The sequence below is a fragment of the Haliotis cracherodii genome, unplaced genomic scaffold, assembly GCF_022045235.1.
Source record: "Haliotis cracherodii isolate W230 unplaced genomic scaffold, xgHalCrac1.p SCAF_34, whole genome shotgun sequence".
Lineage (NCBI taxonomy): Eukaryota > Metazoa > Mollusca > Gastropoda > Lepetellida > Haliotidae > Haliotis > Haliotis cracherodii.
In genome coordinates this window covers 1,680,073-1,812,792 of record NW_027266291.1, presented here as the reverse complement: position 1 = coordinate 1,812,792, position 132,720 = coordinate 1,680,073, and the positions used below count along the sequence as shown (strand labels likewise).

Genomic DNA, 132,720 nt, shown 5'->3' with positions numbered 1-132,720 from the left:
TTGAATTTTGGAGTGATGCTTAAGAACGACAATCCCAACAGCTCAGTGACACTAACTTACCTCACAATACAACAGAAAAAGGACCGGTCTGCTGGAATGACTGCAGGAGAGTAACAAGATAACAAGCAGCCTGGTAAGAAGATGCAAACCTTTCATAAGCTAATGTCAGCTCCGGTGATGCAGGTGTAATATATCCTGTGGTGCAGCAGCTACGTAAACCTCCACCTTACATGATTCAAGTTACAATTCCAAATAAAATATTGTAGATAATTCTGATTCAGTTGATGAGAAGATGAGCTACTTGGAACAATTTACCACTGGGGAAGCTCTCAAATGTGTTAAGGGAGCTAGTTACTTGGACGCAAGGAGAGGTTATAGAGCAGCGTGGATGGAGTTGGAAGAAAGGTATGGCAACGAGGAGGTTGTGGCTTCTGCTTCAGTGAAACGTGATCTCAGTTGGCCTCAAATCAAGATAGACAATCCAAGATCTACTGATGAATATGCTATCTTCTTACAGGAGTGTTTGAATGCTGTGAGTACAATTACTGCTGTCAAAATCCATGAATATCTGATAATCTGAGGAAGTTAGTCATGAAATTGCCCTGTTTTTATCATGAAAAGTGGAAAAGACTTGACCTCCATGTTCGAGATTCTGGAAGATTGGTTGATTTTTAGGACCTTATCGACATTGTCAAGCGTGGGGCTAAGAAAGCAGTAGGCACCATGTTTGGAAGAGATGCCTCAAAAACTGAAGAACAGAGTAAACCCCCACCCCGAAGACCGCCAACTGCATCACTAAAGCCATCATTCAGTACTGATGTGATAGGAGCTTTAAAACCCCTCAAGGATTCTCTGAAGCCACCTTCAGTTATAAGAGCCACGGTTCCTGTCACAGCACAGAATGAACAAGTTCCATGTATGTATTGTGATGAACTGTCCCATTCGGTTGGTCATTGCCAAAAGATTATCTTAAGGCCTCACATTGAGAGACTATCTTTCCTGCGATCAAAGGGCCTGTGCTTCAGGTGCTTGAATAAAGGACACACCAGCAAGGGTTATTCCATTGTAGTGGAAATCATCAGTCCATTCTTCATGTTGATCGGAACACAGACGTGAGAGTCATCAGTGCCTGTGCTGCACTCTCCAACATTCTTGGTACCTATAAGGAGGCTGGTAACTATGTAACTACTCTTGCTATCATACCTGTTAAAGTAGCCTGTAGAAATGGCATTACAGTTGAGTCCACATGTGCCTTTTTGGATCCAGGGAGCACTGTGTCGTTCTACTCAGAAACCCTGATCAACCGGCTTGGATGTAGTTGGGGGAAGATGGAAATCATCATTGACACAATGGGACGGCCGCACACATCTGTAGTTTATGCAGTAATGGGCTCCAAGTATACGATCTTGAGTTGAAGAATGCCGTATCCTTACCAACCATATACTCTATGGAGCATATACCAGTATCCAACAAGTACATACCTACGTCCCCGGATGCATCACAGTGGCCTCATCTAGCATACATCAAAGTGCCAGAAAGTTATGCTAATGTCGATCTTTTCATTGGAGCCAATGTACCAGATGCATATTCTCCAATCGAGATTCGAACTGGTCCTCAAGGTGGTCCACGTGCCTCAAGAACTCATTTGGTTTGGGTTCTATGGAATGTCATGCGAATACAAAGGACAGTAGTTTCCGATCTGTGAGAGCAGAGATTGCTTTGATCAAGAATGCAAAAGAAGTGAATGGTCCTGACATGATGGTGAAAGAAAGTATGAACTTTGATTTTCCAGAGAGAAACATTGATGACAAAAAAGAAATGTCATGAGAAGATAAAGAGTTCATCAGTGTGGTATCAAAGTCCATTAACAAGCAAGAAGATCACTATGAAATAAAGTTACCATTAAAAATGGATGATTTTGTAATGCCTGACAACTCCAAACACGCACTGCAAAGGCTAAATGTCTGAAGAAGAAGTTAACCAAACACAAGAAATTCCATGAAGATTTACAAGGTTTTCATTAAACATATACTTGACAAAGGGTATGCGGAGAAGGTAGCAGTCAGTGAAATTCAAGGTATCCCAGGCAAGGTGTGGTACATCCCACATCATAGAGTATATCACCCACGTAAACCTGAGAAGATTAGAGTTGTCTTCGATTGCACAGTCAGTTACCAGGGTGTTTCTCTGAATATTATGTTACTGCAAGGTCCGAACCTCACCAGTAACTTAATTGGAATACTGATGAGATTCTGCCAAGAAAGCATTGCTGTGATGGGAGATATACAAGCTATGTATTATAAAGTGAGAGTGGCAAGAAAGGATTGTGACTTTTTGAGATTCTACTGGTGGCCAGATGGTGATTATACACAGGAGCCACACGTGAATAGAATGCTTGTCCACCTTTTTGGAGCTGTATCATCTTCAAGCTGTACTACCTTTGCCCTGCAGCAAGCTGAGAAAGATCATCAAAATGAGTATGATGTTCGCATCATAGACATGATAAAGGACCACATTTATGTGGATGATTGTCTTGCTTCTGTTCCGGATGAAACACACTCTATTTGTGTCATCAAAGAAGTCACAGACTTATTCCACAGACTTAAACTTACAAAGTTGATAAGCAATAGCCACACTGTGATGAAAGCAATTCTATCAGAAGAAAGAGTGAAAGACGTAAAACAACTGAACCTTGACTGTGAAAGTCTCCCAAGTGAAAGAGCCTTTGGTTTGTAGAATCTAACACACTTGGATTCCAAATCCAAAGTAAACCTAAACCAAACACGAAACGAGGTATCCTGTCCATTGTTAGTAGCATATATGACCCTTTGGGCTTCATAGTTCCAAGCCAAGCAGTTAATGCAGTGTCTTTAGATGAAACCATATGGATGGGATCAAGAAATAGATGGTGCTTCACAAGCCAAAAGTCTTTGGCAAGGTTGTATCATGCCAACTACATCTGTTCTTTGATGCCACTGATATTGGTTATGGAGTAGTAGCTTATCTCCATCTCTTGAATAAATGTAATGAGGTGCATTGCGTCTTGGTTATGGCAACGTCTAGAGTTGCCCCATTAAAGAAAATAACCATACCTAGAATGGAACTAACAGCAGCTGCACTTGCTGTACGACTGTCCAGAGTGATCACTCAAGAGCTTCAGTACCGCTTAAGTGACACCTTATTTTGGACAGACAGTATGTCCGTCTTGAGATACATCACGTTTTCAAACATTTGTGGCCAACCACATTGCTGGAATACGGGAGGCTACGGAGGTAGTACTTCTTCAAAACTGGCAGAATCCACACTTCCCAAAGGACTTTGAAATCTTACGAGAAAAGGGTCTTTCACTCTCTGATAAGATAGTAAGAAAGGCCAATGCCTTATACAAAAGCTTGATCCATTTCTTCAAAATGATGTTATCCGATTTGGCGGACGCCTTGAGAAATCCAAAATCAACTATGAATCAAAGCATCCGATAGTATTGCCAAAGAACTGTCAGTTGTCTAATCTTCTAGTGAATGATACTCACAAGGCAGTTGGATATCTTGGAAAGAATGCCATTTTGGCCCAACTGAGAAAGAAATTCTGGATAATCAGAGCCAGATGTATTATCAAATCACAGCTTGCTAAATGTGTCATTTGTCGTAGGTATCAAGCGCCAGCAAGTCAACAGAAAATGGTAGATCTTCCAGAGGATCGCCTGAAGCCAAATGCGCCCCCTTTCTTCAATGTTGGTATCGACTTCTTTGGTCCATTTCAAGTAAAGCGTGGAAGAAGCTATATAAAAAATATGGTGTACTTTTCACCTGTATGGCTGGCTATTTGGGCTATTCATCTTGAAGTAGCTAGCTCTTTGGACACTGCCTCATACATAAATGCCATCAGAAGGTTTATTGCCAGGCGTGGTCCACCAAAGATTATCTGATATGACAATGGAACCAGTTGGAATTAAACGGGAGCTTCGTGAAGCACTCTCCAGCTTCAATCAATCCAAGTTAAGTTCAACATTGGTAAATGAAGGGATCGAATGGCGCTTCGACCCTTCATCAGCGTCACTCTATGATGGCGTGTGGGAAAGGATGCACTTTTTGTAAAATCATGTTTCACTTATGCCTGAACAGGTTTTGAAGTTGGATGATGAATCTCTCAACAGACTCTTCAGTGAAATCGAAGCCATTTGTCAATGGAAGGCCCCTTACAGATGTATCTTGTAGCCCAAATGATCTAACACCTCTAACACCAAACCATAGTCATTATTTGAGATCAGTGGAGATGATGCCCCTCGGGACATTTTCCAAGGATGACGTGTACTGCTAGCATCAGTGGAGACAGGTACAATATCTAGCAGCTATTTTCTGGAAAAGATGAAGTAGAGAATATCTTCCCTTATTGCAGGAAAGACAAAAGTGGAACACCAGCAGGGAAAAACCTTCAAGTTGAAAATATTGTACTCGTCATGGACAATGCATGGGCACTTGGTCGTGTTATTGAAGTGTTCAGGGACAGAAGAGATTTAGTGAGAACTGTGAAAGTTAAATCCGCTACTTCTGAACTATTGTGACTGATCAACGAACTGTGTGTTATTCTGAGTAATAGTGACTGGAGGTGTACTGTGTAATGTGAAATATTACAAAACAACACCAAAAGAGACTAAAGAACATTAGCAGTGTCTGATTGAGAAAGTGTTACATTTTACTTCCAGGATGTTTTTTTGTATGTTATCTATTCAATGTGATTTATCTTAGTTTAATTCATAAGAAAGATATATTTTGCCCTGAAGGTACCAATACATCTCCAGCTATCATCCGTTCTCATAGCCACAAACAACACCACAGTAGTGGCCTATATTCAGAAGCAGGGAGGAACCAGATCCAGCTCCCTGATGATCTAGACGACACGATTGTTTGCCTTTGCAGACTCCTTCATTTGCCGAATGGAAGCGATACATATACCCATGAAACTGAACATACAGGCCGACAAACTTCACGTCGGGGGAGAATAGTGGCAACAGAACCTACATTACATCCACAGATCTTCACCTGGATAACCAAGTTATGGGACACACCACGTATAGATCTATTCACCACCTTCCAGAACAACCAACTTCCGGTTTATGTCAGCCCAGTTCCCGACCCAAGAGCTCATCAGATCAACGCTCTTTCAATGAATTGGACGAATCTATTCGCCTTTGCATTCCCACCATGGTCTCTCCTTGACAAAGTCATCCACAAAGTGGAGGAGACGGATTGCGAAATAATACTGTATGGCCCAGTAGGGCATGGTTCCCCAGACTACTAAAGCTACTAATGGAGGAACCTATACAGTTACCACTTCCTCGAGATCTGCTGCGACAAAAATATGCACAGCCTAAATCTTACCGTGTGGAAGTTATCACGCAGAAGATGCAGACATCCGGATACTCTGAGCTTGCCTCAGCAGCTGTGGTAAGATCATGGAGACCTTCATCCTCCCTCTTATATAAAAACAGATGGGACATGTTTGTCCAGTGGAGAAGACGAATAGGGTTTTTCACTAATGCTATATCAATCCCAATGGTAGCGGATTTTCTACTCCATCTACGTAAGGACAACAAATTCAGACACGGGATGATAGAAGGCTACAGATCAGCCCTTCATTCTGTACTTCAACATGACTGATTATCAATAGGAAACCATCCCATTCTCAACAGACCAATGGGATCCTTTCTACTTGAAGATATCAGAACTGGTATCTTCCCCAAGTGGAATCTATCTGTGGTACCGCACTATTAACAGAATATCGAACATCCCAGACTTCATAGCCAAGAATCAATCAACCACAATGGGACCGTTGGGTCATAGATCAGCAGCATCAGAGGGTGAGAACACCTTTGATTATTCTGTCTATTACGCGTAGGATGGATTAGAAGCACCTTAAAAATCAACCATCAACATTTGACCGGAAGTGTCGTCATTACCGGAAATAAGAGAATAACCAAAATTGACGTCAGCACCGGAAATAGCTGAGTAATAGTAAGTTATCTCAAGTAGGATTAGAATCAGTACATAATGGTTTCCAGAAGAGGATTGCTGTCATTTACACAGGGAGTCACTCTGGTATATTCTGGCAGATATGTAATAGAGGTAGATGTTTCGTAAGAATTATCGAAAAATAGTTTATCATTGTTAATAATCCTAATACTACCTTTATTACATACGAACTGTTCCCTCCCACGTCCCCAATTCATCTACCTCTAGTGGAAGGTGAGGGACAAAAGTGACATTGCCGCCATTATGACTACATGGCGGCAACAAATTGTGTGATTGACAGTGAAGAGGACTTCTGTTGAAAATCTGAACAAATTAGTGTGATTGAAGCCAAATTACAGGATTTATGGCAGTGATGTAATAGAGGTCGTATTCTCAGAATTATTAACAATGATAAACTATTGTTCGATATTTATTTGAGCATACTGTAGTGCCTCGTTTAGTTTCATTTTTTTCACTGAATAATGGTAAATATAATGGGTTTTTTGTACCGTAGTGACCATAGCTGTGACAGAATGGAAACTGTTCCATGGCTATTTTTATTATTTTTATTTATTTCACAAAGTCTGTCATTACCACCACATTGCATTTGTAATGGAAATTCCCAGTTCTCCAATACGTAAAAGGGTAAGCATACGTCGCTTTCTTTTGATGATACATTTAATAGATACGGTTCAAGTGATACTGATGTCTTAAATAATGACTACAGTTCTAATTTTGATCATCCAGACACTTCAGAACATCATGTTTGTGCATGACAGCCCTCAGTATAAACTCACTTATAAAATATTCAAAATCACCAGCACCTTAAAATTCCCGCACATGCCCGAAGCCATGAGCATATAACATATTCTTAATAGCAGAAACCCGAGTATTCCTGCCAAAGGCATCAAACCTAACTAACATATCGTAACTCCATTTTGGAAATCTCTCTTGAGACATATTAATAAGCCCAAACCAGTATCTTAAAAATCTTGTGTAAGAATCAATAGTAATACCATTTCGATCACATTCTCCGAGCACTGCAAACCGCCTCCGTTGTCTTGTTGTAAAACGTCCGCCCGGAGAGCGGAAGGTCCGGGGTTCGATCCCCGGCCGCGTCATACAAAAAGACGTTAAAAGATTGTACTTGTTGTTACCCTGTCTGGCGCTCGGCATTAAGGGGCTAAAACAAGGACTGGTCGGCTTGGAGTCAGTATACTGTGTCTGAGTGGGGTATTCGTGCTAAACTGCAGCATGGTATCTCAGTGATCTAGCACTATAAATCGGCATCAGTCCGGACTAGTACAAGCAGCCACACACACATACACGTGCATGCAAGTCGCTCTATAAGTGCCATAATCTTGGTCGCGACGTTAAACCCAATTTCACCTCACCTCACCCGAGCACTGCAACATTTGTAGATTTGGAACTGATACCCAAAACAGATTTACAAAACTTCGCTCGGAAACGTGCGAGAAACAACCATTTATAAACACCCCAAATCTCCGAACCATATACAATAATAGGTTTAATCTGAGAGTCGAACATTTTAAACAACACTTTAGGAGCGATATTTCGATGTTTATAACTGAGCTGTTTTATAGGAATTAAAGCTTTACTTGCTTTCAAAACTAATGTCTGAACTGTTCTCGATAACACAGCCTGTTTAAAAATATACTACCCAAATAACTGCAATAAGTAGAAACCTTGACAGGCATATGCCCTAGTTCATTTCTCGTAGTTCCTTAACTTACCACCATTACGAAAAACTAACATATCAGTTTTATCCATGTTAACTTTTAAACCCCATTTGTTACAAAATTTGTGTAATACATCAATCTTCTTCTGAAGTTCAAGAAATGAATCTGAAAAAATACAGAATTCATCCGCATGTAAGAGAAGAACGAATTCCAGTAAATCCTCATGTACAAATATCCCTCTACCACCACACTGTTGGATGTCTTTGGAATGTATTTGGTAGTGACATGTTTTTACTACACATGAATTTGCTCTAACAGAAGACTAATTTAAGGATTTAATGTTAAGTACTATAATTTCAAACATAATTAACTCTTTCACATGCGGCCATGCTGCTCTCTTCCCACTTTCCGATGAGAGTGACCTCCCTTAGAGCAAGGACTTGACATAATATTATAGGACTACTGTGATGGTAATTTTCGTTTGTTTGTTGTTTAACGCCGCACTCAGCAATATTTCAGCTATATGACGGCTCTCAGTAAATAATCGAGTCTGGACCACACATTCCTGTGATTGACGATCTCTATGACATGCATCAAACCAAGTCAGCGAGACTGACCATCCGATCCCGTTAGTCGCCTCTTTCGACAAGCATGGGTTGCTGAAGACCAATTCTAACGTGACGGTAATGACATTTATCCTTGGACATAGATATTTCCTTTTAAAAAAATGTATAATTGCCGATATTTTAGTTTTTCCGTTAAATATAGTCTGCACAAAAAAAACGAGAAAATTGTAATGTAAATATCTCACAGACACAATTAATACCAAAATTGAATTAGTCATTTCTGCATGTATTGTGACTGATTTGTGTGGAAAGAGTGAGGTATTGCAGAAACATGGTTAAAAATTGAAAAATCACACAAAACACAACCACATGAGAGTTTCGCGATGAAACACACCAACATCACTTGTTTGGCTATAAAAACGTTGGTTTTCATGTACATGCCATCACAATCTTACAGGAGAGTGAACAGAGAAAACATGCCACGACTGAGGGATGTCCAACGCAACAACGCCATCGACCGACTACAAACAGTAGTCATATTCATCTGTAGCCAGGTTTTTAAGATTAACACCAAGCACCGTTCCAAGACTGTGAAACCGTTATCAGACACATGGGACAACAAGTGACCTTACCAGAATCGGTCGACCACGTATAACTACTAGGTCAAAGGACAGATTCATACGTCTTTGTCACTTACGTGAAAGAACCACCGCGATCACCTCTGCAACTACGACATACCAGGATCGCGTAGGATATCAGCCAAGACCGTGAAGAACCGTTTATGCGCTGAAGGTATTCGCTCTAGACGACCAGCTCGAGGTGTCATTTTGACGGACCTGCATCGTCGGATGCGCCGTCAATGGTGTCAAGGTCACAGATTTTTGCCACGCCGTGCGTCCAGCATGAGATATCTATAGTATATCGCGACAAAGCGATAGTACGATACAACATTACGTTACAGGAATATTGGGATGCAGCAACAAATCCAAAGTAAATGCACTGAAGGTACACAACTACATCCGAAAATATTCAATTATGTTTGCTTCTTTTTGCCAATGACATAGTCAGGTTCGCGAGAAGAATATATAACTTATTTTGAAGGGTTGACACTTACTGTAAATTTGGATTAAACCAGAGTTGTGTTTTTTATTAATTAGGAAACATCTAAAAAATTAAAGAAACATAATACAGCAAAACCTGTAAACGCTATTTCATTTAATAAATACTTAGGTCTATGTTTTACATGTAGATTAACTTGGCCAAAGAATGCATGTATAATGGCATTGTAAGCTAAGAAAAGTTAATGGGGCATATTAAATAGTCTTTATTACATTTGTTCACTAAGATGTTTTCTACAAAATATTTGATTCAAAAATATGCCCAATTCTATTGTATGAATCTGGATATTGGGGAAAATAACTTGTGGATGTTGTGGAAAAGGTACATTAATATGCATGTAAAAGGTTTTTGCATGTAAAATCTAGCACAGCAACCGGAAGGGTATATCGTCAATGTAGAAAGTTTCCTATGTTTATCTATAGTAACGACTTCAAATTTACGCCCTCAAATAAATCCATGTTTAATTTGGATGTTAATGGTCTTTTGACATGACATTAAATATTAAATAAAATGATTAAATATCAAGCTATGAAACCGTATTGGGATCCAACGAATCTTGCGTTCCCTTGAAATAATGTTTGGACGCACCATGTACATCAGACTCCTTCAAGTTTGAGAGTGATACTTGCAAGGACATGACGATATGGTGAATGTTGTCTGAGGAAGCTCCTATCTGCCATGCTAAAAACTACACAGTGTTAATCTTCGTGTTACGTCGCAAATACTACTGCGTGCCCTCGCTATTATTTTGGCGCACCATGTGGATCAGATGTAAGTGCTTCCTCAAGTTTCAGAGTGCTTCTTGCCGGAAAAGATATGGCATCTTTGTATTCGTGTGTCATTTCCATACATCATCGATACGGCAAGTGTCATCTTTGTATTCGTATTTTGATTCAATAAATCATCACCGATACGGCAAGTGTCATCTCTTTTTTCGTATTTTATTTCCATTACATCATCCTCGATACAGTGAGTGTTATCTTTTTATTCGTGTGATATTTCCATACACCATCGTGGATACAGTAAGTGTCATCTTTGTATTCGTGTCATATTAACATACATCATCATCAATACGATGAGTGACATCTTTCCATACATCGTTATCGATAGGATGAGTGTCATCTTTGTATTCGTGTTATATTTCCATACATCATACTCAATACTAGTGTCATCTTTGTATTCGTGTGATATTTCTATTCATCATCATTGATACGATGAATGTCATCTTTGTATTCGTGTGTTATTTCCATACATCATCGATACGGCAAGTGTCATCTTTGTGTTTTATTTCCATACATCATTATGGACACAGTAAGTTTCATGTTTTAGTCGTATTTTATTTCAGTACATCATCATCTATACGGTGAGTGTCATCTTTGCATTCGTGTTTTAATACCATACATCACCATCAACACTGTGAGTGCCATTTTTGTATTCGTGTGTTATTTCCATACATCATAATCGATATGATGAGTGTTATCTTTTTATTCTTGTTTTATTTCCATACATTATCATCGATATGATGAGTGTTCAACTCTTTTTTCGTATTTTATTTCCATTACATCATTATCGATACAGTGAGTGTTATCTTTGTATTCGTGTTATACTTCCATACATCATCATCAAAACGGTGTCATCTTTGTATTCGTTTTATTTTTACATACATCATCATCAATACGGTGAGTGTCATCTTTTTATTCGTATTTATTTTCATATATCATGAGCATCATTTTATTATTTCAGCACGGATGTAGGCCAAAGGCTCATACAGCTTGAGTTACAGCGCAGCCAACATACGATAGTTGAATTACACATTAACACTACTGTTTCTTATTTGCATTTCTTGAAAAATAGCTTGGCCAACTATCTAACAATTTCAATGTTATCAACATACACTAATATAGTACATGTCAGTAAGGTGGGAAGTGTTAAGTATTTCTTGTGAAGATAAATTTGACACAGATCTGCATAAGCTTCACATAATACTCATTTTCTTCATATCCATAATGACATACTTTACAAATACTTTCTTCATATCCATAATCACATACTTTACATATACTTTCTTCATATCCATAATTACATACTTTACAAATACTTTCTTCATATCCATAATCACATACTTTACAAATACTTTCTTCATATCCATAATCACATACTTTACAAATACTTTCTTCATATCCATAATCACATACTTTACAAATACTTTCTTCATATCCATAATCACATACTTTACATATACTTTCTTCATATCCATAATCACATACTTTACAAATACTTTCTTCATATCCATAATCACATACTTTACATATACTTTCTTCATATCCATAATCACATACTTTACATATACTTTCTTCATATCCATAATCACATACTTTACAAATACTTTCTTCATATCCATAATCACATACTTTACAAATACTTTCTTCATATCCATAATCACATACTTTACAAATACTTTCTTCATATCCATAATCACATACTTTACATATACTTTCTTCATATCCATAATCACATACTTTACATATACTTTCTTCATATCCATAATCACATACTTTACATATACTTTCTTCATATCCATAATCACATACTTTACCAATACTTTCTTCATATCCATAGTTACAGTCTTTACAAATACTTTCTTCATATCCATAATCACATACTTTATAAATACTGTTTTCCAATATGTCCAATGTGCCTCAGTCCGTGACTTACAGACTTTAAAACATGTCTCTGCAGACACAATATTAATTATCGGCCCTGTGCAGGTCCTACGCCCAGGATCGATTAAATACTAAGAAACCGGACTTTAAGAAAATCTAGCCCTAACACCTAATCAAGTCGCTAGGGTACTTCAAGTTACTGACCTGACTATCAGAACTCGTCTACATTCTGCTAATCTGCATATCTCGGCGACCACGTGCTGTACCACGGTTAACAAATCAACACATTCTAGCCGGACACCAAGTGAATTTAGAGTTTAAAAACTAGGGGAATCGCCTATGGTCTAATGTAATGCTTTCAGATGAGTCCAAGTTTACTTTTGACTTTCTGGACAGGCTCCATCAAATTGTTATTGGGAGATTGATTAAGCCCATGCCACGCCGTATGAATCCCATGTTTGACCCATCGTGGCGACAGGACCCCTTATTCATCAAATCACCTCAAACGTTTATTTTTAACTTCACATCCCTGTATTCATTCTTGGTTGTTTGCACCTTGGCAATAGACCGGAAACATGTTTTAATGATTGTCATGTTACACCTAGTCCCTCCGTTTCCTTACCCATCCATTATCACTTGATACCTCTTAATATTTCCCTTTTCTCCCTATTTCTCTTTTATTTTCCCTATGTCGAAGGAATTAATAAATAATGAAGATAAAGCTGAAACATGCAGGAGAGCAGTCCCTGTCGTGTAATTATTTTCTGAATCTCTTCACACATCTGCTACTGTACACCAGTGAATCTCGCCACTGAACATTACACGTTTTCCTGGAATGTGTAAAAAACATTATTATATATTACTTCAAAACGTAAGTGATGTGTCAGTAGTTCTGTGATAACAGTCAATATATACTGAACATCAAAAGTTCTTGTGACATTGAATAAGATTTAAATCAAAGTTATGTTTTTTACCAAATCTGAAACATTTTCGGTTTGCAACAGATAAAAGATTCCTGTACGTGTTCAAATGGTTTAATTTGCTATACTGACTTTAGAAAATGCGTGATTTCATTAAAAAAAACATGAACGTGCCAAAATGTCAATTTACAAATCAATAGCGTGTGTGTCCACCTCTGGTTGCGATGCAAGCAACACATCTTCGTCTCATGGAATGGACCAGGCGTTGCACAAAGTCCTGTGGGATATCTGTCCATATCTGCTGGAGCATGTTTCGAGGTTCCTGGAGAGTCTGTGGAACACGTGGTTGACGTCGAAGGCGCCGATTCATCTCATCCCACATGTGTTCGATTGGTGAGAGATCAGGGGAGCGAGCCGGCCAGAGGATGACATTCAGGTTGTTTTGTTTGAAGAAAACACCAGTCGAGCAATATGAGGCCGGGCGTTGTCATGTTGAAAGGTAATTCCTGGGCCATGACGACGCAAAAACGGTAGAACAACAGGGCCGATGATCACGTCGCGGTAGCGCTGTCCATTAAGATTCCCGTCTACCACTATCAAACGGGTACTCTTGTCTTGCTGTAATCTCACCCCATACCATAACGCTGCCGTCCCCGAACCGATCTTCTTCCATGGCACAATGATTGACGTAACGTTCACCTCGACGTCGGTACACTCGAATCCGTCCATCGCTGTGGCTTAGGTGAAAACGAGACTCGTCAGTGGATAGAACGTGTCACCACTGCATGGCCGTCCAGCGTAGACGCTGTCTGCACCACTGTAGACGTGCTTGACGGCGGTTTCCTATCAAAATATAACGTCTGGTGGGTCTTCTGACGACAATCCCTGCACATCTGAGGCAACGACGTACGGTATGTGATGACACCTACTTGCGGTCCCTAACTCGGACATTCACCACGGACCTTTAAATGGCCGTTTTGGTTTTTTTGTGGCCTTGAGTTGGATCAGTAAACTTAGTTTAACTGACTTTCATAAGGACCTTGGTATTTAGCTCTTAGGTTCACTTGTGATGGTAACACACCAAAACCCTATGGCCAGGACTGAAATTTCGGGATTGCCTAAAAGTCGGGCCGGGCCGGGCCAAGACGGGCCAAAGTGTTCCTGGCTAATTACTTCATTATCGGCGATCATACTTACATATAATTCATGAAACATACACACATGACATTAATGAACAATCACCAAACAAAAGAAGTGCACCATAAATAAGTCATTCGGAGTAAATCGCTTGAAAACCAGAAAGTGGAGCTGTGTGTAAGCGTCGCTGATCTTGGTAACATGTAAAAGAGCAATCGTTAAACGAAATAAGATCAAATACTTCTAGCTATCGTTATACAAATTTCCATCTGTCGGCATATCGTTTATATTTATAGGAACGTACTATATATAAGTAAATACTACTTTATAATGTCACTGATCGTCGTATTTAAAGCAGACACGTTGGTTAAAGTAGACCTCTTCTCCCTATACTCTCAACAGTCACACAAGTGTTCGGTCCGACATGGCCCGGGCTGTCAAAATCAACTTTAAACTCACATATGTATCATCAAATGGATTCACATCTATAAACTAGTATAATATCTACCTAAATACCACTTTATAGTGTCTCAGATCGCTGTACTTAAAGAAAACAAGGGGCTCAAAGTGAAGCCCTTTTCCCTCTACATTCTCAACATAGTCTATCAGAAGTGTTTTGCTTGTGTTGGGTCCGATTTGGCCCGGGCTGTCAAAATCAACTTTAAACACACAGATGTATCTTCAAATGTGTTTACGTCTATAGATTAGTGTTATATCTACCTATATACCACTTTATAATGTCACAGTGCATCGTATTTAAAGAAAACAAAGGGCTCAAAGTGAGGCATTTTTACTGTATTTTCTTAAGAAAATCCAAGTCAGAAGTGTTGGGTCCGACTTGGCCCGGGCTGTCAAAATCAACTTAAACCTCACATATGTATCATCAAATGGATCCACATCTTTCGATTAGTATTATATCTACCTAAATACCACTTTATAGTGTCTCAGATCGCTGTACTTAAAGAAAACAAGGGGCTCAAAGTGAAGCCCTTTTCCCTCTACATTCTCAACATAGTCTCTATCAGAAGTGTTTGGCTTGTGTTGGGTCCGACTTGTCCCGGGCTGTCAAAATCAACTTTAAACACACAGATGTATCTTCAAATGTGTTTACATCTATAGATTAGTGTTATATCTACCTATATACCACTTTATAATGTCACAGTGCATCGTATTTAAAGAAAACAAAGGGCTCAAAGTGAGGCATTTTTACTGTATTTTCTTAAGAAAATCCAAGTCAGAAGTGTTCGGTCCGACTTGGCCCGGGCTGTCAAAATCAACTTAAACCTCACATATGTATCATCAAATGGATCCACATCTTTCGATTAGTATTATATCTACCTAAATACCACTTTATAGTGTCTCAGATCGCTGTACTTAAAGAAAACAAGGGGCTCAAAGTGAAGCCCTTTTCCCTCTACATTCTCAACATAGTCTCTATCAGAAGTGTTTTGCTTGTGTTGGGTCCGACTTGTCCCGGGCTGTCAAAATCAACTTTAAACACACAGATGTATCTTCAAATGTGTTTACATCTATAGATTAGTGTTATATCTACCTATATACCACTTTATAATGTCACAGTGCATCGTATTTAAAGAAAACAAAGGGCTCAAAGTGAGGTATTTTTACTGTATTTTCTTAAGAAAATCCAAGTCAGAAGTGTTCGGTCCGACTTGGCCCGGGCTGTCAAAATCAACTTAAACCTCACAGATGTATCATCAAATGGATCCACATCTTTCGATTAGTATTATATCTACCTAAATACCACTTTATAGTGTCTCAGATCGCTGTACTTAAAGAAAACAAGGGGCTCAAAGTGAAGCCCTTTTCCCTCTACATTCTCAACATAGTCTCTATCAGAAGTGTTTTGCTTGTGTTGGGTCCGACTTGTCCCGGGCTGTCAAAATCAACTTTAAACACACAGATGTATCTTCAAGTGTGTTTACATCTATAGATTAGTGTTATATCTACCTATATACCACTTTATAATGTCACGGTACATCGTATTTAAAGAAAACAAGGGGCTCAAAGTGAGGCATTTTTACTGTATTTTCTTAAGAAAATCCAAGTCAGAAGTGTTCGGTCCGACTTGGCCCGGGCTGTCAAAATCAACTTAAGCTTCACATATGTATCATCAAATGGATCCACATCTTTCGATTAGTATTATATCTACCTAAATACCACTTTATAGTGTCTCAGATCGCTGTACTTAAAGAAAACGAGGGGCTCAAAGTGAAGCCCTTTTCCCTCTACATTCTCAACAAAGTCTCTATCAGAAGTGTTTTGCTTGTGTTGGGTCCGACTTGTCCCGGGCTGTCAAAATCAACTTTAAACACACAGATGTATCTTCAAGTGTGTTTACATCTATAGATTAGTGCTATATCTACCTATATACCACTTTATAATGTCACGGTACATCGTATTTAAAGAAAACAAGGGGCTCAAAGTGAAGCATTTTTACTGTATTTTCTTAAGAAAATCCAAGTCAGAAGTGTTCGGTCCGACTTGGCCCGGGCTGTCAAAATCAACTTAAACCTCACAGATGTATCATCAAATGGATCCACATCTTTCGATTAGTATTATATCTACCTAAATACCACTTTATAGTGTCTCAGATCGCTGTACTTAAAGAAAACAAGGGGCTCAAAGTGAAGCCCTCTTCCCTCTACATTCTCAACATAGTCTCTATCACAAGTGTTTTGCTTGTGTTTGGTCCGACTTGTCCCGAGCCGTCAAAATCAACTTTAAACACACAGATGTATCTTCAAATGTGTTTACATCTGTAGATTAGTGTTATATCTACCTATATACCACTTTATAATGTCACGGTACATCGTATTTAAAGAAAACAAAGGGCTCAAAGTGAAGCATTTTTACTGTATTTTCTTAAGAAAATCCAAGTCAGAAGTGTTCGGTCCGACTTGGCCCGGGCTGTCAAAATCAACTTAAACCTCACAGATGTATCATCAAATGGATCCACATCTTTCGATTAGTATTATATCTACCTAAATACCACTTTATAGTGTCTCAGATCGCTGTACTTAAAGAAAACAAGGGGCTCAAAGTGAAGCCCTTTTCCCTCTACATTCTCAACATAGTCTCTTTCAGAAGTGTTTTGCTTGTGTTGGGTCCGACTTGTCCCGGGCTGTCAAAATCAACTTTAAACACACAGATGTATCTTCAAGTGTGTTTACATCTATAGATTAGTGTTATATCTACCTATATACCACTTTATAATGTCACGGTACATCGTATTTAAAGAAAACAAGGGGCTCAAAGTGAAGCATTTTTACTGTATTTTCTTAAGAAAATCCAAGTCAGAAGTGTTGGGTCCGACTTGGCCCGGGCTGTCAAAATCAACTTAAGCTTCACATATGTATCATCAAATGGATCCACATCTTTCGATTAGTATTATATCTACCTAAATACCACTTTATAGTGTCTCAGATCGCTGTACTTAAAGAAAACAAGGGGCTCAAAGTGAAGCCCTTTTCCCTCTACATTCTCAACATAGTCTCTATCAGAAGTGTTTTGCTTGTGTTGGGTCCGACTTGTCCCGGGCTGTCAAAATCAACTTTAAACACACAGATGTATCTTCAAGTGTGTTTACATCTATAGATTAGTGTTATATCTACCTATATACCACTTTATAATGTCACGGTACATCGTATTTAAAGAAAACAAGGGGCTCAAAGTGAGGCATTTTTACTGTATTTTCTTAAGAAAATCCAAGTCAGAAGTGTTCGGTCCGACTTGGCCCGGGCTGTCAAAATCAACTTAAACCTCACAGATGTATCATCAAATGGATCCACATCTTTCGATTAGTATTATATCTACCTAAATACCACTTTATAGTGTCTCAGATCGCTGTACTTAAAGAAAACAAGGGGCTCAAAGTGAAGCCCTTTTCCCTCTACATTCTCAACATAGTCTCTATCAGAAGTGTTTTGCTTGTGTTGGGTCCGACTTGTCCCGGGCTGTCAAAATCAACTTTAAACACACAGATGTATCTTCAAGTGTGTATACATCTATAGAATAGTGTTATATCTACCTATATACCACTTTATAATGTCACGGTACATCGTATTTAAAGAAAACAAGGGGCTCAAAGTGAGGCATTTTTACTGTATTTTCTTAAGAAAATCCAAGTCAGAAGTGTTCGGTCCGACTTGGCCCGGGCTGTCAAAATCAACTTAAACCTCACAGATGTATCATCAAATGGATCCACATCTTTCGATTAGTATTATATCTACCTAAATACCACTTTATAGTGTCTCAGATCGCTGTATTTAAAGAAAACAAGGGGCTCAAAGTGAAGCCCTTTTCCCTCTACATTCTCAACATAGTCTCTATCAGAAGTGTTTGGCTTGTGTTGGGTCCGACTTGTCCCGGGCTGTCAAAATCAACTTTAAACACACAGATGTATCTTCAAGTGTGTTTACATCTATAGATAAGTGTTATATCTACCTATATACCACTTTATAATGTCACGGTACATCGTATTTAAAGAAAACAAGGGGCTCAAAGTGAGGCATTTTTACTGTATTTTCTTAAGAAAATCCAAGTCAGAAGTGTTCGGTCCGACTTGGCCCGGGCTGTCAAAATCAACTTAAACCTCACAGATGTATCATCAAATGGATCCACATCTTTCGATTAGTATTATATCTACCTAAATAACACTTTATAGTGTCTCAGATCGCTGTACTTAAAGAAAACAAGGGGCTCAAAGTGAAGCCCTTTTCCCTCTACATTCTCAACATAGTCTCTATCAGAAGTGTTTTGCTTGTGTTGGGTCCGACTTGTCCCGGGCTGTCAAAATCAACTTTAAACACACAGATGTATCTTCAAGTGTGTATACATCTATAGAATAGTGTTATATCTACCTATATACCACTTTATAATGTCACGGTACATCGTATTTAAAGAAAACAAGGGGCTCAAAGTGAGGCATTTTTACTGTATTTTCTTAAGAAAATCCAAGTCAGAAGTGTTCGGTCCGACTTGGCCCGGGCTGTCAAAATCAACTTAAACCTCACAGATGTATCATCAAATGGATCCACATCTTTCGATTAGTATTATATCTACCTAAATACCACTTTATAGTGTCTCAGATCGCTGTATTTAAAGAAAACAAGGGGCTCAAAGTGAAGCCCTTTTCCCTCTACATTCTCAACATAGTCTCTATCAGAAGTGTTTTGCTTGTGTTGGGTCCGACTTGTCCCGGGCTGTCAAAATCAACTTTAAACACACAGATGTATCTTCAAGTGTGTATACATCTATAGAATAGTGTTATATCTACCTATATACCACTTTATAATGTCACGGTACATCGTATTTAAAGAAAACAAGGGGCTCAAAGTGAGGCATTTTTACTGTATTTTCTTAAGAAAATCCAAGTCAGAAGTGTTCGGTCCGACTTGGCCCGGGCTGTCAAAATCAACTTAAACCTCACAGATGTATCATCAAATGGATCCACATCTTTCGATTAGTATTATATCTACCTAAATACCACTTTATAGTGTCTCAGATCGCTGTATTTAAAGAAAACAAGGGGCTCAAAGTGAAGCCCTTTTCCCTCTACATTCTCAACATAGTCTCTATCAGAAGTGTTTGGCTTGTGTTGGGTCCGACTTGTCCCGGGCTGTCAAAATCAACTTTAAACACACAGATGTATCTTCAAGTGTGTTTACATCTATAGATTAGTGTTATATCTACCTATATACCACTTTATAATGTCACGGTACATCGTATTTAAAGAAAACAAGGGGCTCAAAGTGAAGCATTTTTACTGTATTTTCTTAAGAAAATCCAAGTCAGAAGTGTTGGGTCCGACTTGGCCCGGGCTGTCAAAATCAACTTAAGCTTCACATATGTATCATCAAATGGATCCACATCTTTCGATTAGTATTATATCTACCTAAATACCACTTTATAGTGTCTCAGATCGCTGTACTTAAAGAAAACAAGGGGCTCAAAGTGAAGCCCTCTTCCCTCTACATTCTCAACATAGTCTCTATCAGAAGTGTTTGGCTTGTGTTGGGTCCGACTTGTCCCGGGCTGTCAAAATCAACTTTAAACACACAGATGTATCTTCAAATGTGTTTACATCTGTAGATTAGTGTTATATCTACCTATATACCACTTTATAATGTCACGGTACATCGTATTTAAAGAAAACAAAGGGCTCAAAGTGAAGCATTTTTACTGTATTTTCTTAAGAAAATCCAAGTCAGAAGTGTTCGGTCCGACTTGGCCCGGGCTGTCAAAATCAACTTAAACCTCACAGATGTATCATCAAATGGATCCACATCTTTCGATTAGTATTATATCTACCTAAATACCACTTTATAGTGTCTCAGATCGCTGTACGTAAAGAAAACAAGGGGCTCAAAGTGAAGCCCTTTTCCCTCTACATTCTCAACATAGTCTCTATCAGAAGTGTTTTGCTTGTGTTGGGTCCGACTTGTCCCGGGCTGTCAAAATCAACTTTAAACACACAGATGTATCTTCAAGTGTGTTTACATCTATAGATTAGTGTTATATCTACCTATATACCACTTTATAATGTCACGGTACATCGTATTTAAAGAAAACAAGGGGCTCAAAGTGAAGCATTTTTACTGTATTTTCTTAAGAAAATCCAAGTCAGAAGTGTTCGGTCCGACTTGGCCCGGGCTGTCAAAATCAACTTAAACTTCACAGATGTATCATCAAATGGATCCACATCTTTCGATTAGTATTATATCTACCTAAATACCACTTTATAGTGTCTCAGATCGCTGTACTTAAAGAAAACAAGGGGCTCAAAGTGAAGCCCTTTTCCCTCTACATTCTCAACAAAGTCTCTATCAGAAGTGTTTTGCTTGTGTTGGGTCCGACTTGTCCCGGGCTGTCAAAATCAACTTTAAACACACAGATGTATCTTCAAGTGTGTTTACATCTATAGATTAGTGTTATATCTACCTATATACCACTTTAAAAAGTCACGATACATCGTATTTAAAGAAAACAAGGGGCTCAAAGTGAAGCCCTTTTCCCTCTACATTCTCAACATAGTCTCTATCAGAAGTGTTTGGCTTTAGTTGGGTCCGACTTGGCCCGGGCGGTCAAAAGCATCTTTAAACACACAGATGTATCTTCAAATGTGTTTACATCTATAGATTAGTGTTATATCCCCAAAAATACCACTTTATAGTGTCTCAGATCGTTTTCCTTAAAGACAACAAGGGAAAAACTCTGTTAGAAGTGTTCGGTCCGACTTGGCCCGGTCTGTCAAAATCAACTTAACCCGCACAGATGTATCATCAAATGGATTCAAATCTATAGATTAGTATTAGATCTACCTAAATACCACTTTATAGTGTCTCAGATCGCTGTACTTAAAGAAAACAAGGGGCTCAAAGTGAAGCCCTTTTCCCTCTACATTCTCAACAAAGTCTCTATCAGAAGTGTTTTGCTTGTGTTGGGTCCGACTTGTCCCGGGCTGTCAAAATCAACTTTAAACACACAGATGTATCTTCAAGTGTGTTTACATCTATAGATTAGTGTTATATCTACCTATATACCACTTTATAATGTCACGGTACATCGTATTTAAAGAAAACAAGGGGCTCAAAGTGAAGCATTTTTACTGTATTTTCTTAAGAAAATCCAAGTCAGAAGTGTTCGGTCCGACTTGGCCCGGGCTATCAAAATCAACTTAAACTTCACAGATGTATCATCAAATGGATCCACATCTTTCGATTAGTATTATATCTACCTAAATACCACTTTATAGTGTCTCAGATCGCTGTACTTAAAGAAAACAAGGGGCTCAAAGTGAAGCCCTTTTCCCTCTACATTCTCAACATAGTCTCTATCAGAAGTGTTTTGCTTGTGTTGGGTCCGACTTGTCCCGGGCGGTCAAAATCAACTTTAAACACACAGATGTATCTTCAAGTGTGTTTACATCTATAGATTAGTGTTATATCTACCTATATACCACTTTAAAAAGTCACGATACATCGTATTTAAAGAAAACAAGGGGCTCAAAGTGAAGCCATTTTCCCCTCTACATTCTCAACATAGTCTCTATCAGAAGCTCTATCAGAAGTGTTTTGCTTGTGTTGGGTCTGACTTGGCCCTGGCCGTCAAAATCAACAGATGTTTCAAATGTATTTACATGTATACAAAGTGAAGCACTTTTTCGCATACGCTCACTCTCAAAGTAGTGGTTGTTTCGCCTAAGCCAAAATTCACCATAACCTTATAGATTTAAACGTTGTATATGTCATTTTAACTGTAAGGTTTTGATTGAAATCCTATTCTTTTGTAAAGGAAAATAACTTACACGTTTAGAGGCCTCCCAATCGTAAATCTTTGGTAGAAAACGAATGACAAAGTAGACGTTACTCATAAAATTGTGTCTACCTTGTCATCCGTGAACTTCAACAAAGAGAAAACGAATGCGTTGATGTACAAATGTTTCAACTGTTAGATGAATGGACATAACACATCCTTCGATCATTGTAGTGGTCAGTTTACTGACCCGGTGTGTTGACATTTGTCATCAGCAGGTTGTCAGTTACTGACCAGACCAGACCACACCACGGGTTTGTGTCTACGTAAGCATACCAATTGTGGTTTTAGATCACAGACCCCTTTGTATGAAATTAGTCCTTTATAATTGAAAGAAACACCGAAAGGATTATTCCAAATAATTAGATACTGGCAGGTTGCGTAGACGGGCCGTAGTTGTTGGCATCTAATTGTGTCACTATTAGTACGATGTATGTACTACATGCCATTCCACTTCCCGTTATTAGTTATACAATATTTATAATTCCAAAATAAGTGAGTAAATGCTTTTGACTTCCCCACTCTCGAGATTAATCTAAGCTTGTATACCTTGTTTGATCTCATTGTAGTGTAAGTTTTGCAGCTATGTTGCTGAATAAATTGTAACTTAAGCTGTTTATTCCAACAACACATAACGTGTGTTGAAATCTTGGCATGTTTATATGGTGTCATAAGCTATGATCTTTAATCAAACGTGTTATGAATTTGTAAGAAATGTAGAAAAAGACTATTTCAAGACTCACATATGTTCCTTTTTTATGTTGATTCAAGAAACGCAACATTCATATTCATATTTATTGTAATGTGAATTTTAAACATGTGTTTTTAATGTTCTCAATTATGTTTTGCCATTTTACGCAATATTTGTTCAAACATCAGGTGTAGACACTTGTGGTTTCTTTCCCGAACGCAAATTATAATCTCAGAAGATAACTAAACTGTAATTATGAATATACCAATGCGGGTTGAGAATGCATTTACAAAACTGATTCATATGTACTCATAGAACAAACGCATAATGTTTCCAATTGAGAATTATTCATAACGTGCTACTGGTTAACACATGTGAACACATCTCAATGATGAAGATTATCGTGAACTGTTAGTATTTGTACTTACATCTGAGGTACCACTTAGGGACCAGGTTTTCGTACCTTAACATATGCACATGTACATCTTTTTTTGCAAGAAAAACACTTCCTGCACCCAAACTTGAGTTGATAACATTAATGTTTGGTTTCACAGTTCAAACATCGTCTCACAATACGGTAATTTGATTATTCGATTATACTGGAGAAACGTTTTTGCCTTACTTCAAGTCTTGTGTCTCATCGATCCTTCTCATTGCGTCCGTATATGCACGTTAAGTGTGGAATTTATCCAAATTACACCTGTACCCAGCTTCAATGGGAAGTTCACGACGCCCCACTAGGTAGAGACCACTTCCCTATAAACATTACCATAGGCAATACAAACGTTCCTACCCAAACAGAAAACCTAGAACCAAAATTCAACTATAACCAAGCTAACTGGGACAAATTTCAGGATATCTGCAACCAAGCCAACCTTACCAAACTAGAAAATAAGGACCCAGAAATCTACTGCAAAAACAGACTACATAATCAACGCAGCCAAAGCATCAATACCTTATAAAACAAATAACGTAGGCAAACCCTCTGTACCATGGTGGAACGAGGAAATAGAACAAACTAGACGCAAACGTAAAACAGCCTTCAATTGAGCCAAACGCGACCATAGCCATATAACGGTAGCTCACGAACTAAACCACAAGTTCCAAAAACTAGTCAAAATAGCTAAAACCAAAGATTGGAAATTATTTTGTGAAGGAGTAAATAATCGCACAGATGCCAGAACAGTCTGGCGAAAATTCCACGCCAATAGAGGCTTAAAACGTCACAAAAAAACATCCAACATAAACAATTCAACCAACCCTACCGAAAAGGCAAATAACCTAGCAAACCACTTCTCGGCCATAAGCAGCAACAATAACTTCAGCGAAAAATTCCAACAAAAACTTAAAGTAGAAGCCAAACCTACTAAAGAACCAAATAATGATAACCTCGAAATAAACCAACCTTACTCAATGGAAGAACTCCAAAATAGGAAAAAGGGAACTGCCCCAGGACTAGACCTAACATCCTACCAAATAATAACCCTTCTCCCTTAACTCAGAAAAAACAACAGGAATAGTATTCAAACATAAAAACATGAAACCCGCCTTCCCAATCCTCCAGCTAAACAACCAAACAATCAAATTTCAAAAACAAACCAAATTCTTAGGACTTATTTTCGATGAACATCTCACCTGGGATGCTCACATCCAAAACCTAACAACTAAATGCAGTAAAGACCTAAACACCCTAAGATGCCTAACTGGGTCAAACTGGGGAGCCTCCAAAGATACCCTCCTCTCACTCTACATATCACTAATTAGATCAAAACTAGACTACGGCTGCGCCATATACAACATCCTAAACAACTCTCTATCTAAAAAACTTGACTCAATACAATATCAGGCCCTCAAACTAATTACACGCACCAAACATGGCACCTCCTACACTTCACTTCAGGCCTCAACAGGAGAAATGCCACTAAGTCTACGCAGGGAACAGCTAAGCTTAAATTTCTGGGCCGCGTCCCAATCAAACCCTCTAATCCAAAACTTAATAAACCAAAATATCAGCCCCAAAAACCAAGCTCTAGCTCGTAAACACCCCTTACTTACCCCAATATCCCAAAGAATAACAAACTACCTCAATGAACACCAAATTAAAAATCTTAAACAAAACTGCAAACAATCAAATATCTTCACCCCTAAACTTAAAATACCCAAAATAGACACAACACTAGCTAGCCAAATAAATAAACAAACCGACCCAAACATAGCTAAAACCACCACACTAGCATACATACACGAAAATTGGCCAAATTGGTGTCACATTTACACGGACGGATCTTCAGACCCGACCTCCAAACACACAGGTTTCGGAGTCCATACCACACAACCAACTGAAACCACACAATCCTTCCGACTCCCAAACAACCAATCAATATTCACGGCAGAACTAATGGGCATAGGCCTCAGCCCTCCATAGTCAAGAATCCAAAAACCACAATAAAATCCTAATACTTACTGACTCCCTAAGTGGACTGCAAGCCCTCCAAAACAAAAATACCAAAAACCGACCTAAATTAATAAATCTAATACTTAAAAGCTCCAACGACCTAACTAACGCAGACAAACAAATAACCTTCTTGTGGATACCCGCACACGTAGGAATATACGGTAATGAAAACGCCGATAAGGCAGCTAAACTATCCCTCAAAATCCCAGAAATAAGCTTAAACTTACCCATCTCAAAATCAGAAATTAAAAGCATAAATAAGCAAAAAATCACCAAAAAATGGCATAACCTTTATCTAAACTCAAATAGCCAAATCAAAAAAGTACTCAGCAAACCACTAACCAAACCAAAAATTCGCCATCCATCAAAAAAATCGACAGAGTAATCACTAACCTCCAAACAGGACACACCAACCTAAATAACCACCTAAAAAAAATTAAAAAAACATACTACAGGTAACTGCCCACACTGCAAACAACTAGAAACCCCAGAACACGCACTCATCTACTGCACACACTACCTAACACATCGAACCGCATTACAAACCACCCTCAATCTAAACAAGGCTCTCACTCTAGAAGCAATACTAAACCCACAAAATAAACTAGAAAACTTCAAGGCCTTAGGCGTATTCTTAATCAAAACGGAACTAATAAAACGCATCTAAAAACACTATAATCCACCAAATCCAAATTACATAAACACACAAACATCCACCATACCCAGCTCCCTTAGTTCTCCTCCCCTAGCCCATCGGCATCTATTCCAAATCTCAAAATTCCCAAATTCTATATAAGCAACCCCTAAAGCCCCCTCTTGGGTTGCACAGACCACTTTCGCTCCTTTCGGAAACACATTAAATGGCCTGGCCGGGCCCGTGTGCGAAATACGCATCAGTCAGAAAGCGCACGTTAAATCTCCAAAGTAAGTAAGTAAGATATAACACTAATCTATAGATGTGAATCCATTTGAGGATACATCTGTGCGGGTTATGTTGATTTTGACAGCCCGGGCCAAGTCGGACCGAACACTTCTAACAGAGTTTTTCCCTTGTTGTCTTTAAGGAAAACGATCTGAGACACTATAAAGTGGTATTTTTGGGGATATAACACTAATCTATAGATGTAAACACATTTGAAGATACATCTGTGTGTTTAAAGATGCTTTTGACCGCCCGGGACAAGTCGGACCAAACACAAGCAAAACACTTCTGATAGACTATGTCGAGAATGTAGAGGGAAGAGGGCTTCACTTTGAGCCCCTTGTTTTCTTTAAGTACAGCGATCTGAGACACTATAAAGTGGTATTTAGGGGGATATAATACTAATCTATAGATGTGAATCCATTTGATGATACATCTGTGCGGGTTAAGTTGATTTTGACAGCCCGGGCCAAGTCGGACCGAACACTTCTAACAGAGTTTTTCTTAAGAAAATACAGTAAAAGTGCTTGACTTTAACGGCCAAGTTTTCTTTGAGTGCGATATACTGTGACATTATAAAGTGTTATATAGGTAGATATCACACTAATCTATAGATGTAAACACACTTGAAGATACATCTGTGTGTTTAAAGTTGATTTTGACCGCCCGGGACAAGTCGGACCCAACACAAGCAAAACACTTCTGATAGAGACTATGTTGAGAATGTAGAGGGAAGAGGGCTTCACTTTGAGCCCCTTGTTTTCTTTAAGTACAGCGATCTGAGACACTATAAAGTGGTATTTAGGTAGATCTAATACTAATCTATAGATTTGAATCCATTTGATGATACATCTGTGCGGGTTAAGTTGATTTTGACAGCCCGGGCCAAGTCGGACCGAACACTTCTAACAGAGTTTTTCCCTTGTTGTCTTTAAGGAAAACGATCTGAGACACTATAAAGTGGTATTTTGGGGGATATAACACTAATCTATAGATGTAAACACATTTGAAGATACATCTGTGTGTTTAAAGATGCTTTTGACCGCCCGGGCCAAGTCGGACCCAACACAAGCCAAACACTTCTGATAGAGACTATGTTGAGAATGTAGAGGGAAAAGGGCTTCACTCACTTTGAGCCCCTTGTTTTCTTTAAATACGATGTACCGTGACATTATAAAGTGGTATATAGGTAGATATAACACTAATCTATAGATGTAAACACACTTGAAGATACATCTGTGTGTTTAAAGTTGATTTTGACAGCCCGGGACAAGTCGGACCCAACACAAGCAAAACACTTCTGATAGAGACTATGTTGAGAATGTAGAGTGAAAAAGTCTTCACTTTGAGCTCTGTGTTTTCTTAAACTACTGAAATATGAGACAATAAAGTGGTATATAATTAGATATAATACTAGTCTTTAGATATAAAGAATGTTAGTAACTTTAGAAGTGCTTGGACAGTTATTAACACGTGTCGTGTCAGTCCTTTGACATTCGCGAATATCCACTTCCAGGAAACATCCTGTGTTGGTTTTACACGAATTAGTAAAGGTTAATTTCCTTAACACGTTAATTAATGAAAGAAGAGTAGTCAAAACACTGTCGTTTCCTGCCCAGGACATCACACCCGTACACGCTAAGGTCGGTGAGAAGCATTCTAATCAAAGAATACACACAGTCAAGACACTGACTTTTCTACGAGACTCACGGTATGTAGTCATAATCATCAGTTTATTAAATTGTTGAAGGTGCATTTTTATTCAAACTCATTTAAATGAGCAAAACTATACGTTTTGGACATTTGAGATCTGCCTAGATATGCGCGTTTCGTTTTATTATTCTGCAATCGATTTTTTGTGTTACCCGCTGGCCCGGCCCGGCCCGGCCCGGCCCGACTTTTCTTGGCCCGACTTTAAGGCAATCCCTGAAATTTCCATCTTTTGATTTTTGGTCATTGTGTGCTATCATTTTTTCCTGCGATTACTTAAAATTTTCCCTGGCAACTTCAGTAGCCCTCAGAAGTCAAACTCGGAAAGTAGACGCGTTGTCTAGTCAATTCAAGTATGATTTGTCATAAAGCCACTGTTCTTTCAAATGCTTTCTAAAGTAATCCTCTGACCGTGTGACAAAAGGCTAAATGTAAGGGACTAAACCTTAATCATTCCTAAACTGAATCATTTAATGCAAAAGAAAACAAGTGTATGCCATCCCACTCTTCAGTTTCAAAGCAGTACACCCTTAACGTATTAAGATTCTCGTGAAATCTCTTTAATGCACCTTGTGCGTGGTACGTCAATGTCACCCAAAGTATATTTATATCTACCATTGTTTTAATCGTGCAATGTGTGTTATTTCTTTACTTAACTTGTCACCAATCGACAACAGCTAGAGGGTTGCTTTTCTGACTTCATTTTATATATCGAATAGGGTGATTTGAAAATAGCACATATATAAATAACGCAAAGCTACCTAATCTATCTTATCCTAACTGAAAATGCTTTGCCTGAAAATTTGCTTTGACGGGGGTAGCAATTAGGGTATGTACTGCTTTATATTTGTTTGGAAAAATAATGGAATAGTTAAAAGCTATGAAACGGGGTGAGTATTGGAAGGTTGGAGGTTTTCAATCAAGGAGTATGTGTTGTTCTACATATGATTTATTTAGCCAGCACCTGACTCTGCTGATTACCAATCTGAATCTGTACTATCACCCACAGGTACGATAACTGGTGTAACAAGGCTGATATGTACGCCGTCACGTTGGCGATACTGACGCTCTGTTTACAAAAATGTGATGTGCAGCCTTACATCTGGTTTGATTCACGTGACTGTGTCTTGTAATTTCGCTTCCAATGTTCTGGATTCGACGTTGCTCGATGTCACAGTCCTGTATTGGACTACTACCCAGTATCTGGTTCCCAGGCGTCATAACTGGCGTTCTCCATGGCAATGAAACTTGGGTTGTTTGGACTGGACAGTAGCTGATATTCCAACAAGACTATGAAAACATCTCCATTCATTTCCTTATAATAATCACCAGTTTTCATTTTCGCCTCTAAAACTAGCTCACATCCACTAATAAGCCCCAGATCATCGGTTCCGGCGTGCAAAACAATGACACGGTTGCCTTATCTCGTACTATATACCTATTAGTGATGTATTATTACAATATGTGTAATTTAAATTTTCAGCTACTCAAAACATAGAGGACGTGGCAGGAAATTCCAATATTGTCCTGGGAAACTAAATAGCAGCACAAAATAATTGTTCTATTTCACTTTTTACTTGGCCATACAGAGATCAATGTGGTAATATGACAGCGTATTTCAAATCTGACACATTGTTATAATAATTCTTGTCATCTCATCTGATCAATGAAAAAAGACGCAAAGAATCGTGACCAAGCATTTATTTTGAACAGTTTTATGAGACGTAGAACACCTCCGTGTTGACAGTCGCTAATGTTAAATAAAATAGAATCAAAGGGAAACAGATGAACATAACACAGTGAAAATAAAATATTTATGTAGTACAAGTTGAGTATCTAATTTGGCGAGCTAACTTGGTGAATAATCTAACGGCCCCTAGTCTGTAGTGTGGTATACAATGAAGCTAACTGATATACTCCCTTCAATAGTTCAGTAGACTCAGTATGAATATGTGTCGGGTAAATGGAAAGAGCGATATCATATCCCGGTAAGTATATTAAAACGAACTGAAAAAAGTGTTTAATGGTATAGCAAAAGGAGTGATGAATCCCATCACAGCCACACAGAAGGACCTGAATGGCACTCTTCATGTTTTATGATACACAAAAGTCTTGTCAAAGACTTGTGACATACTCCTTTAAAAACAGCCGCCGTACTGAATCCATCACCATCCGTTTCCTTCTTCGCCGACCTGCAAATAGAAGCATATATATATATTACACACACATTTGAACCTTACCTGAAGCAAAGTTACAATACGTCTCTGTTGCATGGTGTTGTTAATATAAGTTGTAGCAGGATCACTTGGGGTACATTATTACTTATGGTGTCTTTAGTTGCCGTATATATACGGCGTCATATTAGGTTAGCAGAGAAATATTGGGCGAGACATGCTAACCTAATAGGACACCGTACACGGCAATTGAAGACACCATGACGACTTTATAATGCCCAAAAGTTTACACTATTTGGTATGTTCATCGGACATGTGATGTCAAAATATAAACTTGACACTTACAACAGTTTCAATGGTTCCGTTAAGTTTGTTTGTTGTTCAACGCCGCATTCAGCAATATTCATGCTATATGACGGCGGTTTGCAAACAATCGAATCGGGACCCGACAATCCAGTGATTGACATCATGAGCATCAATCCACGCAACTGGGATATGATGACATGTATCAACCAAATCAACGAGCCTGACCACCCGATCCCTTTAGTCGCCTTTTACGACAAGCGTCACCTATTCCACTCTGTGACAATTCAGTTTTTGTATACAATGTTTTACACATTACCATAATGTGTTTGTTGTTCAGTTGTATTTTAAACTAAACTCTTGTCTAAAAATGTGCTTGAAAATTTGTCACAATGATGAAAGGAGGACCTTGAATAGTATAAATACGTCAGCAGTGTTGTATGCGAGACGCAAACCTTCTAAAAATATTGGTGATCGTAACACATTCCTATACATATTTTATATTTTCTTTATTTTTTCACTAATTCAACCTTTTTTGTGACCTGGGAAGTTTTTCACATAGGTTCTTGACATTCTTGACTTATTGTGACCAACTGGTGTCATTCCGGGAACAAAACGTACCCCTCTAGAAGGTTTGCATATCGGTATATCAACACGAAAACTGCTTCAAACAAGAAGTATTCCCGTATTCAACCCGCGTCTTACAGTAAAATGTAGCCGCTATAGCAGCGCTTGCGTATTCGTGTCGTCAAAGTATTGAACCTATCTGATATAAATTTAGATTCTATAATTTTGAAAACAAATTGGCAAGCAATAACACTCATTCATTTTTAGCTGACATGACTTAATGTGTCCTTTTATGGACAACGTTAACACATAGTATACACATTTCTTTATGTTTTCATTACAATAATTTTATGAAGGAATGTCATATATGCTTGCCGTTATGGGTGGGGTGATCAGCTTGGGTAAATAGGTTGTTTGCGTGCCATCGAGCCAACGTGGCTTACGGTATAAACTACTGGTTGGCCTGGTCAAGTCTCGATTATGTACTAAAGTAAAGACATCTAGCTGAACGCAAAATATACGCTTCATATAAAACACAACAGCTTTGGTATAGTTGTAATTTAACTGAAGGAAATGTGTAGGAACAATATCGCTGCTTACAGGGTTGATAAGCCAGTATATCTCCCTTGTGTCAAACCAAAAGGTTACAACACTTAGAACAATATCGCTGAATCCCACGTTATCTACGTAGGTTTTATTACTAATAAACTCTATAGAAATAAATAGGAATAAGTGGCATGGTTAAATGTACAAATTGTGTCCCAGGGCAACCAGTATCTGAGATGCGTTAAGGTTGTAAGCTACGTTACTACTACTCAAACATTTCGAAGATATCCTTAATGAAGTCATTTTGGAATCAGAATGTTTGGACACAGTTTCGGTATAAGTTCATGCCAAATGTAAGCGCTTAAGTTGACAAACACATGCTTTCTGGTGCTGAGAAGAAACACATGCTGTCAAAGTTTACTGCCATGTTAAAGCCGATCCATTTGTTGACTTGTCTGGATACATAAGGTAAGTAAATGAGACAATAACCTGTTAATACACGATTTGAAGTATATATAACATGAGGGAAACTTATTTAAAAGTGTTAATGTCCTTGGAGTGATGGTTGATCATTGCTGGATCTCGTCGAGTTATTTGCTATATTATGGCAAGTGGAATGTGATCCTGACATTATATGAGGATTAAAGGAGAAGGAAGTTAGGGAAGCAGAGTGAACAGGACAGACGGGTAGGTTATTAGTGTAATCTACGTTACCGGTCTTTTGAGTCTCTTCTAACTGACAACATTGAAACAGAAGGCAATTGCTTTATCACAGTAGCTTTGCTAATGATTGTCGTATCATGTGTCAAACCATTTCTGTGGTCACATAACTTTATAAATGATGTAATAAAGAGGTGTTGTAAAACCTAGTAGGTTGTTTTCATCTTCAATTCTAGGAGACCGTTGTATCACAGCTATCGGACTTCTTGAAACGTGTATGAGTTGAATTAAGAAGTGATATAAAGCCGAAGGCAAAATACAATTATATATTCTACCTGAAATCATATGTAATTTCACCACTAATGTTTGATATTAACATAACAATCACTTAGGTCACCGGTGTTATCGTGAGTTGTCATGTTCAGACACATGTTACTTTAACACTACTCATGCCTGAGTTCTGAAATGTTGGACGTAGACAACCCAGATACTGACTTTTGAATCTGAATATTTTGTTTATAAGAATTGGGCAAGTTTGGTGGGGAATGGGTGATATATGTACGTCACCCATTTAGGTTCTTTAAAACCGCGCATATTTATTGCTATAATTTTAAATTAACCATTTCTGTAAGTATTTCATGCTGATATGTATGCGAGAGCGTCCATTTAGTGTACTGTGTGCTAGAGCAAGGGTTTTCTTTAACAAATTTCTCAATAATTCGTTTGCATATCTTCATTAAATATTTTGTGGAAATTCTTCTATTGTACATATAATTTGATTAACAAAGAATTTGCCGCCGTGTTGATGGGTCGCACCAAACGTTTGCTTGTTCTTTATTTTGTCACTTCAATGAAAGGTCGTGATAGCCATTGGTATTGTTGATATTCATTATCCACAGTAACACTTTAGGTCTCTGCTCTTGCTTTAATGCAGTCGTCTACAGTGTTTGAAACGCCTAAAGGCTATTGGCATACTTCGAACTGGTAGAGCTCTGTGAGAGGAAGCCAAGATGTTCAATGTGTCTCAGTCTGTGATTTGCAGACTTTGAAGCAGGTCTCTGCAGACACAGAACTTTAATAGTCGACCCCGGATATGGTGCCTAATGTCAACAAAACTAACTCATGATCGATTGTTAAGAAACCAGGCTTTAAGACATCGAGCCCAAACAGCCAATCAAATCGCCATTTACCTGCCATCGCAGTTAAATTCACTGACCAGACGATTAGAATACAAATAGTCAGCGACAACGTGTTGTACTATTCACTCTGGACTTTCAGTTTTGTTGTGGACGTGTCTGGAGGCGTTCCATCGAACCTCATGCGAACGGCAGTGAGGGTGGGTCTGTAATGGTATTGGGTTGTATCCCTATGACTGCGAGAACGCCACAGCATTATGTCCATGTTACTATGGTCACTCAACAGTAATACGGAGACAGCAACATACTGGCACCAAAAGTTGTGTACGTCAACGTCAAATATCACCCGAACGGTTAGCCGACCTGCGTGACACGCTTCACGAAGTCACGCCATCAAATTGTCATTCGGAGTTTGATTTGACCATGTCACGCCGTATAAACGAATGTTTGACCAATCGCGAGGGCATGACCCATCATTGAACGAGTCATCTAAAAAAAATGTCGTCTTCCTTTATTGACCTCCGTTGTAAATGTCACGTTTCCAACTATAAAGGAACACCTATATTTATGGCCACTTCTCTTCCATTCTCGTTCAAATATTTCAATACAGCATACACTTTATTAATCATTTCAAGGTTAGCTCACTCGTCTCTCGAACAAATTGAAAAATATTGAAATCGGACCTTAGGCCAACCTTATCAAGCACATCTGGACAACGTGGGGGTCTCTAAAGACGTGTGAACAACCAGGATCGGATGTTGTGTGCCGCCCCGAGGACACATGCAGACTGAGAAAATCAAACAGTATTCGCCGACATCGAAATGGTCAGTCGGGATTGTTTTCGCGTATCGACTAATCTTGTGCACAGTATTTCTTCTTTCAATATATACCTCAGGTATGATCATCGAAGATAAGATGAAGTATACTTGTGACATATTGACAAATCCACTACTCAGTATCAAGGATGCGATCTTCTTTGTTTCCATATCGAAATCCGAACAGAGGTACGGTACGCATGTTCTGTCCTTGTGTATCATTACTAATACACCTGTCAGGTGATGTTGAATCGAACCCTGACCCATTTAGTAAGGATTGGGGTGATATGAACTCTGCAATTATCCACCAAATTAAAGCACCCGAAGATAAACTGTTAAAAGAAATTGGTTCAGTGAAAGAAGAATTACATTGCATTGAGCGGGCACTAAGAATAGGTCAACGCAGCACTGACAGACCACGCCCTGTGATCACTAAACGTGTGCACTGGGAGGATAAGATGAACTCTCTCAGTTTGAGAGATTCCCTTAGATCAGAGGGATATTGCATTTCCAAGGACTTAACTTTGAAACAGGGGCAATAATTAAATAAATGTAAAGACGAAGATCAATCTAAATATTACTTTTATAAAGGTGGTGAATTGTGTCGACACCCAAAGAGGTTACGCATGCTTCAATCAATGTCTCGGATGGGAGAAGAGGTGGAGTCTCTGACAGAAACAACAGTCCACCCAGGAACGAGGGGAGTTCGCGCCCTACTATCCGCAGTCAGGCTACCATCTCTAGGGGCAGCCAGTAGGACCGTACTACCTAGGGGTGTGGCCGCGGCCCGTACCAAGACTCAGAGGATTTAAAAAGTGATGACTCTCCTACTATAAAACTCTTATTCTTGCATATATCTGGATTGAAGACTAAATTTGAAGACACTGACTTTGTTTCATATTTACATTCATTTGACATTGTAGATTTCATAGAGACAAGGGTTCAGAAGTTTTAGAAAAAGTTTTCTGATTATTTATCTTATAACAGACCAGGTGATAAGTTAGCCAAAACATGGTGACATAAATATAGTTATGGTCAGTTTAGTCAGATCGATGACGTTTCATGTATTTTGAGGCGAGACTTTAACTCTAGGACTGGGACATAACCCGATATTGTGGAAGTCGACATTTTGGAGTATCTTGAAGGTCGTGATAACTGGTCTTGGGATTTTCTGATCATTTTGATTTACAGAGATATTCTGCTGATAAGATTTTGAATAAGTTTGGTAAATGTTTCTTTAACCTATGCTCGGTCTTAAATATTCATAGTATATTTGTATGAATGGTCGTTAGTAGTAGATAATTGATAAGCAGCCCACCTCCCACGGAGGTGCCTCATTAATATGCAGGATAACTCATTAATAGGGTAATTTATGCATGACGTCACAGGTTAATTAAGGGTGAACTGACCTGATGCAATCATGCAATTAATTACTTGACCACTCGTTAAACGTAGAAGAAGACGTGTCTAAAAACAAGATGGCGGACGTTGCCACGATGTTATCTGGTTTATTAGAATCTTACACGTTTGTGTGTGTGTGTGTGTGTGTGTGTGTAGGTGATGTGTCTTGTGTAGCTGAATCTTTTTCCATAATTTCATCTGAAAATATATGCATATGCCCTATGGTGCCTTTTTTTATTTCCTCTGTTTCCCAATAGTACCGCTATACACGTACATAGTCCATGTCATTAATTTTCTTTTTTATAACCTCGCTGGTCACACATCCATAATTTCAATGATCAATGTCCTCAGCCACACTCGGTGAACAGTAATTGAACCATCGTCAGAGATATGTGTAAACCTGGTGCTTTTTATAAGACCCGTTAAATTCCATAAGACATTGAAAAGACGCGATAGTCGCATGAAGCAGTTTCGAAATGATCGAGATGCTTACAGCCTACCCAAGCCAGTCAAGCATAGATTTCGACGTCTACAAGTCAGAGTGAATTTCATGAATGAAATGTTTGACTTGGATTTTGCCGATTTCGCGATACACCTAGCAGAACGATGGTATAAGTTATCTCCTCGTTTGTATTGACATATTATCAAGATATGTTTGGGTTGTTGTCCTTCACAATAAAAAGCCGGATACTGTTTTGGTGTTTCTTTGTAGTTGGTAGATTTCATTGTCTCTCGCCAGGACGTGCCTCAGAGAGTCTGTCGACCCAATTGCCCTTGTGAACAAGTCAGTTGATTCACACATCTCTGTGTTCTGTATTCTGAGTGTGTGTGTGTGTGTGTGTGTGTGTGTGTGTGTGTGTGTGTGTGTGTGACAAGTGGATGTGTCCTGAACCAAAATTAGGTCATCAGGTCAAATGGCCGATCGACCAACACATATGAATGATTCACTGAACAAAACTATTTTTTAATGATGACAGAACACATAGATGTCAATTCTGTGTTTATTTCCAGATTTACAAAGCGGATCAAGTACAGGGATAGTTATTTGGCATAATCTGATGAGAAAGATTGCAAGTGTCATGTGCAGAAAGGGATTTCCGTCCTGGAGGTCCATATTTGGCTGGACTTGAGGTGTTTCTTTAGTTTTGAGCTTTTGGTGTCAGTGGCATGATGCTGTTTCGATTCAGTGGTATGCAATTTCTTGTTGGTGTTTTCACTATGTGAACAAGTCCCGTTTTCTTGTTGTAACTCGGCATTGTTATTGAGGTTTATATGTGATCGCTGAGACTGTCAGAGGTCAACTAAAGGCGTGACACTTGAAGTGAGGGGTTTTCATCATTCTTGTTCACTCAGTTCACCCTCCTCTTGTGAAGCTTTAGATTCCATGTCACTGTCTGCTTCAGTCATGTCTATGCAAGTCAGAATATCTTTCATGATGGGTTTAATGAAACATTTGATCTTGTCTTTGATGAACGTTTGTTCAGTGCTTGGATCCATCTCCTTCAAGCTCTCTAGGATGGGTTGGAACAAGGGAGCCTTTGCAAAATAGCGGGTAAACTCAAGGACACATTTAAACAGGTTTGCCAAATCATTTTTCCACACAACATGTAGTTTTCTCTCGATCCATTCCTCCGATTTTCCTTGTTTCCTGTAGTTTTTCTTTTTGAGCTTCATGTCTTGTAGGCTCCTGTCATACACCCTATTCCATATACGCTGTAAACCCACGTTTTGCCAATCGTTGGCCTCGAGGTCATGCCATTTAGATTTAGTATTGACAGCACCACCCCCTCTCTGCATGGGCAGCTCTTCGTCACTATCATCATCATCGTATCGTGCACGTTTTCTCTTAGGCTTAAACTCGTTTTCGGGGCACCAAGTTTTGATATGTTTCTGTAAATCATGCATGTTATCTTTCAAGATGCCACAGTCAGCGCAAGCAGTGGCCATGGTAAAAGTTCCCCAGTCCTCACTAGAAGTGGATGCTGTCTCCTCGTCAAAATCGTAAGATGGTTCTCCTAGAGAAGATCTTTCTTCTGGTGTGTACTGCTTGGGTGGACCTTCTTGGACAATTTGCTGCTCTGTTGATGGAGAGCTCCCTTTTAACCTCTGCTGTTGTGAACCACACCCAGAGTCTTGATTGATGGTTCTCAATATATTGGCATGCAATCTGTTCTTCTTACTCGTGCCAGGTTTAAGATCTACTGTCAAATGCCGAAAAGGCGTTTCAACAGCCTTTTCATAAAGAGTCATAAATTTACCGATGTGTTCGGGAAAAATTCTTCTGCCAAAACATTTCACCTGCTGTCTATCCACGGGTGAATTGAAAAGTGTCACGTAAAGGGCATTCAAAGAAATGCCACGTGATTCCTTGCCTCTCAGGAACAGGTTTTGCAATAACAAGAAGATAATGACATTTTCGTGGTGTGAGGTTTGAGTAAACAGGCGGGAAATCCGCCTGTCATTCTTGGCCTCAGATAAAAAATCATCCAACACCATCATGTTCTGGTTACTGGCATCAAAGTACTTGTCATCCTCGAGACTGTAAGGTATCCCTTTCACAAACTGTACTTGGGGTAGAGTTTCAAGAATGGTATCATAAAGGGGTTGCCATACAGTGTAACACCATATGATATTGTTGGGTCGTGGATTGATCAGTCCTCTCTGCAGTATGTTATAGACAAACATAGACTTACCACAGCCGGACGGACCTACTGTTACTGAATTTGAAGGAATGTTGAATGTGAAAGGTGGTGATGGTGTTAAGAGTGACGTCGTCGTCGTCGATAGAAGTGTTGGCTTTTGCGTTGGAAGTGTTGGCTTTTGTGGAAGTACCAGGGCTGATGACTCTGATAGGAATGGAGACGATGATGGCGGTGGCAGCGACGGTGTGGATGATGCCATACGAGAGTCTGATAGTGTTATCTGCCTTGTTGGCAGACTATTCACATCTTTCCAGCTATGAATAAGCCTCTTGTGTCTGAACAGAGCATCCTTTCTGGACAATGTTTTACCACATTCCTTGCAAGGTACCCTCCCATTCATCATGAGTAAGAATTGTCAACTGTCCTATGAAACAGCTGTAACACTTATTTTATACACGCTCCTTCATACAGGCGTTGATGTCTTCAGTTTGCTGATGTAAAAAACAGTGTCTAAAGAGTCATATTCCCACACTATGTGTGACTGAAGATGTATAACGATGACAACAGAGCACTTCAGCAGTCCATCAGATTTGTCTGCATTTCTTCCGTGGTGGTTTGGGTTCTTCCTTTTACGTTCAGCCTTTATTTCAGCCTTTACTCGTTTGATTGTAGCTTCCATCTGAGACAGGACTTTTGTTTGTAGCTTGGGTTTAGCCTGTCGAGAGGCTTTTGTCTTGACATTCATCTTTTGGATTGATATGGATTTGGTGCTTTTTCTTTTTTTACCAATGGAGGAATGCCCCTTCCTGTGAATAGGTCACCCGACTCAAAGATATCCACAGAACGTCTCTGATTTTTCCCATTCATCTTCATTTTTTCTTGCAGTGTGATCCGACCAGCAGCAATACTTGAACGTAAATGAAACTTGCAAGAAGCAATGTCTCTGTTTATTCTGTTGATAACAGAGACAAGAGGAAAGGTGTGAAGTTGCTCTTGGTTTCACGTTTACAACAAAGATCGGTACGTGCCATACTGTAAAAGTGCACCTTTTTACACAAGACACGTCACCTACACACACACACACACACACATACACACACACTCAGAATACAGGACACAGAGATGTGTGAATCAACTGACATGTTCACATGTGCAATTGGGTCGACAGACTCTCTGAGGCACGTCCTGGCGAGAGACAATGAAATCTACCGATTACAAAGAAACACCAAAATGTTTTTAAAACCTTCCAAAACAGTATCCAGCTTTTTGTTGTGAAGGACAACACCCCATACATATCTTGATAATATGTCAATACAAACGAGGAGATAACTTATACCATCGTTCTGCTTGATGTATCACAACAAATCGGCGAAATCCAAGTCAAACATTTCATTCATGAAATTCACTCTGACTTGTAGACGTCGAAATCTATGCTTGACTGGCTTGTGTAGGCTGTAAGTATCTCGATCATTTCGAAACTGCTTCACGCGACTCAGTCTGGACTGATCTTTATCGCGTCTTTCAATGTCTTATGGAATTTAACGGGTCTTATAAAAAACGCCAGGTTTACACATATCTCTGACGATGGTTCAATTACTGTTCACCGAGTGTTGCTGAAGACATTGATCATTGAAATTATGGATGTGTGACCAGCTAGATTATAAAAAAGAAAATTAATGACATGGACTATGTATGTGTATAGCAGTGTAAGATTCTAATAAACCAGATAACATCATTGCTATATCGTATAATTTATATGTCTTACCTACTGTGTGAACTGATGGGATGTAGGGTGCTTCTGTTTTTTGTTCCAGCGGTTCTTCATTCAAGGGACACCAGTTGGTAGGTTTAGTATTTTTTCCATTAGAAATTAAAAAGGATGTTTGTTCAAGCGGTACTCCATTCAAATGTCATATGGTCGGTAGGTACAGGGTTTCAATAGATGTACTCGGTACGCTTCATCGCTTATTGTCCGACTGACAATTGCCTTTTGAAAAGACTTGATCCGGTACGTAGGTCAGGTGCAAGATTCAAACCGAGGTCACGTGACGCTCGTAAGCGTTCGTGACAACGTCCACCATCTTGTTTTTAGACACGTCTTGTTCTACATTTAACGAGTAGTCAAGATATAATTAACCTAATTGACCTGTGACGTCATGCATAAATTACCCTATTAATGAGTTATCCTGCATATTAATGAGGCACCTCCGCGGGAGGTGGGTTACTTATCAATTATCTACTACTGTCGTTGTGGCAGTGACGCTGGTATTTGGGACTATCCATTCATTTGTAGTAAAGGGGCGAGCGTAAATGACTATACTATCGCCACCGTTCACATGTTTAATCTCTGTAAAACATACAAGATGATGCCGTATTCACAAATATTGGTGAAAGTATCGAGTTTATTAGAGATGCACTTTTCTGTGCCGGTGAAAAAAAAATGAAGAAAGTAGTTCACATTGATAAGAAAACGCAAAAATGGTTTGACTGGGAATGTCAGTTACTAAATAAGGGAGATGTTCATGCCTCAACAAATTCAGAAGAGACTAAGGTCACTAAGAAATTGAAATCTTTACAAATGATTGATAATACAAAACCACGTTTAGGGAAAAATCTGGACTTCATCGACAAGAAACGACAATGAACAATTTCTCAACATCGTTCTCGTTCATCACGACAGCGTTCCAATCCAAAGGACACCGTCCAGACTAAACAGGACATTGTTACGATTTTTATCTGATACAGAAGAATCTTTGACGGCATAGTCACGATTTTAATCCGACTAGACAAAATCGGCTGAGTTATACCGAATGTGCTTGGCCGCTTTTCCGATCCGTATACGACTGCATTCAGACAATGATAGGACATTCCAGATCGTTGGGGATAGTAATCCGACTTTTTCACTTTTCGTGTCTTAGCCTGTCTGATCTAAAACGGGAGCCATAATCGGCACTGTGTGAACGCAACCTTACATATTATAATATGTTAGAAGTATTGGTTCAAGATTCTTTAAATGCCTATTGATAGATTACCATGAAAATGCTATAATATGATTTTTATTGCATGAAAAATATGGAATTCGCAAAAGTCGTTTGTAAATACATGCGGCCCTGGGTATGTTTGGCATAATCAATGTGTACCTAACAATCAAGATTCGTTTTTAGTATCTATACGCCAAAGACTTAAGGATATCTACTTACAAAAATGGTCATCACGTGTTTTAAGTTCAGAAAAATGCAATTATTATAGGCTTTCCATCCCCGAAAACAGAATTGTACTATGGGCCTGAGGCTTTTCAGTATGGAATAAAACTTATTAATCTGGATAAAAATTAATTATGTTTGATGTCTTTATTGGAACTGTAGCTATCTTGGTCTGGTACAATCAAATTTGAAAATACATGTATTGCAATTGGACTAAAATGTCCGCAACACAACACATGAGAGTTTCATAAGTACGTGAATATTTTTTATATCGGTGATTAGTTAATTAATTTAATACATGTTTCAACTCTTGGTTGTCTCTACAAAGGGATATTACACTGAAAGTCATTTTGGAAAACCAGGACTACAGTCTGTTGTAGTTATAGCTTAAATGAACTGATGTCGCAGTCAAATGAGCCGATTCCTGAAAAGAAACAAACGCACTTATACATTAGAATCTATCATCCATCACAGCCCTACAAGTAACAACAACAATACATATAACACATTTCTGGTATCCGTATACTTTGCGGTGTGGAACTGACACTCTACATGTTTCCACATTTTGTTATCGTCAAATTGATCTAAATATTCGCATGGCGGCCTTCTGGAAGGGGGCGAGTGGTGATGAATGGTCATGTACTATGGACGCCATATCAGATTTAAGGTTTCCCAGTTCATTTTGAACTCTTTTTGAGACCATGTTTTACAAAACCACCTCTGAAACAAGCCCGTAAAACGCATTCATCTTGTCGACCGTAGAGCCAGGACGGAAATGCAGCCTAATACAGAGAGAACTCTTCCTTCTGTGGAACAACTTGAAATTCACGAATCTGTTACCTTTATGCGATCCGTTCTTGTGTCAAAACGGATTCATTGTCTAAAATAAACCGTTTTGAGCCATCTTTAACTCAGAAACTAGTGTTTCAAATTGTTTGTTTGATACCTTTGTGTATGTAGACGATGAATGTCGGAAATGGCAGACTTGTAGTTCTCTTTAGGGCAGGGAAAACATATTATTCATAGAACACAACATATTTAAGGTATGACTCTTCTACCGCTCATCCAATACTAGTCAGATCCAGCAGTTCGATCAGATGCATGTCACCTTTTGTTCTTTGACTTGAGTCATAGGTCATGTAGTTTGGCAGTCATTTTGGATTCACTATCATGAGCGCACTTTACATAATCCAGGCCAGGTATCCTCTGCAATTTCTAAGCTCAATGGTTTATAAAGCGGCCAAACCAAGTAAAATCAACCAAAGCTTCATGTCTAAACGGGAAGAGAATAAATTAAAACGGCGAAAATAGATCATAGTATATCAATAGCGTTTGACGATCATTATATAACACTTTAGAGTGTACATACATTATCGGAATTGTGTCTCTTTGTTGTTTATTCTCAAATGATATATATCAATGTCACTACTTCCTACATAACCATTGTTGGTGTGACAGAGATGTTGCTTTTATAGATCTGCAAGTGTCTGAACTCAAGTAAAAAAAATGTCAACAATTTGTCGTCTTCGTTAATCCATATGTTGTTAAAGTACAGTAACTTTGGACTTTGAAATGAAGATGTTGTTTCTGTTAAATTTCGCAAAAGTTGTAGCTTAAATATCTTAAACATACTGCTGTGTTAATTTATTTGAATCTGTGTCTCTATTGAATATGTACAGACCATAAAGGAAATGTGAGCAAAAATGAAATGTTAACTGTCAACTTTGTGAAGAGTTAGAAATAAGAAGTTTGGGAGTTAGACGTCGTTAATAAACAGCAGAGAGACATCCACCTCCCCAGCGAGAAACGCTGAACACAGTCACACCTCAGAAGCAGGGAGACTTGTGTCGAAGTAAAAGCCCAGGTGACTAACCTTCGCTGTCAAACTAATTAACGCCAATATGTGATTTAAAGAGATCAACTGGTCATAAAGCATGCATATGTGATATGTACAACTACCGTTCAGCAGAACTCGATAGCAGCCAGTTGGCTAATAGGATTACGTATTTCATTGTTTCAAGAGAAGAGAGTGACTTAGCCGATAGGAAACGACTACTATCACGACCAACTGCAAGCCGAGGCGGCTTTTAGAAGACGTCAACAGTGGATCAAATTGAAATCTTCACCATGTGCATCAAAGTGTATGGGCCAACGAGCTACAAAGGATAGATCAGTGTGCTGGTCAAATCTGTCAATAAAGATGTGATACTTGTTAAAACAATAAATGATATATACACAGTGTTTTTATTTTCATTTTTAAAAATATGTATTGACCGTTTTGTGTCGTTTTGACTTTACCAATCATGGTCTATCTGTTGAAATGCTTCCAAATTTTCTATGAATGGTTTCCATGCATCCTACACCAAACTATAATCTGACATTGTTCGACAGAGTCATATATTGGCAGCCAAATTGGACTTAAAGTATGATCGATTTTCTCATTAATGTATCTAAAAATATATATCTTCCTCGGATCTGCGTAGAAAACATTGAAAGTTGGCATTATGTATTAACATCGTGTGTCACACATATTTTGTTCTTGGGTAGCCTATCTGGGTAGCGGCTGTATTTGATTTTCAGGAAATGACAATTTAAGCCATAACAGAAATAACCATTAACTGTGTAACTTAGTCAGCTGAAAAGTGAAAAAGTTATCTCTGTATTTTACACCACATTCACAGTCAATGTAATGCAGGCAGTTAGGGATATGTCCTATATTGTATTGACGTTTCTTTCTTGTGTCGTTATAAATACCATTCACTGCCTTTGCAGGGAGCATCAGGAACAGAAAACTGATTGCTAAAGCCATAACCGGAATTGGCGATTGTGTTTGAGCGATGGGTTCTTTGGGTTTGAAATCATGTGATAATTTAAAGGCAGTGGTATAAATGACACTGCTTCAGATTGGTATGCAGTGATAGGACTTTCAGTTGAAAAAAATGTAGGCAGGGAGATCTTTTTTTATACCGAAAGCATCATAATACTTGCAAGAGGTACTAATTACTAACACACAGAGAAAGCTACAGCCGTAGAACATTCTCGTTTGAAGCTGTAAAGCTATAAATCAGACCTTTGTTACAAACTGAGTTAGAAGACTGGGGATTCTGATTTTAAGGTTCTAAAGGAATAATCACTTGTTTTCCGGAAAAGGAAGTTACATAATCCAAACTGGAAGTACTAATAACTTTGGGTTTTCAGTTATATAATTATTATGAAGTAAACAATAACATTCCATGTAATTATCACAGTTTAGTAATATTCTATAGTTCTCGCCCTTTATATAAATTCGCGTCTATCATTTTATTTACTACTCTCATTACATAAGGTATCTTTAGCAATAAAAATAAAAGTATCTCATGTATAAAACGTATACTTCAATTGTCGGAGGATATAAAGAATGAGTGTCTGTGTGCATGTGTGTGTATATAAATATGTTCTTATTCAAACGACGTTTTCTGCCATTTGTGAATCGGAGGAATGTACTAGGATATTTCGATCAGTATTTGTTGGAAGATCTGTACATATCATCAAAACTTGATCCTTAACAAACTTTAAATAGTATTTTTTAACTGTTCATAATTGTGTTATAACGTGAACTAGAGAGGTACATGTTTCCGTTTTGATATTCTTCAGAGAAGACATCTAATTTCTAAAACAGGAAGTGACGTAATCACAGTAGAATTGCTTGGAACTATTTTCTAATTGTTCTAATTATTTCGTAGTGCCACTAAAATTGCAACAGATTGGAAATTCTAAACATCATCCTTTGAAGAATCAGCCCCCTCAACAGCATTATTCCAACCCCTCTGCTGGTGCCGTAAAGTACACGACACATTTACCACCATAGCCCATCAGAACGACCCCACAGAGCTCCTGTAACATCTCAACGCCCAGCACCAGAGAATCCAGTACACCATGGAGACCGAAACCAATCAACACCTTCCATTCAAAGCCTACACACACAGACCAATACATTCATTACAATTCCTGCCACCATCCCCAGATAAAACAAGCCATCATCGCCACCCTAACCCGGCGTGCCAAATCCATTTGCCAACCTGACTGTGGCCAACAGTGAATTTGACCACCTCAAGAAAACCTTAACGTCCCTCAACAGTTACCCTGCCCACCTAGTCTCCAAAACCATCCGCAAGACCCTCAAGAACCCTGTTCCCAGACCCAAACCTGCCCCGTCGCCCATCAGAATCACCATACCACATCAAGCCCCTGTCAGTCATCAGATTTCCAGCCTCATCAAGAACAAAGCCAACATAGATGTAACCGTTTCTTGCGGCAAGTCCATCAAGACCAATCTACAAGCCAATGGCAGAGCCAACGAGCAGTGTAAGTCCCAACCCCCGAGTATGTATATAACGGATCTCCTGCAATTGTGGCCACCAGTACATCGGAGAAATCCTCAGACCCCTCAACACCAGACTCAAAGAAATCAGACCCCTGTCAACAAACTAGGCCTGAAATCCGCTATTTCAGAACACACCCTCAAGAACCAAGGCCATAACATCATGTGGGATGCCATAAAAGTCCTGTCTAACAACAACATCAACAACTGGCACACAGAAAACTACTAGAAGCCAATTGATATCAGGAGACACCAGCCAGCCATGAACCGTGACCAGGGAACCCATCTTACCCACCTGAGACTGAGTGCTTTGATCTTTGTCAGTGGCAATTATTTAGCTGGCTTCCATTTGCCCTTTCTATTCTTTTACCTACCAGTGCTAATAACTAGCACCGGCCTCCCGTTTGTCCATTGCCAATTACCAATCAGTGATAATTTAGTCCTGGCTTCCAGTTGTCCATAACAGTCAGCAGTATAACTGTAAAGTGTTGGCTTCAAATGTACATTGCTCATCACCCATTAGCGCCAATTGTATGTTGACTTCCCTTGTTAAGTTTCCACCTTTTTGTTATCTTATTACTTTTGTTGTTCTTACATGTACATCTATATGATCTGGCTCATAGCTTTTATTCACATGATGAAGGAGTAAGCATCTACTCCGAAATTTTGTGTTCCTCAATTAAGAAGTTGACATCCATAAATTCTCTTCCTTATCATCCTTATAGTTCAATCAGATACGATGTCACAGCGTGAGGAGCTCAGACGCGCACAATGAGCCCAGCAAGCTGTTGTGAGGCTGACGACGCATGCATACACACTCAATACAGGGAGCATCAGTCTTTCATATATATTCATAATCAAAAGTACGGGAACACGCATGCTTCAAGCACTAAAGAATGTTTTTTTATTGTATATATTTTTTAGAAGTTGTTCAAAAATACTTCACTATGGGAAGTCAGGCGAAGCAATAAACAGTTAATTTTATAAAAAAAATTATCGAAATCTAAATGTAACACAGAAGTCCCGATCTCAATAGTGGGTATGCCCTGAGGATGTCATACATGTATCACACAATACGATACATATCTCGATGAAGAAGCCACAACACGAATACTTATCTCGATATAGAAACCACGATTCGAATACGCATCTCTATACTGCATATAAGACATATTGTGCAGAAAACAGTCATCAAACTGAGAATAGAGTCCGAAACTCACTCATAAAGGTAAAGAAGAACAACTGACAACTGACTAAGTCAAGTCAACTATTCTGTATGAGAAAATAATACACAAACAAGTTTACGTGCTGTAATATGAACGGCAGCAAGGAAACGCTGGCAAGTCTTGTTATCGGTTCGGTTTCGCTATCGAAAGACGACCAAGAAAGTTATGTTGAATTCAAAAGATAGTTTGTACTTGTTAATATCGATGCGAGATCAACATGGATATCGATATGGGGTTAAAATGAATCGATGCCAAATTAAGTGTATCGGGTATCGTATCGTGCAAAGTTTGCCAACGATGCACCAGTGTACCGGTGATTCGCGACATCACTAGTATCCTCCCTCTCTGCTGGATGCCTTCCTGGCATCAGAGACCATTAAATAGAGGGACGACCCACCAGCAAAAGCTCGAAACCTTGACCGCTACGGCTTGTACTGCGCAGCCGGAAACTGGCGGGAACGCGTTTACTGCAGTCATCGTTGTCGCCTTATTTCTATGCAAAGGATATATAGCAAAATATATATTTATGCTTATAAGGACACGTATTTCAAGGAAGACATATATTTTCAGCGAATAATTTGCAGCCAAATGACATATGTGCTAATGTGAGATACGATATAAATCATTGTAATCCGCTAAGAGCCTGTCCTTTTATTGGATTGTCGCTGGAAATATCGGCCAAGAGAATTAACTCTAGCCCCGGATATTATGTAATATTGTTTACGTGGTTACCAGAGTAGTCTGTTATGCGTGTCTGCGCATCTTTTGCGCATCTGCAGCGTTACCGGTCGGCAAACAGCGGGGTGTCGGGGTGTATCAGTTACATGTCTGACTGTAGCGCTGATATGTATGATAAACCGCTGGGGGGAGCCGTCTCTCTATTTCATGGTGTCTGTGGGCATCGACGTCTCATTGACTTCCCCAAAGCTTGCTAGGATGCTTGAGGAATGAATTGCCATTCTGCCTGCAATATGCGAGTGCCCGGGGTGCCCAGAGATTCGGTACATAGTGATATTTACGGATTCGTCTTCCCAGCAATACCCACACACGTTCAGTACAACGGGTACAAGTACTGGTGCTAACGCTGGTTATGGCATAACCTTCACGCAGTTCTGTGTTAGGGAAATATTCCACGGCCCTAACACGATGTGATCTGGCATTTCCATCTCCATGATCAATAGTGCTCGAGGCAGGGATCTGTCCGTCCCCAAATCACTAGATAAATAGCTCAAATGAGAGTGAAAAAACGAATGGTTTTCCTTTGAAAAACGCAACCAGTTTTGGATTATACATATTATATATTTGGATTATATGTAATGCTTATTTGTTCCATACTTGTACTCCTAGCTTCACGTTGTATATGTGCAGTCAGGAACAATACATGTACTTTCAATGAGTGTCAGATATTGTTCACATGCCGTTATCGACCATTCACATAAATAGTGAGCAATGTGTATAGTGGAACATGATCAGGGTGGGATATAACCTGAAGTTGAACCTATTTCCAAAACCTGCAAACTTTGAATAACATATTTACAGTCGGATCAAGGTGGGGGTGTAATGTATAATGTATTTTAGGAGAAACGCTTGTATACTTGTTTTACTATCTCTCTTCTCATCCTACTTTTATACCTGTTACAAGAACGACTTACCCAATGGACCATTAGATATAAGCCTAAAAGCTGTACATAAATCCGTTATAAAACTGCATTGTCATAACAAATCTAACAGTTGAGAAAGAATGTGATAAATCCAGTGTCATTTGAGAGTTTAACCCCGCTCCTTCCTGCCATTGGCTATCTACATCCCCCGTCCTTCCTCTGCATCCTAATTGACGAGCGCGGTATTGGGCCCTGAGGAATGAGGCACTCCCACATCACAGATGTACACTGCTACTGTTCCGGTGTAGGACTGCCCAAAGCAACAACTGTTTGCTCAGCGTCTGATGGCACATGTGTAATGCTGATTTATCCCTCGGTCATTCCATTGATCTATTTGTTCGCACTGTTAGCCAAGTTAAGTCCGTCGGCAAGCCTTAAACGAAATATTGGGCGATGCTGATTGAAAATAATCTAACTGTACACGTTGTGTAATTATCTAGACACACACCCTTCTAGGATAATCATTTATGCCCTATCACATGTGTAATACGAGGGCCGGTCAAAAAGTTCTTAGCCTGACTAACTTCCAAGTATAGGCCATAACTAAGTGAACCAGTGAATGTAGAACATTGTTTGAGTAGTTCATTGTAAGTGTATTTGGTCTGTTGAGGCCGTTTGTATATTATTGACAGCCAGTTCGACGTGATAGGATCCAAATGGACATGAAAGGAAAAGGACTGGAACCGAGCAGTCATCAACTTTTGACTTTAGAGAAATATTCTCCCCATGAAATTCATGACCGCATGTCTCAAGTGCAAGGGGATAAGTGCCCTTGCTACGCCATTGTTAAACGTTGGGCAGCCATGTTTAAGGCTCTGAGAACTAGCCTTGATGACGACCCTAGGTCCGGACGTCCCTCAACGCCCATCAATAAAGATTCAATCAAGGAGATAGAAAAAGCGTATACTGTCAGATTGACGTATTACCATTGCTGAACATGAGGAAGACACAGGTCTGACCCATGGATCCATTGAAACTATTATTCATGAACATTTGGAGATGAAATAAGATATCTGCTCGCTGGGTGCCAAAGTTTCTAAATTCTGATCTTAAGATAAAAGGACTGACATTGCCAGAGACAATTTAGAGCTAATTGAGGAGGATTTCGTCAAATGCAAAAAGAGATTAGTAACGGGTGATGAAACATGAGTCTACTACTATGATCCCGAGTCTAAACGTCAATCCATGGAATGGCACCATCCCACTTCTCCGGCACCAAAGAAATTCACGCATTCAAGATCAATGAAGAAAGTTATGGCCCCCGTTTTCAGGGATGCAACGGGTGAGATCCTTGTTGATTACCGGTGCCTACTATGCTGATTTGCTTCATCGCCGGAGATATTTTATCAAAGAAAAGCGGCGAGGACTGCTGACTGCTGGAGTTCTACTACTTCATGACAATGCATCTTCTCACACCTACGACTTGGAAAGGCTGCTGTGCGACAATGTGGGTTCGAAGAGCCTCCACACCCTACATACCTGACAACAAGTGATTTCCACCTGTTTCCTAAACTGAAACAACACCTTCGTGGAAAGCGCTATGACGACAAGGGTGGCCTCAAAGCTGCCGTGAATGGGTTTTTCAGAAACCTTCCTCCTGACTGGAATTGAAAAGCTTAGGCTTAAAAGGGAGATTATGTTGAATTATACAATTAAAAACACTTTCGCATTTGTTTGTCTTGTTAGGCTTAGAACCTTTTGACCAGCTCCCGTACACAATTGTGATTTGTATTTGTAATGTAAATTAAGTCAGGTAGAGGGTATTTGCAAATACTTGCCAAAACAAAAGTAGCTCCTGTGCCCACCATTGCCACAAAAATCATTACATACCAGCATGCAACATTACTTTGGGTTTGAGGAAGCGCATGCCTGTCACAGAAAAAAACTTAAGCAAGTAGGTGTCATGCCACTACACATGCCTAATGCATTTACATGAGGAGAGCTGAAGGTCCCGTGGTTCGATCCCCGGCCGCATCATACCGAAAGACTTGAAAAGATGGCTCCTTTTGTTACCTTGCCTGCCGCTCAGCATTAAGGGGCTATAATAATGACTGGTGGGCTCGGAGTCAGTATACTGTGTATACTGTGTCTAAGTGGGATACTCATGCTTGGTATGTCAGTGAGCTAGCACTATAAAGTTGGCATTAGTCCGAAAGTGTATGCACGTCGCTATATAAGTGTAAATTATCTTAAACGCGACGTTATTGTGATATGTGTTTGTAAAAACAATAATTTGTTACCGCATATACGGAAAAAAGGGGTTTTCTACTATTAGGTCATCAAATTAAAGTACAGAGTCTCTCACTTTTTAAATACGGCGTGAATGAGTATGGTTCGGTTTTGAGCAATACACTGTAATTGGGCTTCACACATTGTACCCCTTCCCTCTGTTCTATTCGTTACATACTGCTACATACATGCAAGGTTCGTTTTAGCATGTTTGTTTTCATGCCGAGAAAGTAATGATGGAAAACACATTTTGTTAGGATACTAAAATATACTATGGTATCTTATCTCTTATCCTACTTTAGTTGTTTCAAGTGTTCAGGAAAATGCATAATCTTGAAGCAATTACCAGTTGCTTGATATCCTGACTTTTGTAGAGACATTCAATCAAGAGATTACCCCTGGATTTGCAGGTAGTAACTGACATGCTAGCTTTCAGATAAATCACAGGTGCCCTTTTGGCCCACAGGATGTATACTAGCCACATAAAGAAACTGTGCACGGCGAAAATATAGATATAAGGGCACACCGTCCATAAATGAAATATAGGTTTGAACACAGTAATTATTGGAGACATTCAAACGCTCATCCACGTACCATGCGATATGACGTCATTGATGGGGGCCTATGGACCTGCAATGTGTTACTGCACGTGCATCCTGTGCAGCTGTACACAGCATGTGCAACTCAAAATTCGCTGTCACTTTGGAAAGCATGATCTGTGGTCATTCAAAAATTCAAAACTTCTCAGGCGCAGACACAAGCATAGCACAGGCAAATCATGCCAAGATTGACAGTTGCACAGCGTCATGAAGCCATTGGTATAATCCGAGCGGGAATGAGGCAACAACAGGTGGCAACACATTTCCAATGCCATCGTCACACGATATCGGCATTGGTGAGGCGTTATCAGAACACAAATGACGTTTCCGACCACTCACGTTCAGGCCGTCCCCGAGTAACGACGCCAAGACAGGACAGATGGATTCGAGTTACACATCTCCGACACAGGTTCCAAACGGCAGTAACGACGTCCCAGACAATTCCTGGACTGCGCCGTATCCATCCCAACACTGTCAGAAATCGTTTACGTCAGTACGGGATTCGACCACGACGCCCTGCCATACGTCCCATCCTGACACACCGTCATCGAGTCAACCGTCTAAGATGGTGTCGAAATCATGTTCGCCAACCTCGAATATGGAGGAGAAATGTTGTCTTTACAGATGAATCGAGGTTCAACATTTCCCACAGTGAAGGGCGCCAACGTGTCTACCGGCGTTTGGGAGAACGTTATGCACGCAACTGTATTGTGAAGAGGAATCGTTTTGGAGGTGGCTCTGTGATGATTTGGGGTGGGATAACAGCACGGCACCGAACCCCTTTTGTGATTGTTCGGGGCAATCTCACCAGTGTTGGCTACAGAGATCAGATTCTGAGGCCTGTGGTCATTCCTTTCCTGCAACGTCATGGCCCAGGAATGACATTTCAACAGGACAACGCTCGTCCTCACACGGCTAGGGTCGCAATGGATTTCCTTCACCATAACAATGTCATGTTACTGCCATGGCCTGCAAATTCTCCCGATCTCTGCCCAATAGAGCATGTGTTGGATGAAATGGAGCGCCGTCTGCGTCGTCTTCCACATCCTCCAGATAACGTCCGTGACTTGGCACAGGATTTGAGGAGGATATGGCAGGCCGTTCCCCAGGCCTTCCATGCCAATTGGGTGGACTCCATGCGTCGCCGATGCACTGCTGTGACTTTGTCGTTTGACCCCCTACTCCATTTTGATCTTCTGACGTCATCGTAACAGATGTTGTTCAGGTCCCGTTGACATTTTCTTATGGTCCGATCATTCAGCTGCTACAGCGTCTGCATCATTTTGTTCTTGCTGTGTTGTATTTCAATCCAGAATATATTTTCTCTGTGCACAGTTTCTTTATGTGGCTAGTATACATAAGTTTTAAAAAATAGCAAAAATTATTTTGACAATTATCAGTTCTTTCCCCATGAATGAGAAGTAGAGATTGTTTATTTCAACCCTTGTATGTTTTGACTTATAACTACACTAAATATGTAGGAAAGGCTCAGTTTTGGGCTGTTCAGTAAGTATCTTTTCTCCAGGCTGATTTTCTTGGGAGATGTACATAACTCTTGTGTGTACAACCTGAGGTCACCTCGTGTTTTCCAGCATTCGGAGGAAAAGATGATTTATTTTAAACTTAGACAATTTAGACAGTGCTTTGATATTTCGGGGATATCTATGAAATCCTAGAACGGACGCTGTTGCCAAAGCGCAACATCCCGACCATGCGACATTTTTACATTTTGTGTTATCTATAAATAGATTTTTTATCTGGTGGACTGATTCAAACCAAGCATCTCATAGAGCTATTTATCTAAAAAAAAGAAAACAAGATGCCCATAGGGCCTGTATCGCTCACCTGGATATTTAGGCAATCATGACAAAATATACATTTGCATTGTACATGAATATAATACTGTAAATATTTCGTAATTTTGGCTGTGTATTTCTCTAGCTACAAATGGATCATAAAGATCTCAGTCCTTTCTATGTTATGATCCAGGATCTAAGTATCCAGAGGCAAGGCTGGATCCTAGGGCGAATCCTATTTGCATATCAATCGATAATCATAACAAGCAAATGTATACAATGTATCCCCACCATTTGTTCAGTTTGAATCCCCACCACCTAGGGATGCTTCCAGTCAAATTTCGTTAATTTCCAATTGGTGGGTCATAAGTAGTCGTTTGAATAAATTGTTGACGTACGGACGACGGACGACGGACGACGGACGGTATGGCATAAGCTCAACAGCTAATGATATTACTTACAGAATTGTAAATAAAAAAGAATACAGTGAATGATTTCCACTACTTATTGCTACATAGTCTATGGGTTTCTTTTACAATAAAAGAATCACAACATAAACTATCAGGTTTCTTTAGGACACAGATGATGAGCGTTGATGAGGTACCGGCGGATGCCTGTGACTAATCTTCCACAACAGTGGCACACGCCGAGATGGTCATTCAAGATGAGAGAGCACTTGTAGTAGCTGCTAAATCATGGGTCTATATTCCAGAAACTTGAGATGGCAATATTATCTTAACAGACATTAAGATAATTAACCGAGGCCCCGTTGGATAAATCGCTGGTATAAGGGTGCCGTATGAATACAACATTCGTAGATGATCATTCGACCATAGACTTTTCTCTCAAGGTGCAAACTGGCAATAAGGGGACAGCCTTTCCGAGATATCTTATAAAAAAGATGCACATTCTGAAAACGTGTTCGTAATGAACACAAACATCTCCAAGTTAGAAACTTCTGCATTCAACGGGAAAGTCTAGCCTCCTAACTACCTCAGTGTTGATTAGGGGAACCCGGGAGACGATCACCTCTAGAGTCATGTCAAGTGTCCGCACCTGATGTTATTCAACAACACGTAACATAGCTATATGTGTTTGATATCTCCAACGGGTGAGAAAGATGTATTTCTCTAAGTCCTGCCACTGAGACCACGAAGATAAAATATTTTTTTATTGAGGAACAGCGTTCAGCAATATCACATGCTTGATTATTCTTAAACTTCAATGAAGGTCGCATCAGTATTCAAATAATATAACCAATACATGCGATGTTTTTCGCTCCTTTAAATGCTGCCAGGTCCATTGATGCTTTACCACGCTGCTTGGTTGGACAAAGGATGCGATCGGATCTACCCAGCGTTCGGAGGCAACCCAGAACATGCGACGTTACCATGTAATAACCATACGGATATGCGCAACAACACGACGCAACAAACCAACACTGCTGCACTATGATGCTTCTTTTCTGTAACCCAAGGCAGCCCACACCAAAACCTGTTCCTTTCAATCACAAGTCTAGTCAGGTTTGGCAAAACAAGACCACATCACCAAATAGAACAGAAACAAACACAACCACAACCACAACCACAACCACACAAACCGGAAACGTAAATACTATCGGCTAGCGACACTCATGGAGCAATAAACACGCAAACGAAGTCAACAAAACCTCTGATAGCGCAATTAATAATGCCAGTTGGCCACAAACCAGTACACACACACACACACACACACACACACACACACGCCACAGTGGAATTTCAGTTAAAGGGGGTTAACTCGCATCTCTTAAACTCAGCAAAATGAATTTTAGATGAAAATCAAACATTGAAGATGTAATTGTGATAATGAACCAGAACACATGAAAGGGACACGCAGTGGAACCTGATAGGTATCTCACGACGCCAAGGACTTGCATAAGACATTTCGTGATACAGCACTGCTAATTGGTGCCTTAAGCTATGTTGAGTGTCCATATGCTGCAGTGTGAGTAGGTTCTAGTTGTTTCCGTTAACAACAAACGCAATCTTAACAACTAATTCTAACTTAGTGCAGATCCCAACACAATGTAAGATAGCTTGTTTTGTAAATATGTGTTGTGCTGAAGATATATATTTGACATGCACAGGAATACATTCTTTAATAATGGGGTTGACATGGTAACTTTTGGAGAGTATATGTTTCTCTACAAGAAAGTATGCATGTACACCATTGTACCTAAATATCGTGGCATGATGCTCGAGTGTGCTACACCAGCTATTGTGCCACTCCCGTAGGTTATTGTAGTGTTCTACCCGATGCTGCAAACTGGCCGTGATGCGTGCTGCAAGGCAGTAATTCGTATCCGACTACAAAGAAACGTCACCTCACTCCGCGTTCATTACACAGTTGGAAGCAATTAGTTGCAAAATCTAGTTACAGAAGTCAATCTGCTTACTTCGGCGGTGTATTGTGCCAGAAAGTGAAGACACTCTGAGTTTGACTGATCTTGTTGGGCACAGAGGACGGTTCATTGAGACATGGAGCTATAAATCTATTGTTCCAACACTGTTTGACTCTTGATGTGTTCGTGTATATGTTGAATAACAGTCACTTTGTACAAAATTAGACTCATACTCGGTTAGGTCCTTTATAGAACATGTAAAGCAATTGCATGCTGTCCCATTGATTTTTCTGTGGCAACCACTTTCTAAGCTATAAGACAGACACCGAGCTCATTATGAAGAACGTTTCAGTGACACAACCAGGACTGAAGCAGGTATAAATGTATATTTCAAGTTCTCACGTCACAAATGTCGGGGTTGAAATGCTGTTTGGCTGAATGGTTCTTCAGTGATGCGGTAGTGCCATGTCTAAACAAAATGTGTGGGCTGCATGTTTATCATTGTTACATTTACGCGTATCTACGTATAAGACAGGAAATGACATTGATTTAAACAAGTGAAGGAGTTGTCAGGTGAATACGAATTGGGGCGTTGGGGAAGTCAGGTGGTAACTAGCCGTGATAATCACTAACTCACTTATTATTTAGAAACAGTCATCTCCTCCATCTCTGTGTTATGTTTCATCAATACATTTTCAGCAAAGGGTATATGCATGTTAATAGTATCTTAGTGTCAAGTTTCTTGGTTTGAAAACGAAGTCATGGTGCGTCGTTTGTCCATAAAAAATCTCAGAAGCCACGGAAACGTAGTGCCAATGGATCCTCTCCATACTGATTATGTTTGTTGTTTAAAATCGCAGTCAGTAATATTCCAGCTGTATGAAGGCGGTCTGTAAACACAATATAGCCTCGACCAAATAATCCAGTGATTGCCATTATGTACATCGATCCCCGCAATTGGGAAAATGATATGCAATCAACAAAGTCGCCGGGCCGGACACTCGATCCAATTAGTCGCCTCTCACGACAAGCAATGTTGCCGGGGACCTATATCCTTGCACCGATTCCCTACAGGTTAACGGGAGCAGCGGTACGAGCAGTTGGGACACGATGGTATTCAATCAGTCCAATCGCCTTTTACTGCAAGCATAAGTTGCTTATCCTGAAACCCCAGTTGCAGGGGCGAGTCATAATAGTATGCATAACTATTGTGAACAAGCGTATAGTTGACAAAGTCATCTATATCCCCCGCCCATTTTAACATGTTATGGTCCCAAACCAGGTAACTGACCCAAACATTTCTCTTAGCTGCTGTCAAAATAGCTGCAATGGAAATTCTAAAATAAACATTTCTAAAACTCCCTAATATCAAATGGCACTAATTCAGTAGGCGCTTTATATATATACACATGCAATGTTTGGCAAGGAAATATTTAACAGTTTATTTGTCATACTCCTTAAGTAAACCAATCCTATATCAAAACTTAAATCCAACTTGTCATGGAAACATAAACAATAAAACTTTCTAAAAGTGCTATACATCAAAAGGCACCAGTTCAGTATGTGCCTGGTAGACAAGCAAAGTTTTGTAAGAAAGAATTTAACGGTTTTTGAGTTACGCTCTGGAAACGAACACCACCCCTGTAGAACCTAAGTCCAACTTATTGCCATGGAAACGTAAAAAATAAAAATTTATAAAATTCCTAAATAGCAAGAGGCACCAGTCCAGTATTTGTCTGATAAACATGCAAAGTTTTGTAAGAAAGTATTGAATGGGTTTTGAGTTACGCTCCGGAAACAAACTCTACCCTATAGAACTTAAGTCCAACTTGTTGCAATGGAAACGTAAAAAATAAAGATTTATAAAATTCCTAAATAGCAAAGGGCACCAGTTCAGTATGTGCCTAGTAGACATGCAAAGTTTTGTAAGTAAGTATTTAATGGTTTTTGAGTAACGCTCCGGAAACGAACACCACCCTTATAGAACCTAAGTCCAACTTGTTGCCATGGAAACGTAAAAATTAAAAAATTGTAAAACACCAAAAGGCACCAGTTCAGTATGTGTCTGGTAAACATGCAAAGTTTTGTAAGAAATTATTTAACGGTTTTTGAATTACGCTCCGGAAACAATCAGTACCCTTACAGAACCTAAGTCCAACTTGTTGCCATGGAAACGTAAAAAATAAAAATTTGTAAAATTCCTAATAGCAAAAGGCACCAGTTCAGTATGAGTCTGATAGACATGCAAAGTTTCGTAGAGCAATATTTAACGGTTTCTGAGTTATGCTTCGGAAACGATTTCGGGACGCACACGCACACACACACACACACACACACACACACACACACACACACACACACACACACACACACACACACACACACACACACACACACACACGCACACACACACGGACGGAACCCATTTCTATATCCCCCGCCAACTTCGTTGGGGCGGGGGATAAAAATAAGGGATCACATCAGGAGGTGAATATGAACACTTCATATAGTAGTCACATTCCATAACACTTGCATTATTCTCAAAAATATTCCCAATTGAATGTACTCAAATGCAACATATACAAAAAATGCATGTGGAAAACATGTTAACCAGAATCTGCCAACCATGGCATCACCATGGCAGTGTTTGGCTTTGCAACAGTAGTCATTGTGATGAGACGATACATAACAGAAGCAAGTGAAGCAATGGACATGGGACTTTGTCGGTGGACATGCTGCTACAATAATCTCAACCAATCAATTTTGATTTAAAGGTTATGGTATTTGAATATGCGAATTAGTGTGAAAGTGTCAATATACAATCAGAGAAGAGTCACAGCATAAAGGGATAGTGAGATTCAGACCACCATCAATCATATCTTTCTGATCTAATGGACATCACCTGCAGTTACCAATTTAACTGTTTATTACAAAAGTTTAAGAATGGAGTGGGCACGACGTCAACACGTGAGGCAGTTGCGTCTTTAGCGCAAGCAATACTAGTATTCAGTGACAACCAAAGGTTCTCGTCTTCACAACCGGGCAGAGTCGTGGATAGAGAAATGTTCATGAGTGTTGCCAGCAGTGCAGCGCAGTACAGCACGATATATATGGTGGGTTGCTTTCACCTGCATCTATAGGGCAGACTGATTCTGTTTTGAGGGTCACTTTACAGGGGTTCCATATATTCTTAGGACACTTGCACAATTTCGCGGAGGAGTGCTGGTCAGTTGAAATCCAAGACGATAGCCAGGTCCCATAAAACGCACGTGCTATTTTTTAGGGAATGAAAACATTGAAACCAACTGAACATTTGTGGACATCCTACGTGACCAACACCCCATAGCCCTACACTAGTCATCAGCTCTATGAAACTCTACAAGACCAATCATTCCAGATACCAAGGTCTACAATCAGGACCCTCACCCACAGCATGCCCAGACAGTATCAAGCAGTTGTCCTGGCCCTCAGAGTCATTATATACGTTCACACTTGATAGCACATACATAGCTGCGTATATGATGTAAGCTTTTTTCCACTATATCTTCACCCATACAATGTGAGATGTCATGTTGATTTCAAAGAAATAACTTGTCTGTGGATTTGCAAGAAATGAGTCCGAGCAGTGAAAATATGCAACAGGTTGCGATGACATTAAAGCATATATCTTTGAAAAGCTCTGTGTTTTGAGCCCTTAATTTGAACTAGTCAAGGCTATGATTATTTTAATCTGGAACTTTATCAACATTAGTTACATTTATAACTACCTCTGTCCACTTCTTCTGGGACCTTTCTATCCATGTGATATTACACGTTCCAAGGGAACATCGTTATAAAGCTCTCTTGCCGTCATTTGAATGGAAATAAACTTATCGGGTTTTTAAAAAGAATTGATGCATATGTAGACCCACTGCACAGTAGATACCTCTTATTTATACATTTCTTGTGTACAAATTAAAATAGGATGTATCTAATCTACAGCGGAACTACAAAAAAATTCAAAACACTGTAGGTTTATCTCATATATATATTTCAAGATTTCAATAATATAGAAGAAGGATACTGTATTATACATGGTAACGTTCTTAGTTAATATAATGTTCTTAAATAAAACAAGTTTTTATGTTCCTACATTTTATAAAGTGTGCTTGCTTATAGGACTTGTACATTTTCTGACTTTTAAATACATATACGTTTGTTTAAATGGGTCAAATTTGTAAAGGTAAGGGTTTCATAACATAAACTATTTAAAACGTGCGTGTCTTAAATCTTCATTAAAAGGATATGATATTAAAAATGTAATTCTTATTAAACTGTTTAAAACATTGTGGGCAAATTCTATCGAGGAAAGGGGTTGGTGGTTTGTTAAAAGGTCCAGTTTCTATGGCAAGAGGTAAAGATCTACATCTGAACAAAGCTAAAATGCGAGGGTGGTCCCTATATTTTACATTTAAAACATACGATTCAACAACATTTTGTGTCTTAAATTGCCTGTATGTTCTAAGCTTATTGCCATTTAAATTATTTCGGTCGTCCCTCAATACTCCAATCCATCGTTCATTATCATCTTTAATGAGAATATCTTTGATGTTTTAAAAAAAAATAAATTCTTGTTTGGGGCGAGGTTAAAATGTCATTTAGGTTATTATTACAGGCAATATTTACAAATTTCTTTGTAATTTTTGGACATATCAAACATTTTCTTGCTCACACCGTAACGGGTAACTTTATATAGAGTCTTAAAACGTGTATAGCTTGTTTAACAACTGGGGAAATAAAACCCATATCTCCGTTCGAAGCTACTTTAGAAGAGCGCTTCGTGATGCCAAGGACATACTTGCAAGCTTTGTTTTGTGAAAGATTGATGAAGATTCATAAGTATTTATAATTCCTGATCCACAAAACATAACTGATTCAACAAGGTTTTCATTTAGGTTCTTAAAAACAGGATATGTCATGCCTCCAGCTAGATTAAAGATCAAAGATTACCAGTCACTAAGTGAGGTGAGGTGAAATGTGGTTTAAAGTCGCGTCCAAAATTATTGCACTTATATAGCGACATGCATACACGTGTGAGTGTGTGTGTGCGTGCGTGCGTGCGTGCGTGCGTGCGTGCGTGCGTGCGTGCGTGCGTCAACATTTAAAAACTCCATTACAGTTAATATTTTTCCACGGACGCCAATATTACAGAATTTGTACACAGACAGTGTCTATTTACAGTATCAAATAGTTTAGATACAGGAAATAGATGTGTAGGGCAGTGGCCTGACATTGTTATATAATGTCACTCTGGTTGGCGTAAGTGTTTGTATTTATTAGTATCATGGAATTTATAATGTATGTATTGTTTTATGTGTGTGTGTGTGTGTGTGTGTGTGTGTGTGTGTGTGTGTGTGTGTGTTTGTGTGTGTATTTTTGTGTGTGTGTTTTTGTGTGTGTGTTTTGTGTGTGTGTGTGTGTGTGAGAGAGAGAGAGAGAGAGACAGAGAGAGAGAGAGCGAGTAAGGCATTGTTGCTCTCAGTGTAGCATGGGGAACAAGGGAAGCTAAAGCTCTCAGTTGATTTTATCATAATTTTGATTTTGAATTGAAAATATCCTAATTAGCGATATTATATCCAAAAGAATTTAACTCTACTTGCGCTTAATACCACCGACCTGACTTTAACATCAGCTGAAGAACAATTTTGATATTGGAGATATTTTGATGCCTTGAAATGTGAGCCGGTTTCTCTTACAAAGCACAATGATATAACATAGTAATGGCATGATTCAAAGATGGTTTCCAAAAGATTGCATCGATTTTAACATGGTGCTTTTTCTTCGTCTGCGATGACCGTACATTTAGAATTTTGTTCATGCAAAAACAACTTGGGCACACGTCCTTAAAATCCAAGTTTGGAATATTTCTGGAATTTAAACTCATATTATGTTCGTTAAGAGTTTATGTTTTCACAAAATTTATTTCGTGCTTCTTTGGTTTCCAAAAGATTGCATCGATCGCCTGTTGGACATTTGTAAAATTTGTATCACAGGTTTGTTTCTTTCTTAACAAACTATTATGATGTGAATATAAAAATTCATAAACACTTGTCGAGTTCACTAAAATGTCACCAGCTAGAATCTGTCACAAATTTTCTTTGACATAGAATTTCAATTTCACCGATACCATTGTTTCTTCCATATATTTTTAGACCGCCTACGTGGTCTAGTGGTAGGGGTCCGGGGTTCGATCCCCGGCCGCGACATACCAAAAGACGTACTTGTTGGCGCTCGGCATTAAGGGGCTAAAACAAGGACTGGTCGGCTCGGAGTCAGTTTACTGTGTCTGAGTGGGGTATTCATGTTAAACTGCAGCATGGTATCTTAGTGTGCTAGCACAATAAATCGGCATCAGTCCGGACTAGTACAAGCAGCCACACACACACGCCTGCAGGCACGTAGCAATATAATTACAATGATCTTGGACACGATGTTAAACCAAAGATGCCTAACTGGCTCTAACTGGGGAGCGGGGGCACGGGTGGCCCAGTCGTCTAAGGCGCCGCGATTCGCTGTGCAGAGTTGCGTCCCTTGGGCACGCCAGAAACCTATGATTGTGGGTTCGAATCCCGGTTCGCCCCGATTATGTTTCTAGGTTTGTCAGCACCATACCCGTGCTCGTGGGTTTCACCGAAGTGTTAAACGTCTGAGACCTGCATCACTTGGGGCTTTCCTCCCACATTAAGCTGACACGCCGCGATATAACTGGAATATTAAGTAAGGATAAGAATTTATGGATGAACAACTTCTTTATTACAATTTCATCCATAAATTCTTATCCTTACTTAGTACTCCAACTTCTAAATGCCTATCAAAGAAACTGGAATATTGTTAAAAGCGGCGTTAAACCCAACTCACTCACTAACTGGGGAGCCTCCAAAGATACCCTCCTCTCTCTCTACATATCACTAATTAGATCAAAACTAGACTACGGCTGCGCCATATACAACACCCTAAACAACTCTCTATCTAAAAAACTTGACTCAATACAATATCAGGCCCTCAAACTAATTACACGCACCAAACATGGCACCTCCTACACTTCACTTCAGGCCTTAACAAGAGAAATGCCACTAAGTCTACGCAGGGAACAGCTAAGCTTAAATATCTGGGCCGCGTCCCAATCAAACCCTCTCATCCAAAACTTAATAAACCAAAATATCAGCCCCAAAAACCAAGCTCTAGCTCGTAAACACCCCTTACTTACCCCAATATCCCAAAGAATAACAAACTACCTCAATGAACACCAAATTAAAAATCTTAAACAAAACTGCAAACAATCAAATATCTTCACCCCTAAACTTAAAATACCCAAAATAGACACAACACTAGCTAGCCAAATAAATAAACAAACCGACCCAAACATAGCTAAAACCACCACACTAGCATACATACACGAAAATTGGCCAAATTGGTGTCACATTTACACGGACGGATCTTCAGACCCGACCTCCAAACACACAGGTTTCGGAGTCCATACCACACAACCAACTGAAACCACACAATCCTTCCGACTCCCAAACAACCAATCAATATTCACGGCAGAACTAATGGGCATGGCCTCAGCCCTCCATAATCAAGAATCCAAAAAACAAAACAAAAAACTAATACTTACCGACTCCCTAAGTGGACTGCAAGCCCTCCAAAACAAAAATACCAAAAACCGACCTAAATTAATAAATCAAATACTTAAAAGCTCCAACGACCTAACTAAGGCAGGCAAACAAATAACCTTCTTGTGGATACCCGCCCATGTAGGAATATACGGTAATGAAAATGCCGATAAAGCAGCTAAACTATCCCTCAAAATCCCAGAAATAAGCTTAAACTTACCAATCTCAAAATCAGAAATTAAAAGCGTAAACAAGCAAAAAATCACCAAAAAATGGCATAACCTTTATTTAAACTCAAATAGCCAAATCAAAAAAGTACTCAGCAAACCACTAACCAAACCAAACTTTCTCCATCCATCAAAAAAATATCGACAGAGTAATCACTAAACTCCAAACAGGACAGACCAACCTAAATAACCACCTAAAAAAATAAAAAATATACTACAGGTAACTGCCCACACTGCAAACAACTAGAAACCCCAGAACACGCACTCATCCACTGCACACACTACCTAACACATCGAACCGCATTACAAACCACCCTCAATCTAAACAAGGCTTTCACTCTAGAAGCAAAACTATAAACCCACAAAATAAACTAGAAAACTTCAAGGCCTTAGGCGTATTCTTAATCAAAACGGAACTAATAAAACGCATCTAAAAGCACTATAATCTACCAAATCAAAATTACATAAACAAACAAACATCCACCATACCCAGCTCCCTTAGTTCTCCTCCCCAACCCCATCGGCATCTATTCCAAATCTCAAAATTCCAAAATTCTATATAAGCAACTCCTAAAGTCCCCTCTTGGGTTGCACACACCACTTTCGCCCCTTTCGGAAACACATTAAATGGCCTGGCCGGGCCCGTGTGCGAAATAAGCATCAGTCAGAAAGCGCACGTTAAATCTCCAAAGTAAGTAAGGAAGTACTACACTCTGTAAATCAAAACTCCAAACAGGACACACTAACCTAAATAACCACCTAAAAAAAGCTTAAAAGGCACCCCACAGGCAACCGCGCCCACTGCAAACAACCCGAAACCACAAACACGCACTCATCCACTGCACCTACTACCAAACACACAGAACCACACTACAAACCACCCTCAATTTAAATAAGGTTCCTACTCTAGCGTATTCCTAAACAAAACAGACCTAATTTTAAGCGCATCTAAAAACTAATTATTCTACCAATCCTCTTGGGTTGCACACCCACTTTCACCCTTTTCGGAATACACTAAATGGTCTGGCCAGGCCCGTGTGCGAAATACGCCACAGTCGGAAAGCGCACGTTAAATCTTCTATATCAGTCAGTCAGTCTGTAAATCACTCGCTTGATAACGGTGTTACCTACACCGAAACGTCGCTCTTAATTGTAATAAAGAAGGTTGTTCATCCATAAATTCTTATCCTTACTTAGTACTCCAACTTCTAAAAGCCTATCAAAGAAGAAAATATAACATTTGTTACATGGTATGAAGCATCTACTACCAAGAACTGTTACCCTAAAGCACCAATACTCAGCATGCTCACTGGTCAAATGTCAAAATCACAATCCCTAATGAGATTCTGTCTACATTGTTACGTCCAGTGATTGTTAAGATCACATATACTGCCAGACAGCAATATGACACTCTTTGTTCATTTCCAATACACTCTTATAATTAGTGGCAAATGTTTGAAAAACATCTTGTGAAAAGATATCCAGTGTCCCCCACGAAACTTACCCTTATGAATTCTTACAACAACAACTACAACAAAAAGTGTCGTGCGGGTAATTGTCTGGATCCCGTTTTGGATATAGCATTGTGGCTTCATCATCCTATAGCATTATAAACTGAAATAAATTACATGTATACGAGCGTATATATATTTATTCAATCTCTTTGTTTATATTGACATCATGCTTGAACAGTTTTCTGTTTTAGATGATGTAGATAGAACCACAGAAACATCATAAGCAGGAAGTAAACAACGACAAAGGGACGTAATTCTATCGGATTAAATTTCGACTGTTTTCGTTGGTTCCTGGCGCTATCCCGATTCTGGTTTCGTTTATTTCCGAGATAATCCAATTTCTCACTGTCCCGCATTAAATCAGGCATGGTGCCCTTGAACGTGACCACCGGCCAGCGATGAACACACTAATTAGCGGTTCCACTTTATATTGTAGATGAAGTGCTAATTAGTGCCCTCTCTCTCTTTGTATAGTTTCCCTGTTCTAACCTTTATTGTACATAACATGACGCCTGAAGTAAATACTGGCATTTTCGTTTTAAGAGTGTTTCCTTAAGAGAGAAGGCTATACGGTTGTATTGCTGTGATAACAAATTAACTTGATTGAAATAACACTATTTAACCTCAACAATTCCATTGATTGATATTCGGATTATGATTCATGTAGAGTGAGCATGTGATCAACATCTACCCTTTTTCGTTTCAGAAGAATGGTCTGAGGCCACCAATGATTGATTCAAGAGTCATAACCATGTCTTCTAAGAGACCAAACCGATTGTAAAGTTTGATAGGATCCCATAGTCCTTTAGGATATCTATCAGTTTCTGGTTTCTCTTGCATAAAATGCGGAGAGATATAGTCATCGTCTGGTCTATCTGTCCACCCGTCCGTCTGTATTTCGTTTCTGGAGCATAACTTGTAAACCGTGAACCTTTTTATCCAAACTCAGTACATGTATTAACCAGGGGCTGAAGTGTTGCCTTTTGCTATTGTGGGGGTCGGGGGAAGTTATCAACTTCTGATGACTCTTGTTTTCTTTCATGTTTTTTTTATATATCTGAGACTCAGAAACATAATATGACGAAAAACATGTTTATTTGCAATATCAGATTAATCAGCTATTAAATTGTGACATTCTTTAAAATTTTAACCTTTTAATTCATTATTAAACCATGGTTTACAAATATGAAGATTTGAAGAGGACTTAGGAATTGCTTGGTCAGCAAGTTGATCCGAAAGGAGCTGATTAGATCTAGTACGTTTTGAAATGTCCTTTGTAAAATTCCACAGTGATGAAGGTGGACAGTATGGCAGCAAGGAAGTGATCACTTTCGCAAAGGTCATCATGTACAGACCATTCAAAATCATTGTAAACGTTTGAATCTGTGAGGGACAGATCGTCGATAGAGTAAGTTCCAATGGCAGGATGTAAGTAGGTGCCAGAATCATCATTAAATGCACATACATTGTTATCAGAAATAAAATCCTCGATAAAAATCGTTATTGTTCGTAAGTGCACTTCCCCATAGAGGGTTCTGCACATTAAAAGTGCATATGATGATGCAGGACTTAAGGAGCTAATCATATGGATTAGGAAAATCAGACTGTCGAAGGGCACATGAAGGTGGAATATACAAGGATGACGAATTAGTTGCAATGTGCAAGGTAAGGCGGATAGCAACAGCTTGACGATTAGTATATGTGATTGAAAATGAGTGATGACAATTACACTGCCTTAAGGCATATGTATTGGATGTTTAAGATACGTCTCTTGGAGACATAATACTGACGGTTTAAACTCTCAAAAATTCCTTTGCAATTCCACTGGACCAAATTCAACGATTGAGTCATGCGATGTCCAGAGGATCAAACGAGTTTACTCGCACGTTGCACGTTCACTCCCGAAGGCGAGGTCCTAGGTTTAAATTATCTGTTTTGTTTACAACGTCTGCTTTGACTGTAACTGTTTCAGCGTGATCCACTGTTTGAATTTGTAACAGGCTTATTTTAATGTACTCGTGTGAACTCAGTCTGACACATGATAGATGCAGTTGAGACTGCGGGTGACCGCAGCAGAGTAAGTTATCATTGAGGCAACTTTTGTCTGGTTAGCATATAGCTGTTTTGCATGAGAAAGTCAAATACTGAAACTTGGAAGAAACAGCATGACTGCCACCAGTTTACACATATGATGTCTTTTGACAATCTGAATTCTCATGGGCTCCACCACGACGATATTCCACCTCGTTTCTCTTTGCTCTGCTTCAATCTCCTGTTCAACAAACTCTGTCATGAACAATGTCCAAACATGAGTTTAGTGTCCATGGAAGAAGAATATGAGATGTCATTGTTTTTGTGTGGTAAGGATCGGGGAAATCCCCAGCGGCTGTCACATTCCAAAGAAACATAAAGCAGTCACGTTTCGTTCACTTGACTGCTAAATAAGGTCATCTATATATCTGACACAGAGATAGAACATGCTAGCAACGTCTCCTTTACAACAAAAGTAGTAAGAAAATCCGAAACGTATGCAAAGAGATACAGATTAGCTGGAAGAGAGGTACAGGTAGTACCCATGGGATCCCTAAATGTTCTACCTATTTAGGTATCTGAATATTTAGGTATCTGAGTAAGTTCAGTATCAACAATTGTTCGCATCCATTCAGAATGAAATTCCCGTACCCTCTTCTTGAAAACAAAAGCCCCATAGATAAGATAAATTAATTACTATATAATTTTTATGAGGGATAAAGGGTGTGTAAAGGGTGCGAAACATATATTCTAAACATGACATTCTTCCTGATCTGAGATTGTATAATTTAAAGTAAATATTTTGAACATTTTTAGTTCTACACGTGATTAATTCCATTTGTCTCAAATATTTTCTGAACATGCTTGCCTTGCTTGATTTCTGTTAGAACTATTGTAAGTAGTTTTGACAAGGGTTTGTAGTCTCTTTTTATGAAGTATAGAAATCCAGCATAAAGAGAGGTATTGTAGTAATTTTACGTAAAAATATTTCAATAAACTGCCGGACAAAATATAGAATACACCAATGTTTCATTATGGCTAAAAATGAAACACACAAGATATGCATATTCGATGGATATGTATTGCATGTTTAAGATACGTCTCTTGGAGACATAATGCTGACGGGTTGATTTCGTATCAATGTCAGAACAGGTCACGTGCACATGGTGGCCCAGGTATATCGAGGTCGCAGAGTGAAGCACGGATTGTCGTGATCAGCTTGAGTTGGTTCACATTACAAGGCATTCTGAACAGCGAATGCAACATGCGCAAGTATCGGTTCTCCTGTGACGTCTTCATGGGTGTTCTGTCTGGTCTTGCCCTGCCCTGTGCTGTATATCTGTCTGTAATAGTCTGCACATGTACAGTTGAAGTTTCATACAGTCTGGGTGTGGCACCCATTTTCCTAACTCCTACGGCCCTCTATCTCTGTTGTGCAGGTTAAAACGTGGCATATCTTTTGTCCTTTTTCATTATCTGTGAAGTTTAGGCAACGATCCATTACATTTTAAACCATTTATGCACTTGCATTTTAGAGTACCCGCAAAAGGTGTTAAGCGATTTTTCAGTAATGCACATGCATCTTCCAAACCAACGGGTTGTGTTTTGGATCGATGCTCGTGATGTCAACCACTGGATTGTCTGATCCAAATACGATTATGTACAGATCGCTGTAATTTTGCAGAATGCGACCTTAATCAACAAACAAAACATGTTATGCTTGTGCAGACAAGAGTGGCTTAAAATCTAAAAAACAGTTTTTATGATGTTGAACTTTTACATTTTCATGGCAGGGTCCCATCCTATAGCAGTAACAATCATGTACTATTTAATTAGATCGTGTAATCACATTTCAGTGAGCGTTTAAAACAGTGACCTTGATCATTATCCAAACCTTGTTTTTACATGTGACATGAAGTAACTTCCTCACCACTCACACGTTTCAACTATTCTGTCGAAATATATTTTGTTTAGCATTTGTAAGTTCCAAAGTTTCAAAATTAATACTAGTAACCAAATAATTTTTATGAAATTATAGTATTTTAGTGACAAGCACAATGCCGAAATGTGGACCATTTGATTGAAACAAAGCATTTCTGCAATTTTGTTCATAGAACCTTTTATGATGCCTTGATAAAATGAATCTACTTGTAGCTATTGTAATTTTATCATTAACAAGAAGTTGAACACTTCTAAGGCTTGGAGTTCTGGGCTCTCTACACTCTTCATGGTCATAGTTTCGACAAAACAAGGATTTGAAAACAATGATATCTGATGTTTTATTGGAAGAAACATGCTTGCCAAATTAAAATATCGCAAAAATCGAACAGTCAGCAATATTTCTGCTTTATGACGACGGTCTGTAAATACTGGACAATTGTGATTGACATCATAAGCATCGTTCTTAGCTATTGGCATGTGGTAGCATTCATCAAATAAGCCAGCGATCCTTACCATCTGATCCTGTTTGTCGCCTCTTACGACAAGCATGGGTTGCTGAAGACCAATTCTAACCCAGATCTTCATGGGACTCGGAACATTCGTCTTACGCCCATATCAAACTATGACAAGGTTTATAAGTTGTACCATAAGTGAATTCATAAAATGGCCCATGTAGCGGTCATATTAAAAATCAAATTAAAACTCGTAAAAATTTTCAATGTTGGAAATATGTTTACAGACGCTGCCAGAAAAAAAACCAGCCATGTCTTAAAATTGCTTAGTTTGCAAACTATTTTCTTTCCATTTGAAGCAGTGAGTGGTGTATACTGAAACCAAACCAAAGCAAACTATAACACCAATCACCAATAGCAATTTTATAATCTGCAGACTTCTTTTTCCTATTTAGCCTATTTTATCATCATTAAGGTTTAGTGACAGACATACTTATGAAATATTGAACGACCCCTAAAGCTACAGAATAGATGTGTTAACCTACCAGGTGAGCAGGATGGATCAACTGCACAGTCGTCTATAATACTCATCAATGTTCTCATCAGTGCCTGACGGCCGGCTTTGGCTCCAAGGTGCGAATACATGCAAGGGAAGCCATCACAAGACCTCTTAGCCTGGTTTTCAAAAGATCTGAAAAGAAGGAATAAATGGAAATATAAACAGTATAACAGTAAAGTGCTTCACACAATGCATTTAATCATTAACTTAAGTACAGTACAATGCCAGATAATGAAGTCTCTGTAGGTCCACCGAGTTTTTCCTAATTATTCTATTAGATCAGGAAGGTCATACGTGGATGAAAGTGAATAAGTGAGTGAGTGAGTGAGTTTGGTTAAACGCCGCTTTTAACAGTATTCCAGTTCTATCACGTTCCAAGATTATTGCACTTATATAGAGACGTGCATGCACGTGTGTGTGTGTCTTTTAACGTCTTTTGGGGGTGGGGGGTGGGGGTGGTTAAAGCGTTCGCTCGTCACGCCGAAGACCCGGGTTGGATTCCCGACATGGCTACAATGTGTGAAGCCCATTTCTGGTGTCCCCCACCGTGATTTTGCTGGAATATTGCTAAAAGCGGCGTTAAACCAAACTCACTCACCCAATTTTAACGTCTTTTGGTATATCGCGGCCGGGGATCGAACCCCGGACCTTCTGCTCTCCAGGTTGACGCTCTACCACTAGACCATGTCTGTAGTCCTACTATACTGAAAACCCCAATAAAAGTGATGTTGAAGATCACTATAATTTTAATCCAGTATCACATAGAATAGTCAACTGAGTGTTCGATATTTTAACATGGAGATTGATGTCTTTCAGACATGCTAGAATCAGGTTGTTAGAAACAGTTCTGAAAGCGTTGTCGGACATGTACAAAGTCCACACACTCAAGCAAAATGTGCGAGATGGCTGGTGATTGGACGGTTGAAAGCGATGCATTGACGTCATCTTTCAATAAAAAGGAATGCGTGTAGTAACTTTGTCATATACGGCATTGTCGCATTACAACTTGTCCTATGTTTGGTTTGATTTGATTTATGTTTCATTTTGGCTTATTTAAGCTTATTTAACATTTGTTCATTCTGATTTAACATATTGGCTCATTTAACGTCATATATATTAGTGTTGGAAACTGATTATTGAAGTGCAGATTTTGCTTCAGAATCTGCGTCTTATGCTCGTGTGGGCAGGCGGCAAAACACGATAACCTAACCAACCACATATATGTCCAGATAGTGACTACACATTTCAGCTAAAATAGGATGATTATGTACTCTCCGTGTACAGACGTTTGTACGAGAGGTCTTTATCTTTAACTACCAAAAATGTTTGTCTGTACATGTTTTTGAAACAACGATCTGTGGAGGTGAACAGATATGTCTTGACCCCTACCCCATTTTGTATTTGAAACAACCTTTATTCACAAGGAAAAGGATTGGGTACAAGTTTTCAAATCGTAGGTAGCCCTCTCTCAAAATATTTACATGATTAGCATTATATAATATCACAAATGAAATATGTACAAAAGACAGAGTATATAAAGAGGGAAGCAGCCGGAAACGGAGTTTTACATCTATCTAAATCATTTAGTGCAGTTGATACTGATGGACAGCTTTGTACACTTTGGTTGTAGCTGAGATATAGCTCCCGTTGAATAATAACAACATATCAGGGACTAGCTTGTTTTTACAAATTTCAAAACCTTTCCAATAGCAAGTGCCTTTTTACATGTAGCTTTAAGATTCTTAATATGCCGAATAAGATTAATTGATGATCAAATTTAATGCCTAAAACTTTGGCTTCTTTAACTTTAATGGGCGTTATATTGTAAACGAACCCTGGGTCCCTATGCATTTTGCTTTTGTTGCAAAATATTTCAAAACACAACTGTTATTGTTTTTCAATGGTATTCATGTAAGTTGCACGTCATGAAAATCATCAACAACTAAAGAACCATTGACGAGTCGACCATTTATCATGCATTCCATAGTCTTTCAGACACAGCTCGTTAAAGCAATAGGGTTTTATTCATAGGAACTGCATGATCCTTACCTGTTTTGTGCTCAGGAATAATGGGTGCTTCATGCCAAGAAGCGGGGAAATTCCCTGTTTACCAAATATTATTGAATGTATTTAATAAGAGCCAGGAAAGATTCCCCGGGTGGTTGTTTAAGTAATTTGTAATTGAATTAGAATATCATCAGTCTCTGATGGTGTAACTAAGCCTTGTCATTAGCCTTGTCATTAGCCTTGTCATTAGCCTTGTCAAGAGCCTTATTTAATTTGCTCAAAGAGCTGGTTCGTTATAGTCGTTTCAGGTTTTCATTCTGATTTATGGGAATGTTTTCGTTATGTAGGTCGTAATTGGCAGAAGAAGCATTATGTATATTGTCTCAGTCTGTTGTATCTTTTAGATTTGAAGTTGCAAATCATATTTCACACTTTGGTAAGGAGATTGCGTGTTTCTATTATGGAAACAAATGTTTCAAACTAGTGCGTTTTTGTTTCATACATCTACGAGCCTTAACTCTAGTAATTATTGCATTCTTCAAGTTATCATTGGAGGGATGTTTAATGAAAGTTTTCTCAGCTCAAACAGTCAAACAGTTTATCAAGATCCGTTATGTGAAACGTTGATGATGAAGGACTGTATGACAAACATCAGTTTGGGTAATATGGAGAGTTAAACTGACAGTCACAGTCGATAGGTTCGAATTTCACGAAACAGGACTGTGGGCTGTTCCCTGATTAACAAAAAAAATCATGCCACCAGATGCTTTACCATTAATAACCAAGCATGTGAATTATACCTGCTATATTGACGTACAGTTGGCTGATCATTTTCTTTTGAATATGCTTCTTGAAGGCAAAAAGCTATGGGGTTTTAATAGTGTCCAGGCAAAGTTCTTCATCTTTCGTAACAATGCATGCTTTATTTTTTATATCATTTGGTGGCCAAGATTGTTCTTCAAACATGAAATGATGGCATGATCATCAGATTGACATTCATCGGGATTCATATGCGAGAATGAATAAAGAATACAACCAAACTGATGATATTCCAAATTCCCTGGATGGCGTGCAATGTATACGAAAACCCAACACATTAAAACGTACAGAACCCTTCAGGATTTCGGGTAAGGGCATATGTCCCAAGCAACCTCTGTAAGAGATGATTAAATGGATCTGGTGGTCAGGCTCGGTGACTTGCGTGATTGTATGTCATCGTATCCCAACTGCGTTGATCGATGCGCATGGTGTCAATAATTGAATTGTCTATTCCAGACTATATTATTTACAGTCAGTCGTCATATATCTGGAATACGGCCGAGTGCCAACGTCCGATAATGCCAGGATAATAATGTGCGACAGTAGAAACACTTGTTTTGAAATCAGAATAGCCGCCATTTTCAAACAGCTTATCAGCGGTTTGTAAACATTCAGCGCGCGTCATAGAGAAGAACCAACACAGACATTAAATTTTGCAGAAAATGATTAGAAACAGTCAGTCCAGACAACTGCAAATTACCAAGTATTAGTTTTCCCTCCCATGAAAAGGGATTCCTTCGAGCCTTGATGTGACAGTGTCGATGCGGTGATCTTGTTTGACCAGTGGTCATACATGACTCGATATATATCATGTCTGCAAGTGTGGATATCGGATACGGCCACTCGTCAGAGATACGGACTATATTTGAGTATATCACTGCCTATAAACCAACATAAATTGAAATATGAACTAAATTATGACATCAGTAAATAACCAAACAAGGTCAATGAACACTCTATAAATTACATTGAAACAGACAGGATTTGGTTTACGATCCCAAAAGGCATTATTGTGGATCAAATATGTGGCAGCATAGCAATAAACAATGCCCTTTTGCATACCTATGTGCACTCAAGAAAGTCCAAAATGTGTCACAGTGGAATGTCATGAATGCGGCACGTGCACTGTTCTGGGCAAGTCACTTCGTAGAGGGCCTCGAAAGGTGTAGCCAGCCTTTCAGAAACTTCTCAAATAGTGTAGTCTATCCCCTTGTCGATACATAAAGGCGGATAACTCTCAAGTACTGTTGCCACATATTATCAACAAAAACTATCCAGAAACAGCGACATCTGACGAATATTCAGTTAGTTGCCACTAACAATGATATAAAATAACTTACGATAGATACTGCCACATAACAAATATGTGACAAGCAATATATGACCTGACGTTGTAAATACCAGGAACATGTCTAGAATCGTCGACAAGAGGATGATTATTATTTAAATGTTTTTATTAAATGTTTATTTACAAGAACGCTCGTACACTAAAAAGGGGCAGCCTCATAATAGTACATCAAGATATATTCAAGATATATTCAGATAGATATATGGTTTGTTATTAACAGTGTAACAGTGTAACAAGCTATTACAACTGACGGTAAGACAAAAATGTTGACACATACATTATATACATTAACTTGCTATTACGTTTTACGAATCCTGGAACAGAAATATAACAGTTTCCCATCTTTCCTCAACTTTATCCCACTGACACAATGAAAAGCATTACATATTCACATTGAATTTTCCCATTTTAAATTTTTGATATTGGCCTTCACATTTGGATCGCGTCTTTTCATCTGATATGAGTATATATAAAAGTTAATTAATACCACATTATGTATATTGTTTATATCAATGGTACCCCCCAAGAAGTATAAAACGCTCTGTAATACTGCTGATTGTATACTAAACCGAAAAGAAACGTCACCATGGATAGACATATGAGAAACCTTATTTGTCCAAACGCTGTAAACATACTTTGAGATATATCAAAATGATGAAACTTGGCAAAACTGATCATCAAGGTTGAAATTAAAGTGTCAAATGTTCTTAAAGTGAAACACCACACTAGTCTCTGAGAAAATGGCATCACAAGTCAGTATCTCATGTGTCCGCCATGTGCATTGATGACTGTCGTGCAACGTCGATACATGGGATGAATGATGCGGTTGATGAAGGCCATAGGCACTTGAGCCCACACTCTGGGGATCGCCTGACGCAGTTCAACTGCAGTTGTCGGCCTCACGTCATTCAGCCGTCTTTGAATCTCGTCCCAAAGGTGTTCAATGGGATTTAAATCGGGACTGGGAGCAGGCCACTGCATGGTTCTGATGCCATTCTGCTGGGGGAAGACTCTTATTGTTCTCGCAGTGTGGGCACGGGCGTTATTATGCTGAAACTCGTGGTAGCAGCGACGTGCCAAATGAGGTATGGTGTGTGGTCTCAAGACTTGATCAATGTACCGAGCTGCTGTCACACCATTGCCTCTCCCTGGACCGATGTTCTGGAAGACCACAGGGTCGATCCTCTGTGCAAGACCAATTCCACCCCACACCATGATGCTCTGACCACCCCACGAGTCTCTCTCAACAACACAAGCATCCATATAACGTTAACCACGGCGTCGCCAGTCTCTCTCTCTCTCTCCCTCCCCCCCCCCCTCCTCTCTCTCTCTCTCTCTCTCTCTGCATCTGCTGTTGAGATACAGTAACGGCTCTCGTCTGAAAAGATGACTCTTCTCAAATGCTGGTGGCGCCAATGCTGGTGCTGTGTTGCCCATTGAAGACGGTCCCGGCGATGACGTTGTGTCAGAATGGGTCCTCGATGTGGCCTGTGACAGTGGATGAGTCTGCGCGTCAATCGTCGACGCACGGTGTCCGCACTAATCTGTCGCTCTTGTGTCCCCATGGTCTGTTGAGCAGTTACCGCAGCAGTAACAAAACGATCTTGAAGATCGCACAATCTGATGATCCTGACGTCGGGTGGTGACCCTTGATCTTCCACTACGTGGTCGGTCATCTGTAGTGTTGATGGTCTTGTACCATTGCTGGAGCCTGTATTTGGTCCTTACGTGGACTTGAAATGCATTGGCTACTTGCCGGGCGGTTTGTCCAGCTTGCAATCGTCCAAGGGCTTGGTGTCGCTTATTTCTTGTCAATCTTGGCATGTGGTAGCAATTCAATTTGAATGGTATTTGATCTGGGTGGACTTTTATAGGGCAAGAAATGGGGGAACGCATGTGCGTTTCAATTTGCACGGGACTCACGTGCATCGGGTTACTATGGCGTTGCCGTGATGCGTTTGGGCGATAGGTTTTATTGTCATCTGCTTTGTTTTTTTTATCATCAAATTTCATTTTTTCCGGACAGGGTAATGTTAAACTTTAGACGCTTTGACAAATCTTACCCTGATATTTTAATGACAACTCTTCATGCAAAAAAATGTTACTTGGGGTGACGTGTCTTTTGCGGTTCAGTATATAAGTCGTTTTGTTATACATGAGATTTAGACACTCTTTTTAAAAAATACTTATTATATGACACTGATAAAATAGATTTTGCGTTCTTTCATCAGAAACGTCGGTCTTTCGTTGTACAATTTTTATATGTTTCTTTGCTGCTATAATTCTAAACTGAAAACATCGTAGTTTGGTATTTGTTGTACATTTAAATGGTCAAAACATTTTACAGCCATTTTCATATTCAATCAACAGTACAAAACAAAATGATTTCTGGGGAACCGTTACCTATCTGGGTCTACTTCTAGGGGATAATTAATTATGGTTATCAAATACGGTGTTTATCTGGAAATTATATCATGGCATCGTTCAGTCAGTCAGTCAGTCAGTCAGTCAGTCAGGTAACAGTTAACGTCACATCGACGTTTATTCAGCTATATAGTGACGAGAACAGGTTTAAATAACTGGAAGTATGTGATATAAATACACCAAAGTTATATACTGAACAACAAAAGTTTCTGTGACATTGGATGAGATTTAATGCAAAGTTATGTTTTTAACCAAATCTGAAACATTTTCGGTTTGCAACATATAAAAGACTCCTGTAACTATTCAAATGGTTTAATTTGCCATACTGACTTTAGAAAATGCGTGAATTCATAAAAAACAACAACATGAACATGCTCAAATGTCAACTTACAAAACAATAGCTTGTGTGTCCACCTCTGGTTGCGATGCAAGCAACACATCTTCGACTCATGGAATGGACCAGTCGTCGCACAAAGTCCTGTGCAATATCTCTCCATATCAGCTGGAGCATGTTTCGAAGTTCCTGGAGTGTCTGTGGAACACTTGGTTGACGTCGAAGGCGCCGATCCATCTCATCCCACGATTGGTGAGAGATCAGAGGAGCCAGCCGGCCAGGGGATGACATTCACGTTGTTTTGTTGAAGAGAATACTGAACAAGTCTAGCAATATGAGGCCGGGCGTTGTCATGTTGAGAGGTAATGCCTGGGCCATGACGACGCAAAAACGGTAGAACAACAGGGCCAATGATCTCGTCGCGGTAGCACTGTCCATTGAGATTTCCCTCTAACACTATAAACGGGTCCTCTGTCTTGCTGTAATCCCACCCCATACCATAACGCTGCCGCCCCCGAACCGATCTTCTTCCATGACACAATGATTGACGTAAACGTTCACCTCGACGGTCGTCCAGCGTAGACGCTATCTGCACCACTGTAGACGTGCCTGACGGTGGTTTCCTGTCAAAATGGGACGTCTGGCGGGTCTTCATTCCTGCACATCTGAGGCGACGACGTACGGTTTGTGGAGATATTCGTCGATGGCCAGGGATGCTTCTTACAGTCACTGTTGCTGGCTGGAATCGATTTCGTAGGTGTGTTGTTCGAATCCAGTTGTCTTGTCGATTATTGGTTACGCGTAGCCTGCCACTCAGAGGATGGTCTCTGACTGCATTCGTCTGTTGCCAACGTTACCATAAACACCAAATGGTGTTTCTGTGAACGTTAAATTGTCTTGCAACATCCCGTTGACTCGATCCTGCTTCAAGCATACCAATGGTTCGCAGACGCTCATGTTAGGACGGGCGTGGCATTTCGTAATGTTGAATAATTGCGTAATTTTGTTGTTTTTCTGAGTGGCTGTTGTCAGCGCGATGCTAAACAATACATATGGAATCCCGTTAACGCAAATGTTTTTATACACATTCTTGGGTAGTGAAATGCATGGGGTTTGCATAAAAGTCAACATTTGCATGGAATGCATGCTTTTCTGGAGCAGTTGCGTTTTTGTGACTTGATGCCATACATGTACTACAATATTGAAAACCAAACTTTACTTGTTTGAAAAATACACTCAAATATTGGTGTCACAGGAACTTTTGTTGTTGAGTATATTTAAAAGCAAATCTAAAACACGGGCTGTAATCCAAACCAACATACATGGGATCATTTGGACTTCCGTTTCCTCAGCTTCTTGCACGAAACCTTGCAAGATTCATCACATTAGCTACTGGTGGTTGTGCACAACATTAGCCAATAATAAAATAAATCATCAGAAAGTTTGCTTTAAACACTGGTTGATGTTAGTTACATCGATTATGATAGGAATTACGTGTCACACAGGGGAACAATAATTTTACGGTACTTAAACCTCCTGGACAGAGCTTTCGATAATCTTTGTTGATAAAAGCATCACACCAAATTTATAACCACGCAATTTATTATTCTCCTACATATACCAAAAGTTATTACACAGATCAATTTACTTCAAGTAACTTAAGATGAAATGCCCACTTACACAGGAAAAGAGATCTTTCAGATTTACTCTTTGATAATGTGAATCCCTTGCAATTGCAAATTAGACTTGATGATTTCTTATTGCTGTGGTTTTGTAATCCTGGAAGGAAAGGTCATATTCATCCGTTGCAGCCGCGTCACCATATCTCTAATGGCTTTTAGACGCGGGCTATTGCTGTCTGGATCATGCATACTGTGATATGGTGCATTGTCCATGATAATAAGGGACTTGGCTAGCAAAACAGGGAATCCATTTATGTTTCACCCTGCCCAGAAATACCTCGCCGTTCATTTCTGTGTGGTAGTCCCGGTTGGCCTTTTCCTGGGCTCGAAAGACGAGGTCACAGCCTGGGGGAAAACCCTGTCTAGCACAGCCAGCATGGTGAAAGGTAAGTCTTTCACCTTTCCCATTGGTAAATTTCTCCCAGACTCCTTACAGTCCTCACTGGGTACCCACTGACTGCTGCTGGCTGTGTGAGAGGCGTTTGCCCGCGTCTATGAAAACCGACCCATATCCTTCTTCACGTTTTTCCTTGATGTTTCGAAGATAATGATTTCGGAGACGAAGGATGTCTGATCGTTCACATGACACAGGCCTATTTTCACCACTTATCATTTAGTATCTGTATCCAAATGTATATCCATAGCTTGTATTTTGTAACATTTAAATCATGTTCAGTTTCAAGGTATTTCTTCAAGAGTCTTTGTAAAATGTACTTAATTTCTGAACCCTACATGGTTTGATATGTTCCCCACTTGCTTCGCCTGATTGCTAGAGTCCCGTCGACGGTCAACATTTTCAGCTTGTTGGGAGACATTTCCCTCTTTCTGCTTCACATTGAAAGAAATCATACACCTTACAAAAAGTACTGTTTCACATCAGCTGAGTAGCGCATCAGTCAACAACATATACCATGTAGCACGCGCAGTACGTGTTTGCGCTGTTCATCCTACCATTGTGCCCCCTCCTTTCAAGATGTCAACTTGTACACATAACAACATGATATTTTCTCAAACAACTTTTTCCAGTGATGGGAATAATTTAAAAAACCCATTGCAGTGTAGCATATTGACATTTAATAGACTATTCCCGATTTTGAGTTGTTTTGTAATTCATCGTTCTCATTTGTAGCCAAACGGACTGTACTATTTAAGTCGGACTTTATTTATTTAATTGACAAACAATTATAGGTCAGAATCTCCAGATTGGCGCATGAGCCATCCCCTTCTTGGCATAGGACTTTAAGCAAGTTGGTCAGTCCCAGACGAATTCTGCGGTAAAATTACAGAATTCTGCTGTAACAGTATAACCACTTCCCCTCACACATTAATACAAACCATTTTATTCTTTTAATTTTAATATCATGCGTTTAGACATTTCAAGACATAAAATTATGCATACCCATACATAGTGACTGCCATTTATTAATGGTTAGATGTAAACATAGTCTATGTAGTCGTAATACCACAAGAACATTTAAAAGTGAGAATGATATATTTCAAATTAGGTTTCATTTTAGAATTCATAATGTGTATGTTTGAATCGTAAGTGTTTCTGCATCATACGAGTTTAAATTCCGATAGAAAATCTTGAAAATAATGCAAATTCGTGTATTGAATGATGAAAAGAGAAAATTCCGCGATTTTTTATAAGAATCTTTCCGCGATAGCAGAATCACCGAATTCGTCTGAGACTGAAGTTGTACATTCATATTTGTATTGAATGAAACATTAGAATAAACTATATTGTTGTGTAATACAATATATCCACATGTTCTGGCATGGCCAGTCGTTAGAAACAACCGGGCCCACTCTAACACCCGTCGTGGAAAAGTTGAGGTCAAAGTGGCGTGTTGGACAAAGAAACACTTTTGCCGGTTCTAGCGGAAGATTCTCATCCGTGTAACGTTGTGCTGTTAAATTCCACAGAACGTGCACAGTGTCTGTTCTATCTGTAAGAGATGGCTGCCCACATCACCACGCTACCACCAAATATGTCTACATGCAGTATTCAGTTTCGTGCATAACCTTCCCGCGACGCCTGTGAACACTGCATCCACCATCCGCACGACGAAGCATAGAGCGTGCCTCGTCACTAAACCAAACTTGTCTCCACTCTCAGTGACTTTGACACCATTGACATCACAGCCGACGAGATCGATGCTCAGGATATTAATCACTGGATTGTCTGGTCCAGGCTCGATTATTTACAGACCGCCGTCATATAGCTGGAATATTGCTGAGTGCGGCGTTAAACAACAAACCAACCAATCACAGCCGACGATGCAGGTCCGTCAAAATGACACTTCCAACTGGTCAAAAAGCCATGTTGCATGTCATGTTAGTGTGTTTTAGTGATTTTTCCATTATTTTACCAGATTTCTGCAGTGCCTCATTCTTTTCACACAAAGCAATCCCAATCCATCCAGAAATGACCAATTCATTTTTGGTATTAATTGCGTATGGATGTTGGATTCAATAAATTTAAAACTTTGGTTATATTTAATCTAGATTATTCTGTGGGCTGTATTTCAATGGTTGCTGTCATTAATACTTTTTATGACATTATTATAAAACAGTCAAAAATATACCATTCGATTACAAGACATTTTCATTGTTATTCCACATCAGAGACTTTAAAATACAAAATCTAGGATATTTCCAAAATTAGAACAGTTGGTTGGCCTTAACAATATCAGTCTTTGCGCACTATTCCACATTTTATTATACCTAACTGTCGAATTTGGTCTGTCCTTTCATATGCCGTATGTTTTAGTTGTGAATCCATCAGTATGGGTTGACGTTGTCGTTTTGGTAACAGTTTACAGGTCTACAAGATGACTTTGATATTAATTCTTTAATATTTAATTAAGTATCATATTGAAAAGAATTCCGAACCAAATGTCATCAGCATGTGACCTTTGAACCATATTGTAATAAGGAAATTGGGGCATAACCCATCAACATGTGTCAAGTGACATCCTGAAATCTGACCCAGATCAGATATAGTTATTGTTATGACCTCTGACCTCAATAATATAGACTGATTTGACTTTCGACATTTTTTCTCTTTATCAAGTATGGCCATAGTCAAAAGTCAAAGATATTTATTGCATGTAAGGCCTCCGGCCTATATACAAGAGAGTTACAAATAAGTAGTTTACATATTTGGATATAAACTCATGTTTAACCATTTGTTTCTGAGGGAAATTGCATTTTTAACATATATAGCCAGTTTTAATATGACAGCAGCATCTTTTGAAGAAAGAAGAGAAATATAAGCAGGTACAGGATAATTTGACAGATAGCCTTTAGGTATAAACTTTCTTCTTAGGTCACAATAATAAGGACAGACAAAAGTAAAATGAATTTCATTTTCTGTAGCTGAATGACATAATGGGCACTGCCTCTTCGACTTTTCCGTGGACAATTGTCTTCCTTCATGTATCATAAGATCTAACAATCCGAGCCTAAATTGAATAAATGGACGTCGAAGGGTTCTTGATGTTAAATGTTGATAAGTATTTTTCTGGTTGAATAAGACTCTCAAACGTTCTATACAAGTCATACCTTGAACTGTTTTCTAGAGTGGAATGCCATTCCTGATAAAACATATTTATAGATTGTTCACGAAATTGTTTCAGAAAGAGTTTAACAACTCCAACTGTTTGGTTTAACTATACAAAGCCGAATCCATGAGAAAACAAAAGGTTTCTAATATGTGATGCCCATGTTACTTTGCCCATGTCGTCTTAATGCACAAGCATATTATACGCAAGTTTGGGGATTCGGCGTTCATCCATTCCAAGGATATTAAACCAATATTTCAAGCATCTAATTTGGGAGTTGCCGAAAAAGGCGACTATACTTGTCGTAAGAGGCGACTAACGGGATCGGGTGGTCTGGCTCGCTAACTTGGTTGATGCATGGGTATCGTTGATCGATGCTCAGTGGATTCTCTGGACAAGACTCGATTATTTACAGACCACCGTCATATAGCTGGAATATTGCTGAGTGCGGCGTTACACAACAGACAAACAAACAAACAAGTGATAAAACAAAAGCAATATGGATTAGGCTCAACGACAAGCAGTAACATCAAATTATTTCAGGATCTGAAACTAGTGCTGGCACAGTGGGGACTTTGAACTATTCGAAATAAAGCTTAATTTTAACTCCGTGGGTAATCAATACAAAAAAGAGATTTGAAATTATTAATCAAATTTTAGGGAATTAGGGTAAAATTACTGTTGTCAAACCTTGGCCCTTAGTACATATATTTTCTTCTCTTACAAACCCACAAAGTGAATTTATTGATGAACTAAACAAAATATTTTACAGATTTATCTGGAATGATGAAAGGCATGAAATGAAACGAACAACATTAATTAGAGTGAGTGAGTGAGTTAGCAATATTCCAGCAATAACACGGCGAGGGACACCAGAAATGGGCACATTAATTAGAACATATGATGAAGGCGGACTGAGAATGATAGAGGTATGGTCTTTTTGAAATACTAGTAGTTCTGATAAAAAAAAAAATATCTTCAAAATAAAAACTGTAATAACCTTAGCATCTTTCCGCTTGAAAACATATTCCTACTTGGGGGCAAAAATTGAAAACAGTATACACTTAACTAACCCTCACTTGAGAGATGTTTTGGCTGTTTGGGGAACATTTTATAGAAGACAAATTAATATTGGACAAATTATCTCCACAAAAATTGGAGAAGTATTATCACAACTTCTTTGGTGTAACCATGAGTTTTAAAAAACAAACAGATTTCAGCATAAGAAATTGGTTTTTAAAGGGAATATACACTACTAAGGATCTCTGTTATGAAGTTGATATAATGCCCTTCAATAACTTAAAAGAAAATACCAAATTAAAGGAACACTTATTGACTATTACCAGGTTCTATCAAACAGACCAAAAAACCTGGTAAGATGCTATTAGAAATAATCACATAATCACATGTTATATAATCAACATTTAAATACACCTCTGATGGACTTACTTGTAGCGCCTGAAGACTCCAGATATTTTTTTTATAATAAGACTAACTTCAGTAAATCTCCCAACAGTGTCTAAGGCGCCGCGATTCGCTGTGCAGAGTTGCGTGCCTTGGGCACTCCAGACACCTATGATTGTTGGTTCGAATCCCGGTTCGCCCTAATAATGTTTGTGCTTGTGCTTGTGGGTTTCACCGAAGTGCTTAACGTCTGAGACATACATCACTTCGGGCTTTCCTCCCACGTTACGCTGTCACGCCCCGAAATAACTGGAATACTGTTAAAAGCAGCGTTAAAACCAACTCACCCCAAGTGATATGTTCACAGTAGTGAAATGCGCCATGTTCACTGGAATTGGAATATCACTTTTCTCAATTTCAGAAACTTCTAGTACACTGAAGTATATAATAAATACCACAATTTTCACCGATGGTTAGGTACAATGTCTGTCACTTCGGATTTGTTGTATTCGGAGACTGTTTGAAAGAGAACGAACCAACGTTACGGAAAGACGCACAAGTAGGCCACGACATTAACGCCAGGTGAGTTAAAAAATAAATTTCACAAAATGTTTAAAAATCAATTCCCACGAACCTCAGGAAGTAGAATGTTGATACTTTTGTGTCAATATTTACGGCTATAAGTAGATTCAAGGCATCGTGAACAGCATTCATCTTCAGTGCTGTAGTCGACGTTGCTGACATATGTTTTCCTCCATTTTCTCAAAATGATTGACACCAAATGTTCCAAACCTCGGTGCGCGTGCGTGCTTGCGCGCTTGCGGGCCTGTCTGTCTCAGGACGGATATGACACGAGCTTCAGTTTAATATCAAATTTATGTCACGAGTGAAGGAATGTGCAATTTTGTCGGAGGATACCCATGTTGTTCGTATATTCGTCTTAATTAGTTCTGTCGAATACGCTCCCATGTCTTTCCGACTTCATGACCTACAATTATGCTTGACTGAAAACGAGGACTCTGCGATACAGGAAACGCAACGCGCGGTTTTACATAATGTGTATAATGTATATAAATTATCATGCACATGGACGCCGCGAAAGAGTACGTGATGCTCTTCGGAGCTCTACAGAACATTTTAGGGAATAATTTGGTTTGGAACTTTGCGGTTTTGTGATTTGTAATTTGTATTACGTCAGTAGAGGAGAAATAGTCCACTTGTACAGCCTCAACCCCATACACATTCTGAACTGGTACTCGTTCGTAGATACTCAGCTGCATATGTATATTTAAATATGATATTGTTTTGTTGCTGACGGGCTTCAGCCTTTGACAGGAACATGGCAGGCTTCAAAATTAGCCATTCAATTGCCTTGTATGGGTGAAACGTGAATGTGCATCCTGATATGTTTTACACCTGGACCAATAGTAATTCATATGTTCTTTTTAACCTGATACCCTGATCTTGTTACCCTAGTACCCCGACCATTGCACTTTCATTCTGCTTATAAATGATCCTATATACATTTTAACTGCTGGATCTTAAATGTGGTATGAATGTTGCTTCTAATGGCATTATATTTTGTTCCAAATTATTTTTATAATGTTACAAACATGACTTTGTTTTTCTTTTCCATAAATCTATTTTACCATTTTTGCACCAGTGATGTTTGTCACCAAGTGAGGTGAAGCGTCATAACATCAACAAAATATTTTTCAAAATAGAAAGAAATATGTTAAGAAGGGATTTGCAGTGATCCACTAAAAAAATGCCCCCGCTATTTGACCTTTTACGCCAAAAAGAATCTGTTCCGGCAGATAATTGCGATTATTTAGTTTCTGGCTTTGATATGTTATATTTTCAACATCTTGCTTTAAGTGAGCATATAGCCAAGATATTAAAAACATTATATGTTAATGATTAGGACAGAATTTATGTTACTTTTATAGTCCTGAGGTCAAAAGACGGCCTCCGTGGTCTAGTGGATAGAGCATCTGCATGGAAACCGGAAACGTAATATCAAAAGAAGTTAATAGATGGTACTTGTCGTTTCCCTTGCAATGACCTCAGCTTTAGGGGAATAAAACAAGAACTGGTCGGCTCGGAGACAGTATACTGAGTCTGAGTGGGGTATGAACGTCGTTATATAAAGTGCAGTAATCTTGAACGCGACGATAAACCCCATTTCACCTGACGTTATGAGGTAAAAGTCACTGAAGAAACGCTTCTTACTAAACTGTTTGGGTTCATTACCATTGTGGTTTAATGTAATGAAGGGCACCAAATTCTAAAGTTAATCGTCCATAAAAACATTGGAAAAACTGTTGGCATATGAAAAATAAATCTCTTTTGGGGCACATATACAGAATCAGAGTTGAAACTTTGTGTAACGTAAATTTAAGTGTTGTATACTGATACAATGTTACATTTTATACAATATTACATTCCTCGTAGATTAGGAGAGAATGTTGAGGTCTGATGCTGGTTACATTTTCTTTTTTAAAGTATTTCGAGACTGGTGAACAAACATTGACAATGATGGTGGATAAATGTGATAGTGTCTAATCATCATTCTGGACTTGGAGGATGAATTGTTGTCAGTTTCAAGCTGATCTCACATTTGACCATGTTCAGGTTATGGATAGTTTCCACTGAAAGAAACGCCACTCATAGTCAATAAGATTTAAGGGTCATCATTGGACTGGTAGTGGCTTCCAAGTGAGAATTACACATAATATTTAGATGGTTCCCCATTTAGGAACGGTCGGGTTCTATAAACTGCCAATATATTCAAAAGCAAAGGACTAAACGGACCTTGGACTAGTTTCTAGATGATAACTTGAGCTTCAGTGAATCATTATCATCTGTCAATAAATAATTGGTCATAATGAACAATCGTGAAAAGAGTGACAACACGTTAAGAAAAAGGTAACATAACAATGACTACCGTATGCTAGCTAAGCGGGTTTCCAAGATGCAAAACGATATGTGATAATGTCTAAATAAGTGACTGGTTACTTCTTTAAGTATGGTGTATGGACTATTCCTCATGAAAATCTTGTTTAATAACTACTCCGTCAATGATAACAAAGGTTATATACATATGACAAAGACGTTCAAAAACCGATCTGAGTTTGGTTCGGGATAATGAATTGATGTATTTCATCAGATTAATTTCCAGACAATTCATATGTAAACAGGGTGAAATTTGATAGGGTCACGGGTGGCCCATTCGTCTATTTCGCCGCAGTGTTGCATTCCTCTGGAGTGCAAGGATTCAGTAAGCGTGGATTCGTTGCCCAGATCGCGTTGATTTGTCAGCACAATGCTGGGATCACAAAAGATCACAAAAGATCACAAAAGATCTAAGATCTGCATCTAAGGATATCCTCCAACATTAAGTTTTTTTTAATATAACATTAAGACTGTTCAAGGCAGTTTCACTATCGCGCTTAGCTTTCTTGTTAATTACAAGCCTGGGCACATGCAGCATGACACGTGACCTGTTTGATACTCATTTCCAGTCAATAACTTCCAAACCGAAACTGACGAATTTACGTCAGGTGAGTTGAAATTGGTTTAACGTCGCGTTCACGACTATTGCACTAATACTGTGGAGTGCATGCACCTGTGTATATGTGTTAGTAGAGCGTAGACGAAGGTATAGTTGATAAAAGTCAGTGATTAATTCTTTATCTTTCAAATAACAAAATTCCTGTTAAATGTTTGCGAAAACAAGTCTGAATTTGGTCAAGTGATATCTTATTGTATTGTCCGTGTGTTCACGTTGTGTCCCTCTGCTCAGTATTTGAATACCACTGATTTTAACCTGACAGTTCTCGACCGATCTTGTCTCATCTTCACAATGTTAGCAAAATAGCATCAGACCAAAGATTTTCGTACTTGATTCAAAACTCGTTTTTATTCCACCCATTTTTAATGTTCTTGGATCTTCCCCGTTTCAAAGTAGAAACCTCTTTTGATTTCAATCACTGACAAAATGTTCTTGTAGAACATATCAGAAACTATTGCAGAACGTACATTCAACACAGAGTGCTCTTAGGCGTAAAGAAAGTCGCTCAATTTTGGAAAGCAAACACTATAATGGAACCAGACAATGATCGGCAATCCTAATTTCCTCTCCAATTCTTTCTTGTTTGAACATCAAACAGTTTATGCTGTACTATTTGCTGTGTACAGCCAGAGGTTGAGAGACCGAGAGCTAACAAATACAAATTTCTTTTTGTGCTACACTCACACATATTCCTTACAACTCGGGTTTTTTTTATTCATGCAGAATAATGATAAAATTGTCGTTGGAAAACACCCACCGCTTGATACAGGCAAAACTCAGACAAAATAAGACAATGTAAATGTTGTCATCATTTAAAGCCGAGTGTTAAACTTGAATCAATTTTTTAAAATGTTTTTTTAACAAACACTTCCCTTGATGTGTACATCTTTCAAACAACAGCTTCATTTAAAAAAATAAATAAATATTACTTCACTTTGAATGTCGTAGGACTGCATAGGGCCTAGCAAGCTAACTCCAGGTATTTACAACTGCATGTAGTACATTAATCTGACTGGACAAACTTAACGGACTGGATCATAGCTGTGCGGCAATAATGAACAACTTTGTGCTGAGATATTGCTGTTTGTTATGCTTGATTTGAGAGAAGTACATAATAGCACATCGTTGTGAAATTTCGTGAGCATGTTTAGCTCTCTTTGGCAAAATCCATGTGAGCTTACTGTCATGAGTCTTCGCCTAGCGTCCGATGTCCGTCCTAAAATCTCTATTAAACATATCGATACCTTTTTCAACAGAATGTGTTCTACATGTCCTTGAAAAATACACGCAGCATTCGTTCCAACGACATGTTGAGAGAATGTCCCTGACACTAATTACCTTTATTGTTCCAAATGTAATGCAATGTTGTATACGTGTAGTCATTAGAGGGCCTCAACACATATGTTACGTCATTTCTCAATATTCTATATGAATGCTGCACAGTTGAATTCCTGCGTGTAAGGCAGGAATTGTGAAGTGTGGTGGTTTGCCATTTCAGGTGCCCCTTTGTGGACACGTTGTATATGTGATTATAAGTATGGTAGCCCGGGTCTCGTTTCTTGTCAGCTGTTCTATAAGCTACGGTATAGTAGCTATTTGCCGCCATGTGCCCTCAAGTTCGGAGCCATTGACCGTTAAGTAAACCAATCTTTTTCGATTGAAAATGTACCCAAACACATATTCTAGGAATTAGCAAGTATTGCCGAGGCAGTGGAGATCGACTCTCTCATTCAAATCCATATTTATTTCATCAGAAGTGAACTTACTATCAAGCCCAACCGCTAACAGACTAATAAAGGTTATTTAATGAACATTGGAGATTTACATTTTGTCGCAAAAACAGGTGCAAATTGCTTCGCCACAAAACTGTCTGCTCGTTCAATCGTGTCAACAGTTACATGAAATCGGAATAGGTTGCTGTGTGATGGCAGTGGGGTCGGTCCAGTCTATTGCATTATCAGCGATCACAGATCCCATTACACCTTACTACACTAACAGGCATACTTAAAGACAATAACAAAGGTTTTCTTCACATTCCCGATGTCCTGGTGGTGTTAAGGCTTTGAAATGAACGGCTAGAGAAGCTTTCCTGATGATCCTACAATGGCAATAATTCGTGACAAGGAAATAAAAGGCAATCGGTAAGACGTGGTCTGTTTTATGGCTTCTGCTATCGGTGCCGATCTACAGTCTCTCGGATTAATTGTGTGTTACAATTCTCGCCTACTAGTATTAGTGAAGCAAGCCTAACACATCTACTGTCAACACTGTAACGTATTTATATGGCTTATAAAGTCAGTGTCATCCTCTTAAATTTGAAATGCCGAAATAACGATGTGTGTTAATTATCTATCTTTCTAACTGGTAGTGTGCCTGCATGCACACTGTTCTTACAAAGAGTATTTAACAAGAATTGTGTTTACGTTTTAGTTGTATTTAGCACCACAGCACTGTAGCGTAACGAATACATGTACATTGTGAGAGACAAATCGTTGTAGCAATGAACGGACAGTTGTATCGTGTATACCCCCAGATCGCGGTTTGTTGTTACAACAGAGAAAATGATATTTTGGTGATATAATATCAACATGAATGAATGCATATAACTAGATCTCAATTAAAGAGCACTGAAACAAAGAGTTTCTGGTAAAATACGAAAGTGATCGTTAAAGTGTTTCAAGGAGTGATTTCATTTCGGATAAAAGAAATATATTCTTTCCTGAATAAAAAGAAATGTAAAGATTTCTGCTACAAATGTTTGTTTGTTTGCTGTTTAACGCCGCACTCAGCAATATTCCAGCTATATGACGGCGGTCTGTAAATAATCGATTCTGGATCAGACAATCCATGGATTAACACCATGAGAATCGATTCACGCGATTTGGATACGATGACATGCATCAACAAAGTCAGCGAGCCTGGCCACCCGATCCCTTTGGTAGCCCCTTACAACAAGCATAGTCTCCTCTTACTCTAGGCGCACCTACTCTACCCCGTCTATACATGCGCGCGTGTGCGTGCGTGCGTGCGTAGTGGTGTATGTGTGTGTCTGCTACTAGTGGTCGGAACTTTAAAGTGCTAGCCCATTGAAATAACATGCCGCAACGTAACATGGATACTCCGCTCAGACTGACTCCGAGCCTAACAGCCTTTTTTGATCATTTTATGCCGGACACAAGTACCATCTTTTAACGTATTTGGTATGACGGGGGCCAGGGATTGAACCACCGAACTTCCTCTCTCTGGACAGACACTTCATGCGGTAGACCACGGATACGGTCCTGTCATCTCCGCCATCTCCTTAATTCAGATCCCCAAACCACTAACACGATTTGAGTGAACAATTCACTCAATATCTTCGCTGACACCCTTCGCTAAGGACCCGTGTTATCTTGTGTCACGGTAGAACTGAGATGAAACGTGGCATGGTATAGCAGGGTTAAATCTATATCTACATCAATATCGGCACTCATATTGTTTCGTAATTTCACATTAAATCAAATTCGCAATAACAGAATGGGTACTGGCGTTGAATATATTGAACGATTCTCAGTAAAAGTGTTACCAACACACAAGAAAACAAACGTTCACCAAAGGATTACCAAAATTACCATTATCTCAGGGCTTTGTGTGTTAGATACACCACTTTCAAACGCCTCCTCCACGTCCATTATTGAATTACCCCTGTCTTAATATACTGGTTAAACAGAACATCCGTGTGAAATTAAATCATATTTCTTCAATAACAACAAATCTATGATGCATAATACATGTAGAAATCTATTTAATTAGTATATGTCATTGTGAAAAATAAATCAATAAATGAGAGAATATGAATTATTGTTTTACATTTCCTATTCAGCACGAACGTAGAGAATATCATCCTCGTGCCCGTTGATATCAGACATTTATTATCCAAAACTGGCTCCCACTGGAGATATCGCTTGGGTGAGATCAAGCGATATCTACATTGTAGATATGCCGCAATGAAATTGCATCACAATGCTTACCATCATTGGTTACCATGACGTCACAATCAAATGACATCACTAATGGCTCTGCTACTGAAGCTGCTAGCAATATTTTTTTACACTAAAGACACTTCTAATTACTGTTAAAAGAAAAAGTTGGAAGAATGATGTTGGATGATAAAGAAAATCTCACCCTTGTGTCTTTTGATATCAAATATATCAACACTCGGCAAGCCTTGAAGTTTGTCCACCTTTATCAACTCGTGTTGATATATTTGATATCAAAAGACAGAAAGGTGAGATTCTCTTTATCAACACCAGTCGATAAAAAGACTTGTCGAGGAGTTTTAATCGTTTATCCACCAGTGTTAATATATCTGATATCAAAGGTCAGGAGAGTAAGATTCTATTTATCAGCAAAAATATATATTTTTCAGTTTGCAAACAGTAATAATCATTGTCTTGAGTGTAAGATACTAGTATACAGATAACAAGCTTCACCGACAAAGAGATAAGTGATATCATTGATTGTGACGTCACAGTAACCGATGACGTCACAAAGGTCCGCGAAGCAGTGCGGTGAAATTTCTCAAACATGCGATATCTCCTGTGGAAACCAGTTCTGTTGATAAATAGAGAGTACTTCACGAGTGTCTGCCAGATACCATTTATCTAACCACTCGTTTTTAAAACGTACCTAACTTTTTATTACAACGCACAAGATAAAGGTATATGACAGGCAGGCACGAGTGCAGTAATCTGTTTCTTACACAACATAAACCATTGAATCGGCGCATATTTTGTCTATTCTCATGATCGCAGTGGCGCATTAATACATGACACAACGGCCATGAGTGACGTCATACAGCTTAATGCTTGCTGATCATACCTAGTGTGACCCTCGACAAACAGGTTTCCGTCATATCTGTGGATTATCAAGGCGATGACGATAACGCAAATCAGATAGATCAAAGAACATTTATTAAAACTCTAAAACCAGACACTGACGTAGATGCATTTGACCGAAGCACGTCAGTGTGTATGCATCACTTAATGTCTTTGCTTTTACAACAGTGAAAATATTTTGGAATAGATGTTTAGAACTCGTGAAACACAGGAAAATCCAACATAGAAACGTTATTTACAAACTTGCCTGAGTGGAAAGATCTCCTGTCGTACACGATCACAGAGTGTGATGTAACCAAACCTACAACAGTATCTCCAATCACAACATAGACATGACGTCCTCTGGGCGCCTCGTAGGTATGCGCCCAGCATACACGTACGGTGTCTTGTTCATTGAAGTCGCCTCATTTATGGGTAACAGATACCGCATTGAGAGGAAAATATTAGTATGTATTGGGTAAAGTCGGACTCAATATACATGTGACGTATATATGTGAGGATATTTGTCATATCATCATAGGTATATCATACAACGCAAGAAGCCAGAAACATTTCAGTCCAAACATTCAGACTGCGACACACGAACATAAACAGGAACGTTCATCACAAGAAGCACCAGTGTTGGCAAGTACTATGTTCTTAGACTCATTTCCTGCGAGCACAATGGTGTGGCCTTTCAGTAGCACTATCTTCATACAAACCTATGACACAACACTATTTAGGAAAACAGTAATAGCAGGGCTGAGTAGTGTTTAGAGCATGACTGGTCCATAACATCTCTTTCATTCATTCAGGAGGAACGAACATATATTATCTCCTAATGGAAAAAGACAGAATACTCTGGTTTCTGGTGCGTTTATTCTAATCAGGCAAGCTTTTCAACTGTGATAAATATGGAGCATGAGTTGTTTTTAGGCAACCAAGCACATAAAGCATGCAATAAACGTCCAAATATACTTTCGTACAGCTGTATTTGTATTGCTCTTATATACGAAAGTGCGTTTATCCTTTTCCCGCAAACACTGAGCAGGAGAGATGTTTAGTAGATGGCGAAAATCTGATATCCACGTGACGTCATTCGATAAAACTGCCTTTGATCAAACCTATTTAGTCTACTGGTCTATTAGAAACTGCGCGTACAACAAAAAGACACGCGAATGTCTTCAGGAGCAAAACGGCAGCAGAAGAAAAATTATGTGAGATAAACGTGATTTGAAGATTTTCTATGCAAAACCACAGTGTATATGAACTGACGTAAATGACTACGACTGGGAGGACAATACTGGACTAGGCGGTAGAGCAGTGTCAGAAGGTCGTATGGGACTACGACAGAGAGGACAATACTGGCCTAGACAGTACAGTAGTATAAGAAGGTCGAATAAGAATATGGCAGCGAAGGGAATAGTATCCGAAACAGAAGATTAGTATAAGAAAGAACCCTTCTTTGTCATAAGGATGTCATTGGTCAATATGACTACACGAATTCTTGGTGGCACTGTAGAATGGTATTCCTAAAGTACTTGAGGGAAAATATCACTGCAATATTGACCTGCTAATTAAACCTGTCCAATTGCTTCTTTATTGTAGCAAGTTCCCGGTTCTCAATTAGATGTGGGATTATTCTGTGACAGCTTATGAAATAGGCTTGTGTTTTGATAGAGCTTTGCCATTATTGAGTGATAAGACACGGCTAATGTGGCGAGGAGATGGAACGCGAGCTGTCAACGAACGTGAAATCGAGCATTTTACTTGTCAATTACCTTGTCTGGCAGTCGGGAGTTGGAGATAGAGATAGAGGCTATTAGTGGTCACTGAGTGTTACAATTAATTAGAAACCGAATCTATCATTACAAAATCACCTAAGTCAGGCTTGATGCAGAATTAGTTGTGACTGGCGACAGAGTTAGGCCGCTTGGCTGACGTGGTACTTGTCAACCCCAGGCTATGTTCATCAATTCGGTTGGCATGACACATTACAGCTTTGCGAAACGCCTTTTCATGACATTAAAATGATAACACGAATATATGTGATACAATATTGCATGATTGTTGTAAAAGACATATCAATACCGGGTGAACATAACCATGCTCTGTTATCGTATTTCTGTTCAATTCACACATGTGAACACCTTCATACTAACCGTGTTAAAAGGTTTAGATATGATGTTGCAGTTGAGGAAGTAGACATTATATATCTATTAACACACAGGGGATAACTTTGGCACTTATTGAGGTATTTAGACCAATTTAAAAATGTAGACTCAAAGTCCAGATCAGCCACACATGTCACTATGAAGGCCATCCAAGGCCACATTGTCCCACCTACCAGACTAACATATGTGTACTTGTCTCAACGGTCTTGAAGCTTATCAAAGCTTAAAACCCGACCTTGACGGACCCAAGAAGGCTTACATCGATATCACACAAAAATATTTTTTTTTATAAAGTGTTGGTTCGTTGGTTGTTGTTTTACGTCGAACTCAGTAATATGACGGCGGACTGTAAATAATCAAGTCTGGGGCAGACAATCCAGTGATCGACACCGTGAGCAAGGAACCACGCCGTTGGGGTACGATGACACGCAATCAACCAAGTCACCGAGCCTTGACCACCCGATCCATTAAGTCGCCTTACAATGGGCATAGGTTGCCGGGGAGTCATAATAACCCTCAATCCCAACGGGAATTATTTATAGTCAATGAAATCTTGTTATTTCGAAATACTTGGGACCATCAAACATACATTAGCAATTCTAAACTGCTTCTTTTCCTAAACCATACATATAAACAATATTCAGTCTTTAAACCATACCTACTTGATAAAAGAATGGATCCTTCGGATAAATTAACAATGTATTTGGTATAGTGGAGGTAAGCGGAACACAATAGCTTGTCTCATTTTGAAAGATGGCATTTTCTTTTTTGTTCATCTCATCTAGCGATCTGACAATTTGATATTTCCATAAGTGGCGAAGAAACAAGGCGAAATGTCAACTTTATCAGGTTAATAAAATAGAAAAACAGAATTGGTCCCAATTAAACTAAGCCTATCGAAGTAACCTATGCTTAACGTAGTAACTTATGATCAACGTAGTAACGTATGCTTAACGTAGTAACCTATGATCAACGTAGTAACCTATGATCAACGTAGTAACCTATGCTTAACGTAGTAACCGATGCTTAACGTAGTAACCTGTTATTCGTAGTAACCTATGCTTAACGTAGTAACCTATGCTTAACGTAGTAACCTATGCTTAACGTAGTAACCTATGATCAACGTAGTAACCTATGATCAACGTAGTAACCTATGCTTAACGTAGTAACCTGTTTGTCGTAGTAACCTATGCTTAACGTAGTAACCTATGCTAAACGTAGTAACCTATGCTTAACGTAGTAACCTATGCTAAACGTAGTTTGTCGTAGTTACCTATGCTTAACGTAGTAACCTATGCAAAACGTGGTAACCTATGTTTGTCGTAGTAACCTATGCTAAACGTAGTAACCAATGCTTAACGTAGAAACATATGATCAACGTAGTAACCTATGCTAACCGTAGTAACCGATGCTTAACGTTGTAATCTATGCTTAACGTAGTAACCTATGCTTAACGTAGTAACCTGTTATTCGTAGTAACCTATGCTTAACGTCGTAACCTATGCTTAACGTAGTAACCTATGCTAAACGTAGTTACCTATGTTTGTCGTAGTAGCCTGTGCTTAACGTAGTAACCTATGCTAAACGTAGTAACCTATTTTTGTCGTAGTAACCTATGCTTAACGTGGAAACATGATCAATGTAGTAACCTATGCCTAACGTAGTAACCTATGCTTAACGTAGAAACTTATGATCAACGTAGTAACCAATGCTTAACGTTGTAACCTATACTAACCGTTGTAACCTATGCTTAACGTAGTAACCTTTGCTTAACGTAGTAACCTATGCTTAACGTGGAAACATACGCTTGTCGTAGTAACCTATGTTTATCGTAGTAACCTATGCTTAACGTAGTAACCTATGCTTAACGCAACCTAAGGGGCGAGCAAAATTATTCCGGTTGGCAGAAACGAAGACTTGGTTATTGCCCACCATTGTACTCGTAGCCGTTGGACATTGCTCATAATATCATTCAATGGTTTTCTGGTGCATACAGGCCGCCGTAGAAATAGCTGGAATACTGCTGACAGTTATGGGACAAACAAACATTATCAGACTGATAACGTGTATTTCAGAATGTACATAGACTTTAAATTTGTAACATTACCTTTGTTTCCAATTGAAGATCACTGATTATTACATAAACATAAAAAAAACCAACTAGAAGTCCCTCTGGATTATGCAGGATTTTTCTAATAATGTGACATGACATTCAAATGAATTAAATGTTTAATCCCAACGTTTAACCAACCCTGAATTAAACGTGAATATCATCAGCAAGGTTACGAGGGGCGTTCAATAAGTTTTGCAACTTGGATATTTGTGTTTACAGAAACAATGCCAACTTTAGGCAGGTGTGACACTAGTCATAACATCAGGTTGACACGTGTCATAACAAGTTCCAGTCACAACAATATGTTAGATGTGATGGCTTCATTCACCAATGGGTGGTCACACTCATGGATTCTCTCAAACATGAACAACGCGCAGTAATAAAGTTCCTTACCAAGGAGGGATGCAAAGCAAAAGAAATCTATGATCGCATGTGTAAAGTGATGGGTAAGGATGCTCCTGATTATTCCACAGTTTGCCGTTGGTCTCTACAGTTTAAAAGGGGTAGGGAGTCCATAGTCAAGCACCCCAATTCTTCGCCTCCGAGGAAGTTTCGCACTCAACCATCGGCTGGCAAGGTAATGGCTACCATATTTTGGGATGCAAGAGGCATATTACTGATTGATTACCTGCCACCAAAATCTACAATCAGTTGACAGTATTATGCTAATGTAATGAAAGAATTGCGAAAATCTATTCGCCAGAAACGCCGTGGGATGTTAACACGTGGTATTATACTTTTGCATGACAACGCTCTGGTTCACAAGTCGATAATTGCACAGGCCGCCATATGTGAATGTGGATTCGAACAGTTAAATCACCCAACCTACAGCCCAGTCTTAGCCCCCAGTGACTATTTCCTGTTCCGGCAAATGAAATCTGCCCTACGTGGAAGACGCTTCCAGGATGACGAGGACAGAGGCGTGGTCAGAGAGCCAATCTGCGGATTTCTACAAAAGTGGTATTAAAAGCATGATGGACAAATGGATAAGTGTATTGAGGTGAAGGGTGATTATATTGAAAAATAAAACTACAAAAGATATTCTGCGATTTGGTCTTATATTGAGGTTGCAAAACTTATTGAACGCCCCTCGTATCTCGGGCGAATAATTTTAATCCGTTTTTAACTCATCTGAAAGTGAAGACAGTCTATGCAATTATGTGCCGTCCGCCTGTCAGTCATCATTTTGGAAACTGCTGAAATTTAGTTAAGTGAACCATAATAATTATACGATTCAAATAGTATAAGATTGACGTTCAACTTCTACCATCGTTTGTTCTCCGTTCTGGCAATAACTTGTTCCAAATGAGCCAAACTCAACATGGTCTCTAATGTATAACCAGAATGCGAAGATCAGGAAAAGTATCAAAATTAAATTAAAAAGAAAATTAGGTTCAGAAAGTGTCGAAACAATAAAGGTTAAGTTGTGTCATTATTTATTTCAAACACTCAGTATCTATGGACATAACAAAATTAACTTAATAGGTAACTTTAGCACAATAAGAAGAAACAGAAAAAGCTATAGTAATTTTATCTGAAAATGAATAAGTTATTATGAACAAGCTACTTGCAATTTGAGTGGCGTTCAAAACAGTTTAAATCGAACAAAACACAACCATACCAATCACAAAATAAAGCTGCTAGTGTGGTTGTGTTTGTTTTAAATTTTAACACGCTCCGGATGAAACGAAGATGTGTAAAGAGTTTTTTGGAACTTACCTGATGGGGAGAGAGAATGTATCCGTGGCAGTGTCAGTGCTTGGTGGGCGCGGTGTTACTGCCGACAAAGTAGACAAAAATATACCTATGAAGCAACAGAGTTGACGTATAGCATTCGAGGCCATGTTCCCTGGACAGTTCGTGTGGACGGAGGGAGGTGAGATGCGCCAGCCGGCCGCAACTGCCCTGCGTTCTGTTTAAATATATAGCCAGTTCATCCTAAATGGATTGATAGCAACAGGGTCGATGAAACCACGTGGCGCCCAGATGGGCGGGGCAGACTTGTCACCTGTATATGTACATTAGCATACGGACGAACGGAGTGGTGTCGATATTGATTCGGCTCGGGGTAAAATTGGATTAAGATCAATGGAAACTGTTTTATCAGTAATTTACAGTTATCCAATACCGTTTCATTAACTGCAGCGTATGGGTTCGGCGGTTGCATCAGCCGCATACGGTTTTATAACAGGCAGGCTATACCTGTAATGAAAATTATGCTGGGTTGTTCTATAACTTAAATGTTACTGAAGAAGCTGGACAGAACTTTTCAAAGTCGGTTAACATACCATTACGCCGCGCATATACTGCGGGTGGCATTTAATGAGAAGTCTTTGAAGTATTCGATCCGGTGAACTTCTCTGAACCTTGTCTTCTTGATAGTGTACCCTTTTTGTTGCAAAATAAAACGACTTGACTATCACAAGTATTCTTAATTATTGGTACCATTTTGACGATAAGTTGCTGTTCAGACGTTGGACAGCAGTGTGCTTGGTGTAGACCAACCATATAAAAGAAGCAGATGGTGATGTATGTCATTCAAATGTAACACAATTCGCATCAGTATAGTAGATGTGCGCAACAGCAAATTATCTAAGCGGTCCCTTCGTTATAGATTGCACTGTACTCTTCAGTAGGATAATGACAATATGTGGAAAGTAGTTGTGGCGCGAATAGGTAAGAACATCGAGAGCAAACGTTTCGTTTGATTATTTTTTGTTTGTCGCCGACCCTAAAAATATTCAAGCTATATAACTTAAGAATGGTTTAAATAATCGAGTACGGGTCAGCAAATCCAGTGAATGATATTGTAAACAGCTATCACGCCGTCGATGTACGACGACAAGCTATCCACCCGGTCCATTCCACCGCCTCGTCACCAGACCTATTCTAACCCGGAACACCCGCGGGGCTTGAGAGCACAGGCACAAAATAGCTGCATATAAACATAAGAGAGAATGTTGTCGACATTGCCATTTTGTAAAACCTTTTGACAAAGTCCGTTATATAGTGTTTTACTTACTAAATCAGTAACAGACACTGACATGTTAAGTCTTATGCCAATTCATTTTTACATTTACAGCATACTAAGTATATAAATCCTATTAGGTCACATTTGTTGACGCGGCTTTTTCACGTGGATCGATGAAAACGCCATGTATTGGTCGCCATGTTGCTCTTTTCTCAGCGACGATAACTACTTCTAGCTTAAAAGTTAGCATTAAAATACTATTTTGACTATCTCTATACCTGGCTGAATTCGTAAGATTTCTTTGACGTCCATGATTCAGGTACTATTATTTAATGTACTTTTACTAGGATTATTAATGTATTAATAATCAAGTATCTGCCTTTATTATTAACACCACAAAAAGAAGCCATTGATGCCAACATTTATCAGAGTTATTGTAGATTTTTTTATTTGGAACGGACTGACGGCTGACACTTACTAGGTCCCTGTGTGGACCATGCCGGTGGAACTGTGATTTCAGTTAGACTGAATCTGTGCACAAAGAGTCGTTGGCTATTTGAACTGTGATCGGAATATGTTTGTGACCAGGATCCAGATTGTGTCCGATCGGTGGAGTTTTCTGTATCACATTGAGTATTCACCTATTTTGCTTTGCCACATATATGTTAGTTGTCCAGATTGTATTCGCAATTGTGTAAATATTGAATAATTGTAGGTTTTGGTAATAATTAGATATTGGTAATAGTGAAACTGAGTTGGGTCCTTCCTTTTGTTACTTGAGACACTGTGTCACTCGTAACAATACGTATTGCTATAACGTCTTTACTTATTGATCTTCAGCATTCGAAAACTAGTATCTCCTTCGACGTTTAACTGGAAACGTACCCAACGTTTTCAACTTAAAGGTACATCGATTATAAATTGATAGTGTGACCTTATCATTATTACTTCTAATAAAATAATCATTGTGATATTCTTAAATAATTCACACTGTCCTGACACAAGAAGGGACATATTCAGCTAAGATATTATTAGTGTCCTTGTAAACAATTGTAATAAAATAAATAGATCACATCCAAAGTCTTATTATTCTCAAACTACTCTCTGAAGAATGAGTCACATATATCTAGGCTTTCAAAAAATCAACCTTGGTTAGAATGCGAACAAGAAGACGAATGTTTGGAACTTGAAATACAACCTACTCCTAAATTGAACTTGTTCAATAAATACAAACTAAAACACCCTGAATAGCATACGTCTGGCAGTTGCCTATTGTACAAACAAATGTTTATGGCAAAACATTAAACTTTGATGGCTTATGCTGTGGAAACGATACTAATCTACATCTGACACAGTGCTATGAATAGTGAGTGGCAGCATGTGCATGAGGCCCTCGTAAAATCGCGAGCTTTCGGTAGTAGTCTGCGGTTGCGAGTCCCTACCTCACTTCCGGGGGAAACAATTACATCATACGAGGAGTTTCGAGAGGTTTGTGGAAGGCTGGCTGTCTCAATATAAGAGTGAGCGAGCTGTAAAATCATTCCGGATTCAAGAACGGAGCATGTGTCATATTCAAGACATTCGACAGTGACTACATTCTGGACATTCGTGAGGGCACCGACATTTATTCTAGGCCTATTATGTATTACTGCTGCCACATATATGGAATGGAAAATACAATAAGGGAACGCATATTGCATCAAGCCATGATTAGTATGGACGGCTGATTGCAAACATACAACTGCAATAAGTGAACAAAACGCAGCAACGAAACGCACAAGCATGGGGAAATTATGTGTCAACGACGGGTGGTACACGTAGACACAGAGACAATGCTCATGTGCATCGTCAAACGTCGCGTGTTTTCGTTGTGAAAATATGGCAAGACAATAGATGAGTACAACACAGTAATGACAGTTAATTGGTAGCATCAGGTCCGGAAACTCAATATGCCTGGCTGCAACGGACTGTTAGAAGTCAGTGTGGCGTCACGACTATGGAACCTCTTTAAGCAACCAGGGGACGTTGTTGTGATGGAACGTGGTTCATGATAGAACATGGACGCAAGCCAAAGACAACCCCTCGTGGCGATCGCGAAATAGGCTTGGATCGCAGCAGGGGCGTAATCGCGGGCGGGGCGAGTGTTTGAGTTTCAACAGGACACACACTGCTCATGTCTCCATGGATATGCTCCACAGTTGTGTTACAGGTCCCGTACTGTACACAACCCTCCGCGCCAATCCTGCTCGGCCCGGTCGTCAATCAAAGCCCCTGGGACTGACAAATATGAACTTGGAAATGGAGATGGCGGACTTATGTCTAGAAATTACAATTGTTGTCCGTCCAATTCTCAAGAGAACAAGCCCAGAGGAATCCCTTCACTGTGGTCACCAGAAAAAACTGCCAAAAAACAGCCAACATGACATAGTCAAGCCGCACTTTATGTCCCTTACCGTTTTCAGGACAGATTCACGTTCTCCGGAACTAGAAACAAAAATAATAATAATAATAATAGATTATAGCGCTCAAGACATGCTTAAAGGAAAACAGCCACAGTCTAGCCCACCCAATTCTAAAATCGAACAGAAAAGACAAAGAATGGTGTCATCAGAGTCTAAGACACAACAGGATAGAAGACCACAAACCAAATGGGAAAAAGTATTCTTCAGCAAAGACCTCTCCCAGGATCTTAATAAGATCCAAACAGCTCAAGATATTGCCAAAGAGCTGCAGCACAAAATATTACGAGCATACATAAGTGTGGAAGAGGGTATGTTGTTGTCGGGGACTCCTTACAGAGTCAATTGAATCAAACGGAATCAAACTAAAATGGGATACCCCAAAGTGGCTCAGTAATTATGTCAGATGCGCTGTACATTTGGACAAAAAGATCAATAACGACCAGCTTTACCAACGTGTCTGTCAAGCCCAAAAGACAATCAACAATCTTGTATGTGTTCAGGATCAAATCAATGGGCACAACCAATACACGAGTAGTAATATTCACATTACTAGGCCAGTCAGTCCCCGCCCACCTTTGTCTAGATGGTAAGGACAATGAAATTATGCCATACAGGAAAAGGCCAAGCCAATGCACAAACTGTATGCTCTATGGACATACAAAAACATCATGACAGCAAATCTACGCCAATACTTGTCACATTCCTGTCTTATCGCAGCAAGAAGGCAATCCAAGCTTAAGTCAAACAAAGGTAAAATATACATCTACGACGATTTGACTAAATACAGATCAAGGACCGCTGCCACAGCTCGAAAGCTACAGATGGAGAGTGAAATAACCAGTACGTGGACCAGCGACTGGGAGTTGATTGGTTGGTTGGTGGGGGTGGGAGTGCGTGGAACGCCCAACCAGTGGATACTAAAACCTGGTAACGAAGTTAGTCAATATACAATGTAGTGTCTTAAAGCCTAAATACACATCATGGTCACTGGAAAAAATTGTGTGTAATAACTAAGCTGTATGTTTTCTTCTTGATAACTGAGGTGTGTGCTATTCTCTCTATACTAATGTGTATCATGTTCCGGATATTTCTAATTGTTCCTTGTATAAACAAAGTGTTTTTATCAGAAATTGTGTAAAGTCACCCAACATCCGCAAAATCGGCGATTATGATTTCAGTTTGTTTTGATTTTTGTCATTTACATGGAATTAAGGACAAGTATAATTATCCCTCTACACCATGGGGATTAAGTTATTAATAATCATTGTATCAAACATGTATAAGTTGATAGCTGTTTGCACGTTTAGATTTTATAAACCAATAAGGTTTCAGTTCATTATTGCACATGAAAAACTAAATGTGCGTTACGGGTGAAGGTTAATATTTTTTTTATACTAAACTAGTGTCCAAAAGAAACGATACCAACTTATTTTCAAAATTGTTTTTTACTAAGTGAATTGTCTAGTATGAAAACATGCCAATTCGTATTGCACATCCCAAACACAGCATAGTCGATAAAAAATACCGGGAACACGTGATCACTTCCGGGAAAAAACGTAAATTTCGTGAAAGTGACATTTCCCTCTCTAGCATGTTCTGCACGTGCATAAAAACTGTATAAAACGGCTGATCAGACACGTTGATATCACAGCAACAAAAAGAACACAAGATATGCCACGTTTGACAGCCATCGAGAGAGAGAGAGAGAGAGCCGTTGGAATGGTCCAACAAGGAGCGTCACACGTCGACGTCGCCAGAAGGTTGGGCTGCGCACGCATCACTATCACCAGGTTGATGCAGCGGTTACGTCAGACAGGTCAGACGTCAGACAGGCCCAGGAGTGGAAGACCACGAGTAACCACGCCCCGTGAAGATCGTTACATCCGGGTATTACACCTGAGGAACCGCACCGTAACAGCGACGTCCACGGCGGCTACAGCACTGGGATACAGGATCAGTCGACAGACCGTCTACAGGAGACTACGGCAGTATGGTATCCGGCCACGTCATCCCCACCGCGGACCGCTCCTGACGCCTCGACACCAGAACAACAGACTGATCTGGGCCAGGCGAGTTCGACGTTGGCAACGGCGGGACCGGGCACGTGTTATGTTCTCTGATGAGAGCAGATTCCTCATCTTCAGAAACGATGGACGGCAGCTTGTATACCGACGATTTGGTGAACGTTTGGCGCCTAACTGTATGCAACAGGTCCGGCCGTTTGGAGGTGGAGGGTTAATGGTTTGGGGTGGCATATGTGGTGACGTCAAAACGATGCTTGTCGTAATTCGTGGAATCCTGAATGCACAGCGTTATCTTGATGACATCCTACGGCCTGTTGTGGTGCCTTTATTCAGCAACAGCCTCGTGGACTCCTTTTCCAACATGACAATGCAAGGCCACACACAGCAAGATTGACACAGAACTTCCTTGCCAACGCCAACGTACAGGTTTTGCCATGGCCCGCATGTTCACCGGACATGAATCCCATCGAGCACTTATGGGACCACCTCGATCGGCAAATCCGACGTCGCCGTGTGCCTCCAGTCAACGTCCAGGACTTGGAACGATGTCTCCTCGAGGAATGGCAACGCATCACCCCCAACGTCATCAGACGTTTGACGTCATCAGTCCGTAGGCGTGTTCTGGCATGTATTGATGCTCACGGTGGACATACCCGCTACTGACTTGACTTTGAGACGTGTGGTGTGACATTTCCCGTTGTTTCTGTGATCAGTGCTCTAACGAAATGTTCATTTTTCGACCCCACCCATCTTTAAAGGCTTGTCATATTGGTTGTACAGATTTTATTGAAATGAAATTTTTGTACAGATATTGTGAAAGGATTTCTCAAAAGCATAACACCAATCCTAAACTTCTGCATTGTTTAGTTTTTCTTTTATGTCGTTGCAAACAGGTGGTATCGTTTCTTTTGGACACTAGTTTATGTGGGTTATAAATCATGATAAGTACAACGTATTTACATACTTTAGTGACTTAGACATAGTTATACTTTTTAAATACGTTTAAGTATAATTAATAAGTAAGCAACGTTACTGTACGAATCAACACTCATGAGTTCAATGCATGATATGGGATGCCCGAGCATGTATGTTCTGCAAAACGAAGCGTTTTACTATTATTTGTGGTAATTGTGGTAGCATTATGATGAGAGGGCTGGTAGTTTTTCGATGTTTCCGAATCGGGTCCTGGGTTATGTACAAGTTATTGAAGTCACCCACAGACAAGGGTTCCGTAAATAACTGTTTCCCTGTTCTTTCAGATACATTTTCTCACATGCGGTAATGGTAATTATCTCATTCTCAATTTTGCCCTTTATTTGTTTGTTCGTTTTAGTTATTTACTGTTCACTTGAACAAAAAGAATTGTCATTTGACTTTATTATGTTCACATGCCAAGCTAGCGCTAATGTGTATTTTATGATACTTGTATTTGAAATTGTTAGAGCCCACTGCTTTCTGTGTTATGAACTCAGTTCATTCAATGGCAGTTGATATAGCACAATACAGGCAAGTGGTGGGCTCCTTTGCAGTTTATCTTCAAACTTACAACGAATCAAAATTAAAATCTTCATACATTTCTTAAAGTCTCTCTGCTTATATAATTCATCAGTTTCAATTTTCCTTTCAATAATTGTCCTCTGCTGGAAAGATGTTCACCTTAATCCTGAACCCTTAATAAGCACAGATGTAAAGCTTATTCGTCCAAACGTTCGTAGTATTAAAGATAAACAAGATATCCTTGAAGTTGAACTTAGACATTATGATGTAATTTTATATCTGAAACATGGTTACACACGGGTATACATGATAATTATTCCTGGGTTCCATTTAGGAAAGACAGGTCAACTCGAGGGGGTGGCGTAGCTATTTACATTAGAGATAATATGTATGTCAAATATACCGAGCCGCAAAAAAAACCGTCACCATGGATCGATATATGACACAGTTCAGCTGCAGTTGTCGGCCCTGGTCGGACGTCATTCAGCCGTCTTTGAATCTCGTCCCACAGGTTCTCTATGGGATTTAAATCGGTACTGAGGGCAGGCCACTGCATGGTTCTGATGCCATTCTGATGGAGGAAGTCTCTTGTAGCTCTTGCCGTGTGGACACGGGCGTTATCATGCTGAAACTCGTGGTTGCGGCGACGTGCCAAATGAAGTATGGGGTGTGGTCTCAAGACCTGATCAATGTACCGAGCTGCTGTGACACCATTGCCTCTCCCAGGCCGACCCTCTGTGCAAGACCTATTCCACCCCACGCCATGCATCTGCATCTGCTGTTGGGATACAGTAACGGCTCTCGTCAGAGAAGAGGACTGGTCTCCACTGCTGGTGGCGCCAATGCTGGTGTCCACACGAATGGGTCGGTGGTGTGTCACTAATGTGCCCATGGCCTGTCGAGCAGTTTCCGCAGCAGTAACAAACCGATCTTGAAGATGCTGCCGCTAAATCTTACGATCCTGACTTCGGGTTGTGACCCTTGGTCTTCCACTGCGTGGTCGGTCATCTGTAGTGTTGGTAGTCTGGTACCGTTGCTGGAGCCTGTATATGGCCCTTACGTGGACTTGAAATGCATTGGCTACTTGCCGGGCGGTTTGTCCAGCTTGCAATCGTCCAAGGGTTTGGTGTCGCTGATTTCTTGTCAATCTTGGCATGTGGTAGCAATTCAATAACGAATGAATGTTTTCCGATCTGGGTGGATTTTTATAGGGCAAGAAATGGGGGAACGCATGTGCATTTCAATTTGCAGGGTACTCACGTGCATCGGGTTACCATGGTCGTTTTCGTGATGCGTTTGGGCGATCGGTTACATTGTCATCTGTTTTGGGTTTTTTATCATCAAATTTCATTTGGTAATGTTAAATTTTAGAAACTTTGACAAAAATTACCCAGATATTTAAATGACAACTTTTCATGCAATGTTACTTGGGGTGACGTTTCTTTTGCGGTTCAGATTATATGGATCAACTTCTTATTGTTGTTCTAGAGGCGATATGGGTACATGTTAAAACTCGTGATTATTCAGTTGGTACTGTTTATTGCGCAGATAAGAATGTAGCGTATAGGGAACTAATTACTCAATAAATAGAAACGCAGTTGATATGAATATGTACAGTGTTTTGAAAACTATCATGACTATTTTCTGCACCCGTGATTTATTTGGAGTGTGCATTGTTTTTAAAAGGCAGGAGTGATCGCTCTTTGAACCCCTTACCGGGCGTGCGGGTAATACTGATAATGGATTGCAGAATACTAAAATGAAACGTGCATATCTAGGCAGATCTCAATTGTCCAGAAACGTATAGTTTTGCTCATTTAATTTAGTTTGAATCAAAATGCATCTTCAGCAATGTAATAAACTGATAATTATAGCAACATACCGAGAGTCCATACCGAAAAGTCAGTGTCTTGACTGTCTTTTCTTTGATGAGAAAGTTTCTCACCGACCTTAGCGTGTAGGGGTGTGATCTCCTTGGCAGGAAATGAAAGTGTTTTGACTACTCTCCAGGATGTTTTCTGCTAGTGGATATTCGCGAATGTCAAAGCGCTGACACGATACGTGTTAATAACTGTCAAAGCGCTTCTAAAATTACAACACATACTTTACATCTATAGACTAGTATTATATCTACCTATATAACACTTTAGTGTCTCATATCGCGGAAGAAAACACGGTGCTAAAAGTGAAGCCCTTTTCCCTCTACATTCTCTCTTATCAGAAGTGTTTGGCTTGTGTTGGGTTCGACTTGGTCCGGGCGGTGAAAATACTTTATAAACACACAGATCTATCTTCAAATGTGTTTGCAGCTATAGATTAGTGTTATATCTACCTATATACCACTATAAAATGTCACAGATCGCAGTAGTAGTATAGGTAATGGTGGTTCTGCCGCAACCCCACTGGAGTTGGATTTATATACCTATACTGCTATTACAGGTGGCATTTTTTATGCCAAAATGAGTTTGATATTTTTACAACGAATGAAGTTCATCAGGCTGACCTCTTGTTTCTTCCCCACGATAAGGTAAAACGCAAAACGTATAAATACGCTTTAACAGTTGTGGATGTGGCTAGTCGATACAAAGAGGCAGAGCCACTAACCCTCGAAAGATTCAACAGAAGTAGCTAATGCACTGAGTCGCGAGTTTATGGGATCAATAACTAAACTGTTAACAAAGCACGATGTCGAAATCAGGCGTGGTGAAAGAGAGGCCCACCGCAGTCAAGCTATCGTCGAAAGATTTAACAGGACATTAGCGGAACGTTTGTTTGGCTATCAGTATGGGATCAAAATGAAATCCGAGCAATTGAGATCAACCGAATGGGTGACACGATTATCAGCCGTTGTATCAGCGCTGAATAATGAAGTAATGAGTTTAATAGGGAAGAAACCATCTGATGCTATTAAAATGAAATCCGTGACTTCCGAATCTTCAGCACCGAGGAGAGGCAAAGAACAAAAACTTCCGGATAGAGTAAGGGTAAGATATTTATACCAGCCCGGTGAACTCGAAGGAGGCCTACGCCGCGCAACCGATCCCATATGGTCCCTTAAGACGTATAACAATAGTCGATTGCTTATGAAAGAAGGAGAGCCTATTCTTTATTATCTTCAAGATGGACCGGGTAGGGCATTTGTACGAGAAGAGTTGTTCATAGTTCCCGACGGTACGGTATTACCACCATAACATTAAGCATACGTAGTTACACCATCATTATCAATCCATCTCTTTGTATCTAAGGAGGATAATGATGTCTTGTTCGTTCTTAATCCATATATCCGATGATTGTAACTTCTTAAAGAGTTAATCTCGTGTTTGAACGTTCTACCGTTGAATAATGATTCTTTATACTGCTCGTGTTTGATATGCTTTTTTACAACATACTTCTTAACACCCTTAGCTTTTCTTATCTCTCCATTATCAGACTTTTTTATAGAATACATCTTAGGTCTTAATACGACATACTCCGCTCTAGGGGTCCCAGCACATTCATCCTTTATCTTACCTAACACCTTTTTATTTACTACGCTGTGCAGTGGATTATCTTTAGGGTAATCGCTCGTGTCGTACATATCTTTATACACATCCTCGGTTTGTATTTCCATCAACAAAGAATCTGTGTCGGTATATAACACCTCGCATCTATCGCCGTATTGCTTCTTAAGTTCGTTGTAATAAAAGTCATACATTAAGTGTTTTGACAAGTCGAGAATACTCATACCGACGTACACCGGTCTGATGAATTTTATATTACTTTTCTGCATATGCAACGCGGCTAAGTCGTTATCGAATATCTTGCTTCTGTTAAAAGCCGGACTTGCTATAAGTTTCCTGAGTCTTTCTCCCTCATTAGATCTGACCAATTTAACATCAACACGCTTCCTTATATTCTCCATAGTTTTACCAAATACTGAGTTATTTATGAGCTTATATAGATTCTTTTCGAAATCGCTGGTAGCTATCTTTCTTAAATCTGTGTTCAACCAAGGACTTTGATCAAACTTTAGAACTCTGTGTATTTTCTTAAGTTTCATACCTAAAGATAGATATAACTGGAGATTTCTGTAGTGAACTATATATTTTGTCTTATCCATCAAATTTGGTACAAGTTTTTCTATGTCAGCTAACCTACTATTACCCATCAAGGAGCGTTGATATTCCGACATCCAATCTTTATTAACCATTAATCTTTCGGGAGCTAGCGGATAACTGTTATGGTCTTTATGTAACGAACTTGGATATTCCAAGTCAACTTCTAGTATGTACCCTTTATTCTCATCATTATTATGGATATTATTAACATTGATATCATCGACCCACTCAAAACCACCCGTGGGTAAAGGTTGACTCATAGCCCATCCATACAAATTGTTAGCCTCGAGATATAATATGTGCGTGTCGGGTTTACTCGGATCGTATCCTTCCACTAATTTATTATTAGCCTTAGAATACCTTTTTGCTGCCATCGAAATACCACCTCCTAATCCTTTCTCAATAAACAAGTACATATCGTAATCTGTGAGTAGTTTTAGTTCTACAGCGGTCTTCTTCAACAATGCATCCCACAATAGTCCAGGACTGGAATAGTATCATGCCGGGTCCAAGCCGTATTGTTTTAAACACGTCTTTCTAAATATCTCGAATATATCTGCGAGTAACAGTACATCGTTTTTTAAGTACAGATCGTGATAATCGCCTAAATTCTTACAACCTAATTTATCCCGTCAGAGCGTGTTCATAATTGGCATCGGTTATTTTAGATTCTGTTACTATAGAATGTTACTATAGAATGATTCGAGGGGTGGTTATTCAGTTTCTTCGAATCTAGATCAATCATCCATATATTCGTAAGGATATACACCTTTTCTCAGCAACAAATGGGGGGCACGGGTGGCCCAGTCGTCTAAGGCGCCACGATTCGCTGTGCAGAGTTGCGTCCCTTGGGCACGCCAGAAACCTATGATTGTGGGTGCGAATCCCGGTTCGCCCCGATTATGTTTCTAGGTTTGTCAGCACCATACCCGTGCTCGTGGGTTTCACCGAAGTGGTAAACGTCTGAGACCTGCATCACTTCGGGCTTTCCTCCCACATTAAGCTGACACGTCGTGATATAACTGGAATACTGTTAAAAGCGGCGTTAAACCCAACTCACTCACTCACTCACTCACTCAGCAACAAATGGCGAGTTATCTTATCGGTATATTTATTTCTTATCGCAAAGTCATCGGGATTGTTCGCATTAGCTAAATTGTCCAGGGAAGATAACAGAAACTGTACGGAGTCTATGAATCTAAGTCCATTACTTTGCTTTATTCTAGATTTCCCATCCTTGTCCCTATAATGTATAGGTTTAGTCAACGAGAATGATATGTATTTTTCCATATTATTAGGAATGCAAGTTAAGCCGCCGTCGATCTTTGATGAGATGAGAATCATATCCTCTAAGGTTATGAAACACAACGGGGATGGGTATTGTTTGAGAATTCATTTTTAGTTTCAAGTTACACTCGTTATGCGCGGCTCCCCGATAATTACCCATGATGTGACAATGATCTCTTACAGAATCCCCATCCAGGGGTTTATTACAAACATGACAACTCGTTGACTTCTTATGGGCCCTCCAATCATCCCTCGTCATACACATGGGTTTCTTACACGATAAATTTTCCCTGATTATTCTCTCTTCATTTTGTAGATATCTTAGGAACTTTCCCGCTGCATTGGGACCTCTGTAAATCACGGGCGGGTTTGTTTTCCCATCATACCTTACAACTATATATCCAAACCCACAAGGAATATGTTCTTGGGTTTTGTACGTAAAACTACTATCTTGATTATCATCTTGGTTGGTATTTTCTACAGGTTTGATAAGCGCTTCGAAGTCGGCGTAAATTACGTAAGGTACTGGCATTTGATTACAATAATGTTCAAATTTTAATATATTTTTTCCATCTTTAGGCATATCGATCCTGATAGCGGTCTGTCCAACACCTCTACAGTCTTCTTTATGCGCTTCTAATAGATCTTGTCTGCTGTACCCATGTAGGCATCTTTCGCAGAAATATTTCTTTCTAGCATGTTTTGTTTGATCGTATAATAGCCTGTTTAAACTCTTTATCCACGTATGATGATATTTTCCATCTTTTTCGATCAGAGATGAATTGATTCTGGAGATATGTTCCGGAGCGGAGCTTATCCTGTGTACAACAATTCCTTTAGAATGTCCGAAATTTGTGATATTGGTGTAGGTTCGTCTATATCATCGAAGTTGAGTCTATCGTTCTGGGAATAGCTAGAAGGTCTATTTGCAATTTTAGAATCTACGGGGAACAATGCAGATCTTATCATCATTCTTAAACAGTCATCGGATTTATATTTTACGTTAATTAATGCTTTTTTCTTCTTATAATACGGGGGTAAATCTATATAAGATTCACCTTTGAAAGGCATTTAATTTGCTATATCTAAATATAAACTATCGATTTTATCCACACCCCAACCCGAACCTCTATTAGTCCAACGTTCTAAAGTTTCCTGTATCCTCTGATACTAATGTATCTAATGATGCGTTTATAGTATCGGATTCGGTTATAACTTCTTGATTGCTACGGAAATATGGTTCGGTATATTCAGTGCTATGGTCTGCGCTACTTTTACTCAATAACATTTTAATCGTCAGCTGGTATTTTATACTATGTAAATCATCTAACTCCTCGTTAATTTTACTTGATATAATTGGCTTAATATCGTTAACATCCATGTTGGAATTAATATCCATCTTCCAACCTCTTAGATATTTACCAACGCCGGCGGATGTGGGTACAAATATTAATTCTTGTTGTTTATTCTCAACATCATTATCAACATCATTAGGTTGATTATTATCTAGTAAAGTGATCAATTCAGCTCTTCTCATTCGAGAATAACCTCTCAGCCCACTGTTTCTTGCTTGAGCTTTGAGTTCTCTAACAGTCTGGGGTTTGTTGTATTCCAAACATAGTAAGGTAATCAATTCAGCTTTTCTCATTCGAGAATATCCACGTAGACCACGTTGCTTTGCCATAGCCTTCAACTCACTGACAAAAACCATTGTGGTTGAATGGTATATGCAAAATGAGACAAATGTCTAATTGGTTGTTTTTCATATATCTAAATATGTATTCTCCCCAACCTATTCCTCTCATTGATGTAATCTCTCTTCCTAGCATAATTAATCTGGTTCCTGACCCTATCAGCACCGTGTTCCTTACATACACAATAACGACCTTTGACCCCTATCCCGCATACAGAACATGTATAGTTTATGTTTCCGCGCCTGATGTAATAATTGTGTATACCGCAGTAAATTTCAACACAGCGTCGGTTACATAGAGTTTTTTTCCCAGTGAGTGTAAATCTACAATGATTCACGGTTTGTACATCTATCATATCATTTGTCTAAATGCAAATCACATCTACTCTATTGATTAGGCAGTCAGCCAACGCTATTTATAGATTAGCTAACTAGGTCATGGTTTATGCATAGCCACAGCTGTCACTCTGGCTTATGCGTAATGGTATAGCTGAAAATCAATACAGCAGTCAATCCCATCATGATAAATTTTACCTCGCAGTTCTTTTGTTCCTCTGACGGTGTATAAAACTGACTCATTGTTGGTCTCGGTATTGGGTCAAGTTTTTTCCCATAAACAAAGAAGTATTCGTGCATGGCAGATTCGACATCCTTAAACGTTTGAATTGAATGTCCTTCCTTACGCATTTCTTCATGAATAAAATCTAATCTCTTCATTCTCCGCCGCGTATATTGTGACTGGGCTGCTTGGAGTTGTTCCATTGCTTCGTTATGTCGTTTACGCTCCTCTTCAACTTCTTTAGCGTTTGATTCCCTCAAAGTAGAAAATAAATAATTACTCCCCGAAAAAGCTAGAGCATTAACAATAGCTCCACCGACCATCATCGCAATTGTTGCCATAGTATATGAATATAAAATAATTAATTACTTCATTATGTCTTCCGGGATAAGCCCTTGTTTGATGAGCATATCCTTCGTTGTCATAGCCAATCCAATATCCAGAACAATCATACCTATATCAATGTGTGAAGCCCATTTCTGGTGTCCCCCGCCGTGATATTGCTGGAATAATGCTAAAAGCGGCGTAAAACCATATTCACTCACTCACTCACTCATACCTATATCAAATCCATTAAAATCTAGCTTGGGAGGTGTGGCTTTAGTAATCATTTTAGCCATACGAGCATAGCCAATGGCCAAGCCGGAGACCACCGCTGAATGATACGTTGCGTTTACCAACATTTTACCGTCTGTAAGTGGAGTAGTCATGCTTCTTATAGCATTATATGGGGACTAACCTCTAATTGAACTTCTTGTTGCATTGGGGGTGGTTTTCTCTTCTCTGGAGAACCATACAGCCGCTATACCAGCAACTCCTACTAGTGCCCATGTTTTAATCGGATTAATATTTGAATTATTTTTTAATTTAGCTTTCCTCGCGAGTCCTCCCTTTCCTCCTGCAGCTATTTTTGGGGGGTTCTTAGTAACTCTGGGTTGTTTTTGTGTTTGTTGTGCAATCACTGGTTTCTCATTCACTAGTTGTTCCTCGTTCACATGTTGTTGCGTTTCCGCAATCTGTTGTGCAGTTTCGTTCACAATCTGTGGTGTCACCTGTTGAGTCTCCATTATTATTCAGTGGGCACGTATGTTTAAATTGACAATACCTAGCCGTTATTAAAGCTGTGGTGAGTGGAGCTAAAAACATTCCGTATCTATGATAAAACTGACAGCTCGCTGAGCTTATGGCGTGTTCGATGAATGGGTCTTTCTCGAGAGATTCGCATAAATACATGCGATGTTCTGCCGGGATAGGGAGAAACGTACTAGCTACGACTGTATATAGTTGTAATCTAGCCGACCCTATCGTTTTAGTCATGGTAGCTCCCAGTCTATACTCGTAATGCGCGTACAGTTTTTTAATCTCTTCGTCGGTCATGTTATCATGTTTTTTCGATGGTATAATTTTCACCCAAATATTGGGAACATTTTCCACCGGCTACCAAAGCCGCGAGTCTTTCTCTATGTTTATCTAAAGATTTATCTGTAAGTACTTCAGCATCTGCATCAGATTCTTTGAGCATTTGTTCGATGAGTTCGTCGCATTCCATAATGTAATACCTAAGGAGATATTTAAAAATGAACTGTTGCGAAAGAATGATGATTTTGAACCACATTTTATGTCATATTAACCGCTAATGTTAAATTTGCTAAATTTTGCTATAATTTTGCTATTTTTGCTATAATTTTGCTACATTTTGCTATAATTTTGTTATATTTGTTAAGCAATTGCATAAGCAGCTGGTTGATAGGTTTTTAATACGAGTTTACAGTGTTTCGTTGCCGCTAACAGTTTTCTGATTTTATCTCGTTCAAGCTTGAAATAAATGACATCATTTTCGCGTAAACATTCCTCGAATGAATCTCGGTCTTTGCAATGAAACAGGGCTACCCATTTGGTCTGCTCTCTGAGATCTTTCAGGACAGAGTTGTATTTTTGAGTAAGTACCCAAACGCTATGTTGAGTATGCCGTCCGGAGAATGCTAAATACGAAAGCATATCTTTCTTTTTTTGTGAGTTCTTTACTCCCACTGCAGTCGTCTATTACGAAAAGAGTTGATTCTCCTTTGTATTTTTCGTGACATACTCGTAAACAGTCTTGTAAACGATCGCCCGGATCGACTCTGTGTACCCCGTCGTCATTCATTACCCAATCTCTCGATAGGTATGTTTTATTGACGCTTATAGTCGGGCACAGAATAATAATATGATCGAAAACGTCCCGATAATGACTTTGTAAAATATGTAGAATAAAAGCTGTTTTTCCGCAGCCCGTTTGCCCACATATGATAGCGCAGTGCGGATCTTTAGGTAAAAGATTATTAATAGATTGCTTGCACGAATCGTCCATTCTGTATATTAAGTTGCGCATCCATAATCACGTACAAATATATGTTTAATTTAGCAGCCGTTTCCTGGAGCTTCGTTATCTGTATGGTGACACCCTCGCTAGCATTTTCTATTTTCCTCCCACTGCCGTGTAGTTGGTCATTGTCTGTTGTTCGCATGAGCCATAGCGCATACTTCTTGGTGAGGTATTCACCCATCGATACACTCCCGAGAGACAGATCTTTCACGACCGCGATAACTTCCGGGGAACGTTTTATAGAAGGAAGTTTTTTAAGCTCATCCCACTGGTGATACGCTAGCATTCCTTGACTATATAGTTGATTAGGAACGCCCTCGATAGTCAATTCTACTTTTGTAATCTTGGGATTGTAGAACTTCTCGGTATTTCTTTTAATCTCATCGGAGGGGTCCTCGAACAACATTAAAATACCCTTCAACGACCTCGTGGGAACGTTCAGATTGATATTCCACATCGTATCTTTTTTGTCCCTCGTGATCTTTCGGTGTCACAGCACGCGATCATACAAAATGGCTAAACTTCCTGTATACTGGTTACGAATTTGTCTGGCTAATTCGGGATCCGTTATCATATCGTACTCCAGCGAGATATTGTCAATGGAATAGCTAGCATCTTCACCACCGGTTTTGATTACTCTACCATAGTCATTAAAAGTGAGTTCGTATTCTAACCTATCGCCTAGGGATGCTTGATAAAAGGGCATGTGGGAATCTAGTAATTCAAAGTCTAGGGGAATATAGAATCGGTTACCTAATACGTCGACAACGGCCTTATCTTTTACGACGGTACTATCACCATTATCAGCGCCCACGCGCAGTCTCAATGTGTTCTTATTACACAGTAGTAACAATAGTATATATCGCTATCATTGATACTCAAAACTTCATTACCGCTAATTTTAATCGCGATTTTCTTAACGATTGCACGACCTATGTTCTGAACGGGCTCCCTGTTAACGTCGGTAGAAGTCAAAATAATCGTAAATGCTAGTCGGACAGTTCCCGGAACTAACACATCGTTTACGCTGAGATTAGGAAAGCGAACCAGAAGCGTTTGATTCTGATCGATGGTACTAGGGTTATTAGTTATAGTTACAGACTGACGAATTGCTTTGACCCCTAATGGATCTTGAAGTCTACGTTGTGGGTTTAACTTGCTTCCGTATTGCGAAGACATTGTTATATTGAAATTATATAACCATATGTTTAATATAAAAATGGATGATATTAATCTAAATAACATAACTGATACTAGTACAATCGAAGATGGTACTGATGAAACCAGCTTCATGAATCTTAACGATGAACTTTTACAATCAACCGTCAATGATGAACTTTTGAAACTATCCGTTAATGATTATTACGATACCTTTAAAGATGTTAGTCCTATTGTTCGTGACTATTCAAAGTTTACGATAGATAGTAAAGCAATATTGCGACTGTGTGGCGAACCGGATATTGATCTTATGCATTATCGTACTCGTAAGCCCCTTGCCTTGTCTACGATAGCCGGTAAACACGGTATGAGCACTGTTCGTGATAAATTAGGTTTTATGGACTACTCGTGGCTTTCCGCAAAGACTACTTAGGTTCTTAGGACTGTGCGTGATAAACTCGTTAACAACACAGATAATTTGGAAGATTCCTCGATGGTGGCCTTGGACGGACTCGGAGAAATCTTAGATACCTATTAGTATTAGGGAATTACAAGGTCTTGACAAGAACTCATGAATAATACAGCCAAGATATCCGAAATCGACAAGCATATAGCTTACGAGAAAACAAAACTTGAACAGGCGGTAGGCGCCGCGTAGCGGAAAGATTGCGTTACTTAGAAGACGAAAGATCAGAACGCCTCGAAGCAGCTTCCAGTAATAGAAAGGCACTTCGTTCGCAAATCAGTCAAATTCGAGAAACTATCGATCAAGTCCTCAACGATGACACCACACTGGCCCAGAAAATTAAAACATTGTTCAGAGAACAGGGAATAACAATTGCCAGTATTTTAACCGTGTTGGGATTTATTATATCGACTTTGACTCTCGCGATAACCGGTGGCACAGGTGGTACAGGTGGTGGCGGATCACCGCCTACGTCGGATGGTATAAAAGAGTGGATAAAAAACATTTAAAAGCATTAGGTTCAGCACTGGGAAAGCTCGCTGAGAAAGCCGCGGCCACACTTCTCGGTATAATAGGGAGTGTTGTTTCCTGGCTATTGAATTTAATAGCTAAGACCACCACTTGGCTTAGTAAAAACTTGTGGGCACTGATTGTAGCAATAACAGGGCTGTTGTACGTATCCGCTAAGAACTATTTAACCAAATCAGTTCGCTAAGAACTATTTAACCAAATCATGAGTAAACCAATCGCGACTCCACCTAATACAAGCGCTGTTTTTTCATCGATATGTTGTTGATTTTTAGCCGCAATATGCGGTGGTACTTGTTGTTGTGCGTTAGTAGATGGTTGAGTGATAGTTGGGTTTTGTGGCTTGACTATTACCTTTTCGCCTGTGATTGTTTGCGTTATTAATTCGACGTTAATATCTGAATTTATACCTGGTTTTTGTTGATCGGTAGCAATAACAATTTTATTATTATAACGGATCACTTGGCCGATCTTAAGTTCCATATTACTTGGAGACATGTATAGCCCCGGTGCATAAACGTAGTCCACTTTGGATTGAGCGTACTGTAATACATCTTGAAAACGCTTTATAGACGATGGTATGTCAACTGGTGAATTAATGGCATCCTCCACGTTTGAGACAAACTGTTTTTGCGCATCGAGCATCATCCCAGTACCGATAATGGATGTTCGTGTTTGCGATTGTGCACCAAGAATTGCCCATACATAAGTTCTTATCGATTCATTAAATCTTACAAATCCTGTGTTAGTAAAATTATTTTCCTTTTTATCATTAAGAAATTTATTCCAAGCGTTTGCGGTATTGTTCATTTGTATAAATTTTGTAACAATATAAATTAAACCAGTCTTAAAACTCATAATATCCACTCTCCAATCGTTACTATAAAGTTCCCAGCCTTTATACCATTTTAGTGTTTTTTTTATGATAATCAAATATTCTTACGTAAAGTTTGCTGGTACGCAATCATTTTAGCCATACGAGCATAGCCAATGGCCAAGCCGGAGACCACCGCTGAATGATACGTTGCGTTTACCAACATTTTACCGTCTGTAAGTGGAGTAGTCATGCTTCTTATAGCATTATATGGGGACTAACCTCTAATTGAACTTCTTGTTGCATTGGGGGTGGTTTTCTCTTCTCTGGAGAACCATACAGCCGCTATACCAGCAACTCCTACTAGTGCCCATGTTTTAATCGGATTAATATTTGAATTATTTTTTAATTAAGCTTTCCTCGCGAGTCCTCCCTTTCCTCCTGCAGCTATTTTTGGGGGGTTCTTAGTAACTCTGGGTTGTTTTTGTGTTTGTTGTGCAATCACTGGTTTCTCATTCACTAGTTGTTCCTCGTTCACATGTTGTTGCGTTTCCGCAATCTGTTGTGCAGTTTCGTTCACAATCTGTGGTGTCACCTGTTGAGTCTCCATTATTATTCAGTGGGCACGTATGTTTAAATTGACAATACCTAGCCGTTATTAAAGCTGTGGTGAGTGGAGCTAAAAACATTCCGTATCTATGATAAAACTGACAGCTCGCTGAGCTTATGGCGTGTTCGATGAATGGGTCTTTCTCGAGAGATTCGCATAAATACATGCGATGTTCTGCCGGGATAGGGAGAAACGTACTAGCTACGACTGTATATAGTTGTAATCTAGCCGACCCTATCGTTTTAGTCATGGTAGCTCCCAGTCTATACTCGTAATGCGCGTACAGTTTTTTAATCTCTTCGTCGGTCATGTTATCATGTTTTTTCGATGGTATAATTTTCACCCAAATATTGGGAACATTTTCCACCGGCTACCAAAGCCGCGAGTCTTTCTCTATGTTTATCTAAAGATTTATCTGTAAGTACTTCAGCATCTGCATCAGATTCTTTGAGCATTTGTTCGATGAGTTCGTCGCATTCCATAATGTAATACCTAAGGAGATATTTAAAAATGAACTGTTGCGAAAGAATGATGATTTTGAACCACATTTTATGTCATATTAACCGCTAATGTTAAATTTGCTAAATTTTGCTATAATTTTGCTATTTTTGCTATAATTTTGCTACATTTTGCTATAATTTTGTTATATTTGTTAAGCAATTGCATAAGCAGCTGGTTGATAGGTTTTTAATACGAGTTTACAGTGTTTCGTTGCCGCTAACAGTTTTCTGATTTTATCTCGTTCAAGCTTGAAATAAATGACATCATTTTCGCGTAAACATTCCTCGAATGAATCTCGGTCTTTGCAATGAAACAGGGCTACCCATTTGGTCTGCTCTCTGAGATCTTTCAGGACAGAGTTGTATTTTTGAGTAAGTACCCAAACGCTATGTTGAGTATGCCGTCCGGAGAATGCTAAATACGAAAGCATATCTTTCTTTTTTGTGAGTTCTTTACTCCCACTGCAGTCGTCTATTACGAAAAGAGTTGATTCTCCTTTGTATTTTTCGTGACATACTCGTAAACAGTCTTGTAAACGATCGCCCGGATCGACTCTGTGTACCCCGTCGTCATTCATTACCCAATCTCTCGATAGGTATGTTTTATTGACGCTTATAGTCGGGCACAGAATAATAATATGATCGAAAACGTCCCGATAATGACTTTGTAAAATATGTAGAATAAAAGCTGTTTTTCCGCGGCCCGTTTGCCCACATATGATAGCGCAGTGCGGATCTTTAGGTAAAAGATTATTAATAGATTGCTTGCACGAATCGTCCATTCTGTATATTAAGTTGCGCATCCATAATCACGTACAAATATATGTTTAATTTAGCAGCCGTTTCCTGGAGCTTCGTTATCTGTATGGTGACACCCTCGCTAGCATTTTCTATTTTCCTCCCACTGCCGTGTAGTTGGTCATTGTCTGTTGTTCGCATGAGCCATAGCGCATACTTCTTGGTGAGGTATTCACCCATCGATACACTCCCGAGAGACAGATCTTTCACGACCGCGATAACTTCCGGGGAACGTTTTATAGAAGGAAGTTTTTTAAGCTCATCCCACTGGTGATACGCTAGCATTCCTTGACTATATAGTTGATTAGGAACGCCCTCGATAGTCAATTCTACTTTTGTAATCTTGGGATTGTAGAACTTCTCGGTATTTCTTTTAATCTCATCGGAGGGGTCCTCGAACAACATTAAAATACCCTTCAACGACCTCGTGGGAACGTTCAGATTGATATTCCACATCGTATCTTTTTTGTCCCTCATGATCTTTCGGTGTCACAGCACGCGATCATACAAAATGGCTAAACTTCCTGTATACTGGTTACGAATTTGTCTGGCTAATTCGGGATCCGTTATCATATCGTACTCCAGCGAGATATTGTCAATGGAATAGCTAGCATCTTCACCACCGGTTTTGATTACTCTACCATAGTCATTAAAAGTGAGTTCGTATTCTAACCTATCGCCTAGGGATGCTTGATAAAAGGGCATGTGGGAATCTAGTAATTCAAAGTCTAGGGGAATATAGAATCGGTTACCTAATACGTCGACAACGGCCTTATCTTTTACGACGGTACTATCACCATTATCAGCGCCCACGCGCAGTCTCAATGTGTTCTTATTACACAGTAGTAACAATAGTATATATCGCTATCATTGATACTCAAAACTTCATTACCGCTAATTTTAATCGCGATTTTCTTAACGATTGCACGACCTATGTTCTGAACGGGCTCCCTGTTAACGTCGGTAGAAGTCAAAATAATCGTAAATGCTAGTCGGACAGTTCCCGGAACTAACTAGCGGAAAGATTGCGTTACTTAGAAGACGAAAGATCAGAACGCCTCGAAGCAGCTTCCAGTAATAGAAAGGCACTTCGTTCGCAAATCAGTCAAATTCGAGAAAATATCGATCAAGTCCTCAACGATGACACCACACTGGCCCAGAAAATTAAAACATTGTTCAGAGAACAGGGAATAACAATTGCCAGTATTTTAACCGTGTTGGGATTTATTATATCGACTTTGACTCTCGCGATAACCGGTGGCACAGGTGGTACAGGTGGTGGCGGATCACCGCCTACGTCGGATGGTATAAAAGAGTGGATAAAAAACATTTAAAAGCATTAGGTTCAGCACTGGGAAAGCTCGCTGAGAAAGCCGCGGCCACACTTCTCGGTATAATAGGGAGTGTTGTTTCCTGGCTATTGAATTTAATAGCTAAGACCACCACTTGGCTTAGTAAAAACTTGTGGGCACTGATTGTAGCAATAACAGGGCTGTTGTACGTATCCGCTAAGAACTATTTAACCAAATCAGTTCGCTAAGAACTATTTAACCAAATCATGAGTAAACCAATCGCGACTCCACCTAATACAAGCGCTGTTTTTTCATCGATATGTTGTTGATTTTTAGCCGCAATATGCGGTGGTACTTGTTGTTGTGCGTTAGTAGATGGTTGAGTGATAGTTGGGTTTTGTGGCTTGACTATTACCTTTTCGCCTGTGATTGTTTGCGTTATTAATTCGACGTTAATATCTGAATTTATACCTGGTTTTTGTTGATCGGTAGCAATAACAATTTTATTATTATAACGGATCACTTGGCCGATCTTAAGTTCCATATTACTTGGAGACATGTATAGCCCCGGTGCATAAACGTAGTCCACTTTGGATTGAGCGTACTGTAATACATCTTGAAAACGCTTTATAGACGATGGTATGTCAACTGGTGAATTAATGGCATCCTCCACGTTTGAGACAAACTGTTTTTGCGCATCGAGCATCATCCCAGTACCGATAATGGATGTTCGTGTTTGCGATTGTGCACCGAGAATTGCCCACACATAAGTTCTTATCGATTCATTAAATCTTACAAATCCTGTGTTAGTAAAATTATTTTCCTTTTTATCATTAAGAAATTTATTCCAAGCGTTTGCGGTATTGTTCATTTGTATAAATTTTGTAACAATATAAATTAAACCAGTCTTAAAACTCATAATATCCACTCTCCAATCGTTACTATAAAGTTCCCAGCCTTTATACCATTTTAGTGTTTTTTTTATGATAATCAAATATTCTTACGTAAAGTTTGCTGGTATGCAACAACTTAGGAAAATCAACTGGAAATTTATTAAGTACTTTATATACATAATCGCTTTCTTCTTTGACGGATATTTCCCCTGTGTAAGGAACACCTAGGCCATGGTTTTCTCCTTAAATACGCCAATCTTTACTCTTAGAAATATTAAATTCCTGACAAATACGCTCATACGCAGACCTATCATAATTATTATTTGTGGAATTCCACGCTCGATCCTGCGGTAATGGAGCACTAATTTCTTTAAGTATACGTCTAATCTGATAGTACACGTGAAATGATATAACAGACTTATTCAGTTCAAATCCTGGGGAATAAAGAGATACACCACATCCCGTTGTGGCACACCATATGGCAAAGTTTAACTGATTCTGCCAAAATTGCATCGGATTGTGAAACCAATCGTGCACCATTTTATCGCTAGTTGCCGTGACCCTGTAATTTTTAAAGATATCGGGGAATTTAACGAAAAATTCAGCACCAGAGGCAGTTACTATAATCGATTGATTAGTAATGTAAGTTGATTTCATATTTAAGTTATGATATAGTATCATTGTATATTTAATATGTATGTTACACTCCCGGGAATAACAAATGGTCAGTCTATTGAACTGCTTCATACTATCGATAACTCGGATGGACAACTCGAAGTCGCTCTATGCGATATAACATATTACCCGCTGTGGACCAATATAAGTATTGCGAGAGATAATTATAAGTTCTTAATAAATAAAAAAGAACACTTTATACCTGATGGGTATTACAGCCTATGCTCACTCAATGATGAAATTTTTAAACCTTTGGGAGTTAGTCTGACACAAAATGAGTCGAATGGGATGCTGATTTTGAACACTGGAGAAAAGGAAGTAGGTATTGTCCTGTACTTAACAAAAACACTTGGATTTTTATTAGGAGAAGAAAAAATATTTATATTAATACCACCCAACCAAACACGGCATGGAGATAAATTACCCGATTTAAGTCCCTATAAAGAGTTGTCCATCCATCTTGATCAAATAAGCACGACGGATAATATTCAACAAGAAAGTCCTTCAACTCTGCTCAGATCTATTCCAGTGAAAAATGAAAAATATAATAGCGGTAGAACGGAATTTTTCTCAACATTACAATATAAAAAATTAAAGCGGGGTATTATTTCAGACCTCAAAATTTCTGTATTAGATGTAAAACTCAACCTGTACATATAGGATACTTAAGTGTACCACTCCATATTATAAATAATGGTTGATGCATCAGGCCCTGGAATACTCAGACAATGTAACGCTTTCCGATCTCGGAGACATGGAAGGATTCGATAAACCCGGTACCAATGGTAAGTTATACGCTTTACACTTACACGATAATGTATACAAGCGGAAAGAAGTTACATTCACGGGTAATCTAGAAGATTTAAGCGATGTTGACGTTAGTAGATTCATTAAAAACACTTACAATATTACTCGCAACGGCGAGAAAAAATGGACTATGGTCGAAGCAAACATTGAGTGGCTACTGAATATCGTCATTACCCCACCTTATGTGATGATGGGTAAGGGACATAATTTAACTAAGATAATAAATAGTGGTATCGTACTTGCGGCTTATATTCCATCAAAACGAAAAAGTGTGTTAGTCACTTTTCTGCCAGAAGACCCAGGTCATATGTTATATAGTCGTCCGGCAGTCCAAAATGTTAGATTAAATTTGGTTACTGAATTCGATGATATTAAAGTTAACTTGAGTGCAATACCTAATATTTCTACTCTTATTATTGAAGTCTTGTTCGGAGATGCACCGGTAGATGCCTTCAAAATATTACCAGGTCTATCGATTAAATGGCTCAAGAAACACGAGCGTCAACGTTGCAGTATTATTCATATTGGAGCATCTCAATATCAGGTATTGGTGAGCTAGAGCCAATTTAACTTAATCTCATGACTATCATTGAATCGCATCATCATTTTTGCATAAAAAATGCCACCTGTAGCAGCAGTATAGGTATATAAATCCGGCTCCGGTGGAAGTGAGCCAGAACCCCCATTACCTATACTACTGGAGTGATCGCCCTTTGAAAACTACATGTAGTATTTTTGTCTGTCGTGCGCTGCGTTCTCAGAAGAGCACATGTACCCAGGCATCCAGTGTCATGAAGGTTTGTTTGCGGAGAATTCACTCTTCAGGTACGATATTTATAACTTGAGTATTTCCAACTGATAATGTGGGAGAATTACCATGAATTTGGTTGGTGTAATTTCTGGTAATATGGCCATAGTGATTTTCTTCATGTTTTCGTGGACGAGTCAATTATCAACATACGTGTAGTCGAAGGTTGTTTACATTATTTTGCACTTTAGGGGGTGTTATGCTGTAAAATACATATAATCAGGAATTAATACAAGCTGGGAAATAAGCATGCTTTCGGCTATGACAGCCACATTATTTTGCAGTGTGAGACGCTTATATCAGAAAGAAATGCGTTTTGCTCTTCTCTCATGGACAATACTTGACGTTCAAAAGTGTTGATTCGAAATGGAAGACGAAACAGATATGCTAGCATTTTAATTTGTGACTGAACAGAATTTACTCACAACCAGGACCAACATATCTGGTACACTATCATACTACAATTCGCCTCATATCTGTACAAACTGAAGCATCTTTTGATATATAACCTTTAGAGGATATCCGTCTCCGTATTGGTATATGAATTTTGATAAGCTGTGTGTAAATATGTTATGCCTTTTATTGTATTGTGTTGTGTTAATTATAGTTTCATTGTAATCATCGGAGGAAATAAAGAATGTCTCTCACTCTGATCAAAGGCTAAAAATACAAAATCTATTGGGATGTTCAGGCGTCTTGCTCTTAGTTAGTACTGTCGCGCAAGGTCGAATGTTATTGGTAAAATATTTTGTGTGGTGACATGAACAGTTATGGATAGGTAAGATGTGATTTTTTTCTAGTTCTGGCGCCGGAAGCATGTACATGTTACTCGTGCAACAAGCCACTCGCGACTTGTCAAAAACACCCAGCCAATGCTGCATCCAAGTACATTTTCAAAATATTATGAACTGACAGCTTAATTCTTGTTCATCTTGGCTCGTAGGAGATTATCTGACGGTGAAAGGTGGCATGAATAATAAAGTAATGTCATACAAAGCTGTCGTCAGCGAGCTTACAACCATTCGGCCATAAGCAGATTGGTACAGAAACACCGGCACAGTAATGAGGTACAGGGTTTTTAAAGGGCGGAACGGTCACTTGTGACGTCAGCTGACGACCTGCTCCGCTTGATAAGGCGACAACCCTTTAACGGAAGTACCTTTCAGAAGGAGTAATGGATGGCCCACAGATAATTGTGATAGCAAGATCAAGGAGGGTGATCAAGCCTACTACGCTGTCAGATCGTCATCGCAGGGGTCGTTTGGCATGATGTTAAGCGAGACGTAGCTGGAACCTGAAGACCGGTCGGATGGCCGTATTCAGAAACGCTGCATACAGGCCCAGTAACATTCGTCCCACAGTCCCATTTAGAGGAGAATGAGTCATGGTGAGGGGTGCCTTTCCCATGAATGCAAGCTGGACAGGGGAATCTGGAATACATCCGGGACATTAGGGACGCAAAATACTGAAGCTGGGTCTACCAGTAGCCAATCTACATAAACTGGCACAAGCATTTCACCGAGAATAGCAATACCTACAGGAACAAATCGGGTGTCTCACTGGGGGCATGAGGTTGAGGCGGTCATCGGCTTCAAATGCTATTGAAAATCTCTGCACAGGAAGTCATGTTTTGAACAGATTATGAATACCACTTTCTAAAATGTCATGATTGTTGTCCTTATTGACAAAGAATTTCTCTTCCGTAAAACAGCACATTCTGGTTTCTACGCCATACGACCAGTACACCAAGTTTCAAACCTCAAAGCCAAATTTCCAGCAGGTAGTCCATGACACAAGCTTGGTTGACTTTCTGACAAGTACATTATTAAAGCATCTGGTAAATAAACATAGATATTCAACTGATCACACTATTTCTAATAAGTGCAATGACAACATGTTTGCATTTTTCAAAATTAAAACCTCACTATATCTAAAAGCTGGACCTCTGAATATAATAAAACAATATGTATCTGAGAAAAAGACATTTTTACTGATAGTTTAGCACACTCAACTGAAGACGTTTTTCTAAATTACTTGGCAAATACCAACAGAGAAACTGACAAAAAGATTGTCAATATTGCCTTGAAGTGTCAGCAATGGATATCAAAACACGGGAAAGACTGTCGTATTGCAGGTTCAAATGCAGGAAGTATAGGACTGTGACCACAGAAAAATCGAGAGATGTTTTGCTTCGAAGCGGGGTATAAGGGATTCATTCGTGTGTGTGTGTGTGTGTGTGTGTGTGTGTGTGTGTGTGTGTGTGTGTGTGTGCGTTTGAATGCTTGTACTTTTCCTGTCTAATGCCGATTTTATAGTGCCAGCCCACTGACATACCATGCCGCAATTTAACATGAAAACCCTACTCAGAAACAGTATATGATTTGAAAGCTACTTAGAAAATAAAGTCCAAAAAGTAGTCATTAATGGTTATACCTCAGAATCAAAATTTGTAAAAGCTTGGGTCCCCCAAGGGTCAGTCCTTGGACCACTGCTTTTTATTGTGTATATAAACGACATTGTCGAAGGTATCGAGAGTAATATACGCCTGTTCGCAGACGATACATCTATATATGTCATCATTGATGATCAATTCTCTGCAGCAAATTGTATCAACAATGATCTGGCAAAAGTATCAAACTGGGCCCGAAAATGACAAGTAGGTTTCAATCCCGATAAGACCAAAACTATAACATTCAGTCGCAAAGTCGATTCTAGTTTTAGACCAAATTTATACATGGAGAGTACTGTTATTGAAGAAGTACAAAGTCATAAACATTTAGGAATTACACTTCAATCTGATTGTTCAAGGAAAATACATTTTAAGGAAATTATAAGAAAAAATAGTCCAATGATCAACTGCCTAAGGAGCTTTAAATACAGACTAACAAGAAATACGCTTGAAACTATGTACACATCTTTTATCTTACCAAACTTCGACTACTGCTGTCATATTTGGGACAACTGTACAAACGAACAATCATTGTTACTCGAGAATTTACATTTGGACGCATTGAGAATTATACTACTCAAAATTTGATAAGGATCGTAGATATTTTTCTTAATAAAAAAACAAAATAACTGCATAACTGGCAATATTGTGTTCAAGTGAAATCAAAAACGTCTCCAACACACGTGCACGTGCATTTCATGCCATGGGAAATGCGTTTCACATCACAGTTCATGCTTTTGCTACCATTGCACGATTTCCAGGCAAAGGTGTCTGATTCATTGTGAAACTTAAACTCAATTGAGTGTTTACACTACGTTTATCTACGCAATGCCCCCTCAACGTGTAAGGCGTCGCCTGACGACAGAACAACTGGGCAGATGTATTGGAATGCTTGATGCTGGCTATTCACAACGTGACGTTGCCAATGCACTAAACGTCAGCCAGAGCGTTGTAAGCAGGGCCTGGTCCCGACAGCAAAATTTTGGTACAGCACCACACCGACATGGGGGTGGTCGTCAGAGGTCGACAACCCAACGCCAAGATCATTTTGTGGCTCTTCAGGCACGACGTCATCCCTTCTGGACAGCAACCAGCCTACGTAACGACCTCCTGAACGCCTCGGGGGTGAATGTGTCCACTCAGACGATACGGAATCGTCTTCACAATGCAGGTCTCTACTCGAGAAGGGCATGTGTCCGAATCCCCCTGACTATTCGACACCGGCGGGATCGATTGGAATGGGCTGAAGATCATGTCACTTGGACACGGAACGATTGGGTTCCAGTTCTGTTCACCGATGAGTCCAGGTATTGTTTGGACTTTACAGACAGGAGGCAGCGGGTGTGGCGACGACAACGTGAACGTTTCCATGATGCCAACATCAGTGAACATGACCGTTATGGTGGTGGTTCCATCATGGTCTGGGTGGAATCAACAGAGATGGAAGGACAGATCTTCATGTCCTAGAGAGAGGAACAATGACGGGGGTGAGGTACCGGGATGAGATCCTCGATGTGTACGTCAGACCCTACGCTGGTGCTGTTGGCCCTGAGTTCATCCTGATGGATGATAACGCCCGTCCTCATCGCGCCAGGGTGGTTGAGCAGTACCTTGAGCAGGAGACAATTGTCCGCATGGATTGGCCAGCGCGCTCGCCGGACTTGAACCCGATTGAGCATGTCTGGAACAAGCTGCAGGTTGTCCTTTCACGCCGTAGAGCACAACCCACGACTTTGGCAGAGCTCGGACATGCCCTCGTGGAAGAGTGGAACAACCTTCCCATTGGGAACATCCGGGTGCTTATTGACAGCATATCTCGAGGTTGTCAGGCCGTCATTGATGCAAGGGGAGGTCATACTCGATATAGACACTTCATCGACTAAGTGTAATGATGGACTATCACTCATAACTGTGTAATTCTTTCTCTTGTTTGCTGTTAACATTTTTTAATGAAATGCCTTTTGGTGTTTGCAGATTTCAAACATTCCATATTGATACAAGTTCATGCCGTTCATGCATTTTCAATCATAACATGATTAAACACGTTTCTGAGTCAGAGTCATGTCTTTTGTTATGTTTGTGGTAACTTACACACATATCACCTAGTGATCCTTATCAAATTTTGAGTAGTATATTTGTGGGGCGGTTCGGGGTATCAGTCATGTTAAAATTTATAAGGAAACAAAACGACGACACCGCTTCAAATTGATTACTTTTTACAAAATGAAAAACAGTATTTCACCTGTATATCTCAACGATCTCATTCCAAGTCCAGTCTCTGATAATAGCAATTAATATAATAGACAATAATAACCTTAGAAATAGATCTAACATACAAACAATCAAATGTAGGACCCAGATCTATGCTCTATCATTTCTTCCGGATAGATTAACCTGTGGAACACTCTACCCAATGAAGTTACTAATTCTTGCTCATTAAAAGAATTCAAATCCTTAATTAATCTATCTGATACAATTATTAATAATTTTGACTTAAAATACGGTCATAGATAATGCCAAATTGTCCACTGTCTCCTTTGGCTAGGCTGCAGTGACCTAAACGCTGATAAGTCTAGACGACATGTATCAGACATATGATATAAACATATTTATTTCCATAAAGTGGAGGGATTGGCAAACAAGCAAATTTTGCTTATCTGAATGCCTCTCCCAAACACGATACATATACAAATGTATATGTAATGTATTGAAAATGACATGAGAAATAGCATACATTGTATAATTGGCGTTAAAGATAAGTATTGTTCTGTAAGTGTTTAATTAATGGATTATCTTCCATAACTACAGTTACATTATTATTTGCATTCCGCACATAAAACTGTGCACCGATTTCAAAATTTCAAGATTTGTTACTGTCGTTAAATTGGAATTACCAAAGAAAGAAATGAAGTGCATCTTCCGTATGATAGCCACAACAACATCTGGGGCTGTCGGATATAAATCTGGCAAATTTGTCGGCGTTAGGATCACTGTAGCCAAGCCTGAGACGGAAGTGCATAACCTGACAGAATCTTCATCCATAATTTGTATCAAAGTATATACCATTCCTATCATTGCTTTATATAAAACATTTAAAACTTCCTAAGCTACTGGCATTGGTGTAGTCAATAGGTAGTGAGTTGCAAATATTAAACGTATCTGAAATAAATGATTTGCCATAATTATTTGATTTACACTTTGTGGTTTGCAGCTATGAGCAGTTTCTCAAATTATAATCACTTGCATCCGACACTCTATTTGGAACTAAGGATGAGAGATAGTCCGGTACTAGATTGTTAACCATTTTATATAAAATATTTAACTTTTGAAAATGCCTTCTTTCTTCTAATGACGTAAGATTTGTTTCTTTATAAAGTTTACCATGACTTGTGCCACGAACAGCCCCACAGATAGTTCTGAGTGCATCTAGATTTAGTTTTTCAAGTAGTAACGCCTGTTCTTTTGTGCAGTTGTCCCATATGTGGCAACAATAATCAAATATCGGTAATATGAAAGATTTATGCATAGTTTCCAGTGCTTTTCTATTTCAACGATACTTGAAACTCCCGAGACAATTAATAATTGGACAGACTTTCTTGACTAGGCTATCAATGTGATCGTTCCACATACAATCTTCTTTGAGAGTAAGCCCTAGATGTTTATGAGAATGAACTTTCTGAACAAGAGTGTTACTCATTTTCAAAACTGGTATCAGATATATCAGACTGCACTTGTGGAGTATCACTTTGAAGGCGGAATTTCAACTTTTTCTATACCTGTCAAAAATACGATAATATCAGAAACACTATGTATTTCTACACACATGGGTATGATTTAAAAACGAAATTACATGAGAGTAGTTTAGTTAGCAGTTCTACAAACATGACTATTCTTAAATCAGTTCACATTTCATTGTCAAAAGCAAAAGATTCGAGTAGCCTAATTTTATGCATGTAGTAACGGATAACTGCATTATCTCATTTCACAGACACCACTTGTATTGGCTTCATATATTCCATTTGTACATTTAATATGTTTATGTTTAGCACTATCTTACATATAATCCGATATATAACCAGCTGTTGTAAAGTTATTACCTGGAGAGGTATTTACATATGCAAGTTTTGCTTGTTTACCGATCCAGATTTCTTTTGAAATAAAAATATGTTTAAACCATATCACGTATCATCTACTTAAATGTGTGTGTGGTTTGAAATCGAAAAAAACTTATTTTTTACGAATTTACGAATTTTATTTCAAACTATGAAATGTTATGCTTTGTTGAAACAAAACTAGATGAATATGATTGTATTGACATTCATGGGTATGCAATGTTTCATAAACATAGAATTACAAGCACTGGTAGAAAATCAGGCGGTTTAGCCGTTGCTATGAAGCATGAATATGTACAGTATTTCCAAAGAATAGCCGAATCCTCCGAATATGCCATATGGTTTCTCGCTTCCCATGAAATATTAAAAGCACCCTGTAATGGAGATAAATATATTGGTATCTGATATATCCCACCAGAAGGTTCGCCATATTACTCTGACAAACCATTTCCAAAACTACATAATGAAATCTCGGTTAAATTATCAGTAGATTGCGACAATAGTATTTTTTTATCATTGGTGACTTCAATGCAAGGACACGTACTTTTTTACGTTTCAGATTTTATTACAACAAACTCAAGCCCCATCAACGATGATATATTCCCCAACGATTTTGTTTACTATATGAATGATGTTGAAAGACTAAAATACTACTATCAAAACAAATTTATGGATGAGTGCACATCACACTTGTACTCTTATCCCTTAAGTAAAATTGAACTCTTCCAACAAGATAACAAAGAATGTAAATGACATTTGATACTGTCACACCTTCACACCTCAAATGTTTTCACAATATCAAATATCATAAATACACATGTATTGTCATAGCACTGTACATTTATCTTCACAACTAAAATGTTTTCACAACATCAAGGGGTGATGTCTGTCTTCACTTGCTCCTCCATTCTGGCGATGATGCGGATGTGTTCTACATTCTCGGGAGGTGGATGACTGTGAGGCTTGGTTGATGTAATGTGGTCGCCAATGGTGCTGCATCTGTCATTGCAGCCAATGGTGTTACACTTCCAGTGAACAGCAAGTTGCCGTTTGACATTCAACCTGTACCGGTACCCAACATGTAGTACTTGCTGACCGCCTCTCTGTGAAGTATCGAGCTCTTTGAAGATGTGCCATTTTCAGACTGAGGCACAAACTTAAAAACTAACATATATACCTATTCCTAAATTGGAGATGAGGTGATCCTGTTAACATTGTGAAAGCTATTTCGTTGATCCAAGTAAAGAGAAAC

The 132,720-nt window shown here is 39.2% G+C and overlaps 1 protein-coding gene across 1 annotated transcript; it reads right to left on the bottom strand.

The window, feature by feature from the left end:
• Positions 1-29,926: 29,926 nt before the first annotated feature.
• LOC139477704 (uncharacterized) lies at positions 29,927-98,534 on the bottom strand. The gene is made up of 3 exons (XM_071260087.1): positions 98,323-98,534; positions 70,289-70,434; positions 29,927-30,417 (listed from the first exon to the last, which is right to left on the bottom strand). Exons 1-3 carry the CDS (start codon positions 98,445-98,447, stop codon positions 30,341-30,343), a joined length of 348 nt encoding a protein of 115 aa, XP_071116188.1. The 5' UTR covers positions 98,448-98,534; the 3' UTR covers positions 29,927-30,340.
• Positions 98,535-132,720: the final 34,186 nt, after the last annotated feature.

Excerpts from the sequence above, each read along its gene's own strand:
- LOC139477704 (XM_071260087.1), bottom strand. The coding sequence starts at position 98,447 with ATGGCCTCGAATGCTATACGTCAACTCTGTTGCTTCATAGGTATATTT. Across the intron at positions 70,435-98,322 it reads ACATTCTCTCTCCCCATCAG|ATCTTTTGAAAACCAGGCTA; the intron begins GTAAGTTCCAAA and ends CCTTCTTTTCAG. Across the intron at positions 30,418-70,288 it reads TGATCCATCCTGCTCACCTG|GTCGGCGAAGAAGGAAACGG; the intron begins GTAGGTTAACAC and ends TTCTATTTGCAG.